This window comes from Chelmon rostratus, chromosome 5 (assembly GCF_017976325.1).
Source record: "Chelmon rostratus isolate fCheRos1 chromosome 5, fCheRos1.pri, whole genome shotgun sequence".
Lineage (NCBI taxonomy): Eukaryota > Metazoa > Chordata > Actinopteri > Chaetodontiformes > Chaetodontidae > Chelmon > Chelmon rostratus.
The window spans coordinates 23,480,596-23,624,774 of NC_055662.1; the positions used below are offsets into that span (position 1 = coordinate 23,480,596).

General features: G+C 44.4%; 1 protein-coding gene across 14 annotated transcripts; it reads right to left on the reverse strand.

Annotated features, from left to right (window-relative positions):
* Positions 1-14,712: 14,712 nt before the first annotated feature.
* Positions 14,713-82,778, reverse strand: mef2cb (myocyte enhancer factor 2cb). 14 transcript variants are annotated; one of them, XM_041938038.1, is made up of 11 exons: positions 82,701-82,778; positions 74,452-74,582; positions 50,857-51,074; positions 41,084-41,287; positions 26,432-26,575; positions 23,510-23,699; positions 22,630-22,677; positions 17,688-17,860; positions 16,137-16,266; positions 15,652-15,787; positions 14,713-15,364 (listed from the first exon to the last, which is right to left on the reverse strand). In XM_041938038.1, the coding sequence occupies exons 3-11, from the start codon at positions 50,908-50,910 to the stop codon at positions 15,016-15,018; spliced, it is 1,428 nt and encodes a 475-aa protein (XP_041793972.1). In that variant the 5' UTR covers positions 50,911-51,074; positions 74,452-74,582; positions 82,701-82,778; the 3' UTR covers positions 14,713-15,015. The 14 variants fall into 14 exon arrangements, with proteins under 14 accessions (XP_041793972.1, XP_041793985.1, XP_041793980.1 ...); XM_041938051.1 differs by lacking the exons at positions 74,452-74,582; positions 82,701-82,778 and adding exons at positions 26,110-26,247; positions 72,081-72,571 and having other exon boundaries at positions 23,510-23,696; positions 26,516-26,575; XM_041938046.1 differs by lacking the exons at positions 26,432-26,575; positions 74,452-74,582; positions 82,701-82,778 and adding exons at positions 26,110-26,247; positions 72,081-72,571 and having other exon boundaries at positions 23,519-23,696.
* Between the last annotated feature and the right edge of the window lie 61,401 nt (positions 82,779-144,179).

Below are 144,179 nucleotides of genomic sequence, written 5' to 3' on the forward strand. Positions count from 1 at the left end.
ATTCAAACGCCCCAGACTCCTTTGTGCAACGTTATCTGCGCTGTTGCTAATTCTCAGGAGAAGTAGCCTCCAACGCCCGGATCCCCCGCGCACAAGTGGGGCCATGCAGGATTACATGGCTGCAGCACATCCCTTTCAAATTCATAAACCCGCATAGTTTTAAGATAATGACCCGAAGTCCTCATTATCAGTACAATTGGCGAGACATTACGCATTCACAACCGTTACTACTCCGAGGTTAGGAGCGCCGCGTCGGCTGGGGCTGGGAAACGTCGCCTCATTCTTTGGGGATGCAGATGAGTCTGGTGCACTTGACGTCTTTTCATGACCCCTGTCGGCCCCCATCGCCCCCCCCTCCCAGCCCCTCCAGGCCCTCACGGCGCTGTCTGTCATATTGGGCCGGGGCATGGCATTGCCACTTGCCCCACCGAGCGTGGGAATGGGATCGTCCAGTCGTTCACATCTCCTGCACTGCGGTTAACGGAATCAATTAAGCAGGCCCGACCCCCCCACACACACACTCACATCTCCCCAATCCCCTCACACACTCCCTCCCTCTTCTCCTCTCCTCCCTATTCTGCCACCTCCCTCCTTCTCCTAACCCCACTCCCCCACCTCTCCCTCTCTCTCTCTCCATTTTTGTCAGTTCAGTATACGTCCTAATTATTACTGTTTGGGATGCCAGCGCCGTTTCCTGGCCGGACTCGATCATGCTGAAATAAAAAGCATGCAGGCGCACACGTGGGTTTCCACAGAAGCCGTAAATGTCATTTCTTTAATTCCCATGAAATGCTCGAGATGAGCCTACGATGAAATTCCATTCAAATTAAATAAAATGTAAAATCACACCTCATGTTAAAGGATCAAATAGGCTAGGCCTATAAATATTAACATGCAATATCTGGCCTGCAGGGAAGTTCGGTGTGTGTGTGTGTGTGTGTGTGTGTGAGAGAGAGAGAGAGAGAGAGAGGGAGAGTGTATGTGTGTGAGTGTGTACATGTTTAAATGTTGATAGGTGAGCGCGCCATGGGTGCACAACAATAATATGCTCTCTGACAGTTATTAATTAAATGAGGGCACGTGCTCAGACACAGCTGCCTCCTGCCTGCCGAACACGTCAAAGTCAAAAGAGAAAGAAAATCCAAATAATATTCAAATAGAGACAGTTATATTGACAGCAGCTACAATCAGCTCCATGGGAAAATTGAGTCATATGTCATGAGTCCTCCTCAAGTCCTCGACGAGTCTGGAAGTAGTTTTTACTTTCGGTTATCTAGCTTTATGACGAGCAGAACACTCATACAGCTAGATAACCAAAGATAACAACCCACTTCCCAAATCTTCAGCAATAATCCACATGTACATTTCCTCTTCTGGGCTCGAAGTTTCCGTCTCTCAAGAACTCAGGCACATTAAGCAAAAAGTCACCAGTATCCTTTTTCAAGTCACATTGTGCATTATATTCCTTATATTCCCTTTTTGCCATTGAGGGCAACTACTGCACAGCCCGGACTGTTTTACACCCGGCGTAAAAAGGCGCAAATTCTTCGAAAAGATATATTATCCCAGCGTTAATGTCATATTCACTTGACATTAACCAATATCACTGAGTTGAAGTAGGCCTTGAAAATCGCGGGTAAGGTGCAGTCATCCTTGCACAGGGGCCCTAATTTGCAATGCAAATGGATCCAATCCCACAAAAGGCTCTTTCGCCTCTATTAAGTCGTTGTGGCAGTGGCAATAGATATCCTGTGAGGCCGGCGGAGAAGAAACACGGCAGAGAAGGGGGGAAATCCGGTTTCCTGTGGAAAGTGCAATAACGGCACAGGGAATTACGACGCAAATGTTTCGGATTATAAAGACAGGAGCTTGCTTTTTGGCCAAAGAGAGTCAAGTTGTCCTTTCACATCCAGCATGTACTTAAGGAGAGGTGAAGCCGATGACTCTGAGCCAAAGGGTCCGTTCTGCAGGTTGCATGGTCGGTCGGTCTGAAAAGAGTGGGGGGGGGGTAAGGGCCATCCCCAAACGATAGGGGGGCTGGGGGTGGCCAAAATATGGACCAACCCCGGTGAGGTCAAAGGCCTCGGACCACGACAATGTTACTGCGATGATGTCATGAAAAAAAAATCGCAAATGCACCCTCCTATCCGTGCTCAATCTCCATCCATTACACAGAGCGCGCTGGAATAAGTCCGCCTTGCATCGAGCAGTCTGCACGCCTTCTCTCACACAGGGATGAAAATGGATGACAGGGAAACCATATGTTTTTGTTGGTTTGTTTTGTTTTTTTACACAGAATGAGAGCGATTCAACTGCTTTTAAGAGAAGATCTGATCAGATTTAGCACCAATTGAACAACAAAAACGAAAGAAGTCAGTGAAGAGAGCATCATGGAGCTGCCCGAGCGCCAGCGTCTTCTGTCTATCCAGTGCAGGCTACATTTTCTGTTCGCAATAACACGCCACTCGCTCGCGCATTGCTGCCCTTCTCATCTATAAGGAACCGCCGTAGGAGCTAAATTGCTCTCACGTACTCGATTTTGCGTCGAAATCCTTCCTGGCTTCGTGTTTCCCCCCCCCCCTCATCGTCGCATCCGAAGGGTGGACGACAGGGATATTCAGGCTGGCGAAGTCGCCTCACGCGAAATAAAGCCCAGGCGCTTCGCCGCGTCCGCGTGTTAATCCGCTCACTTTTCCACAGAAATGGAAGTAGTTAACCGATAGCTCAGCACAAATGGGTCAATATATAGGATCTTTGTGACTGAGTCAACAATAACAGGCAGTGGAACATGTGATGGATCATGCGCAGCAGCGTGCGACTGCAGGTTGCCGAGCCACTACCTCGTGAACAACTTTGATTCTGTTCGGACCGTAAAACGGCTCCAGCTCAGGGGGAGGAAAAGTTAGCCTGTGACAGTAATCCACTCAATTCATGTCTGTCTGCATGTGAGTGAGAGCGTGTGTGTGTGTGTGTGTGTGTGTGTGTGTGTGTGGACGTGTGTATGTGCGCGCGCGCGCGACTGTCAGGTGGTGACAAATTAAATCCGTCTTATTTGTCAATGGCATCATCATCATCATTTTTTTTTTCTTTCTTCAGGTCTCCATTCACTTGCTACAGTTTTAGATCCGGCTCTCGAGTTTACTCTCGTTTCGGCGGTGGGAGGGGCGAAGCAGAGGTGTTCTAATGAGCAAATGTGAGTCACAGGGCCTGTGCATTTCAATGAGGGATCACTTACTATAAACAGCACTTTGTCCCTTACACGTTCAGCTACAGCTATTGCATTCTTATTTATATGCTTCAGTCACCCCTCTCTCCATTAACACGCTCCGCCTGCAACATATGACACAAGCTAGCAGCCAGGATTTGTCCTAATGTCACTTATATACTATGGCGCACACACATGATTCACTCATTTACGCATACATTGCTCCTCTCCTCATTTCTTATCATGCATCGCCAGTTTTCACACGCGCACAGTCACCCTGTCCCCTCGGCGTGGGTCTGCCGGATGGTAAACTGCGAGGCCAACTTCACATCGTTAAGATCAACATTATAGAGCGCACCTCATTAGGGTAAAGGAGGCTTCGGAACGGGCCTCCCACACGGAGGCCAAGCTTTAATCACAGCACACCATTTTTTTTTTTTAACTTACAACCTGCTGATCCTCTTGAAATTATAATAAGCCGTGTTCCCGTGAAGGTTAACGATAGTGCTGAGAAGTCAAAAAATATCTTAAAGGGCGCAATTGCGTTCGTATTATTAGTTTTATTATTTAGAGAGAGGCTTCCGTGCGCAATAACACATGGATAAACAACACAATGAACGCTTTGTTTTCAAGACATTGCGTGACGATTTTGGTGACGTTATTCATTCAATGTAAATCGAACTTTTTTTATATATATACTTTTGATGCAGCCTAACATTTCAACTCATTTTCTAAGGGGGAAAAAGAATTCTTGTGTGATTTGCTGATGTCTTTTTGTGCGTAAATGTGTCCGTTTTTCTCATCACTCTGAAATGAGATGAAACACCTCGCTCCCGAGATCACATTTCTCACACTGAATCGACACCACACTAACTAAAGCCAGTGTCTTCACTGATGTAGAAATGTGCTTTTTTCCAGGCCTAATAATGACTATTTCAGGAAACACTGGTTTTAACAAGATACCAGATGAGTAGAGGAGCGGAAGCAGATGACCAGAGACGCATCTGCTGCTTTAGGAATACTGCCGAACACACTCTGAAGTGAACTTAATTGCAGGAGGCAGAATATATAGAGAGAGCAGCTCACATTTAAGTTCACAATGTAAAAGTAATCAGTATTATTATATATCACAGCCTTACCGGACAGTTGGATTATATACAGCGGCTTCTAAGCGGTGCCAAAAAAGTCTAATCCGTGCGCCCTAATTCCAAAGTGTGTAAGGAAACATTCACAGTCTCAAACTTCACATTTCCTTCTAAATACGTGGAATCTCACCACAAATCGCCAGTCCTCATCCACTTTTAACCAAATGACTACTAGGACTATGCATTTCTCATCTAAAGCCTCATATTTAACTTTTGCGCACATGGACAACCTTTACGCACACGATTGCCTTGTACGCAGCCTATTAAAGCGAGCACAAAAGTTGCACTTACTTCCTAAAGGTGAGTCAAATCACTGCAGTCGATAAGAAAGCGTCCCAAGCAGGTGGAGAACAGCGGCGTTCAGTTGGGTCCGTGTGCACCGTGATGTGGTATATGTTCCCCTTCAAATATCCCAGCCGTATTATTTGGTGGGGGGGCATCACTTTAAAATTGCCGCTAACACTCAGTAGCCTGCATTAGGCGTGCTTCAGCTGCTCTGTGCAAAGCATAAGCATATCCCGAGCACATGATAGACGAGGAGAGGGAGAAGGAGGGAGGGATGGGGAGAGGGAGAGAGACAACTTTCCCATAACGTCTACAAGCACCAAATAGAAAAGTGCATGCACAGTTGAGCTCTCAGAGTGTGCAAGTTTTTTTTTTTCCCTGTTGGTGGTGGGGTGGGATGAGGAGGGAGGGGGTGATGATGATGATGATGAGGAGGAGGAGGAGGAGGAGGAGGGGATGTAAAGTCCATCCTTCTGTGTGAGGGGAGGACGTGCTCTGAAATTCAAACAAGTTCCCTCGGTTCTTTTGTTGCACGCACGAACTGAGGCAGCATTGTTCGCGGTTTGGCGTGGACCTCTCCCTCCTTCTCCCCGACCAGGTTACGAAGTGAGCCTCGCAGTTGGGTGGTAATGAATTTGCTGCAGGCGCTTCGCTAACACGCTTTGACAAACGGAACGCATTTGCCGGTTTTTCAGACAGAGGGGAAATGATTTGCTGCGCGCAATTCCCAAACTAAGTCTAGAATCAGGCCTATAATAAAAAGAAAAGACAGCACGTTAAACTTCACTCTAAAGGTTTTGATTGGATCTGTGTGTACAGTAGCTAGACTATAGGCCTGTACTGGACTTATGAATGCACCTTGCTCCCAGTAGCCTAATAAAAGGTAATCTTATAAGACTCACACACAAGCGCGCGTGCCCCATGCCAAAGTGGACACGCACACACGCACACACGCACACACACACACACACACAACCCAGAGAGACGAGGGGAAAGAAAGATAAGAGAAATCTTTGACACAAAAAAGTTAGAATGAGGTGACCTACTTCGTCAGTAGCCTACCAGTAGCCCGTGTCTTCAGCTAATTCTCTTGGTGATGACATACTTTTTTTTTTTGTTTTTTTTGAATACATTACAATGCTCGACTTTTTCTGCAAAACGAGTCGGAGCGCCGCACTCAGATAGAGCACCACTCCTCCTTGCCCTCGCTGCAAAAGCGTCAGGCTGCACCCGCCGTATTATTTTCACCGGTCACAATTTTCAGATATGATTAAAATGATTATTTTTTTCCTCCCCTGGTGTTATTTTTCTGCACGTCTTATGAAAAAAATGTCAGAAAATCATCATGTGACTGAAAAGACAGCACCCTGGGAAGGCTGAGCATCCTTTTCTTATATTACTCCCCCTCCTCTTTGCCTAATTGCAGGCGTATCCATTAGATTCAACCGGATTCACGTTTTAGTTTAACAGCGAGGGCACGTTCAATGACGTAGACAAGCATATCAGCTACGTGCAGCCATATTTAAATACATCAAGGCAATTAGCGCATCAAAATATGCAAATCCCGCTTACTACATAGTCCGCCCGGCCGCAGTCGGAGTAATTCCCCCCCAGCCAGTTCTTGGGTGTTTGATTGCCGTTTTGAAAGGCAGCATAGCCTTGTTTGTTTTTTCCAAGAGGCTTCGTTTATGTGAACGGGACAGAAGGGAGACATGAAGAGAAGGGGAACCGTGGCTCCTGCGTGGAAAGCCGCCCATGCGTAATGAGACGACCCGCTCCGCCATTCTCAATTCTCCGACGCCGTTGGCTCTGGTGTGCGTATTATTTTTAATATTGATGCATATTCAGTGGATAGATTTGCATTGCATCCTTGTCGCTTAGTGTTTATTTCCCATGCTTTTTGCGCTTAGATAGACGCAAAGCCCTTGTTTAGCCTGTTATAGCGCTGACATTCATTACCTAAAACTGCAGACCTCATTCAAATTGCAGGTTAATGTGTTATTTCCTTACATCGGCTGCACTCTGATCTTAACAGCTATTTTTATTTTTGAATCTGAATGATGTAAATCGCCGAAAGCCTTTGAATACCCAAATGCAGCGTGCATGAACAAAGAGCTCTCTGGTGGGCAAACAATAGAGGAGATGCAGAGGTGAGACTGAGGAGGTGATCCTGGGAGATCGAGGCGGCTGCCTCGGAACAGGAGAATGACACGGCTGTGCGGAAACTAATAACCAAAAAGTCTCCTGCCCAGTTTGTAAGAAATCCAGTGACGCAGCGGTGACATTTAGGCTACAATTGCTCAGGCTGTCTCCTCGGTGTCCGTGCGCGCGCGCACTGTGGTGCCAGGGACGAGCCCGCGCTTGCGAGCGCAAGAGCCCAGGGAAATATCTCCGCAATTATCACGCAATATAAAACAGAAGACAGGCATTTCCGTGAAAACATCGCTGTCATTTTTTTTCCTCTCTAACAACACCAACGTCTTTGTGAGCCTCGGAGAGGATCCCGGTCCAGAATCAGACGCCTTAACTTACCTCCAATTAACGCAATCCAGCGGTGCCGCTGCGGTGGCTCGGCGCTTGGCTACGCGCGGCGTTTTCTATCGAGTTTGTGGGACGTTTTCCAGGAGGGCAAACTTTCTGGTATCAGCCAGAGCAGATCCAGTCCCCATAGGCTGCCCCCCCTCTCCTCATTGAACCTTGCTCTTAAACTGCTCGTGGCTCAACACCACTGGTCAGGCTGGCTCACGTAAAGATATTCAAAGCCACAGGAGTCCGTCACCTCACCTGCGCGGGCCTCCTCGCTCCAAACTGTAATATTTACTCACAAGGCTGCTTGTTCTGAAACATTAGAACATCATGAGAGGTTTGCTTACTTCTATGTTGCTCCTTGGGAGCTTAAATAGTCCGCGCTGTTGTATTACCCACGTCCCCATTAGCCTACCACCTCCCACCACATAAAGGATACACACACACACACACACACACACACACACACACACCTTCGTTTACCTTCAAAAACGAAAATAAGCAAGCCCGTAAATGAAAGTGTGAAGGGTGTGTAGTGTTTCACGTTTTTTTTTTTTTTTTGCTCCAGACAAAATCCAGCTGTAATTCCGCCAATAAGATGATGCTCTGCTGGTTTGTTTTTAATGATGTGAGAGGAGTTTTTCATGGGGAGGTGGAGGTTTAGAGGTGGTTTGACAAACCTCTTATTCCTTCGTTTTGTGGCTTTATTCTCACTAAAAAAAACAAACAAAAAAAGAGGTGAGGTTGAGTCATTCGTTAACATCACTTCTGTCTTGAAAAGGTTCAGTATTAGCAGGGTGAATCACACGAGGTCTGTGCTTTATCTCTTAAAGCCACTTCTGGAGCACAGGCTGGAGGACAGGTCCAGAGCGGTCCGCGGTTCTCTGATCCTCATTTGAATCCTGTGTAGGAGAGACACGGGTGTTCTCTCTGCTTCTGCTCATTAAATAACCTGTATTAGTATAAGTGCGTTTCGTGGTAATATAGAGCCACCAGGCCGCGCGCTCGAGGCAAAAAGAGGGACAAACCAAATAAAACAGATTTTTTTAATTCATGTTTTTTTATTCCTATATCAAAGTGCTCACATATGGAGATGCAATATGGGCCAATAATTCGGCTGCAAGTAGACGTCATAAAATATTTAATTTAAAACGAGGTGAGCAAAATAAGACTGGAGTGTAATTTTCTTCTCAGAAATCACCAGTGAGGCAAAAATGCCGTATTTTCCCCCTATTTTAGGCCAGACAGGCTACGGTGCAGGTTGTGATAGGAGCAGGGGGAGCCTCTTCTGGCACTGGAGCCACTATTTTGAATTTGGTGAAATGAAACACCTCCAAATTAAAGACGTGCAGCCAGGCGGTTTTTCTATAGCAAACCTGCAGCTGTAAGTGTGAGGCGTCTCCTGCACCGCTCAATACTTTGTGTCCTGAAAGAGTCATCTTAAATGTGCATGTAAAAGCTTCCACCAATTATTATTATTACTATTATTATTATTATTATTATTATTATTATTATTATTATTATTATTATTATTGTCTCACTGTTGTTTTTGCCTTCTTCTACAAAGTATCCCTCTTTTTCTAACCGGATCTTAAACAATAAAATTGAGATTTAAATGGTCAGGGAGGAATATTCCATCTCACGCTGACACTAACCATGAAAAATGTTCGTGCAGCACAGAGATGAGCACACGGTCTTATTTATGCCTGTTCGATCTACATGAACAGCTTTTGGAGACCGAGGATGAGGATGAGGAGGGTGGAGGCTGGCGAGGGTTCGACTGGACGACTAAATGGTGACATCTAGTGGTGATTGTGGAGAATGTCAGCGATGAAAACGTGGCCGTCCCTCACGGTCGCTGGAGTACATGCGCGCGTGCTGGCGCCGCCACCCCGCCCTCCTCTCATCATACAAATCAGTGCGTGTAAAATTTCACATAATTCATGTGCACGCGCAATCTTAAAAATACTGTATTTATTGAAATTATCGGCTCAGCTCAGAACGATAAGATGTTGCACCTGACCTACAAAAGATCCGCCAAATGTAGCATAGACATAATCCTGAAGGCCACTAATGTTGACAGTTTTTTTTTTTTTTTTTTTTGCACATCTGTAAAAGATTAAATATGAGAAAGCCTTTGCTGTCTTGATTTCTCTGATTTAGATTGAGCCTTTCATCTTACTGCGCTCGTTCTTTCATATCTTCACACATTTTCTGACCTTACTCTTGCTTTTTATTTCCCTCGTATCTGTAGAGTTTAACAAGCGATGGATCCGATTTAAGCAACCTGTTTGCCAGTTCACACGCGGGCGCGTCTTGCAACAGTCTGACCTTTCGAGAAACTGTGAGAACTGCTGTCGCAACAGACGATTTCTGACAGATCACAAATTATATTGTGCCTACAGTGACTTTATCAGGCTTCTTCACCGCAGGCGTCCGAAATTAACCCTTCAAATCCACTGAAACGGCTGCAGGCTGCGAGTAATGAAGCAGCAGAGGGACTTCATGCTGTGCGGCCTAATTAAAACCTGCGAAAACGCGTTACAGTGCAGCAGAATTCACATCCTGCGGGAATATTATGGCGATAAAAAAAACACCATAAACTCTAAAAATCACAAAAGTCGCTGTTCATCCTCACAGACACTCAGATCCATGTCTGAATACTGCAGTAATACAGCACATAAAATGCACCGCTACAGTAATGTCATATAAACTGCTCAGTGCTGCAAATCATACCTCATATTACAGGATTTTTAAGGGAATAAATATAAAATGCTGTAGACTGTGAAGGATTTATCATTTCGTTATGTTCGATTTTGTGCACATTCCCTAAAACAATTGTAAGTCTTCGCGAGACAGGCCTAAAATGTCCCAAAACAGTTGTTGTTTTTAGTTGTGCTTTTGCGTGTTTAATCAGAGGAAAATCGACTCCGATCTATTTAATAGAATATTAAAAAATAAATAAATATATGACAGTGAACTTTTCCGGCGGAAAATCTCCCAAATGAACGATTTAATGTGAAGAGTCGCAAAATGCAACTGGAGTTTAATCGTGACACGCTGCTGCATTGTGGTGCTTTGAAATAAAAATCTGAAATGACTCAGAGTAGGACGGTGAAACGAGTGTTTACATGCACTTTCGCAGGCGGAGCTGCATCACAACGCACCTTTTCTTAGCTGTAGGATCCTTTGATCGAACAGACGCGACCGATGAATGAAAAGGTTTCCGAGCAGGCCTGAAGTCCCAGCTGAAGCTTCGGTTTCTCAGCAGTTAGTCAGGACAAAGCTCGGGTTTGAAGCGCTGGGCCTACCTGAAGTGACGTGAGCCCGGTGTTTCAAACACGATGAGCTCCGTAAAGCAGATTCTTGACGAGAAGAGAAACAAAATGTTCCTAAAAATCGTGATGTTATTCGATAAAAATGCAGTTTGGATACTTTGGGACCGCAGGAAAGCTCGCCATCGAATTTGGAGGTTCTTATAGGAAAACATATTTTTGCTTTATTTCCTTTTTTAAAAAAATATTTATCCACTTTGAGCGATAAGACCCAAACAAACTTGATGATTTTTAGATAAAGAGGGAAAAAAACACCATCCATGCTGCGCATAGAAAAGAAATGCACATTTAGGCGAAAACTGAAGGCCTGCAGCTGGGTTCACATGTGCCTAATTATTTTTTTTAATGAGTATTTTTATGTTGAAAGTGCTGCGCAATCATATAACCAACTCTTAATAAATGTGTAACTGTTGTTTCTGATTTTCCGAAATGCGTCATCCTCCGCCATTCGTATTTAATTTAACACGCACTTCGTTACTGCGCTCTTTGCGTCAGACATTCCCACCTGATTGTTGCGGGGGAACCAGAAAAAAAAGGAAGTCATGGATTTACTTAATGAGCTCTTCCTCCCTCCTTCTTGCTGTTCTCTTCTTCCTCTTCTTCTTCTTCTTCTTTTATTCAGGAATGAATGCGATAGTCCTGCAGTAGGCCTCTCTCTCTCTCTCTCTCTCTCTCTCTCTCTCTCTCTCTCTCTCTCTGTGTGTGTGTGTTAGGGCAACGTTTTCACATCTCTCTGATTAGCAGATCACTGTTTGCGTTGCTTCTAATGTGAATATAAGGTCCTTGTGTGTTGTGTTCAGCATAATGTATCACTGTGAGACATGATGCCACTGTAATGTTAAGTGAGATAAACCTTGGCTTTAAATGTCAAATAAATGTCTTCAGTATGAATGCTTACGTTAAAAATGCCACATTTTCAAAACGTAAATGGATTGAAGCAAATGTGAAAATGATGCTATTGTCATTATTTCAATGTCATATCATTTATATTGTGTTCTAGTGAAGCCGCTGTGGCACCATGCACTGACTTCCATTCACTGTCTTTTCTTTTTTTTTCCCTTTTCTTGCACAGCATGAAAGCAACTTTCAGAGGTGCATGCAGAAACAAGTCAAACACAATGAAATCACACCAAGTCACGTCAGGATAACTAAGAAAGCCAGTAACTTTACTGAAATCTCTGCAAAATACAAATAGCCTTTCCCTCCAGCAGAGGAGACTTTCATTTCATCCCCATACGTTTTCACTACATACAGCTGAATCAAGTCCCTTGAGTTACAGAGATGTGGATTTAATTTAATACCATCTTCGTCTCAAGTGGCGACAAAGGCCAGCTTATGCCGCTGAAAGCCGCTCTTGCGTTCCAGAAAACATTAGTTCCAAACCTCCCCCATTTTCAGGTTTATACAAGCTACATTTGATACTACAGACTGACTTTTTAAGCATTGTAACATATTACTCTTTTTTAAAAATTCCTTTTCAGCTTTTGAATACAACTTAAATAAACCACAAACACGGTGGAGCAACAGAGAATCCCATGTGAATGCAGGGACCTATTACATGGTTATTACACATGGCTGTACAGTTGTATGGTCTCCCCTTTTCACTGCGAGTGACTTATCAAAACATCAGCTGAGGTACTGCTTGGGTCAATTTTGAGGTACCAACATTTGCGCTTTTATAATAATGACAAAGAACAACTGATCAACAGGTGATGAAAAAGAAATGGCTGCAAATTTAACAAACACAAAAAAGAAAAAAAGAAAAAAAAACAAAGATGTAAAGACAAGTTTTCTTCATGTCTTTGGTTAAAATGATGTCAGAACCACAGCACGCTAACGAACCATCAGGACATGTTGGCATTATTTCAATCAGTGAGCAAGTAGCGTGATGAGAAGTGTGTGACGTGCTTCCTGAATCATTCTGTTGAAACGCAAAAGAAGTTTCTGCGTACAACCTTTTCGATGCACAGGGGGACGCATGTGCAGCAGAACAGGTGACCTATGGTTGGTAGCGGCGACGCAGCTCGACACCTGAAGCCACACTTGACTGGCTGAAATTGAAATGTGAAACCAATTGTACATTTGAGCAAATTCTTTTATTGTCTTGTTTCAATGCTTGCAAAAACCATAAATGAATGTGAAAATAAAAGTTGAGTTTACAACACAGAAATGCCACTGGCTTTGGTTTCTCCACACTTATGCTGCCTGAAACATCATGTTTATTTTTTTTTCTCAACCTTTTTGTATTGAATTTAAAAAAAAAGAGAAGAACACCATTATAGAGGCTCTGCCCCTGTTTGACTACACAGACTGTATACAGTAACAACATAGTGAACCTGCATGAAATATGCACATAGAAATATCATAACACTTAAGTGACAGCAGATACGGGAGTGGGAGGCAGAGAGATATGTGGCTAGTTTCATTGTTTAAAAAAGAGAAAAAACAAAACAGCTATTTATTTGAAATAAACAATTGTGCTTCTTCCATACCAGCATGATCAATTTGTCCTCGTGTATCTGACGCTGAGCTGTCAATGACATGTGGGAAATGAGGTGGAATCCTGTTCTGGAGAGTGGAACATGAGGAGTCACAGGACGACGCAGAATCAAATTAAGCAAGCAAACGATCGGGGATAATTACTGACGATACACTCGCAAAATCATACCACATATACATGATTTGAAAGAAAACTGCATGGGTTGCGTCTGGGCTCGTGCAGCCTCTGGAGCACGAGTGGGGATTTGAGATGGAGCAGAGCATCCATAATGTCAAAACACTGGATTAAATTAGATAATTAAGCTTAAAGATGACATGTCCGATGCATTAAAATGCATCCGGACCGGACTGAGGGTCACTCGTATTTCCTCATCAGCGTGACAATCTTGCACATCATGTGTCAGCACGTATTTCTGTGACATCCCCAGTTCCAGTCTCATGACATTTTCCACTAACAGGTTGTTTTTCAGCATTCAGGCCCGTCTTTGCCTCCGTCACACAAACCCTGGCGGTGCTTTCCAGCTGGTTTTTAAGGTTAGACTAAATACACGCCTGAACAGCACAGTTCAGGGCTCAAATGAAACAAACCAGACAACATGTGCAACTGCACATAGAAACTCCACTAAGAAACCAACAAAAATCATTAGTATATATATTTATATATTAGAAAGCTATACACAAGCATGTTAATTTCACAGATTTTTTTTTAAAGATTCTTAATATTACCATTATTATATATAATTAGAAATACACGTTTAAAAACAAACCTCTACAAAGATAAAACAGTTCAGCAAAGCATTGGATCTCAGTCTGTTTTTCATGGCTTAGGGCTTCAGAGCCCTGTCATTTCCCCTCTGGGTGAACTATCCATCTCTTATTAGCAAAGCTATCAAAAAACACATTCTGGCTTATAGAAACTACAAAAAGCCACAAAAATGCTTTGCATTGTATTCCTTTCATATGAAAATATAAGCAAGTGTATCGTACAATTGTTTTTTATTTTTCCTTTTTTTTCGTTTATTAACACTGAATATTAATACTAGATCCAGAGTTTTCTTGATTACACTAACGTAGCTCTTAGATCAAAGGGTGGTCCTCGCCGCGCTCTGTTCTTTAAGGGGAGCGCTAAAATCATCGAAGGTTCCACGCGTCTCGCATCGGGTCTGCCCATTTACCTGTACAATCCTTCAAATGTTGCATAATAGCTTTTCATTTAGTGAGTAAATAAATCTTGTAATGTCTGGCAACTGTTGACCCCTGCCCTTCCCCCCTTGACCCTCTATTTACATAAATACGTTGAACCTGCAACATGACATCATCTAATGTTAACACACGTTTTTGCAAGGGAGAACTGCAGAGAAGCTATATAGCAATGAAACTGACACTGTACACATGTATTGTTTGTCCAACTCAAGTGCTAAGGTGTTTTCCACTGGACACACTCACTCTCATGTTAATGTTTTTTTTTTTCTTTTTTGTCTCTAGTCACTGATATATCGCTGAGGCAAAGTGTAAGTACGTTTTATGAAACAGAGTACCTGACTATTTTTTTTTGTTTATTTGTTGATATGCATATATGTACACATACACACACGTGTAAAGATATATGCATACGTGATTCTTTTTATCCACACACAATACAATTTATGCATAGTTCCCCAACGAAAAAGACCCCCGGATCCCTTCCCAACCAACACCCACCCTCCCAAACCCCCATTACAACACCCCGCCGGTTTATATAATGTCAATATGTATAGCACACACACACACTCAGCAAAATAAAAGAAAATTAAAAAAAAGGAAAAGAAATTACAAACATATTTTTGAAAAGGGCTGTCCCTTTTCTTTCCTTCAGCGTTAAAGAGATAAGAGGAGGGAGGCCGTGGGGTTGGGTGGTGAGTGACTCGTGATATCGAGTGAGAGGAGGAAGAGGAGGGAGTTGACTTGGGGGGCGTCGTAACGCTGCGTTGTCGGGGGCTCGGGGCAACTCGGGGCACTGCCGGGGGAGAGGACAGAGCTATCATGTGGCCCATCCTTCTGACAGACGCACCCGTTTGATGGAGGGGCTCTCGCGCTCGTCCAGGGCGGGCCGGGCCAGTCCCAGAGGTGAGTGGAACTCATTCCTGTGCTCATCGCGGTCGCTGCCCTCGTGGGAGCTGCTACAACTGCTCAGGCTATCAACAGGGGAGCGTCCCGAGTCCTGGCGGGACGAGGGGTTCTGGGGAGGCGGTACCCCGCCACCGTAGCCCCCCGGTGTGCTGCTGGTGCGATCTCTAGGAGGAGAAACAGGTTCGGACTTGATGTGCAGGCTTTGAGCAGAGGGCAGGGAGAGATTTGAACCCTGACATAAGTGAGAGCTAGAGCAATTTCTGTAGGAAGGAAAGGAAACGCAAGGGGTTACAGACTTACAGAGCAAGAATTTAAAGTGATTTTTAAGTCAGTCTGTCACACATGCATGCAAGCACGCACACACACACACACACACGCTGACTGACGCACTCATTAAAACAGGGAGGTGTCATATTTGTGCTGGACCTTGCAAACGAAGGTTGAAAACAGTGAAGGCCTCTCAGTGCCTCAAAAAATAATCCCTTGTGCTAATTTACGTTACATCATGCATCCACACAACACCTCAGATTAAGTTCAGCGCACTCACCCTAGCTGGCCGAGGGCCGAATGCTGCATATTCTGAAGGTGTTGCTGTTGCCACCCGCTCATCGAGCCGAGGTGAAGGGAGCTGCCGCTGTTGAAGCCAGACAGGGAGGACAGGTCTGCGCTATTCAGGGAATACTCTGCGTACAAACACACGGGGGGGAGGAAGAGGCAGAGGCAGATCAGAGCTCGTTCAGAGAAGTTCAAACAAAGTTGCAAGGAGAATTCAGCTCTGATAAATGCTGCTGTGTTGTGACATGAAGGTCTTCTCTGCCATTTGGTGTGGCAATAGCACCCTCTGCTGTCAGATCGTTGTATAACACTTCAAATGTGGAAGAAGATTTCAAAAGCAAGACACACTTGAAATGAGTCAAATTAGAATTTATACTGATGCACAACATCTGAACCCAAACTTTTTTTGCTGATATATTTGCACAGAGTAACTGGAATATTAAATTTCATGTATACACGTATGTATGCGGTACATACCGGTACCATAAGAAGTCGAGATGGCCGATGGGTATCCGCCCATGCCTTGTCCTGGTAGAGTTGGAGTTGCTACTGATACCACTGGGGTGGCCAATGACTGAGCAGACTGAGAGTTGTTTATTCTCTGGTTCTGTGACAGACGAAGAGAAGACAGAGAGCAAAAGAGATGGGAGAGGCTTGAGAACATGCAATCAACTCTCAGACAAAACAAACAAAAAACTGCAATAAACCAAGAAAGTTTTTTTTTTCATTTCTTTCTTTCACTCAACAGATGCTGAGAGAATGAATGTGATGCCAACTTCTGGGGAAATTAATCACTTGACATGCGGCACGGCTGAACCCTGCCAACCCTATCATTTACCACCCTTTCCGAGGGCCCACTGTCGCTATAGTAACGCCATCGGTCTCCACAGCAACGCATGGGTAGCGACGGCAAGGGAGAGGCTCTTTACTGTAGCAGAGGGGAGGGTTTGGCAGAAAAGCGTGGAGGTTTGATGCAAAATGAAATTGTTGCCCTTCATTTGTACAATCTGAGTAATAAAAGCCGTGAGTTGTGCGTGTGCAGCACAAGACTGCACGCCGGCGAAAAGATAAAAGGAAGGAAGGGAGGAGCGGGTACAGACAGGCTGAGGCAGAAAGGAGGCCAGGCTGCTTTTGCAGCGGCACACCACTGGATGGCACTATGTGCCCTCACAAAACGCCACGCGAGGTGACGCTGGAGCCCTCAGCAGAGTCAGCAACAATAAAGGTGAAAGTTTCTCCTGAGTATGGACCGCTTTTCTCCAAAACGCTGCACCTCGCCCTAATAATCTCAGCAAAAATGCAACGCAAATGAAGAGTTTAGACTCAGGTGGCTGCTACAAGGCACGCTACTGTTTCGAGAACTAACCGGTTCCTGACTGAAAACCCTTTCAAGTTTCAGACTTTTAAGGTTGCTGTTTTCTAAATTTGAGTGGCAGTCCGACTTACCAACAGCAGATCGACATCCTCAGACTGACAGCATTAAAAGGGGAGGGTAATAAATTCAAATTAGTGAGTGAGAATATAGTAGTGGTGTGGATCTGGGGATGGGGCTGTTGCAGGACTGACCCTGACGGAAACAGAGCTACTGTGAAAAGAGGATGCTGAGAACTATTTTTACTGACTGAACACACCTTGTTCGAGAGACAGGAGAAGGAACTATCAGGGCCTATAAGCACCAAACGCACACAGACACAGCAGAGGGAATATATCTGGCAGCATATCAGACGTGGGCCACAGGTACATTTTAAAGACGGGTGTTTATTTAAGAAGACACATTCGAAAACAACAGAAATGTCATGTGCCTAAAGTCAAGCTTATCACGAACATAACCTCATCAGCCCAAGTCTGATATGAAGAGATGAAAGCCGCAGCGAGGACATGAAAGGAAATAAACAATAGCAAACAAACCCTCCGCAGAAAACAAAGACGCCCCCCCCTCCCTCCACAGATTGGGAGATACACAGTAGGGAATGGGGCTGGGGAGAAGAGGAATTACGACATGAAACGAGGGATAGAAGGATTACTCACGATGGAGGGCATGTTGTTCTTGGCACCAGGAGGGATGAGCACACGTAGGTCAGGTTTGCGGTTGTTCATGCCCAAGTTCATGGGTGGGGGAGACTTAGCCTGCATGTTCTTGTTCATGCCACCTGGAGAGACCAGCAGGCCTGGCGAGTTGCGGTGGTTCCCGTATCCATTTCCTAAGAGGGCAAAGGAGAAAGAGGCAGAGAAATATTGAAGATTGTGGTATTCTTGAACGGTACTCGAGCCAAAAACACAGCTACATGCTATCAAACCCGTTTGAAAAGTTGAATGAGTCTTGGTAACCCTGTTGTCCATGATGGTGCAGCTACACACCGGTCACACACATACTGTTTTTGCCTTGGTGATCACCGCCGTTTGCTTGGCCGCCACACAGCGAGGGCATCCTTGAGAGGACCTCGCCCTCCACCTCTGTCACAGTCAGTTACGGCTACATGTGCACTGCAACAGCCAGTGAATCGTGTAAAAACATCTAATTACGGGTAGCGAGACCACAGAGGGATGGGGCCCATCATTTGGCCATCAGAGTTAAACACGTGTGGTTCTTCCAGACAAAGACCCTGCCTTGGGGTTACCACCAGATCTGCGTTCGCTTAAGTACGGAGGGCCAAGTGCAGCACCCGTTTCCTCCTCAAAAACCGGTGGGGCGAAATCCCAGCAACATCATTAAAAAAAAAAAAAAAAAACTGAGAGTGGAGCATTCTTGCAAGCAACATAGTCTTTGTTTCTAACCCAATCCCACAGGCTGTTTTTCCCCTTACTTCTCCTTCCTTCTTCCAAGGGGTAGAACACAGGGCACTGTGTGGACGTTCCCACTTGAAAGACGGGCAGGAATTATACGTTAGACATAAATGAATTTCCTAATCATATACTCCAGGGGAAAATGAGTCGCAGATGTCTTCCTGGGCAATTTCCCTCGCTGATCTTTGTTTAATTTGAGAGCGAGGTTTTTGTTGTTTGGAAATGAAAAGTCTCAAAAGCTCAATCTGAACAATCTGAAGAGTAAACGGCCGCTAGCGGTGAGAGAAAATGAGGCCGCCTGACAGAGGAGGAGGAAAACAGTGTGTGCGGCTGCTGCTACGTGCGTGCGTCCGCGCCTCTGCTAGCGTGCGTGATGTGCGAGCTCGTAGAAGTCGATGTTAGCAACACAGACTTTGTATGTTTTACAGTATGCAGTTTTGCACGAGCACGACTCCATACAAGCGCCCACTTTCCGTCACAGTGAGCGTACATAACCACAGCGTGACTTGAGACTCCGCGAAGGCGTGCCGTACGACTGCTTATGCACGAGCCGCGCGTATGGATGCACGTGTGTGTTTTGTATTGGACCCTCTTAGTTCCAGTGTCAATCTCACATTAGCAAAGAGGCAGCTGCCTCTTCAGTTTTCCCGCTCTCTCATTCTCATGGCTGGGCCTTTGTGAGGTTGAGTGGGTGCATGTGGAGACAGATGAATGAGACCTCACACACACATAAAACACACACACACACCACACAGACACACACTTTGGTAAATAACCCAGCAGGAAGTACATCAGTGTTTCTGTACAGATGAATAATAAAAAAAAAAAAAGCGAGTGAGCTATAGAGAGACATTAATACACACTTTGGTCAAGATGACATGGACTTCTTCATCTTGGTGACAGTTAATCAGACATCTGTGTATCGCCACCCCGTGGAGATGGCGGCGGTCCAGTCAATTATCTGCTAGATGACTATGATCATGAGTGGCATAGGCCAGTCCTTAAGCACTTCAAAAGTAAAATCATTAGCTAATTAAGCTAATGAAGGAAGAACTGCGACTCAAACCTTTCAGCTCTGGAGCTAGATCAACCTGATTTTGGGACAGTTGCGTTCAATGGCGAGATCGTTCTTTCTCCTTAACGCGACTATGAGCCGCGGCGCAGGCTGCCGTCAGGCGTTTAGAGGAAGTACCAAAAGAGATGCAGGCCAGCCAGGGGTCTGTTTCGCTGCTGTGTAAAAGTCACACATAGAGACTGACGTCTGATCTGATCTTCAGATAAACAACTTTTTGCTATTTCTGAGTTGCAGACAACTGAGGTCATAGCTGAAAGCCTGCAATCAGTCTCTATAGGTGCCATGGTTGCAAGTACACATCCATGTGTTTGACAAAGCCCCCCCCAGAGTGTTCGGTTTCTCTCTCTCTCTCTCTCTCTCTCTATCTCTCTCTCTCTCACACACACACACACACACACACACACACACACAAAGGAGCGGTGTGGTTAAACTCATACATTTTACTGTTACTGAACAAAATTCTGATGTCCTGTTGTGGTCTAACAGGCGCTCTATTCCCCATACACACACACACTCTTCCGTTGCGGTTTGGCCAAATGTGCATTCAACCCCGAATTCTCCAACTGAACTAAGGTGTCACACTCGCGCTTACAACTTGTACAGTTGGTGTGAGGTGCTGCTGAGACTGAAACACACATTGTTTGATCCCTGACTTGTCGTCACTTCTTGCACGCATCCTTTTTAGCTTGCGTTTCTGTGCGATTTTGACCGGTGATGTCTCAAAGACGTACCCTGTATGTAGCTCATTTGAGGGGGTAACTGGTGTGCGATCAAGGTGAGACGTGCCACTAGTTTCTCGTTAATTCCTCACAGCGCTTTGGCGAGCCTAGTGCTGATCGGAGCATAGATGACAGCTACATAATTGCAGAAATGGAGGTGAGAGGTTTCTGAAGGTGGGGCCTCGGTCCGGAGCCCCCTTCATCAGCTCTTTCTCCCTTTTCACTCACATTCTGTCTCTTTCCTCACCTCGTGCTCTCTCCCAGCCAGCAACAGAGTTGACAGATTGAACACATACTGGATATAAATGAGCAAACGTACACATGCACGCACACACTTCGCACAATATTTCCACAGAGCGAGACGTGATGACTCAGCTTTTCAGTAACGTGCCCTATTTACACTGGACTGGAATTACCTGGGGACCTCGTGTGATTTAGACTTTACCCCCACGTCTGAGTTTCATGCATTTCAGGCCAAATCTCAAGAATTATCTCCAGATTTGACTGAATGGTGCATCTTCATGCTAGTGCTGCAATGAACCTCCCAAGTTTGCATTTTCTGCACGAGAAGCCGAGCGCATGTTACGTTTGGAGTTTGAGGTGATGAAAACACTGTTGCTAAGCAACTAACAACAAAAATGACTTGTTCCCTTTTAAAAATTGTGTGTGATTTTGTTGTCGCAACTTCATTAACTATTAATAGCACGCAGCAGAGTAACTCTCACAGGTTGTGAGACTGACATGGCAGTTCACATTAACTTAAAATCTTCCGAAGACGTGCGTTCGGAGGTAATCTGAGGTGAAGTCTAACTTTACAAACTGACGACATGGCAGACTTTCACAGAGTTAAGACATAAACGACTTCTGCAATCCGTCCAAACTACGGGAGCATCCCGGATAATGTTAATTCCATGTGAACTGGGCTTTAAAAGCTCTCATTTTCTCTCTTTACAGACAGTGGAAACATCTGAGGCACAAAGGAGGTGTTGTGTTTATGTGCATGTCTGAGCCACACACACACACACACACACACACACATGCACGAGGCCCCTCCTCTGTCACTTAGGCCACGCCACTTTAGACACTCACCCACGGGCCAGACAGCTACTTGTACAATCAGCTTATCAAAACTCACGGTGAGGAGAGGAGGAACATTAAAACAGGCTTTGTGGTGCCACAGAGGCTGGGCCACCTCACACTGAGTCACTTAGAGGAACATCATTAAAATGGCTGACCAAGTTCACAGAACACTTCCATCTGTGTTCCCCCACTATTTCTACTTTGCACGCATGCTTCCACCATCAGTGGATATTCATCACTGGGGTTTCCCCCCCACACGCTCTTTCTCTCTCCTCCTAGACGAGATTTAAGAGAGCTTTGAATGGAATCTTTTAGCTCCCACATGACTCTCGCTCCACGTCGTGTTTTTCGCCGCTGCTGAGCGACACACAGCTCTCACAGAGCGCCTCTGTTCCTCCGGCGCGGTGACACAAAGGCTACATTTGAAGCATGTTCTGCAGCACGCCGTCGACGGAACGCACGCCACAACAAACGACCCTGTTGTGTGTGTGATGAGTGACCAGACAGAGGAACCAGGCGTTGACCCCTTGTGATGGAGCCCCAGGGGCCAGACAAGGCTGGCCAGCTGTGCCCCACCGACCCCCACCCCCCATTTTTACACTCTGCACTGTACGTCGAGGCTGTAAAATTTAACCCCTTAAAAAGGGGTCTCTTTGCCATAAACTTGGGCCTGATATGCCCTCAGGGACAAACCCATTGACACACAGAAGCTAACACATACGATTCCTCACACATGTTCCTCAAACACGGGTTGCTCCGCTCTCCGCGGGGTCATTACGCCGCGGTGAGCCACTCCAAACGCTGAATTAATTTAGTCGCAGACATATGATAGCAGTTACTCTGAAGCGAGTCTGTGTGGCGCAACAAGTTGATCCAAATGGGAGCTATGGGTGTTGTCATTTTGAATTTACATCCTGGAGGCGGCAGGAAGAAAGACGGAGATACAGAGAGAATTCAGCTGTACATTCACAAGCCCAGCGTCTCTCCTGACTGCCTGTCAGTCAATCAGCCGCCTCAGTATATAGTGCAATTTATTTCTGTTTCCCCCCCACTTGTTCTACCGTTTTATAGCTGAATGCAGGCAGGATGTGTCACAGCCCCAGCACCGGGCAAACATTCCCAGATGAACTCCATGACCACTAACATCAACACATCATGGACAAAATCTCCGCTTGGGTTTGGGTTACTATTAGTCATGCATTTTATGGCCCAGAGTGGGTGAGTGGGTGCCATGGATGTGTGTGTGTGTGTGTGTGGGTGTATGTGTGTGTGTTTGCAGTGTTAGTGTGTGAGACGAGGAGACCGTTCTTACCAGCACTGGTGCCTGCGCCAGTGGTGAGGTCAGCACCCATGAGGCCACCTGAAAGATGAAAGAGAGAGGAGAGCAAAAGAGAGAAAACCATTAGAGGATAGACACCCACGTAACATCCACCCTGCCTGCTGTCTCTTACCTCGCTGGCCTTTCAGAAGCTAACTCAATTTAATCACAATCCACCGTGTGTGTGTGTGTGTGTCAGCGCATCAAACGTGTACTGATACCAGAAGTAATACTACTTCCCACTCAAACCCTAACGCTCTGAGCAACTGGACGCCGCGAGTGGATACATTAAGCGGCCGTCCAAGAAAAATGACACATTATTATTTTTAAGCCATATGAGGTGGAAGAGTGGGAGGGTCCAGAACGTGTGTGGTTTGGTGTGGATGCTGCAAGCGCCAAAACTCATATTTAGTTTGTGCTGGCGCTTCTAGCATCCAGTTGTAATGACAGGGTGAGGGTGTGGGCAGCAGCCTTCAGACCAGAGGGACAGAAAAAGGACTTTGGACAACAATAACAAACCAACAGGCCTGATTTGCTTATGTCACCAGCAGCTCAATGCCTATACATAGGGCCAGACATCCCATGTGTAGAACCTCACACTAAATCAAGGCGACTGCGGGCTGGGCTTTAATATGATATTAAATCATCAACTTGCTTTGAACAAAATCCTGAGCAGGCAATATGTGAATATTTACCAGCAGGGGATGACTTTAGAGTCATTCACTGCCTTTAGGTGGAATATTGCGGGTAGCTGCCATTAAAAAAATGCATTTGATGTGTGTGAGCCTGGCAGACTGCTACACACACAGTTGAGAAGACAGACAGATGGGATAACAGCATGCACATGGGCGCATGAGTGCACGTAAGGCCCTACCTGTATTACCTGCACTGGGGGGTCTGTGAGTAACTCCGGGAGACATGCTGTTTCTCTGTAGACCATGGTGCGCCAGTGGCAACAGGTTGTGGTTGCCTAGGGAACCGCCGGGATGGCTGTAAATGAGATTGTTCTGGTTGCTAACGGGAATGGACACGGGCATGTCATAGTTCGATGGGGGCACGGCCTGCTGAGAAAGAGAGGGAAAAAGAGGGGCAAAGTACGGTTAGATACCAACGAGTGCAGCGAGAGAACGAGCTAAAGCTACGTGATTTAGAGGAAAGGAATGGACTCAGAGAGAGGGAGAAACAGTCAACTGTGTTACTCCAGGAAGCAGCAAACAAAAAGGAAAAAAGACAACTAACAAGAGACAGCCATGCATAGATGAATGGTACAACTGCTTAGAACAAAGACAAAACATACAGGACAGTATGGATGGTGAAAGGGAACACTGCACAGGTATTTTAGGCGCCTAGAAAACTCCTGTCCGAGTTACTCAAATAGCCCTCGAGATGATCTGTGGTCTATCAAGCACAGGTAAGTTATAGGTAAGTTACTAGTATCTTCCTGTCACTGGCATTTGCCATTGGGAAGGCAAAAGTTTGACCCGAGGAAATATTGTGGTGTGGTTCTTGCATTTATATACCCTGAGATGCATTCCCTCTTTATTACATTTAAAGAAATAAGAAGGCTATGGTTTACTGGGAATAAAGCCAATGGCATCCCACTGTTCTAAAAGAGCTAAAGATAATTCAGTCTGTCTTCACCTCACAAAAAAAAAAAAGCCGGCAGTATTTCTTGCAAAAGTAGCTTCAAGACCAGAGAACTAAATGCAATTAGGGGTAATTTATTTTACTGTCACACGGAGCTAATGCAAAGTGTTTTTAAGTGGTAGACTCAGATCAGTCAGCAGTCTCATCAGGAGCACGAGCAGAGGTAGCCTGGCCCCAGGCGTCTAGTTTGTCATGTTTATTGTGTCACTTGGCAGAAGGGCTTAACCTTGGGAGTGCCCTGGAAGTGGTTGATCCTGCATGTTAGCTTTAGGAAGGAGAAAATAGGGCCCTAAATTACTGCCATGTGTCTCCGAGCCAGGGAGGGAGCGCATCAGGGGGATCATCGGCCCGGTTTGCGTGGAAGTGGAATATGTGCCTTAGCACTGCTTCATCTTCTTCAGTTTTCTCCCTTTTGCTGATTGTCTTTTCGCAGGCCAAATATTATTTCAAAGTACAAAGACGATTGCTTAAACCATATTTCATTGCGGGCCTTTGCACGTTTTCGCTTTTACTGCAACTTTACACAGGAGTGGGCTAGCCAAAAGCTACGGATGCTTTCTTTTATAACCAGTGAGGGGCTCTCTCTGGTTTTATTTTTGAAGGCTTTCAGTAATTTCTTCCATCTCGGATTCCTTGTCAGAGTTTGTAAACCTCATGACTTCTCTGGGGAGCTGTGTCTGTGCGCGCATTTTACGCGCACCCCATCCCTGGGTGTCAGGGCCCCGCCTGCGAGCTGTCCTTTAACCGGTGCCATCCTTCCTGTTTTCACTCATCTTCCTCTTCCGCCTCTCCCCGCAGTCCCCTCAACAGTCCCCTGCAATCCAGAGGCCCAGTGCTTGGCAGCCACCCTGACCACACGCTGAACTGCCACTTGTTGTGTGCAGAGTCCCCCCCTAACACCACCGCTGCTGATCCACCCCCATCCCCACCCAGCGCCGAACCCAAACCCACTCCACCCCGCCACGCCACCCCAGCTCACCAACCCCTGCGCTGCTTCTAACCACATCTCCCCCTGCTCCACGCGGCTCAGACACTACTGTTCTTCTCTGAATGATCTACCATGGAATTATCTCTTTCTCTGTCAGGCTACAGCACTAACCGTTCCAACATGGTGCTTTCTGAATGAAGGGCAGGCTCAGTTTACATAGAAAGCAGCCTTTATTTTGAGGTTTCTAGCGGCTGGTTGTACATTAGATTCTCCTGCAAAATTAACACTATTTAATATAAATCCTGCAACTTTGCGTCCATTAACAAAGACGCTTTATTAAAGCTGCACAAGATTTTGCCTTCAACTATTTCAGCAAGGACGAGAGATAATTAAGTTTTCGGAGGTATTACGAGATTTGCTCAAGAGTGTTTGAATGTCTGCTGCTGTTTCATTGCCACAGCGTCTGTCCTTGTTGTTGCGGGTGACTGAGCGCTGTGTTTCGGTGCAGGAAAAGGAAAAGCACATGCAGACCGCACCTCCCCTGAGAGCCAGGCGAGGCATTATGGGTAACGGGTTCATGGAGGGAACCCAGTGAGGTTAAAATTTGTCATGAGAGAAAGTCTGCAATTACTACAGCAAAGATGCCTGCTAGTTATGGTTACAGTTATGTCAAATTAGAGGACCGCTCCTCAACTGTAATCAAGCAGAATCAAAGAACTGCCATTTATTTCACTGTAAGTATACAATCTAATCTCACTGTAGTCGGGCTTTCACTCTCACTTTGAGTGTTTAGTCTGGTGGCAAACAATGGTGGTTAGCTAGGTTAGCTCAACAGTTACCGGCCAGGCAGCGTTTGTTAGCCTGCTGAGGGTGCAACGTAGCATCAACCCAGTACTTACAGGTATCTTATGAGTTTTAATCATGTGATCAAACTCCTCGTTAATCTGTTTGTATTTCTCCTCAGTGCGTGGGGTGAGGATGAGAGCAGACTCGAGCTCCGGGCTCTCGCCGCCTTTGTTCTCCTTCTTGCTCAACGCCTGCCAGGTCCCACGACCAGAGGGATGGACGGAGGGAGACACGGACGAAGGGACGGAGGGATGGGTGGTAGGGACAGATGACGAAAACGAGGACGAGGTGACAGAAAGCAGAGGGGAGGGGGAAAGGGGAAAGAAAAGAAAGAGAGGTGAGAGGAAGGTTCGGGGTTCAACGGGAGGTACTTACACACAGTCTCTGTCTGCTGATCATCAGATCAATGTCCTCGTTTATTTTCCTGTACTTGTCCTCGGACTCGGGGCTGTGGCCGACCGAGTCGTCTGCGTCGGGGTCTGGGCTGTCACAGCCGTTTAGGCCCTTCTTTCTCAATGTCTGCAAACAGAGCAGTTGCACAATATAGTTGAAGGGCTTTTGGGGTTAGGGAACAGCAACCCAGGTGAACAGCTTGAGGGGGACAAATGGTGATGAACTGTGAGGAGGCAACTTTTAGAATCGATCCTGACAAAAGTCCAATCAGAGAGGATTTCTTTAACAGAAGCATATCTGGATATATTTTAAATGAATGCATTTCCAAAGCAAACATGAGTCTGTTTCTGAGACCTTTAACCTTTTGCATGAATCGTTTTGGCAGGCTCCATTCTAACCTCCGCGAACGTGAGGTGACACGAGGATACGCTGGCCGCCTTGTGAACAAATAAACATGCAGCTAAACACTCGAGATGGCACAAAGGATTTAATCGCATCCAATAACAAGACACAACAAATGATCAAACTCTTGACCAAAACGACAAATCACGGGACCCTGAAACCTCATAATTACAGAGGAAAAGGAAAAGTCATAAAAGTAAAACACAATTTTATAACCATAATCATCAGTGGGTCATGAAATAGAATTAAAACAGCAGTGGTGCTCGAGTTCATGACTGCGGTGTGTGTGTGCTATTGAGTGCGGCAGTTTCTGTTTTGGCCACCTGATGGCCACCTGCCCCCATCAGAGTGGCCGGAGAACAGCGGCCGGGCAGGAAAGTGCACTCCCCACCCGCTCACCACTCCCTCCGAGTGGAGGGGAGGCACAAAGGGAGCGCAAGAGGGAGAGAGAGCTGCCTCCGTCCTTTTTTTTAGATATTGTTGACAGCCACAACAACGGGGGCACGTTTCAGAGCGCGTTACCGCGTGCGATAGCACCGGGGTGCGCTTGCTCGAGCGAGCAGGCGTGCACCGTCAGGCGCTGTGTTCATTTGCCTCGCAAAGTGAGAGACAAAGACAGAGCAGAAGAGAAGAAAAGTACAGTAGCTGACAGTTAGAGATCTCATCAAAGGCCTCCCCCCTCCTCCTCTCCTCTCCACCCCCCCCCCCCCCCCCCCCCCTCAGTCTCTCTCTCACCACCCAACTCCCCTTTCCCTCACTCCTCCTGGCTTTAATAAAGGGAGATTAGTCTACAGGAGGAATATCACGGGCCTGCTCCTGCCTGTGCAGTCGTCGCTTCACACTGCGCTCTCCTACTTTCATCTGAAGCTCCATATCAGACAGACGTAATTAAATTTACTTTAGCACACCCTGTATTTGATGCTGATCAAGTGTGTGTGCCTCTCTCTGTACATGTGGTGTGTGTGTGTGTGTGTGTGTGTGTGTGTGTGTGTGTGTGGGAGGGGGAAGAGGGGAATGAGTCTGTGTTTGTGTGTGCATGTGTGGGTGTGTGAGAGTGGGTGTTAGCGTCGAGAGAAGAAAAAAAAGAGAGAGGGAGGGAGGCTGAGCAGGAGAAGGGAGGGAGATAGATGCTGAGATAAGTTAATCTCGGTGAACTTCTTCCTCTCATTTGTTTGTCTCCGTCAGCGCTCGCTCACGGAAGAGATACGGGCGCGAGCTGCTCCATCACAACCGGCAGCAGAAGTGACAGGGAGCGATCTGCCTGTTTAGAAAACAAATAACAATCCAGTCATCTCTCATGTCAGCACAACAAAGGCCTGTTTTGAGTGTGGTTTTAGTGAACTTAGAGGGCCTCTTTTGTGCGCGCGATAACTGTTTGATTCCTGAGGCGTCTCGTGGCGAGGCAGCTACTGTAAGCGTGTCAACATTTGCTGGCTCTCCTCGTCTCTCTCTGAATCCTCACTTGGCCCCCAGAGTGGAAATCTGGAATTCTGAATTTGAAAGCGTCTCTCACATCTTTGACAGTCTTCAGGAAATCGCACCAAGCAAATCAAGCAAGGCGATGCAGGAGATCTGACTTCCAACAGACCTACAGTGAATCAGGCACTCTTGCTCTATCTGAGGTGGATGAGTCAAAAGAACAAAGGGGTTGCAGAGGTTTAGCATGCTGTCTTTCTTGGCAAAGGCACGAGATGTAAAAACTTCTCGCTGCCTCTTTTGTGCAGTTTCGTTCTGGCCTTGGCGATGCATCATATCGAGCTGACAGGAGCTGAACCGCTGGCCTTTTCCGTTCACATGAGAATGCGCGCAAGAAAAAGAACAACTTTTCTTCCTACTTGCACAGCTTTCCACCACCTACCGCCGCAGAGTGCGCGAGAGATTCACTTCCATTCTGGGAAGAGCAGCGGCGGGGCGTCGCTGGGAGAGGAGAGCGAGGGCTGGGGTAAAGGTGACACCCATATGGGGCAACTGAGCTGGTGGTCTGGCAGGGGGTTGGGCAATGGGTGCGTTGGGTGTTGATGGGGTGCAGGCAGCCAGGGCGGGAGTGTTATATGACTATGAAGCATGTGGCCCAGGCTTAGCTTTCCAGCAGGGCTCAGCACATTGAGGGTGTGGTACAAGGGCAGTATGCTACTCATCCCAGCTATGCCCACCTGTTTAAAGACATCGCACCTGTTGCCAAAGGCTGACACACAGCCCAGCAGCCAATCGGACGGCTGAAAGTGCTCATATAGCCATAGAAGGGCCTCTCACTCCTGCACCCTCGACACCCTGCTGCCTTACTCTCGTCATCCTATATTTCTTCCTCCTCTAATAGCTCATTGCTTTATCTGTGCCCTGAATTTGTTTTGTATTTCATGGCTGTGCTCCACAGAGTCCTCCACTGCTGCTCCAAACGAGACGAGTTATTCAGTGACATCATCACCATATGAGACACATCAAACCATGTATTTCAAAATGACCGAGAGAATAATGATCACTGGAAAAAGAGCCGCTACCCTTCTATTGAAAGAAAGGGGATGAAGAGCCGCTGTGTCTTTGGGGAATATGCTAATAGGACGAGGTTTAAACAAAAACACTTTGGCGCAGTTCACTTGTGCCGAGAATTTTATGCACAAAATTATCATTCCTATATTAAAATGATTCAATGCATCACGTAGCCAGGATTTCCAGAGATACTCATTATTTTACTCTTACAAAATGGCTGCTGGCATAAAAGGAAAACTTTTTGTACAGCATTATTTAAGCCATTTTAATTTTATTGCCTCTATTTACAAAAACGCCATTTTTTGCTATTAATTAATTAATGATTTTTTATTCAGAAAGTTAAACAGTTATTGAAAAAGACTGAAGTTTCCCGCGTTCCTGCTGCAGTTTAACACAACAGAGAAAAACATGTGGAAAAATGGGGGGACGTGAGACACCAGCTCATAAGACTGATGGACAAAGAGGGGAAGACAGAGAACACAAGCTCCGACAATGTGAACAGTCACCAGGTAGGCTGCAGAGAGTGAGTACAGCAAATGCGAGGGAAGGAGGAGAAAAAGTATGACAGAGAGGAAAGACTGCAAAAAAAAAAAAGCTGTGTATGCTTGCTCGGCTCTGTGTCTTTCTCCGTGGCCCCTTTGGAGGCTTGCTCCTAATTAAACTCCTTCTTCATGATGCTCCCTCATGACTCGACTTGTCACAGGGCCTGTGTGAAGCAGGCGCAGCATAGACACGGCGTCCTACATATTTAGACACCCGTCTCATCGGTACCCTTCAGCGCCGTACCCTCGGCTAGGCTGGCCTCGACTGGGCTGGAGCGAGCGAGGCTAAGGGAGGCAACCTCGACCGGACTGAGATAATCAGAGGTTAAGTGAAGCAGGCGTGAGCTACGAGAGATTCACGCCGTTTACTGCTTGCTGTCAATTTTATTTGACTCATCTGGTGTTTCAGCTACAGGAAAAAATGCAGCCCGACTCGTTTCATAGTTTTGGGTGTGGGTGATAACTTCATGTAGCTGTTGAGAAAAACTGTGGAGGGTATTTGGGTGTGAATTCTGGGTGGCCCCAGGGGGTCTGCTAGGGACAGCTGACGCCTGCCCAGAGCTCCTGCCATACCAGGATCCGTCTGCTCGGCATTCTGCCACCCTGCTCACCCTCTCTATCCCTCTATCCGTCTTTCTGCCCCCATCTTTCTGTCTCAGTCTGCTGCTCAGTCTGTCTCTGTCTCCCTACTTCTGTCCTCCTCCCTGAATTTTCTGCAGAACTGCCACATCTCAACAGAAGCTGAGTCAAAACAGTGTTGGCTCGATGGCCGCATCTTTCTGATAGACGAGCTGATGGGTTGTGTTTGGAAGAAGTTTCACTGCTGACCATTCCCCTCTGCAGTTATCTTGGCAGTGGCTGGAGGGTACGACACATTCAATATTGTGTTTATGGCTATTGGCGACAGCCGGGCCGATGAATGTTTCTCAATGTCTTCAACCCGACGTCTGACAGCATCAGTGAAAAAACCGTCGACAAAAACAGCCAGTTTATAATAGGCCTTTTATATCTTTGCCAACACTGTATGGTCTTCAGAATACACATACTATTGTAAGCAAAACCAAGACTTATGAAAGAAGACAGTATAGTGCAAGGGAACAAAGACTTTTCCCCAATAAATGCAGCAGTTTATGGTTTTGCAGTACATTTCAGCAGTCGGTGGAAAACAAGTCGCTGACAGACGAGCACAATATAAAAGCATTAATAACTGTGCCACTTATGGTTAATCATGTTTGCTGTGCTGTTAAAATATAATAAAATGGTACTGGAATAAACAGCTTTGCCTGGCAGGGTCTCAGCCTCTGTTTGTCACAATGTTAAAAATGGTAGAGAACAGATTGATTCACTCTGACTATCAGAGATATTCCTTGAAGACATGACAGTATGCAAATTGTACAGACCTTCCCTCAGAATGTGTGAGAATTCGTGTAGGCTGAGTGTGACCACAGGGCGCACCTACAGTATGCACCGCAGTCTTTTCAGTAACTGGTTTCGGACCCAAAAATGAACCGCAATTTAATTTAAAAGGGCTTCCAAATAATCTTCAAGAAAATGTCAGCTGAAGCTAGAGGCTACGATAATTAAAGAGGCTTTTTTTAAATTCGCACAATGTGCAAAAGTCTGAACGGAATATGGCAGGTTTAACCTAAAAAATATCCACTACCCTAACTTACAGAGCTGAGATTTAGATGGGGATTGTTTTGGGGGGGGGGGGGGGGGGGGAGGCAAAAAGAAGAACAGTTTGAAAAGCCACAGGACAACAGGGAGCTGCCTCGCTTTTACCAATTGACAAACTCAATTTTGTCAGCGCAGATTGGTAAGGAGCAGTGCGGCTCAGTGTCAGTAGGGGTGAGGCAGCGGGGAGGAACGTTGTCCCTTCCCATCACAAGTAACAAGATGGAGGTGGTCATGAAGTGGACCCGCTGTGGATTAAGACCCCCCAGCACCGCTGCACAATAAGCACACTCAGGGTGGCCTTGCTCGCGGCAGGGATGGGCTAATAGTATGTTTGAAATGTGCTCTCATTCCCCTTATTTCTATTTCTTTTTCTGTCTGCCTGGCTCATTCTTACTTGCTCTCGTTCTTGCCCCCCCCTCACTCTCTCTGTCTCTCTCGCTCACTCTTTCTTTCTCTCTGCTTTTCAGAGTGGAGGGAACATCAGAGGGATCAGGCTGGCTTAGCTTATTGGAAGCAGATGGCAGACCAAAGGCAAGAAGGCCACAGTTTCATGAAGCGTGGTTTGAACATGCCAGGACCATGTCGAGGGGCATGCCCATGGATGATGGCTACATGGTGTGTGTGCGTGCGTGTATGCGTGTGAGTTAGCATTTGGGGGGGAGACGGTTAATTTTGTAGGTTACCAATCTGAGGAATGGGACCCCAAGTCACAGTCTGTCCCTGCCTGTTTTTTTTTTCAGTCATCATCTGTGCATCCCTATGCGCTGGTTGAGACGACGCATCAATGACTTTTCAGTGATTTGGTGGCTTTGAAGCCCCTTACTCCTGGTGCCCTGCTGCACTATAATCAGGAATCAAAGGCTGGCGCCTGGGATCCATCATCCCTGGGCAAAGTGGTCGTGTGTTCAGTAATAACGATGGCTAACGGTGTAATTACTAGCTGTCAGGGGATTACTAGATTGACTAAACATTTTAAAAAAGGGAGTGAGAAGAAGAGCAAAAAAATAGAGAAAAGCGTTGAGAGGAAGTGAGACGGGCAGAGAGCAAGACAGAAAGCGCGACGAGGTGCCTCCACATTTGTCCAAACCGCGGCATTTTGAGGGTGCATGTGCTAAAATCACCATTAAGAAGGGCCCACTGCAGACGAGAGCCCACTCACACACAGACAGTCTTAGCCAGCCAGGGCACAGCACAATACCAGATGGTGCAGTGTTTCCCATATGGAATAGACAAACACTAAGCACATGTCAGAATCCAACACTGTTTGCTACAGCAGCATCCCAGCCCTGGGAACAAAGTGGTCATTCAAACTAGTCACTACACTGTATAATTACCCAGATAGACATTATGAGACACAATGCCAGCTCAGTGAAACTGAATAAAGAGGCCACTTATGTCTGCGCCCTCAACCTACCCATCTTTCATCCCGTCTACACTCCGGTTGCATAATACGTCTCTATTCAAATGAGAGGGATGAGAATATGGCTATACATGTTTCTGATTCAACATAAAAATCAATTTGTCAAGGCTACATTTTGTGTGGAAAACACTCGCATGCTTGCTGTACACACTGCCATGCCACATGAGCAGTTTTTGCAATGCACGGCGACATTATCGAAAAAGCCGTCAATTAAACAAGTTTGTCGGATAGCAACAGCCTGAGCAAAGCCGCTCCAGCTCTCTTGGGGTGGCACTGGGTAAAACTTTGAGTCCCCCCCCCCTCCAGCCATCCTCTGCTCCTTCTTTGTCCCCCCCACCAATCGTCACTTATCGTCTTTTGTCTCTCCGTCTCTTATCGCGTGGTGCCACAGCAGGAAAAGGGAGCCTGAGGGAGGCCTTGAGCAACAATGACCAGCCGGTTGACCTCTATACTGTGACCTTGAGTTTCCACACCCTGTCCGAAGCAGCGATCGCGGTAGAGGGAGGGGCTGAGGCCGGGGGGGAAGCTCCAGGCAGGGCAGGGAATGCCATCTATAAAAATAGATCTTCATTATTCTGAATTTTCCACAAATAGTTTCAAAGAACAAGGCATCATTTCATCTTAATGGCTGGCGTGAATTGTTTTGGGCTGCGTAGTGGAAAAGCCTTGCCTTTTGGCAGCGTGTCCTCAGAAGTGGCCTGCCTTTTTCACCGCTCCACACCACAGGGACCACATATTGGCACATTTCAAACAGTCTATTTTTAAAGCCTCTTTTTGTTGTTGTGTGAGTACCTCAGACTTCCGCTTCAGTATATTGACCTTAAAAAACACCTCTGACAGAGATCCAAGTGCTACTTAGTTTCTTGTCTGAGGTTCTGCTTTTCTGGGCAGCGGACGTCTGATGTGGAATAAAATGCTCAGCCTTTAGATCGCATACATTATCTGTCGTCTTGCTTTTAGCCTCCCTTAAAAAAGTGGAAGCATATAGTCTATAAAATAGGAACTCAGTAAACTTGCTCTCTTTATGTCTGAGGCTGGCGCCGCAGACAGATGTGTTCTCGTGCGCCAGCCTAAAAGTTGGATCAGACAATGCTGAGCTGTGTGAGGAAGCAAAGTTGCGAGGGTGATGCCTCTCAGGGTTTGTCACTTTTTTTGGGTTTCATGAGCCAATCTGCTGATTAAAATGCACTTAATTCCATTGACACAGATAACATCGCTTTCCAGTATTTTCTCTAATAAGACGTTTCTGAAAACAACCAGACAGGAAGCCACTGTTTGGTGAAGTGTGGCCGGAGATAAACAAGTGAATTAAATAACAGACTTCTTTATACGAGGCATCAAATGTTTATGGGCACCGCGGGGTCTCGGACCGATGGTCTTGTGCATGTGGTCGCCGAGGGCGGCTCTTCATGGTCAATCCTCAGAACGAGAGAGAGAGAGAGAGGCTGAATGAATAGCCTGACACTTCGCTTACTCACTCCTCTGTTTCAAAAACAACCCCCACCCACCCGGTTTCAAACACAAGGAGGGGGGAGTGAAAAGAGAGAGAGAGAGAGAGAGATTCCATGTCTATTCTTCTACCCTCTCCCAGCAAGGACCGCCAGCCAGGCAACTATTTTTAGCTTCACCACACACTATATTTAGACCGCTACCACTTTTTGAGGCATTTATTAGGAAAAGAGTACATCAAATAAAAGAGAGTGATGGTGGTGGTTGTTTTTTTTTTTTTTTTGGAGGGGTGGGGGGCGGGTGGTGCTTTATTCTGACCTTCTAACAAACTGGTTTTCATGTGGTGAGTTCAGTACATGTTGCCAATCACACTGACGTGGACGCACTTAGAGGAAAACACGGACTATTTCTCATTCTTCTGTCTCAACACCCTTTCCCCACGCGACAGAGTGAACAATTTTCAATGCCAAGCTTCAAGCCCGAGCAGGAGGGGACGGAGAAGGGTGTAGACAGGAAAAGGAGGAGGACAAAGGCACAGCTCTGTTGGTGGACTCCATGACACTTTGAGCACCAGACAGATGTTTCACATATAATGTATATAGCATGCGGTAGCTTGTTTATTTTTTCCACCAACCTTTGAGCTTGTTTATAACTCTGTGAACGACTACCAGAGCCAACTTTACCATTGTTAGCACTGTAGCTATAAAGTATGAACTGAAAGTGGGGGACGTGTGAAGAGTTATTGACAGCGGTTTCTCTCGCCCACTCTTCAACACGTGGCCCTAACTCTCTGCCTCATATACTAACTAGCATTTTTTTTTTTCTGAAGATGCGTTCAAGCGTGCACACGGGCTGTGATCAGGATCTTTGTTTTAACAAACTGCTACACTGTTAGCTCGCCAGTGTCGCAAGGTTAATTTACTTAGTCAGTCAAAGCGGCTTCAGACCTTAATCCTCAGCTCCCCAGGAAAAACAAGCCGGGTTGCCGATCGCTTCGTCACTAGTAAACACTGAGGCCCTGTGATCGCTGTGACGGCCCCGCCCCCCACCTCCACCTCATGTTGCACCACATGAGCCCCATCCCAAAACCTCAAAATGACAAAATGACTGTGGACAACTGTAAGACAGGAGATATGATATGACTCCCTTATTTCTCTTGGATGCTGACACATGTCAAAGTCGTAGAGGATAAATTAGTGAAGGCATTCAAGCCGGAGTAATTATACAGTATTTGAGAGCCATGAGAAGAAGTCATTCAGCGAGCTGATCAACACAGAAAACTCCTTAAGGCTAATGTTCTCCATGCTGTTTAGAAACCAAATAAGCACATAAAATAGCACACATGCTGGAAAATATTTTCACAAGAGCGAGGCGGAACATGAGCACACTGGCACTTCAGAGAGGGAGATCACATGTCCTGTTGACTTGCAAGAATATTATGAGAAAGCGGAGAAAAAGGTGCTTAAATGAATAAAGAAGGAGATTTCTGAGGTAAATTAATGTCTGCTAGAGTGTGTGGAAACTGCCAGTTGAAACATTGCGCAAGACGTGCATTAAACTATGTGGATACGCTACATTACTCGTTTTCTGTTTGCCATCTCCCAGACATACTTGCTTGATTTATTTTCTCTTTATGTTTCTTCATTGACACCCCCCACCCCCTCCCCCTTACTTTCCCTCCCTCGCTCTAGTGGACTGTCACTGGGCTGAAATCACACCTGTGCTTCTCACACGTCTCGGCACACGGGTGAAACATACGCAGGGTGAAACATGGTGAGGGAGCTTTGCTGAATCTCATTAGCCAAGCGGGTAGTCATTAACAGAATGACCTTTGGAAATAATTACCAGCCTTCCTCTCCCTCCATCCCTCTTTCCCTCCCTCCTTCCCTTCTCGCACTCATCCATCCCTCAGCCGCCCCCCTTCCCCCTCTCATTCAATAGTTCTTCTTCTAGGTGCGGGTGGAGGGAGAGGAAGGAGAAAAGAAGGGAGAGAAATGAGTTGAGGGTGGGTGCAGAGCCAGATCCCCGCTGCTGCTGTTTAAGATTACAGGGTGAGCTGAACTTTCAGATTAGGTTAATCTGCTGGAAATGGGATTGGCCAGCGGCCGCTCTTCTGGCAGGTAGGCAGGTCAGCTCAGCACCGCGAGCCATGTGCCATTCCATGTGATTCTTGAGCCAACGGCATCAGAGTGTGCTGTGCTGGCTGAGGTCATCGCAATGCCGTCACCTCGGCAGGGTTCGAGCCAAGTGTCACCATGTATGTACACACGCATACACTCGTGCGAGTGCATTTAGAAAGGCCAAACTCACTTTTGTGCGCGTGCATAATGTATAACACAAACACCGCAGCGCGCCCGCCTCCTTCCTCTCATGTATGTCCAGGCAATGGGAGGATACAGCATTCGCAGTTCACTCGCTAACCCTTTAGTTGTTTCACAAACCTGTGCTCTTTGTTTCAACAGAGGGGAAAACAAACATATTGTGGAACGGGGATTTGGCACAGCCCAAGTGTGTTGTTGGATTTGGGGCCATTCAATCACAGCAAGAACCAGCCAGCGCTGCTTAGGTTTAGGCTCCAATCGTCGGGAGGGGAAAGAAAGGACTCTTTCATGTGCTATTGCAATTAACAACCCCCATGCTGGCATAATACATCACCAATAGGAGCTCAAAGTGATTGTTCTTAAGGAGGAATGAAACGAGAGGAAAAAGGAGAGATGGATCTATTCTCTTGTCACTTCCCAACACGGCTTCCCGTTTCCCCTCTAATGCCGTTCACATGTCCAGGAAAGCGGCCTGGCAGACAGCAAGTATAGGAAATCTATCTGCATGTTTGACTGTTTTATCTGGAGCCAGACTCAGAGTGTACTGTCGACCTGCCAGGACAACACACTTGGACAGCCGGCGATGGAGGTTCTGCCTTTGTGTCTGCTCTCATCAAGCTACGGGAGCTTAGATGTCTCTTTGAACAATTAGCATTAATTAAGTGGACCTCCTCGCTTGTTTGTGTAGCGGCTGATAACACGGTGTAGTACATGTTTTATTACAGTCCCTGGGGGAGGGGCGTCTCTGTGAGTTTGGATACCGCTGTATCCTACGTAGCAAACAGCATGAAACCATTCACAACATAAAAAAAAGAAGAAGCATGTGCTCGGTTTGTTTGGGATTGCTACTGTAGTCATGTGATTACTGCTGGTTTCTGGGCGTCATGCATTGCGAATGTGACAATAATACCTTGTAGCCATTTTGATTAGCAAAGCTTCTTTTGTTTTACAACTTGTGCTCCGAGGAGGGTTAGCTTTGGTTTCTTGGTCTTTTGCTTTCACAGATATTTGTGGAAGTGTCATTCCCAGCTGAGACTGTTTTCAAGTGAGTCATCAAGACCTCCTTTACCACTCCTCTCCCTCTCTCTCTCTCCCTATTTCTGCCTCTCACATACATACACCCATTGACCCGTACATAGATTCAACATAACGGGGAAAAAAAATATTTCTTTATGCATGTATGTTCAATGAAAAACTGCATAAAAAAAGGGAAAAACAGAAAAAGAGTGAGGGAGAGAGAAAAAAAGCCCTGCAGCCTCTTGTAAACATGCTGTAGCTAGAGAGGCTGTGCAACACTCTCTGTGCCACTCTCTCAACAACACTAATTATCAACCAAAGACATGCTAATTACATAGAGCTTTATTGCTAATGTAGCAGGCCTCTATGCCAGCCGCCCACACTCTGAGCTCCGCTCCCCTACCTCTGTCTCTCCTCCCACTACACCTTCAGGCAAAGCAGCAACAGAGGGAGAGAGATGCACGCATTTTGTGTACTTCTAAAGACGAGAGCTTTCTCCAAATCTGAAATTAAACATGTCACACATCAGATGTCACATCTAAGGTCTTATCGTTCCTCTGTGGGGGGATTTTGCCCTTCAATCTAGCCCTTCATCTCGTTCTTGACCTCCTCCTCATCATCCTGCCAATCTCAACGGGAAGTCCGCTTCTCTCCTGCCCCCCCCCCCCCAAACTCAACAACCCACCCACGTTCCTGCACCTGTGACGTAGCCTAGCAGCGGCACACAAGGCTCGGCGGGAGAGAGCCAACCCCCAGTTCCCCTCGCTCCCCCTGCCCCTCCCGCCCTTGCTTAAACGTGCTGGTGTCAGCCCTGTGGCCAATCCCGTTAGCACGCCGCGGCTAAGGCTGAAGGCCTCTTCAGATCGATTTCTCCCGCTGCGAGTCGCTCAGAGTCCTCCAGGGATCACGGTGTAGGTAGTGCTCCGCAGCACTCTCCCCCACCAGGCTGTTTAGCGTCTTCCCCTGACACGGCTGTTTACGCGTTAGCCATCCTCTGCTCTCTAATGGAGACACAGTTAAAGAGAGAGCCTCAAAGCGGGGAGCGCTCGTCACAGGCACTTGCTGAAACATGTGACAGCCCTCTTCATTGGTTGAGCAGGGGCAGGCTAATACACTGGCTGTGCAGTGGCTGAAGGGTTTGGTGCATAAAGGATGTCAGTGCTGCTAGGCACACTCGTGATATGAGTGGATGCTAAATGGGTTAATGTAAATGATATAATGCACAGAGGATTATTTTTTATCCCTTCTGATAGACTTGGATATGGTTAAATTTGCACAAACTGTGGGAATTCATATGGATTTCTAATAAGACTTAAACTAAGCTGATATGTAAACAGCTTTGCTGATTATTTAATGTGAGTTGCACAACATATTAAAACTACGATAAAACTGATTTCATGTTTTAAAAAAGAGTCTTTGATTACAAAGAAACAGCCTGAGCCACAGCAATAATTCAAAAAAGGCTCAATAATGTGAATTATAGGAAGGGAATAAGAGCACATGCATCTCATTGAAAAGAATAAGCTGTTATTCTGTGTCTACTGGATTTATTTGTGCTTCTAAATACTGTCCATGGTAATGTACCGTCCATTCTCTTTGTTTTCATCACTGAGGTTAGCCATATGTTAAGTGCTGTATCCCTTGATGTATGAGCTACATTAACACACTACATATTTGACTGCGCCAAATGGAAACGGTGATGGAACAAAAGCAATGCTGACAACAGCAAACCACTGTTAAGTTTACAATATGTTGCTGTACAATATTCATGCAGTTTTTTTCAACCCGCAAACAAGATATGTAGGAAGAGGTAATTATATAAAGGAAAGGAATAATGTGAGGCGAAATCGCTTCCTAAGCAGAACACAATTAATATCAATGTGTAAATTCAAAAGGTTTGTAGTCAGGTGCATAGTGCCATCTGGAATAGCAGGAGTGTTCCCGGTGGGCCTGACCATCCACGGTTGGGCACCAAGCCCAGCAACACCCATATGAAAAGATAAAAACATGCTGTTTGATTCGGTGTTAAACTGGCCAGCCAGTGCCATAGGTATGTGCGTGCTGAGGGTAAATCTTTTTTTTAAATACTGAGCTGACAATGGCAGACTTATAGTGCTGTGCATACATTGTGGCCACGTTTATTTAACAAATTAGCATGATGCTACCATCAGGTGTCTGTTGAATTACAAACTGAGCATGCATAAACAAGAAAAACAAGGGAGAACATATGGACACAGTTGACCTCTGTGCTGCAAAAAACTACATACTGTAAAACAATCCAAGCTTCATTTTAAATATTTCAAAAATTAGTCTATATGGATAGATGAGCGGAGTCTGTGCATTCTGACTCATGAAACACAAACAATATTTTAATGCTGAATTACAGGCAAACATGCATGAAATGTATAAAACATGTAGAATTTTCTATTAAATGTAATGTTGCAGGATTGAAAAATAGATTTGCATATTTTACACAATATAAGCATCATATTGCTTTAAAGAATTCTTGTAACAAGCAGACAAAGGATATTGAATATACTGTATGTGACATTTTCATACAGTTAAAAAAATCCGATTTACTCAGCGGTTTTTGTGGGACAGGTGCAGTTTAATCAGCAAGCGTGGCGTGAGTGTAAATGTGTGAGCGCAAGAGAAAAGGATCAAGTCTGCATGAATGCATGCATGAATGTCTGTGCGTTTGGCGCAGCAGGTTTGTCAGAGCTACAGTGTGGATGTTGCATAACAGGTTCACGTTGAGAGCTTAAGGATCCTTGAGGGTGCCAGCGTCATTTCCTGCTTTATCTGCCTGCCCACCGGCTGGCCTGACAGCACTGTTTAACGCAGCCTCGAGCCACACCAGTGACATGTGTCCAGAGCAAATCAGAACAACATCCTCGTCTAAGAGGCACATCGATGGGGCTGGTGACTGCACGCCGCGGGGGACAATCTGAAAGGTCCAGATCAATGATGGGCTACCACTTTTATGTCACAAAGTACACACGACACAGGGAAGCAATTTAAATAAACAGATTTTCTTGAATCGAACGATCCACTGTGAATCTTGAAATAGCTGTTTTGAAAGTGACTGATGCTGGGACTGAACCCTTGGGGAAGACCGACAAACTATGGGAGCAAGTATTTCTTACACTGTTGTTCAGTGCGAAGAGCAAAAGAGAGAAGTAAGGGTTGCTGAATGAGTCACAAATGCTGTCACCATCTGTCTGCTTGTGCGTTTCTGTGTGTTTGCATGAGCGTGCCCGTGTCCGTGCGCATCTGTGCGCGCGTGCACGCGTGCCGTCTGTGTTCCCTTGTAACTTACCTCCACGATATCGGAGTTGGTCCTGCTCTCATGGGGCTCGTTGTACTCGGTGTATTTAAGCAGGACCTTGTCCATGTCTGTGCTGGCATACTGGAACAGCTTGTTGGTGCTGTTGAAGATGATGAGGGCGATCTCACAGTCACACAGCACACTCAGCTCATACGCCTTCTTCATCAGGCCAAACTTTCGCTTTGTAAATGTCACCTAGGTAGAAGAAGGAGATAAAGAAATTAGCGGATAATGACTAGCTGAGGTGAGAAAAATGTATAAATAAATCCTATTCACAGTGTGGGACGGAAGATTTATATGCACACATACAGTGTCACTTAACCAAATATGGCACTTCTACAAAATCAACCTTTTCTTTTGACCTGTAGTAATCATTTCATTATAGCAGAAAAGTCCCAGAGGCTTGACATATTCACTCTGCAATGAGTGAATAAAGAGGAATCTGGAGTAATAACTTTTCCTTGTTAAAAGGAGTGGTTCAGTGTTAAAACACAGTGAAGTCTGCTGATGGTTCAACACCACCTGACTGTAACAGTCCATCCACTATACCAGGAAAAAAAGAAAAAAAAAAAGAAGCTGGGCTTTCATTTAAGGAACTGAAAACACTCTGTCTCAGACAGATAACGGTAAAGAAGACCAGTTATTGCTTGTACATCAAAGCGCAGAACGGCTCATCATGGAACACATGTCACCTTAAATGGTCCCTTTCATATGGCCTGAATGTGTTCAACGTCTCGCTAAATGAAAAATAATACACGTTCCTATAAGTATTTTACACTGGAAAATAGCTGAGGCATACTATTTCCTCACAGTGGCATTAATGCACATTGTTCAGTTGTTGTGTTACCCAATTAACTGCCTCTCGTAGTGAATAACAAGCCATTGATATAAATAACGGATGGGTTCCCTGCCTGTGCTTGAAGCTGTTTGTGTGTGCTCAAATAGTGACAATGCACTCAACTTAAACCACAAAAATTGCCTTCTCTAATGGGCCCTTTTTTCTCTCTCTCTCTGTTTGTGGGTATGTGTGTGCATGTGTGTGTGTGTGTGTGTGTGTGTGTGAAGCCCGAGACTGGTACCTTTAATAACACACGCATACAAGTGCCCACATTGTCAAAATAGAACAGCCTCTATTCCTCTATTGTTTGGATCAAAACTAGAGCAGTGAAAGTGAGTTAATTCCAGTGAGCTGCACCTGGTTTCTTTTCCAAGCCATGTGTGTAAGCTCTTCGGCTGTATGGGAAAAAGAGAAAATGTGCCACTGCCAGCTTCCTTCTCTGCTTTTTTTTTTTTGTATTGAACTTTCTTTTATTTTCTTCTGCGACTGTGTGTATTATTTACATTGGAGATCTGTATCGACAAAGCTTTTTGCAGAGAGGAAATACTGCCAGGACTGTGCCCAGCTGGTAGCTAATGATCTCAGTTTGTTGATTAACTGCATGTTTGTCTATTCTCTTCTGACACTTAAGTGGGCCAAAAAATACAGAATGAAAACCTCCCAACACTCATTTAAACACGCTCTGAATACACTAATAAAGACTATAAGTGCAGACTACAAAAACCTTTACAAAGAAAGCCTTTAAAGCAGAGATCTCTGTGTGTGTGGTACAGCTGGGTAATGCATGAATAGATTTGTGGCATAAATCTATCATGCATTGCCCTTCACATTTTCTCTTTACAACTCCGAGGTCTGAAAGAGGAGATAGGGTTCAATGGATATTGATAGATAGTTTTGGATTTCCTGAAATTATATCTCCCAGGATGCACCAGGGAAACTGAATATCAAACTATCCCTCACCTCTACCCTGTCTTTCCCTCTGCCTCCCTCTCCAGTGAGGGCGGCCAAAACCTCACATGAACTGCTGCATCCTGGACCACCTAAAAGTTTTCCAGTGATGTCATCGCGTCACGCCGAGCTATGTGTCAGACAACAGAGGCTGAAACCAGAGACGCGGCATCCTAGCTCTGTACAAACTAATGTGTGCAATGTCAGGTTCTGTACCTCGGGCACAAACACTCATCTGATTCGCCGACGCCGTGAGGCGAAAAAGCTCCCTTGGGCTCTAAATACCATGCTGACATTTACACAGTCACACTGAAATGTAAAAAAAAAAACAAGCCTCATTCTTAACGCCGTGAGATCAAAAGGTATCTTGTGACAATAAGATTAATTGTCATATCCAACCCACTCTGAGCTCTACCGTCCAAAACTGAAAGGAAGGCACCCTGAAGGGGTCTCAGCCTCACAACAGCAAAGCTACAGTGCAAGTCGCACATGAGCGAGTCAATAAGAAGACAGGGCTGCAGGACACAAGGTCAAAGCAGACTATTCAGGAACAGGACATGTGGAGTGTTGTCTTCCCTTGGTGTTTTGATGCAAGGGGCACCAGGGGCAAACGTGGGACACAGCTAGCTGCCGGCCCAGCTCCGTTATCACCCACCCACTCAGTCACACACTCTGCCGGGGCCATTAATGTTTCAAAAGGTGGCACGTGGCACGCACAGAGGGCCGGGTGTGAGTCCCAGAGGTCCAGAGCTGCCAGTCTCAAAGGAGAGGTTCACATGCAGGCTCGGATGGCTCACATATCAGAGCGCCACCCCGCACACACGCACACGAACGCGGCGAGGGGGAGGTAAGAGGCAACTCGGAAGCCGCTCATTTGCTGCTTGTCATTTCGGCATGTAAAAAACAGAAAAGCAGAATCCAATCAAAGTTGTCTTGAGCCTCACACTTTAAATGAGGAACTGCGCGTGCATTTCCCACATATTAAAATTCACACATCGACTGACTTCACCAACACCACAGGAAGAGAATGAGTGCGATTATGAAAAGCCTTAACTGACCAAACAATAACACCTACATAAATATCACACCACACCCCCACATCTCAATCTGACACGTACAACCTGCTACCTCCAAATCATTACCAACGCTGTGCATATACACCCATTAATACACGGGCACATACACAGAGCATGCCCGCTTGAACAAGAACACACACACACATACATTTTAAAAGACAGTTGGCTTGCACATAAATGCTGTCTAGATGGTAAATACTGGTGCAAACATCATGTGGGATGTGCTAATTTGTACTGTATCTCAGCTATGCAATTTTTATGCTCGGTATTCTGTTTCACCGCTTGAGGTAACTCTGTCGTGACTTCATGGCCTCACATGATGCTGTCATGTGACACTTTTAGCCCATCGACGATCACGCTGGTGATGTCACCTCTTGCCTTTCCTGTGCAAGCACAAATAGGCTCTCTCAGTCCGCACAGCAGCTGGAAACTGGTGAGCTGGACCCGCACTCGAGGAGCGACTGCTCTGCAATCGAAAGCAGGTGCTTTGAAAGGTGCACCTGATCTGCAAGCATTTACAGAGAGCTGTCCAATAGTGAAAAGGTTGTAGTGTATGTGCATAAAAAAAAATATACATAATGATTATCAACATAGATTTACCATGTGCCATTATTTCTAAAAAAAATTATAAGTAAAGGAACTAATTATTGCTGTGCAGAAATCAGATATTTATACTTTACTTTTAATTCATACTACCCATACTTCTGATGCTGGTGCACAGCCTTTGTATTAAGTAACAACATCTATTTATTTCACTGAATGAGGCCTCTATCTTTGTTGTCAAACCAAAAGACTCATTGTAAACCACCCGTATGTCAGTGTGGGTGTAATTTTCGTTTCCTTGGTCAGTGGGTGCTGTTAGACACACCACTACGTTAATAACAGAGAGCGTGACGTTACAGCACATTTGCAACTGTGTGTACTGGTAAAAGGGACCAGTGTAAGTGCGTGAGTGTGAACTCAAGTGTGTCTTTTCACAGTAAATTGGTAACCATGGTGCGAAGCCTATCTTCACACACACACACACACACACACACAGAGAGGAAAATTCTGTGGGCCATCATGGCATAATGAGATAACTTTGGAACTGTCATTGTATGCTTCTAGGACAGTCTGTGCATTCTTGTGAAGCGGTTAGAGGCTAAAACCAAACACACATTCTTCTGGTAAAAAGATGCAAGACGTGTTTATGATTTGTTTTATGATCATTGACCAAATTCCACAACAGCAGCTTAACCTTCTCAGAGATGTCTCAATTATGGAAGAGCTCATGACAACAGTAGGATAGAGCACACTTTCTTTAACTTACTCTCTGTTACATCGGCACATAACGAGCACTCGCTCATAGGCACAAGCATTGTGAAAGTACACTGTGGGCTCACAGTGACACATGAGCCTTATTCGTTCACCCCTATCCTCCTCCACAGCCCCATCCCAAGAGAGATTCAGACAGATGCACGCCCAAATGCATGCAGCCCCTGTAAACCTGTGACCATGCATACCCTCTTACATAAATTTTTATTCAACCCATTTTAATTTGTTTTTGCTTGTCTTTCTTTTTTCTCTTTCTTATTAATTCTACATATGTTTATATGTAGTTATATATACTGCTATCACTGGAAAATGACCAATAAAAAAGAATTTAAATAATCGGTTGCATTTCCTCCAGTCAAAAAGTTGAAAAAAGCCCAGGATCAACAGAGGAACAAAAAGAAAGGAGGGATAGTGGCTGATTCTCTGCCACATGGGTGAGAGAGGAGGGAGGAGGAGGAGGGAGAAGAGAGGGGGCGGACGCACAGGAAGCACATTTGTATGCATTTCCTCTCATAACAGGAAGAGGCCAGTGGCTTCCCCTTCACAATGGCTTCGCTTCTGCTTCCCACCTCCTGCCTGCTTCCCTGGGGGAGGAGGAGGTGGAGGAAGAGGAGGAGTGGAGAGACAGGCACCAAAAACTGCTGGTTAGCAAACCAAACATGGCCATGCGGGGACGCACACACACACAAGCACGCACACACATAAATGTCAGTCAGCGATGGAGCAGCGCGATTGGTCTTGAGACAAACACTTATCCCATTGTCAGGGGCCAAGCAGGAAGACACGGGCTTACGCAAAAGGAATAAGAGGAGCCCAAGACCTGGTCCTGAACTCTGCCTCACAGCCAAAGAAGCTGTTAAGAGGGGCATTACAACAAAAGAGGCTTTGTCCCACCTCTAATATATGCTACGCTCTTCTCTGTCCTCAAAACCCCACTTATCATCCTTCTTCAGTGCGCCTTCATTATACAGTAAGACCAGGAGGCAGCAAACACGTCTTCATTCGGCGCGGTGAATCCAAAGTGTCCACTCTGAGTGGTTAAAAGCTAACCTGCAGAACTGATTGAGTGGTGTCTTAATTATGCCAATTTTAGTTAAAGATGTCTCAAAATACACGCCAGTTTAGATTGTTCTTCTTACCAGAGCTTGTAATTACATTTCGGGACAGCGCTGTAATGGCTGGCTGGGCTCCTTCTCTGTATGCTCCTGTTTACGCTGAAAAACCGCAACTGGAAAAGGATATACCCTCTGACTAAAAAAAAGTGGATGTTACATTACAAGGCCCAAGTTAGTGGCCGGAATGACAAAAATAACTTATTTGAGGTGGATAAGCTTTTGCTTTTGCAGTGCCACTAAGGCAGTTATGGTCTATTTAAGGCGCACTGTTTTCACTTTCACCAGTTTTCCCCCAAAAAACAGGAGCTGACTGGTTAAAACTGATTTTCACATGGATTACATGTCCCTACACATCTAATTGTTTTAGTGATTTCTGCTGCGAGGAAGACCCTATTAACCCCGCTTTTCACAAAATGAAGACTTCTTATTACAAGCACAGCTCAGAATTTGCTTCTAGTACTAAAAAGGGGAGAGAAATGTCAAGAGAAGATGTAAATGAGCTGCAGATGATGATCCATTCCCCCAAAGTAATAAAGCTTTTTTTTAAAAAAAGCTAAAAATTGCTTTTGCTGGGCCACAGACTGCACATGCAACATATTTCAATAACCTTTTTTTTTTTTTTACACATAATTTTGTTTTAATGTTCAAAACGCCGCCTGATAAATCAACAAACTTTCACTTTGAAAATTAAAAGCCCAACATAATGATCACCAGAGCGGGCAAAAGGAAAGAGAAGAGAGGAAGCTTGACAAACCATTAAGACTTTCTAGCGAGTGAAAATTGGAGAGGGAGGTGAGAGAGCAGAATGAGCCATGTGAAGAACATGTGAATGAGAAACGAAACAAGAAATAAGTTGAGGAGGCAAAAGAGAATAAAAATACAGCGGAGAGGAGGTGAGAGCTTAGTGAGCCCTTTTCAGGTGAGGTCTTGCAGCGCTGAGCATGCGACAGAGAGGAGTGCCACTCGCTGTGGTAAAAGAAGGAGATGGTAGAAGGTGGGAAACAGGGAATTAGAGGAGGGGTGCAGGGGTGAGTAGCTACCCTGTGGGCCTCATTATTTTCCTGCTGTTAATTTCACTTGCACATTTTCTCACCCCAGTGCTGTTGATTGGAGAGAGGAATGGTTTGTCGTAGAAACAAAAAGACCCTTTATTTCAGCTGCAGCGCTGCAGTTAACAGGGTGAGGGAAGAGAAGCGGCATATGCAGGAAGACATAAAAACATGTCGCTTTTTTTTTTTATCTTCTCCCAGCCAAGTATGTGTTAGTGTGACTGTTGTTTGTGGGAGTTGGGAGATCCTGTTGTTTAACTTCCTGTCGCTGATGACCTGATCCACGTTTAACCTTTGGCCCTGGGTCCCTTCCCCCCTTGGAAACCACATGTCCCGCACAAACGCACACACATACACACAGATTTGCACAAACAAGTCATCCTAAATTAAGCCCACTGAGTGTACTGGCTGGAGAGGTAACACTAATTAGAGCCAATTGCAGCAAATTAGTCGATCCCAGAGACTTACTCCGGAGAGATATGTGTTTTAGATGTGTACACGTGTTTATAAGCATGTATTGGTCCACGCAGCATAAACAAAATACTAAATACACCATCTAAACATGTGTATGGGTGTATAATCTGCTATGTCTCAAATATATGCCAGCGCACGTATGGACACACACACCTGTGCAGGTTGTACTGTAGGTGTGAGCACCTATCTGTGTGTGTGCGAGCACGGGCGAGAGAGTCTGCTCTCTGTGTGCAGCCCATGAGTTTATGGCACAGGGGGCTCTTTCATGTGCCCGAGGCTGGGAGAGGGTCTGAGTGGTCAGGGGGCTTGGAGCCAGGGCCCACACACTGCTGCCCACTGTCCAGAGCTCCGGGCAGCCAGTCAACGCCAGGGAGGCCTGGCCCTTCTACCTCTGCTCTGGGGAAGTGTTTCAGGGCCTGGGGGTGGCAGCCCAAAGTGGCCGCCCAGAGAGAGCCAGGCCCTGTGCCCACTATGATACCGCTGCTGCAGGGAGGGCAGAGGTGGGGAGGCTGTGCAGCCCTGTAGGTGGCAAGGTAGCGTTGACAGCCATACAGAGTGGTGCCACTCCAAAGAGGACTGCAGTATGGAGTGTGTATGCAGACCTGTACGAATCAGGGAAAATTTTATAATAGCTTTAAAACGCTATTTTTGACTTTAGCTGTACCATGTTCTGTTTAACACAACTTTATGAGCTACTGGATATCATGGATTCATATTAGGTCAAACAGGTGTCGCTACATACTTTATATTTTGCACTTTTCATAAGAACAATATCAATCTGTTCAACACAGAAGAGCTTAAAGAAGATGAAAAAACATTTTAGACATAAAACAGTAAAAGTATGTAAAGAATGTGAGGTTGAAAGCAACACTATACAAATTCCTCTGGTGTTTATTTGGCTTGGGCCCTGGGACATTTCCTCAGAAAGGAAGTGAAAATATGCAAATGCAAAGCTTCCGTTTTTTTTGCTTTTAAGAAGAAAATTTAAGTCTCTGTGTCTGTCTCTCTCCCTGTCTTGTGATGCCGCCTCTACAAAATGCGGTGATGTCACTGATCTGGGCCGTAGGTTGAATGACACTGAATGCCGTGCATGCTTTCCACATGACTCGGTGACATCACATCAGCAGGAACTGTGATTGGACTTAAACAAACAACAAACCAAGTAATCTATCATTTTAGAGATCAAAACAACAAAATCCAGCGATATATTGATTTTCCTTTCCCTGAACCCTCTCTCCCTCACTCTCATCTTCTCCCTCCTCCTCCTCTCTCTGTAAGTAAAGCCCGGATATCTCAGGCATCGATTCCCCTCAGGTGTCCTTCCTGTCTCCCTCTTTCCCTCCTTATCCGCAGGAGCCGGAGTGCCTGGTGCGACTGGCGGACCAAGTCTAAGGTGGGATGAGAGAGGAGGGCTGAGATAACAGCAAGGAGGAAGTGAGGGTGCTGCTGCAACACGATAGCTGTAGTCCTCATCTAAAACTCTGTGACCTCCCTCTTGCTCTTCCTCTGTCTCTCTATCTGCCTGTCTCTCCTTCGCCAACAAATACATAAATCAGAATACAGAGCACATAGATGTTGCATACCTTCCCCCCTGCCTGTTTCTTTTAATCTTTCTTCCTATGTGTCTTCCCTTGTTGTGCTGCGGGTGTGGTGCTAAAGGCGGCCTGCTTTCGAGATGAGCATCACAAACAGTAGTATAATGATTACTAGAAGTTTCTTCTTTATCTCAGCCCCCCTCACATTCTCACTCTCCTCTTGTTACTTGCCATTACACTCATTGAGATGAGTCATGACAGGGGTCACAATCTTCTTCAATTACTCCTCCAGTACTGACGAATCGATTCCTTAAGCCTCTGCGCGTCACTTTATTCTGGCCGCAAATGCCTGTGTTTGTTAAGCGCGCATGCGAGAAATGGCTGCGGACTCTTATTGTGGATGTCGGACGACAAAGACGTGGCGAAAGCAATGAAGCGGGCCTGTGTTCGGACAAGGTGTGTGTGTGTGTGTGTCTTTGCGCGTGTTTGACCTGTGATCCAGGGGCCACGCCGGCAGCGTATGGATCCAATTGGGCTGCCAGGAAGCTGACAAAGTGTCAGTGGTCAGTCGTGCCACAGGAAGTGATCAATTGTGGGCCTCGGGGGCAGTGAGGGAGCTCTGTCTCTATCTATTTCCTGCCACAGACGGCAGCATCTGCTTGAATCACGCCGTCCACAATTTATTATGTCTCACTCAAGCACTGCCAGGCCAGCTGTTGTTGAACAGTTTCTTGCATGGATTCCATTGTTAGGTTTGTTCTTGGACCACTGCTATGTACAGTATCTCTGATTTTAAAAATGCTACGCAGAGGAAAGCTACAGCAGACCTTCTGTTACTGATTTAGCTCAAGAAAAACACTGATTCAGTGTTTGTCTCCCAGGCAGCCCCTAATCTCCACCCTGTTGGCCCGGTCCGGTGTGTCACTTCAGACCATCCCATCCCTGTTTGTTTGTTTGTTTTTGTTTTCTCCCACCGCCTTCTGCCCTGTAATATTCCACTGCCAGTGAGCTAAACTGGGTGGCATGGTGTGAGAGGTTGGGCGTGTGAAGGGCGCTGCAGTTGTGTGCAGGCCGCAGCGCTCAGAGCGTGCAGCGATATGCTGGATGGTTTTCTGAGAATTACACATGTTCTCATGCAAATCCCTTTTTGGAAAAATCCTCCTGGTGCCCTCACACTGGTTTGTCAGCTTGAGGGGAAACAAACCTGCCATTATAAGCCAATGGAACTCTTCCACCCAAAGCAATATCACAGCATACGCTTCTCTGTCGCCCAGTTCACATATTGCCCAGACTCCCAGAAGACCTTCATTGTTGAGGGCTATGTGGGGTGTAGGGTGTTTCTCCTTACTCCCCCCTCCACCCCTCCTCTTCCCCACCCTCATACTCATCCATCCTCCCATCCCCCAGGGACTTACCTGTCTGTTGCGTTCATCCATAATCCGCGTGATCTGAATCTTTTTCCTCCCCATCGTCCCCGTCTCTTTCTTTCTCTCCTCTTTCTAAAGAACTTTATGCCTTCTTCACTCTCCTCTTTCTTCTTCTTTCTCTTCACTCTTCTGCTCTTTCTTTATCTGTCTTTTCTTTTTCTGGTTTCTATTTGTTCCAATCAACTCAAAGATTCCAGCATCCGTACCTGCGAGAAAGAAACGGGGAGGGGGGAGGAGAGGATGAGCATTAAATGAAATGAAATATGGCAAAATACTGAGAGAAAAAATAATAAAAGTGGCATCATGGCAGCCACAAGGGAGGGTGAAGAAAGACAAAGAATCTGTCAACAATGTTGTGAGAACTGCTGTGTTTTTCACTGTCGATATCATGCAAATCAGTTTTTGCATTTTTTTCCCAGGCACCGACTATGAGAGGAGACAGCGCTGTCAGGATCTCGCCTCGTTCACAGAGAGTTTGACAGTGTTTTGGAAGTGCCGCTAACTTAAACGCTCTAATCACCAACACTGTAACATTACCTCCAGACTGAGAAATACATTTTGTTTCTTCCCACGAACTGCACTGTATTGACAGTGGAGCTGCCAGACACAGCTTTTTCTACCCTATCTGCAGCTCATCTCCAAAATGGCAGGCGTGAGTCGCGGGATAGAATACAGATGTAAAACCGAGCACAGTCTTGCCATGTTCTGGTAAAACAAAGCCGAAAAAACAAAGGAAGAAAAGAAAGAAAAAAAAAAGGTGCCAAGAGTTTGAAACGTGGTAGAAAAAAGGACGCTTCCTAGAGACAAAATCAAGTCAAACAAAATTCCAACATCAACTTAATCCAGCTGGACACATCGCATGTCAATGAGTGCATCTGAGGAGCATCTGAGTAAATGCACTTGTGCGCCTGCTTGTGTGTGCACAGCTGAGTGTGTGTGTTCCCGTGTTTGAAGAGCGAAGGCCAGCAGCTGATGAGCTGGACTGCATGTGCGAAGAAGAAAGCTGCGCTCCAAAAAGTTTGCGTGAGTGAGCGACTGTGTGTCCATGTGTGCGTGCATGCGTGCATGTGTGTGTGTGTGTGTGTGCTCTTGTGTGAGTTTGGCTAAGCCAGAGCTCCAGTGCATCTCTCCAGAGTGCTAAAGTAGGCCAACCCAATCTATCTCAGGGAGGAGCAGAAGAACTGTTGTTGTGTTTTCTTTTGACAGTAGAGGTGATAACGTCCCTCGTTATGCAAATGAGCATCCCATTATTTAAGCTCAGTGCAATGCAGGGGAGCTGTCAGCGCCGTCACATAAAAAAAAAATCCTCCATCTACCCTGCCTTTTTTTCTCTACTTTCCCCTTCTTCTCTCTTCTCTCCTTTCTGAACCAGATTTCCGGCACCTGGCAGCACAAGCATCAGACATTGATGTGGAAGACGACACCGCTTCACCAAAAGACATGTCAGTCTCAGTCTCTCTCTCTATCACTCTCTCTCTCTCTCTCTCATACACCCTTGCTCTCTACCTCACTCTCATATTCTCTCCGTTGCACACTCCCGCACACATACATGCGCATTGTAATGCACTTCCTTTCCCCTTCTTACCTTTTTTCTATCTTCTCCTAACCTGAATCCATGTATTTATTGAGTAACATGCATGAGAAAGCACAAGAAAGCTCTAAACCCCTGAGGTGAGCGCAGCACATTGCTATGCACTTGACCTCTTTGTGCAAGAGTAGGACATTGATAATGAAAACGCGTAATAGGGACATCCAGGGATACTGTAGCTCAAGGCCTGCAGCAGTCGTACATAACTGTAGATCTTTTCATGTGCAGAAGACACAGGCTTTGCACTACCTGTTTAATTATTTTAAAATCTATAGCAAAGTAATGTTTAGCTTAGTTAGGGCCACGATGGTGATGTGGGCCTTTAGGGTGCATATGCACAACACAGACTTACAAGATTCTTAGTTTTCAAGGAATAACATCATTGATTATTATGTATACTTCTGCCAAAAACTTCCATCACACAAAGATGGAAAACAAAGTCAGACAATACAATACGAACAATGATGAAATGCATGACAAAAAACTTCCTGAGTTGATGGTTTGGAATACGCCCACTTATGGAAGAAATGAGATACGAACATAAATGCATCATTTGGCAGTTAGGACAACAGCCGGACTGTACCATCATAATAATAACAAGATCTAAAATAACTCTGTGGCAGCTCTGAAGAGGCTATCCAAAACATTTTAGCATTGCTCTGCGCAAACACACCCATCCATAGACAGAAAAACAAAGAGCTGCCCTCTGGAAGAAAACAAAGAAGGATGTTGTCAGACAAACTAGGATTACAAGCCAACACCAAGGCGCTTGGCACAAGACAGCCAGACAAGGATATCAATCAAGCCGGCGTACCTCAATCACAGGCTGACAGCATCATCCCCTCCCAGTCTTTGTACTCAACACTACCCAGCCCGGGCACTGCTCCAAACAAGGAGGCGTTACCTCTGCGATCCCTGCCTCCTGGCCTCCACCTCCTCCTCGTTCCTCCCACAGCCCACTGAGCAGAGCTGAACCTCTCAATGTCAACAACCGCTGGGGCAACACCTTAGGCCTTACGTAACATTAACGCTAAGACTAAGCCCGTGTCCTGAACATTTAATCCCTGCTTCTGGCTCCCAGCACCAGCCAACGCTCCCTGAGGTGAGGCTCTGCAGCCGCTTAGCCCCGTGTCGATGCCTCCCCGCCTCAGCCAACCCCCCCGTTCTCTTCCCCTTCTCACTATTACCTCCTCTACCTCCTCCTACACAGCGACGCAAGTTCCCTTCCCTCCGTCCCCCACTTCTCGGCCCCCTCTCTCGCCACCCCCCCCCCACTTTTCCTCACACCCGCCCCCGTCCCATATGAGTGCCAGGCAGCTTCTGGATAAGAACTGAGCGCCCACCTCCTCATCGGGCTCCCTTCCCTCTCCTTCCGTCTCCTTCCCTCATGGCGGATAGAGCATCACTTAACTTAACAGATTACCACTGAATCACTCAATCCAATTTAGCCTCGTGACGCCAAGACAGTGAAACGGAGCGAAAGGCAGGAAACAAAAAGCGCTTCGTGAACATGGTCGAGCGGCACAGGGCGGTAATCCTCGGCAGGAATCTTTCGCAGGGGACCGACACTGACACCTGACCTTGAGAGGGCAAGTGAGGTGAGAAAGGAACAAGGGGGAACGACGAAGGCACACACAGAGAGAGCTAACAAGCTTGTACACATTAAGCCAATTTACTAATCCCAAAGTAAGGCGTAGGGAAAGAGGGAATGAGCTGTGGAAAATGAAGAATACACAAAAGAGCGTCTTTATCTTCTCTGTGGAGTCTGACTAATGGTATGCCTGCATTCACACGCGCCTGGTAACTGGAAGGAGGCCGGAGCGAGAGGCTGCTAAGGTCAGAGAGCAAGCTGGCACCAAGCAGACAGAAGGACGACGGCTGCCCCTCTGCTTGTTTTATATCCTGGGTCCCAACTCTCTGCGCTTTGAGTTGGAGAGGTGACAATGAAAGAGAAGGAGAGCGGAGGGAGGAGAGCAGAGAAACGGAGAGAAGAGAGGGAAATGGAGTGAAGCATAAAGAGGGATCTTTTGAACAGGCACCAGGCCTCTCCAGGGGGAGGGGAAGAGCCGTATCCACGACCCTCCCATCTGTTAAGCAGACGGACGGAGAGAGAGAGAGAGAGAGAGAGGGATGAAAGTTGGGGGAGGATGGGAGAGATGGAGAGGGAGCAGCGATTCAGCACATAGATCTAATGAGCATTCTCTCTCTCTGTGTGTCTCAGAAGTGGAGCTGAGAGGACGATGAGAACATATACACTCAGTGCACCACAAGGCTTGATTCTAGGTCGCCTCTCTCCCAAGTGTTTAGTCACTAAAAACTAATATACAGCACATGGCGCTTTTTCACATTCTAATAGACGGTCTGCAGGGTGCTTGTTAATGTGGCTTTGTTATTGAGGACAGACACTGAAGACGACTCCTCTGATTCAAGAGGAGGAGGGGGGGTGGCAAAAAGAGGAACTTTACCTTGACTCATGCTCGGGACTAATTCGTCACTTTGAAAGACAGCTGCGGAGTTTTGTTTGTGAACGAGGAGAAGGAACGCTCGAGAGTGCCAGTTCCAAGAACAAAAGTTGCGCACAAGCACGCATCCGATTCTGCATTCAGAGAATTGTGACGAAACCAGCGCACCCGTGAAGGCGACGCGTGCGGAATTCTGCTGATGCTCTCGAATCCTAATTCTAGGAGTTCTAGCAAATTGGGGAAGGTGATTTATCATGACAGGATTGGCGATGTTTTTCCAAGAAACCCCACCTCGGCAGCGCAGCCTCGGCTCATGGTACATCTGCAACACATTTGGTAATAGCATGTGTCCTGAAAAAAAAATATATGTATATATAACGCCGGTATCCCCTATCCTCCTAGGAAATGTGGTTGTGAGGATTTGAAATAACATATTACACTGCAGTAAGTAAACCTTTTAGGAGGTGTATGGTACATTAAATAAACGCTCTCTCTTTTTAAATAAACTCCCATTTCCTTGAAGAGGAGGACGAAAAAAAGCGCTTTAATATGGTTTTCCAAATACAATCTGAATGTCAGTACACACTCACACTGCTCCATTTTTACTTGAGCATTTCTGTCATGTGGAAGACTTTTTTTTCCTCGAGTACATTAAAGTTTTTTTTTTTCTTTTTTTTTTCAGATGTGTAGATTTTTGGAGGCTTCTTCTTTGTGCCTTTTGATGCAGCTATGTTCGCGTGTTCGCCGGGATAAACGCGGATGTGTTTGCGGCTGCGTTTATGTGTGTTTGTGCTTTATTTGGAAATAGTGGTACACAGCACTTTATCTCCTGTCAGGATGGATGGAGATACACCAGCAGAAATGAGAGGAGGGGAAGGATCAAGCGAAGGAGCGAGTCGATGGCCAGGCAGGATGGGAACAGAAAAAATGTGTATCAGGTCTCATTGTGCCTCTAATGTCATTACAGGCAGTGACTCCTCTATATGGCACGCCGCACTACCCATCTGTCAGAGCGAGATAGGCAGGGTGACGAATGGCTATCACTGCTACTTCCCTCAACCCCCACCACCCCCACCCCCCCTGCTCTAATGTCTGTATCTTTTTCAAGTGCTGGGGGAGAAGAGTGACCTAAACCTGGGCGGTAGCCCACGCGTAGGTGGGCCTCTATGGCTCTGAATCTCAGCAGATATTAGGGCTAATTTAACATGTTAGCAGCTAAAGAGATTAGCAACATGTACATCTGGGGATTAGAGTGATAGCGGTGGATCATCTTATAATGTGTTCATTCCTTTTTTCTTTTTTTTTTTTTTCCCAGTGAGCGTTCAAGCTAAACTTGAATTTGAGAGGCTGTAGCGTGTGTGTGTGTGTGTGTGTGTGTGTGTGTGTGTGTTCTTAAACGTGTGTTGGAGGATATGTCTTCACCTGTCTCTCTCTATTAGCTCATGATTTAGCTGGATCATTAGTGAGACAGAGACAGTTTCACATGTATTCTATTTTCAATCTCTGTGTGCCTTTGAACTGAGACACCTGTCTATTGATGAGGAGGAGAGTGAGCCAATAGCCTGTGGTTGGCACAAGTTTTACACACTCTGTCAAGCACTCATAAGTCAGATTGACATTATGGAACAAAGTATATTGTTATAAGCAGCAGCTCAAGTGCTACAAGATGAGCTCTCAATTTCTCGCCAACTACAGTTCAACCAATTTCTCAACTTAAAACTTCATACCTCAACTTTAAACTTAATTGATTTTCATACTAATGAGACTCTGCCAGCGCTGTTTCCCCTCTTATCCTTCAATCCAGCAGCTCTGCCCCAGGGTCTTGGAGGACAGAGAGACAGGAAGCGCACACACACACACAGACAGACAGCTCAGCGGAAGGACGTGACATCAGCAGCCCCAGACAATCAAAGGTGCTAAAGGTGCTTCCTTCCCGAAATCACTCTGTTAAAGGAGCACGAGCTCAAGATCTAATTGGCAACAGTCGACGATGAACGCAAATAAACAGAAGCCATACGCTCCCTGGTAATGAAATGCCTGCTTTGAGTTCCCTATACTTAGATTTCTAAGGCAACTCTTAACTTTTTCAATTAGGCAACAGACATATTTGAAAAAACAATGACTCAAAAAATAAGTTGAAAAATTAAATGTACAAAACAACTTCTCACCGTGCAAAGCATTTGTTAATTCTGCCTAAATATAAATTGCATTTCTGTTTGAATACATTTAAGATACTTGCAAAAAGCATATTTTTAAATCCCTGTCATTCGAGTGGCACCGTGTGAGATCATGATATCAGCATTAAGAGAAGCTAATCTTTTTTTTATATTTTTGACTGCCAGTTCCTCCAGCACCTTAGCTGCACTGGCTTTGCATCGCAGCAGCCATAAACTGAAACAGGCTGGACATTTCTAAACTGAACAGCGTCACTTCCACTGAAAGAGCAATTACAGAAAATTCACTTTAAAATGCATCAGACATAAAAGTAAAACAGAAAATTATATCACACTTTCAGATACTGAAGTATATGAAGTATTTCATAGCAGCTTACAATATTAAATTTTGACTTTTGGAGTCTGAATGCAGCTACATTTAAAAAAAATGTGTAATTTGCTTTCATTTCTAAAAAACATTTAGATTATGAGGTCAGATTTAATGATTCATTCAGGTTGTATTTTTCACTTGAGATATTTTTTTATTTATGAGGAGTTTTGCCAACTGCAGTGTGGTAGAATAGGTAATAATGTGTGGGTAGAGATGGAGGTAGACGAGTACGGAGTCCTGCCCTTCGTTTGGGCAGCTGCACGTCTCACTCAGCACCAGCAAACAGGGGCCTTGGGCCATCAGAGCTGCAAAGGAGACAGGTAGCCATCCGTCAGAGCCAGTATGGAGACAGGTGAGAGCCATCTTTCCATTGCCCATTGCTGACTTCCCCAAGGACAAAATGACTTGACACAATGCGTCAACCCCCCTCTTTGAATGGAGGCCAAGGGCTGTAAAGCCACAGCTGCTGGGCCAACGGCAGACGAGCAAGAGGGCACACATGAAAGCGAGGCGAAGCCAGACAGACGGGGACGGGGAGGAAGAGTAGCTGTCGCGGTTAAAAAGGCATTCCCTGTCGATTGTCGGCAGCGTCGTGGTGTGACGGTGGCTTATAGCCATGAGTGGCAAACAAATAAACTCAGAGGACCGCAATGACAAACTTGCCACACACATACCCTTGTGCCAAGCTGGAAAAAATGGTATCAGAAAAAAAAAGGAGAAGAGAAGAAAAAGCAGAAGCACAGGCGAGCCACAATTTGGAGAGGCCCCGGAAAGGCTGGAATGAATCACCGTTTAGTACATTCAGTCTTTCCATGGCACGAGCACAAGGAAGGGGGCAATGGACGCATTCAAGTATAGAGATAGAAAAATGATACCAAACAAAAAAAAAACAAAAAAAAAAAACGAATCAATGTAATAGAGGTGACACAGTCCGGGCTGGAGACGGAGCAAAGTCAGACAGAAGGGAGAAAAAAAATAGAGGTGTTGAAATGATCTTGAATATGGAAGTGGTGCAGAGTGTGGGGATACACACATCTGATATTTAAACACAAATAACTTCTCTTGAGTTTCACTTTATCGACGCAGCAACACAGTTTCTTTCACTTCTTCCTCTCTCTCTCTCTTTCCAGTCATTGTAAAGTCATTTACGAAGCCCTGCCGCAGGTCATGTTTTCCAGTGAGTGTAAACCACTGTCTCAATTCACATGTTGCCCCGTGCACCGCAGGCCCCAGGTGCAGCTAACTGCGGCCGCTGAAGGGACGGGAACAGAAAATGAACACACACGCACGCACGCACCCACCCACATGAATGATAACACACTCCAGTGTGCATGTAGGTGCGCAGATAACACACTCCCTGCTTATGTATTATGCTCATAAAAGAAGCAAAACTGTAATGAACAATGAACCAATGCAGTGGAATTGCAGTATAAACCCTTCAATGAGTGTACCCAGCCCCCACAGGAACAGCCGGGAGTCATGTCACTAAGAACACAAAGCGCTGACATATTCACCCAATTATGTTCCCTGCCGAGTATGACAATGTCTCAGGATGTTAGCAATGTTCTCCAGTTGGGGAGGGGGGCAGAGAGTGTGTGTGCATGCGTGTGTGTTTGTGTCAGAGGTTTGAATCTGAGGCCACAGGCTCGTTACCGCATGGGCCGCGCTTACTTATGTTCACAGCAAACTTCCCAGTAGTCGTGCGCCCCGACTCGCGTGCTCCCGCTCCCCCCCACCACCACCGGGTGCTGCATCAACACCAAAAATCATGGCTAAGACGATCCGCTGATGATTTCATCACACCCCCACCCGCCACCCTTTACTCCTTCTCTTTGCCACAGCATTCTAATCACCCTAATTAAAAGCTTTGTTCATTTAGAAATCTCTGATGACAATTTGTTTCACTCTACCCTACAGCAGTGGTGGCTGTGAAGAGAGGAGAATTAAATTTGATCTTCTGACAGCAATTATTAAATGCTCCCTCCTGGCCTCAATTAAGGCCCGCAGGCTAATGCTAACATGGCGAACCCTCGTGCAACCACCCCGCGCCGGCGCACTTCCTGCTTCTTCGCCAGCCTCTTTTTGTCGCCCTCGTCGGCGCGTATGTGTGCATGTGCATCTGTGCGTGTCTGGCAAACTTGGTGGGCATGGAGCTGCGTGCTTGCTTATGGGTCATTATCTGTTTTGCATACTTGCTGATGGGAAGCTGCTAATAAAATGATTTCCTTTTTGGGCTCCGTGCTGAAACTAACTCAGCATGCGGGGACGGGCAGACCTGTGGGGAAGTTGTGGAATTTTACTATTTTCCCCTATCTCTGCTTTATCAGCAAATTTGGACGCCACAGTGGCACTATTGCGTGAAGTGATTACATTTGAAGTTGTGGCTGTTGATCTCCTCCACTTCCTTGTTGTCCGTGTGCTGAACTTATATCCATAAAAATCAATAAAACAGACACTTGTCATGATTAGCATCACTCTGTAATGCACTGGGCACACGCTCAGGCCTTTAAGGGGACAACACTTACGCAAAAACATTAAAAAACACTGTAAATTGTTAACACTCTGCAGAACACTGCCTCTCCCTGTCGTTGTGACACTCCAACAGTATTATGTGTCATGGTCGCAGCCTTGCTGAGCTGAAATGAGAGCCACAGCACTGCTTTGAGTCTATGCACAGCGTGTGGGTAATTTGCAGAGAAGTAGAAGGTTGCACACTTCAACAAGGATGTCCTTCATAGATTCGACCTTCTGTTTTTTTTTTTTCTTCCTCCGGTCCCTGTGCTCTGCTAGGAAACCGAGTAACCTAGATCGTAGAGTAGAGAGAGAGAGAGAGAGGGGCGGGGGGGACTGTGACAGAGAAGGAGAGAGAGAGAGACTGAGCAAAAAGAAGCAGGAGGATAGATTGAAGGGAGACAGAGTCAGAATTTGACACCCCACCACCCCACCCAACGTTTTGAAAAAAAAAAGATTTGAAAAAAAAAAAGTGAGGATGATGTCAGGTTTGCTCCTCTTTTTTTCTGGTTACCGCAAGCTGATTGTGCTGATTATTGGTGAGCATTGTTTCACTGTTGACGCTGCGCATCATTAAACAGAGATTGTTCCACTGTTAGTGTTTGTTTAAGCGAGGCTGGTATAATGTTTCCAGGCACTTTCTCTCCACCGCAGACGCACACGCACCCACGCGCACAATGTAAACTTGAGACCCAAGTTGTATCTATACTTCACATCCCGCGCTTTGTTTCAAACGACGCGTGCAAATGAAATCAGAAAGCAAAAATCTGTTTCGAAAATTCTGTCCAGTCGCTATGAAGAGAAAATATACATACACAGCCTGAACCACTCTCACAGTGCTTTACAGTTCCCAGAGGAGAGCTGGTGGTGGGGTGCATGAGACGAAAGGTTTGCACGGATCGTGCGGGGCGTGTTGCGGCATACGGTACCTACAGATCAGCCTCTGTTTAGGGGAGTGGCCCCACCAAGGCCAGAGCCGGGCCAGACCCAGTCCAAGCCTCTCATTAGTCGCCGGCTGGGTGCCGCGCTCCTTTTTGGAGTGGTTAAGGGGGAACCGGCGAGGGTCTGGCAGTTCCACTGTACTCCACTCCCAGCACCATCACAACCCGACCTCATCAAAGCGAGCGCTCGTAATTTGTCACAGAAAGCAGCCAATTAACATATGTTAAGGGAGGAGGGACGACGAGAAGAAGGGTGGAGAGGAGGGGAGGGCGAGTGAAAAAAGATAGCGTATGATTAAAGAGTCTGCACAGCTGCACAAAATCAAGATGGCAAAGAGAGGTTTGAAAGAGACCTCAGACCCAGTAATCTGATAAAGCTTACTGTTGCTTAACCCCCAGAAGCAAGTGAGAGAGGGAGAAGGAGAGAGGGGGAGAATGAAATAATAGAGACAAACAAATATTAAATTACTGCTGTGAAGCTACAAGCTTTGGCAGAGTGCCTCTGCTCTCAATATGTGGCTACAGTGACGGCCACTGTATCACATGGAGATGACCCCTCTTGCCAAAGCACTGCTGCTGTTTGACCACGCTCTATTTTTAGCTCAGCGCTCACCATTGTGTTTAGCATAGTTCACAGCTAAGCTAAAAACTGCCAGGAACTTGCTTTTTTTTGTTTTGTTTTTGTTTTTTTCTTTTCAAGTGGAAAAAAAAAACGTGAACGCCTGGTGCACCACAGCAATTTAGCTCCCTTTCTCATAAAACAAAAGGTGTTTTTTTCATTTTTCATTTATTTTTCTGTCACAAAGTCTCAGACAAGTTGCTTACATTCTGAGTTGTTTGTTTGCTTTCAAATTCTTGTTCCTCATGGTTGGTTTTTAACACGCTGCGTGTGGTTATTTATGCATGTGTGCGCGCCCGTGTGCGACTGTGTGTGTGTGCGTGTGTGTGTGTGCATTTATGTGTCTGTTGCTGTTGATGTTGTTGTTGTAGGAACATCTTGTGAAGTGAGTTGTGTGATATTTTGCCTTGTTGTTGGATACGGTGGCAGGCTGAATGCATTAGCAGTGCACGCCGGTGCCGTTCTGTGTTCTGTCGTCTCTCAGCCACCTCTGCCTTGTCTCTCCACGGCGACTGATCACACGGGCTGACAAGCAAAGTTCGGGTCCTCGTCTGCCGCGCCATCCTTTTCGCTACGTGGGCTCTGACTCTTTCAGCGAGCAAAGTAAGAGAGGCGGGGAGGAAGCTTTAAACAAATTTGAGTGATTTTGGAATTGTACGTCAAGTCGTGGGGAAATCCCCCCGAACAAAAAGGCAGCAAGCTTGAACAATTCTAAACTCCTAATACAGTTACATGAAAATCTAAATTATTATTAAGGATTTCTTGATAACATTTGATAGAAAAGAATATTTTCTAAAAAATCAACAGAGCTTTTCGAAAGAAATATCGCCTATTCCTAAAAAAAAATATCATGATTGAGACGAAAATGGACAGTAAAATCACAAATGGCCGTCCAAAAAGCATACCCTACACTATATATAAATCATGACTGTTTCTTTTTTCCTCCTCTTCCTCTCTCTTGCGCTCTTATCCTTGCCATCAAGCATCAATCGTTATTTATTTATTTTTCCTATTTGGGAAGTAAAGGGCTAGAGTGGAGGAGCGGAGGAGTGAAGGAGTGGGGGATGGCGGGATGGCGGACAGAGGGGGCGGCGGCGAGTTGTGTTTGGTTCACAAGGCTCGCTGCTCGGTTGAATTTTTCTCTCTTCTCTTCTCCTCTGTGTTGCGAGCTGGTGGTTCAGTGAAGGACCTGGCTGCCTGGAGTTCCCCCCCCCCCTCCACCCCTCCACTCAAATCCCTCTGCTGCGCACACAGCTGCACCGTTCACATAACCTCGCCTGCCCCCTCCTACTACACCCCCCCCCCAAGCTAATGATAGCAGAGCACGTCCCCTCCACAAGGCAACAGCTTTTTCCACTTCATGTACATACACACAAAGCTGGCGCGCACGGCAGCGTCGGACACACGCGCAGACCAGTGGGCACGCCGTTGTGCCTTTCCCTTCTCTCGGTTCCTTCCCTTCATTTTTTCTCATATCATTCAATTTCTTCCCCTTCTCTTCACCCTGAGAAAAATCCCCTAGCCTTATGACCCATGGAAGGCCTGAGAACATTACCCCCCCACCCACACCCACACACACACACACACAAACACACTATAAACCCACCCCTCTGACTCCAAACTCCCCCTTTTTCTCCCTCTGTACGACGCTGCACAGCGAGTGACCTGCATCACAGCTGTGTGTGGGAATTTGTCCGGGTGGGTGTGTTTGTGGGAGTGTGTGAATGTATGTATTTGCACATACCTGCACACGCCAGTGTTCACACTCGGTACGCTGCCGCATAACTGCATGTGTTATACATTTACTTAACGTACATATTTCTGTGTGTGTGTCTGTGTGTGTGTCTATGTAAGCAGAGGAGGAGGGAGGTGAGGGCGGCTCTGGGCTTCTGCTGCGCCTACTGTGCATTATCCCAAATAAACAACTCATTACACGTGTACTTAACCAAGGGGAGCTGGCGAGCAGTGGAAGCTAATCCCCGTTATCGTTCCCAGCGTTTCTCTTCCGATTAGGCTGCAGGGAAGAGGAGCCCGAGAAGGTGGGCTGCTCAGTGCAGGAGGAGGAAGAGCGAGGAGGAGGCGAGAGGCAGAGAGAAGAAAGCGAAGCATTTGAGTTAACTTCCCACAAGTGCCTTTCTTACTTAGAGTATCCCCTCTCGCTCTATCTCTCCCGCTACCCTCTCGCCTTCTCTCCTTCCTTTTCCCTGTGGATTTTGCACTGCTCTTCCTTGTTTTCGACCATCTCTCAGAACTGGGTCATCGACAGACTGTGCGGCAGCATTTTGAAGAACATGGGAGGGAGAGGAGGGAAAGAAAAAAAAAGCGTGTTCTTTCTATGAGAACAATCCAAGGCTTCTTTAACAAGTAGCCCGCTTATCAAATTAAGCTGTCAAACGCACATTAATAACAGGCAGCACAATTCCCTTCACAGAGAGAGGGAGAAAAAAAAGCACGGCCAGAAAAAAAAGGGAATGATTTCTTTTTCGCCGTGTGAAGACAGTCCACCAAGGGCGGAAAAGGTTTCTCACTCTCTTTCTCTCTGTCTCTCTCTTCCTGTCCCACTAACCCTAACCTAATATTATTATGGGGGCCTGATTATGAGAGGCCAAAATATGGAATGCCACTCATTAAGAGGGTGAACAATATGCAGCAGGGATGATGCTCGTGTTTGATATAATTACAGGCTTAACATGTACTGTTTTTCAACTTCCTGCTAGACAGACTCAACCACTTGTGTTGGATGACAGTTAAACAGATAAAAGAGCATCTCTTGGTGACAATGTGGATTCAAGACCGAATAATTACACGGTTTGATAGAGGAATATGGTGCCCAGTAAAGGATAACAGGGATAACATAATTGAGACACTACACATTAGCTTGACCCTGGTTAATCTGAACCTTTTCAGAAATAAATAACTGTTATATGTGTATGCAGAAGTACAAACAGGCTATAATGAGTAATTTCTACTCTCAAACCTAACATCATTATCAGTAAAGCTGGTTCACACGTTCTTTTTTAACTGAGGGCTCCATCATTCCGAAACTCTCATTACCCTAAAAAAAAAACGTGGAGCCATATCATCCCGTAAGAAAGTGAGAGCAGAACGTGAGGGAAACAGTGTACGGCAGTGAGGCAAAGAGAGAAAGTTAACACTCTCGGTGCTGTTCACATGGCATATGCCTGACAGTCAGAGATGAAATTAACGAGACACCTCGGCATACAGATGGCAGAGAGGAGAGAAAACCACCCTATGACCTTATGCTCGCAGACTCAGTGTCTAAAAAAGCGCAGCTCTCATTCTGAAGACTTTCTATTGTGTTGCCATCTTGACGCTCCTCTTAAAGCCTTCCTGCTCCGTGTTTGTAAGAAGAAATTAACTAATCCGCACTTTACAAAATCTGACAGCGTCGGCTGGGCCGCTCGTGCCGGGCCGCAAGTCCCTTTGTGTTTCGCTCCAGAGACTGATTTTCTCACACCCTCAATTTGAGTCCCATCCTGTTTGCTCGGGGGGGCCGCTCCGCCGTGGCCCGGGGTGGGCCGGCGGCGGATGGATGTGACGTGGAAGGCGCTGGGACTCTGCTGGAGGGAGGCTGCAGCCACGACAGGTATCCCCCGCACTTCCTCGGCTATTTATAAAACCACGAGTCCAGCGCAGGGCCAAAAATAAGACGGAGGCCATTTTTATCCCAAATAAAAAAAAAGGGCGACTCACTCCCTCACCCACGTGCTTTAATGCTCACACCAGGAGCAGAAAAAATATCCATCCAAAGCACACAAACATTAATAACATATACTAACAAAGTGCAAAACTCCTCGCTAGACAATGAAAGCGTGCTCAAACGTGCACATCCACACACACACACACACATGCACAGCAGACAAAAGTCAATATCAAGGCTGAGCTATTTCTGTAGAGAGCACTATTTAGGAAGTGTGGGCTGGGTGCCAGTATTCTCCTCAGTATCGTCTGGGCGTCATTGCACTGCTGCTGTTATACAAACTCACCTCTTTCCTCTCTCACCCGCTCCTCACCCTTTCCAACCAACCCCTTGTTCCATTGTCAGTGCTCCCTCCCTCTCTCTCTCTCTCTCTCTCTCTCTGTGTTTCTCTTATACACACACAAGGTTATTTGTTTTTCCACTGGCTCGAACCACAGTGCCAGGTGAAAGCATCTATTGGCAGGATAAAGAGAGTGGCTGGTGTGAGATCACAAGGCCCCACTCTGCCCAGCAAACCTTGAAGTGAAGCGCCGGGCTGGAGTTTCAAACAAAGTGCCCCCTCATTCATTATACATGCAACTGCACTGAAAATCTCCTTCCGCAACACCATCTCTTCTCCTCTCTCTCTCTCTCTCCGGGCCGCTCTCTTTCTCTTCCTCTCTCTCCCTCTCCCTTTTCTCTCGTTTTTTTTCCAGACAGAGCATCCATAAAGTATGAATAAAATTAATGACATCACGAGCTGCACTTTGGAAGAGCCACTGTAGGAAAAAAGCCATACATCACGGGGAAGAAGGAGCCGGGACGAAAGAAATGTGCAAAAAAAAAAAATGACAGAGTGAGAGAAAAGGGGTGTGTGTGGGGGGCGTTGCTTCACCCTTCTCCACCCTCAGGGCACTTCATATTGCTGTATGTTATTGTGTCTTATTAAGTTTCATTTCAGATGCACTTCAGCTGAAAAGTTTCTTTTTTTTTTCTTTCTTTTTCAAATATCTGCAGAAAAAGCCACCTTCTCCTTTTCTGCTTTTCTTTGTCCTCGACTCTTCCTGGTCAGCTAGCTGAAGCGAGCGCTCACAGCGGTCCTGTGCTGCGCATTCTTTTACAGGCTGGCCTTTGGTGTGGGAATGGCACAGATGACAGTGGAAAGGAACACTGGTGTGGACTTTGGCAGGGGCGCCGCCTGGTTAAGCTGTGCGCTCCGCGGAAGAGGGAGAGCACTGAGATTCTTATATAGCTGTTTCTCGACTTAGATGGTGTTAACAGCACTTTCAACAGCCCCGTCCCCTCGGAGTCGAACAGCGAACCTCCTGATGCTGCAGACTTTGCTCAGATATCTGAAACTCCACGGTGAAAAACAAGCACCGTCTTTAAGTCTGTAATATTCTTCCTCAGAAGAGGGGGGAAAAAAAAGTGATGGAGTCGTCACTCGCACTGCCTATTATTGGCAATTTAGCGTGACACTGTTTCATTACAAGAGCAACGTCACACAAAAGCCTGACTGGGTAAAATGCGAGACCTTATCCTTCTGAATCCAGTGTGATCTGCTAAAAATACGTAATAGCAATGTGAAGCTCAGCAGCAGCAGCAGCAGCAGCGTGGATGGGGAGCAGCGGTGGCAGCGGCGCAGACTGTGGCAGCCGAGTGAGCGGGGGTTTCAGATGGATGCAAGCTTGTGTGAGGCCAAGGCACAGAGCTACCTCTGTGCGTCTCGCCGGACTGTGTTGCAGAATGACTCGGCTATGTTGCAGTCGCGACAAAGATAAATTACAGCAACTGGAAAACATTTCTACTTTTTTTTCCCCCCTCCCCTTCTCCACACCTCTTCTTTTTATTTTTTGGAGCTGGGGCATTGGGTGTTGTCCAAAAAAGGGAGAAGATGATGGGGGGTCTTTCTCTCTCTCTCTCTCTCTCTGAAAATATATTAATGGGGTAAAAAGTTTCCCCCTCATTGTTCACAGGTCAGGCAGTGGGTTGCTACATTAATGCACATGGACAGCAAACACCTCAAACTAACCCCAAAAACTCAGTAATAAAGGATCCCCAGTTAATCCTGGATTTGTTTAGTGCAGCTTTTACAGAGTCTACACACTAGGCTGTCTGGATCCTGAATAGAAATTTAAAATCTCACAGGAAGTAAAGCTAAAGAAGGCGCCGGGTGAGGAAGTTAATGAAATCCTCGTTTTAACCTTTAGGTTTCGATGCTGAGGCAGTCAGCCCGATCTGAGCCGTCCAATGTTTGGACAAAGAAATCCAACCTAAACTCTACTCTAAATGTTTCTCTTTGTCTTATCATTCAAAGTCCTCTGCTCCCTGCACTCCTCCAGCCTCCTCGCCTCCCAGGACTCGCTCCCTGTCCAAATATTTCAGGGAGCAGGCCTCAAGTATGGTGAGGTGTTTTGGGTGTCTCTTTAGGTGGGCTGCAGCTGACGATATGATTGTGTGGTCAGCACTGCTGAGCGCAGACCACCCAGCAGGCAGCTGCTGCCATAATGACCCGCAGGCTGGGCAGGAAACAGGAAACAGGAAGAAGAAGGCAGGACATCCTGTTCATCTAGATCAGTGTGTTAAGCGTGACATCACGAAGGCATCACTCTTCAATGAAGAATACCTGATCAGACGCCAAACACTCATTCGCTCTGCTCTTGAGTCGCCTCGGCTCAAATAAAATTCGATCTACGTCTTCTCTGTGTGTGTGTGTGTGTGTCTGTCTGTGCATCTGTCTTCTCAGTTTGCCTTTTCAGCACTCACACTGACACTGTTTTCCAGACTGCTCCATCATCCAAGACATCAAATCCTACCCTCTTCAGCGTGAGAATAAAGGCGAAAAAGAAATACACGCATTTTCATTTGAATATACACCAGCAACAACCTCACAAAACTCAGACAAAAAAAAAAAAACACAAAAGCACAAACATTCTGACGCGCAAAAAAAAAAAAAGACGGAGACGAGGCACAAACTTGAACGCGCACGCACACACACACACACATCCCAGACACACAGCACATACTGACAGACAAACACACAAAGAAACAGCAAACACAAAGCACAGCACAGCCAGAAGTCTACTTTATGCAGAAATATTCTAAAGTGTGTTTTACAATACAATTAAACATCAAAGGCTGATATATTCCTCTGTGATCTTTAACACCCCAGTGAACAAACCCCATACACCCCCATCCACTTACAGCATACAGAGAAAGTTGCTGAACGTCACCGCTAATTACTAGATAGAGACAGAAGAAGACTTTGCATCATTATGCAAAAACCAGGACATATTCAAATATATGCATTCAATCCACTATAAACCATTCAAGGACTGTGTTATTTACTTTAGATTATTATTTTTTAAGTTTCACGAGTAATTGCAGCTCTTATGAAGACACACAGACAGAGCTCCTAAGGCAAAGGAACATTTGGGTGAACATTTCTGACATGCACAACAGTTAAGACAATGAAAGGGAGATCTGTTCAAAATGAGTATATAAACACATGGCGAGGTTGAGCCCTGCGCTTTTCATTAGTTCTATAAAAATGCATGAAAACAAAAAAAAAAAGAGAGAGACTTTTCCTCCCATGTAGCAAAAGAGGGAACACCTGCCTGGTGCAATAAACAAGAATACAACAAGCCCTTGAGTTATTATAAAAGTTAAGCGTTCTCATCTGCTTATAAGAAGGCACGAAAAAGTTATTCTAAGCAATTTTCCACATTGTTTGTGTCGGATAAATTTACTAAAGAGATCTTTATTCTCTGACGTTTGGATTCAAGGTGTTCACTGTGGCATTTATTTGAGAGTACGTAAACCAAAATATACTGCGTTATTTAGAGGATGCACTGGGATGTCTCTTGACGGTTTACGATATTATATGCTCCTTAAATGTGAGGTAAATATGATCCTCTACAATTGACTCTTATATTACCTTCTCGTCTGAGCCAAAGGGCATGAAGTCCAATTACAGTGCTTCAATATCTACCTGCAGATCTTGCCAGCCTGCAATCTGCAAATGAGTGTTTTACTGATGTTTCACTGAGCAAACTCTGCAAACCCCTTCCAAAATATTTGAAACCATTAGAGAAAAAAAAAAAAAACTTTGAAGCATAGCAAAAGGGGCTATTAAATTATTTGCTTTAACATACATGCTTCTGATGTTTCCATTAAGAATAATGTTTTCACAGATCTGGTTTTCCATAAGGAGGAATCTTGAAACGTGCCCTCTGTGCAGTATTAAATGTCTCTGCTCTGAGGCAGCACAGTCCAATACTTTACTGCTTTTTAAAAAAGATGCTTGATAGCATATATTTCACAGCACTCAGATAAGTATTCACACATTAATGGGATTTATATTAAAGATTTATGATTAAAGATATAAGCAATAGTCCATCCTATGCCGATTTTGTCTGAGCACTTTAAAAGCACATGGCAAAACCCTGACCATGGCACTCAATGTGTCCCTTCCCTTCACTTAACTAAAGCTCCACTGAGCCCCTGGTGTACAGCAAAGTGCCCTGACAATCGGCTCAATGCCCTGGCCAATCACAGGGACACGTGACCTTCTAATCCCTCTCTGTGAGAAGGGTAAGAGTGTGTTGTCACTGTTGGTTTTGTGAATCAGCGCCCAAAATCCCGAATGATTTGTCAAGAGGGAGAGGTCTTAAGAGAATAGCAGAAACAAAAGCAGCGCAGGCCAGATAGCGTGGGTGTCAGTGTGTGCGTGTGTGTGAGAGAGTGTGTGTGCAACAGAAAGACAGCGAGAGAGGGAGAGAGAGAGAGGAGGCAGACCATGAGCTTTTGTCTATGCATTTGTGTGTGTTTGAGTGCGCCTGCATACGTGCGTGCATGTGTGTGTGTGTGTGTGTGTGTGTTTGCACAGGGTCTCTGAGATTACAGAGCTTGGCTGACAGAGTCCTCTGTGTGTAATCGTGGGTCCACATGCGAGCGCTCACCTTCCTCTGAGCGGATTAACCTAACGCTAAATCCCAAGAGAGCAACAGGCCAGACAGGCCACACAGAACAACTTCATTGACGATGGGAAGGAGAGGGAAGGCCATGTGTAAAATCTTTTTAGAGATTAATACACTTTTATATATTTTTTATCATGACTAAACAACTAGTAGAAAACAGCATAAAGGACTATAAAAAGTAATGTGACAGTGCACTAAAGCCTCTTAAAATTCAATAATGTAGCTGAAATGTTGCGTATACTTCATACTGTATAGGCTGTAATTTTTTAAAAAATTGAAATAACTGTGAAAAGCAATCATGCAGTAAATGGCTGAGTGTGTGCAGAACGCTTTTCACAGAGTCACAAATTAGGTTGATATGCTGTAGTAGTCAGCGACACTTTATCACTTAAAATATTTTACTTTTCCAGAGTCCTCACTAATAAGCTGCATTTCAAATTTAATAGTTCTTACGAATCTGAAAATGTGCTGTGAGTATCACATCAGCTTTATTCATTTTGAGAAACTGCAGCTATCTCGACATGCATGGCATTTTTAAAAACTTTTAAAATGGACAGTACTTGTATCTGTGATTAAAATAGCTGTTTAGCTTGAGAGCAAATTCACAAGACTACGGGCGCACAGATGCACTTTCATGCTTGTGTGACCGAGCACGAGTCAAACGCACACAGCTCAGTCAGTTCCACAATGGGTCTGAATTAAGACAAAGTGTGCTGGAGTCGTTTTAAATTTTGCAGCCGTCCTCAGCTCATCATTTTCTCTGTGGGCCTCGTATCCACACGTCCAGTCCAGAACAAATACGTGCAATTTTATTTAGAAAGCTGCAACCTGTGAAAGTTGCCACAGGTTAATTGTGGTGTCATTATTAATCCTCTCACTGCAACAGGTTCAGCAGAGCCACATGAGAGTGAACTAAACCCACCGTGTTAATATATCATTCTTCCTGCAGTGAGGTAAATCTGAACAGTCTCAATCACAAAGTGACAGAGGACAAATTATAATTCAGCCTGCACACGCCAAGCCTCCTCTAAAACAGATTTACAGTACTGTTATCTCTGGTCTGCACGAATTAATTTGAACAAACTGTGCTCTGTTGTTTTGTAGTGTGGAAAATATTCATGTTTACATCATTCTGTCTTTGTTAATGCACTTATGCAAGTTGCCTCTGGACAGTTTATCCTGATTTAATGTATAACTGGCTAATTGTGATCATTAGCACACTTCAGTTTAGTTTGTTTAAACAACTGGTGAAGAATTATATTTCCACACAGTAAGGATGTGGGCTGAATTTGCCCACATTCTGAAGCAAATTATCTAAAACTGAAGAACTCCTCAACTGCATGTATTTCTCCCCAGTGAATGAGTTCTTTTTTTTAAAGTTTCTTCTCATGTTATTCTGCCAAATCGTACACATCAGGTCGATTTTAAACTAGGAGTGTAACTTTTCCTGTGCCATCCCATAGCGCAGAGGAGCACAACATGTATTATGCTGTATTCAGGGAGGGCAGCCTGTTCAGTAGCTGTGGCTTTGGGGCTTTGCGCCTGCATGTGGACATGAGAAAAGCTCCACAAGGTCGACAACGTCTGTAACACTGAGTAACCCACGACAGACCTCGACTCTCGTAATAGACCATAAACAGCTATTTGATGCCAGCCTGTAATTATATGACACGGGCTGGCTGTCACTGGCAAGAGTCGATCAGGGTCACAACAAATCAATAGACGCAGTTACTGTACTTTGTCGGGGAGGCAGCGCGCGTCGGAACAGACCCCCTAAGTTTCCCTCCGGAAGATTAAAAATAAAGATGAAATGGTGCGACGCGCCTTGTGGATGTTCGAGGAGCGAGTGGCGTGAGCGCCGTACTTACTTTATTCCGCGTGAAATCTTGTCCGGCTGAAGTGAAAGACAGAACAAGCGGTCCGCCGGTGGTTGGGTCCGGCCGGGTGACAGGGAGCTTGAAGCCGCTGCTGGATGGTGACGGACTTCGCCAAGACGCACTTAAAATCCAGGAGCGCAACTTAGCAGAGGACGCCGCCGGGAGGAAAAAAGTAAGCTACAGTACGTGGTATGAGTCTCTATAATGTCAGAGAAAACTACTCTCTCTCTCTCCCTCCCTCTCTCTCTCTCTCTCCTCTCTCTCTCTCTCTCTTTCTCTCTCTCTCTGATCGGACAGTGTCTGCTCAGGAGGCGGCGAGGACGCTTCGCCTGGTCTCTCTGCGCGCTGCCGGTGAACGGACCCGGTGGAGCGCCGATGGTTTGGTTGGAGGTGGTGCTGGTGTGCTGCTGGACGTCTGGAGCTTGACGGTGATGTTGAGAGGCTGTTTCTGTTCCTTCCCACAATCCTGACCGAGTCTTTCCCCAAACCCTCTCCTCTCCCAGTGCGAGGAGAAATAATCGATTTTTTTCTCTCTCTCTCTTTTTTTTTAACTCCTGAAAGGGGGCGGGCTCACATTTCCCAACTCTACTTTAATGAAAGAGGCACGGCTCTTAATGCTTTATTATCGCGCCAGCCCCGATAGAGTGGACGCGCAATTAACTGCTCAGAGAGGACCGCTAGAGGAGCATGATGGGGAATGTGTGCTTTAACTAATGAACCAACGGAGAGCGCGTTACGCATCTGCAGCCGACTTCAGGCAGCCGAATCCGAGCCGCTAAAGTTGATGCCTTTGTTGGGGGCAGACTCAGTTTCATGCATGTCACATCAAATGGGAAGTGTGCTCCAGCTCAAAGTCAGACTTACCCAAATAAAACATCAACGGGATGAACCGCAAATCTCCTGAAACACTTGTTTTTAGAAACAGTTTGGAAAAAGCCAGAAAAGGCAAATCTCTCCTCGCAAAAAACAAAAAACAAAAAAACGCAGTGGTTGTAAATACATGAGTCACTCTGCTGTGAGGACAAAACGAATCACTTTATGGAAAAAGGAGATTTTAACACTCATGAATAACATTACATTGAATAATATATGCTTTTTGCAGCATGATGACAATAAAAAGTAAGATAAACTATTTTTTTAAAGTCTTGTTCAGTCAGCCCCAAACAACTCATTCATTCACTCTTCAGCACATTTCTCCCAAGTCTGTGCAGCATGAACGCTGCTTCCTTTCTGAATCAACTTTCCACCTCCATGCACGCCGCCAATCATTCTCCAGGACCCAGCTATCTCCCATAGATAAGCCCTGACACAGACAGTAAGCATGGGGGAATTACCAAGCCTTTATCCATCCAACCAAATGATTTCAAAACATCCACTCTATTAGCGTGAAGATAACAATTAGAACAGCAAGTTTGCCACTTCAGATAAGACGCAGACAGGCAGCGCAATGGCTTTCTGCACAGAGATGCATCCCAGATAGGCCTTGTAATACCGCGCCTCTATTATGCTCACATTATATGGCTGCTGTATCAGTTTAAAGACTTTTAATGGCTGTCTTAAATGAAGCCTGTTAGAGTCTAGCAGGTCTCACTCTTGAGTTTTCATGAATCCATCCTCAGAAAAAGAAGACATGTGATCCTGCAGGTTTTGACTAACATGGGTGCTTGAAGTCTGTTGTTTATCTCAACCATTTCCATGCTAAAAAAAAATAAAGGCCCTTAAAATTTCTTTGTCAGGAAATCCACCTTTTTGTTTTTACAGAAAATGTTAGTTTAACCTCATTTAATAAACTTTTTGATCTAAATGCATACAAACAGCGAGCTTGCGAGCTTAGCTTTGCAGCACAAGCCCGTCACTATCGATTGCGTGAAGTGTAAGTGGACACCGAGCAGCGCCCTAATCTTCCCCTTCCTTTGAAGTTCACCTGTGAAGCATAAGCCATGTATGCAGCTAGCCGGCCACCCAGTCAGTCTGTCAGGGTAGGAAACGGCGGGACATGAAATCAGTTAATAAATAAATCAAGCTGGCTAATCTGCCTGACGGGCGGACATTGCAGCCTGTAACTGAAGCCGCTGGTGTCTGATGACTCGGGATACCACCTTCACATCACCTGACCCTTTAATCTTTAATAGCATTTCCTCCGGCCCCCAGACCTCCACGATAATCAATAAGGTGTAGTCTGTTAGACACCGTGGGTTCATAAATGCAACATGGCAGATATCAATGGCATCACACATGCTCGTGCACGAAAGATTTGACGCCCTCAACAGACACAGCCTCCTCCTTTCAGACCTCTAAGTGTGTGCTGCTGTAACTGCATTAAATATGAACTCCTATAGGTTGCCTGCATGTTCGTACACACCACGTTCAGTGTTCCTTCGCTTGCCGTCTTGCGTGCCCCTCAGTCTTGGTGCTTTCTGTGCTGCCTGTCAGCGATTCATCAGAGAGGTCCTTTCAGTGTTCACAATGCTTGAGGTTGTCTTTGGTTGGCACCTGGGAGGAGAGGAAACATAGGAAAGCATGAGGGGGGGAAGAGAGAGCAAACCTGCCAGTGAAATGGTAATTGTTTGCGTGCACCTTGCACCTAGTGAACAGGATCCATGTTAACATCTGTGTGCGTGTGCATGCGTGTTTGTGCGTTCAATGGCTATGTGAAATGGAGAGAAATAAATCGGGGGGGTGGATTGAATACATTTGAATGGTGAAAAATCATTAAACGAGGCAAACACCGACTCATGCATATTCATAAATGACTGTCTGACTTGTCTACAGGGATAAACTTATACTGAAGGCATACTAACAGCCTCATTCTATGCTCACACGTTTTAATGCAAAGTAGGGAAGACCCACTGTATATTTTGCTCTAGAGATTACCAAGTGGGAGTCTACAGCTAAATCTGAATGTGGTTGAAACGGCTCAAAGCATTATAGCCAGATTATTGTTACATTGTATTATGTCGTTCAGAGTTTGTCACATTAAGCCTTTTAAAGCTGCTACATTCAGTCAGGTAGACAATAAGCGTGCAAGCATGTTAAATGTTGTAGGTTGTGGCATTTGTGTTATCTTGAGTATTTCCCCCCCTAACTAAAACAAACTAGCTTATTAGTTCCTTCCTATCTGAAACTTTCTAACTCATTAGCCATCGTCGCTCCCTCCTACTCTCCAGCCCTGAACTTGTGTTTTGACGTGAGCGTGTGTGTCAAGTGTGGGTTGACAGTCTCGTCAAAGTCTGGTGGAGAAACATCAACAGTTTGCCAAAACAATTATGCAATTTCAAATATGTCACAGTGTGCATATACACACTTTAGGCTTTCGGGTAAATTCAATTTCGTGAGGTTTGGCATCAGCCGTGCATAAAAAAGCGAGGAGAGGGAAACTGCGACTGCATGTAAAGTCAAACACATAAGTGCGGTTCGCTGATATTGATCTTGCTTGGATTGTTTCTTAAGCCTCTCCTGGCAGTCACTTCACAGCATGTGTCACACACACACATACACACACACACATGCAGAACAGCTCGCTTGAAAATGTGTGTTTTTTTTGTAACGGAGGGAGAAAGAAAGGAATGCCTCTCTCAAGCAAAAGATAAACACAAACACATTTCCAGGGCAAACAGGAACAGCCCGGGCTCAGTGCAATCTGTTGTCGATCATGCTCACGTGAAAACACAATCTGCCTGTCACAGTAGATGATGTTGTCAAGCACTCTGCCTCGCTGCTCCCGAGAATTAGCCAGCTATTGCGGAAGCACTACGAGACACATTTGTTGTGTGTCAGATATGTCTGAGGATGCTTCCAGCTTTATTTGGTATTTACTGCTTTCAAACGTTCCTCCTGCGTTCGTTCCCTAATGAATTTGAGAGACATTTGCTGTTTTGACACTGGATTGATGCTACACGATGTGACGACCAAACTCTTCGCGGGGGGTACAGAAAGACCTGCAGGCCAATTTAAATCATAGGCTCAGCCGGGGATCCATCTCCTGCACGTGGGTGTGTAGGTGTTTGTGTATGTGTGTGCATCTCAAGGGTAGACCAATATGGTTGTTTGAGGAGTAGTCCCAATACTAATATTTTTAGATTGTAGTATCAATACATCATTTAGATATTCGATTGGAATATTTTGGATAAATATTGCTATTTGTCCTCTGAAATGTTCTTATTGACAGGATGGAAAACGCCCCCAAAAAAGCACCTACACCATCAGGTATGATTAAATTCTGCTCCACATATTTAGCTGTAGGAGAAACTGGGAAATATTACGCAAGCCTGAAGAAAGAAGCTAAGAAATAAGATTAATAAATTCTTTACAAAACGCAACAAATATAAGAATTAGCGCATTTACAAAATGTCATATATGACACCAGCTGCTCCATATCCAGATCTGTAAAGGCCAACAGCCTGATAAATCGCGCTCGTGTATAAGCTGCAAGTGTAAGTGCCTCGTGTGTTTGAGTGCATAATGATTGCGATGCTCTCCGTGCATGTTTGAGCATTTATGCAACATATGATTTACACATTAAAAAAAAAATACAACACATTTAAAGTGCACTATCTTACACTCAGTCGTCGTTCACGTTAGCAGATGACATCCGTATTATGCAGGACGTGATCAGCCTGAACATCTGGGTTCTGTTCTCAGGGAAAACATACTTGCTTTAGAAGTCATCTCGCACTTTGTAGGAGAGATGAGAGACATTTCCCTGCCGATCTGCACTTGGTCTTTGTGTAAGTCATCCAAAGCGCTATATTACACATGATTTGGAGCTCCTTATTAATAAGGTTTATAATGAAACTCAGAGGGCAATATCATCAGTAATTACAGTCACTGGAATTGTAGCACTGTACAATATAATTAGGAGTGCAAAGGTGGGAAAATCACGTTTAATTAACTGAAATCATATGTCCTCATATTACAAAATATATAAAACAAAGAAATTCATGATTCTGGGTAAATTTTATTTGTACACTCAAATGAGCTATTGTAATTTAAAGGTGACGTTCCCCTTCCTAAATTTAGATTAGGCAATATTAGCTTCATGACTGAAAGAAAGCAGTAAAGCAGTTTGTTGTAAATGAAAATATAACATATTTTGATGTACAGTACATTCAAATGTGCAAATACATTACGATGGAAATTGCTGTCTTGTACGTGAACAACAGCTTATTAAATAATGCATTCATTTCATTTATTTCCATCTGTGTCACTTTAAAACACTGAAGATTTGTGACTTGGACATTAAATGGTCCCACATATCTCATCAACCTCTGCCACCTCACTAACTTACAGCTTTGGTCAGCTGTAATTCCTGTAGTTTTTAAAAATAAGAAAAAATAAAAAAGCCAAGCAAAAATAAAATGAAATAAAAAGTTCTGTCCATTTATCATTAGCTGCTGTGTTCCATAATGGTATGACTCATTTTTCAGTGAAACCATACTGAGCTTTATTTTCAATAACAACAGTTTTTATGTGTGGTTTGGCCAATAACAGTGTCTGGCCGGCATGAAATTTACAGTAATTTCATATATTTCCTTGTCCTTATACTTCAGTTTCAGAACAGCACCCTGTTGGACCAAACTATACGAAACAGACTCCAATGCAATAATAACAAAATCAGAAGGCCTCTGCAACCGTAATGGACACATAACGACCCCTCACTGCGCAGTGTCAAATAAGAGAGAGCGCTGGTGATTTGCATGTGTCGTGTTTAACCAACAGTTTTCTGTCTGTACACCTTTTATGCATTATGGATGAGGCACAAGCTGAACAACAAGCTCTCCCTTTGTTCTGCCTGATGCTCCAGTTACATCATAGGAAAAGCCCCATGGTCCTGTGACTGCGCTGACTGGCTGAGACACAGAGCCGCTGGGGAGCTGCTCATCAGACCTGTTGCTTCCTCACTTTGCTATACGAGCATGCATATGTGCGCGTGTAGTACGGATGCATGCACAGACACACTTACTAGCCTAAATGAAATTTTATCTGCTATATGGATCACATTTAATTCATGCATGCATCTTGAATTGAATAATAATAGGTAAATAAACATCTACATCCACGGGATATTTAGAATCCAAATAGCAGCTGTTGTCTTCATATATTAATTGATTATTCAGGCTTGAGATCTGCACATTAATTAACTGCCACTGCTTACTGTCTTTACGATCAAAATCCTTTGATGTCATGTATGTCGTAAAGATATATATGAGAGGCCCCATCAGTGCGCCACCTGCTACATGTGAAAAGCACATTGTGCCTATATGTGCATTCAGACACTGCTGTGTAATTAAACGTGCAGCCTGCAGGGGAGCTCTGCACCCTTGGCAGTCCATAAACCGCATGGGTTAACTGGAGGTCCCCCAAGCAAAGTGTTTTTTAACCCAACATTATTTGAATTTGGTCGGTAGCTGGCTGTAATGACATTTTCATTCAGAGGAATCATCTTAACATTAAAACAAGTCATTTTGTTTGAACAGAAATAAAGAATAAATATCAGTAAGCATTATCCCACATATAAACATTTCAATTATTTTATTTTAATTTCCTTCCCTCCTTATTCTAATCCGTGACACGGGCACATCTCTCTCCCCTCTTCCCGTGTCTTCTGCTGTGGCGTAAGTGTAATTGCCAGACTTTCTGTCTGTATATCAGGGGTTCAAAGTTCTCTTTGTCTCCACCAGATTGCTTCATGTGAGGGGGGGGGGGGGGGGGGGGGGGGGGGGGGGGGGGGGGAGAAACTCACTTTCTGCTAATGATTTTTTCCTCCTTTTGAATGGTTGGAAAGTAATTCCCTATGAACTGCTCCAACACAGGCACAGTTATTTCATTGTTCTCTCTGCCCTTTCTCTAATTGTGCCCATAAAGGGGAGATGCCAATGTTACATTTTTTTCTTGTTTTTTTTTTTTTTTTTTGGTCTCTGTTGAAGGGGTACCAACCGGCGTTTCCTGAACTGTTAGTGTTAAATGTGCATAAATGGAATAGATCCCAAGTCTGAGAATAGTTCCACGATCAACACGTGAAAGTTTAAATGATGTGAAACAAGAACTTTTACAGTGCATATTTATACAGTATTTGATCCTCACCAGGATCGGTTGTTTGTTTAAATGCCTAAAATGACCCCATGTCTCTGTTTACCTGACGAGGACCTCTTGTGGCTGTGCAAATCAAGGCTCTTATTGGAATTAGCGTGACGTCGCGTAGCATGTGACTCTGACATGGGAGACCGCTGTTTGTTTCCCATATTCTATAACTGTCAACATTGGTTTCTTTCAACCATGACCACGATAGTTCCCTAAACCTAAGCGACGGTTCTTTTTAAATTCAAACCACCATCTTTCCTCAACCTTAACCGAGTAGGTTTTGTGACTAAACCTAAACAAATCTCACCCATAGCGGTGGCGGTTCAGAAAACGTTCATATTGTGTCATCTTCAATTATATATATTCAATTATATGTACTCAGTTATATGAATCTATAAGGCAATGACAAGCAGCGGTGTCCTGCTGTGGAACCAGATCAGAAAATGCTAATTTTGGAAGGCAATGGCGATGTATGTGGTAGTTTAGCTTATGATTTATGGTGCATCCTCCCTTCACTTAGAAGTAATTTTCTATAGTTGAAGGAAGCAGAGCTTTTTCAAAAAAAATGATGTCATCCTGCAGCTGTTGAAAAGCATTATAAGCCAAATTAATCATATCATAAATATCATAAGTGCCACTTCAGGAGGCTCCTTTTTGTGAAGGTATGGGGAAAAAGGGATTTCAGACTAACAGACGGAAGCTTTTGTCTGTGTGAAATATTCTTTAAGTCCAGGTCAGTAGTGTGATCTCAGTGGTTTCAGGTCAGGGTTTAGATAACAGAAGGATCTGTTTAGAAGATCAAGATCATTTTACAATTTACCATTTTATTCTTTCACTCTTTTGGTCACTATTTCACTGATAACGTGGTTGTCCGACAGGGCCTTACCCGTATGTTGTAATGCATCCAGCTACAGCACAAAAGCCTACAGTCATAACTGTTTCCTATTCCCCTAGCAACCATTACACAGCAGAAGTCCCTCCTGCAGCTGCTGGCCTCAGCCAACTCCCTTGACAATTAAAGATCACTCAGCATGGCTATGCAACTTCTCCCACACTCTCAACAAGCAGCTGATAGCATCTCACTGTGAAGAAAAGCAAGTGGAGCGGAATATAATGTGTGTCTAAACAAGGGATCCCCAGCTCTGATGTGCGATAGCGAGGCCCAGCGACCATCAGCGCAGGCCCGCATTGCACGGCGGAGCTCGGCAGATGAGCGGCAGCGTCTAAAGCTCTTTGTGCCTCCAGGATCACCCCGACTCATTCTTATTCAGACATGATCAGAGGGGAGGCAGGCAACTGAGATTAGCTGCAGATCAAAGGAGCTGCCTCGCGCCAGCACTCGTGTTTTGTAGATTTAGGCGGCCCCGGCGCACAAGCGTTGTGTAGTGACGGCAGAGCATCATACTGTTTTCTGGCCTCGACGGTGCTCAGGGGGGTAGATGGAAAGAGAGTTTTCATGCGGGAGGCCGGACCGCTGCTGGAAATCTTCCAGAATTAAATAATAACGACAATGGAAGAGAATGAGGAAAAATAAGAGCAAAATTACCATGTCGTTACAGTAAGCCATTACAGTGGAACAAAGATACTTGTGCTTTCCAAGCCATTGCAATTGAAACTGCTTCCATATGCGTAGTAGGTCTTGGTTCAGTGATAATTTGTTTTTAAAATGAAATGCACTTTCTACAGTAACTCAGGTAACTCAAGAGCATCTGGATCAGTGGTGCCCACCAAATAACCATGGAAACTAACTACAGCGCTGGCAAATTATTTCTGTGCTTTATGTTAACCTTTCTCTTAACTTACAGTGAAAACCTCAAACAGCATGTCTCCATTGAATAACATTCCACTAAAAACCAAACAAGCTCAGACCACAAATCTCTTTGTCTTTGATGCATTGTACGATGAACGACATTAAATGTGCCACCATCCTAACTTTGAATAAAATTTCGTCCATATTCGCGTTTCAGACATCACCAGGGAGGCTGCACTAGAACAGCAACAATGAGGCTAATAGCAGAGTGTGAAGGTGAAATGACAGGATGGGGAGAGTTTCAAAGGCACAGAGGCGAATGCGTAAGCGCTCCGGCCACCCTGCAGAGAAAGAAAACAACGCGCTTCCTCGACTCCACTGACCATCAAAGCCGTGGAATTCAGGGGCAGAAAAGCTAATAAGTGAGGGCCGAGCGGTTCCTGTAAACTGGGTCAAAGTTTCTCAGGTCCTGCCTCTTAATATCATAATATCATGAGGACAGTAGCCCTCCCCAGGTATGAAATAAGGGACATGAGTGCATGTTTATTTCCTCTCATTTACTTCGACACAGTTTAGTTTGAACGTTGCTCAGAAAGGGAGAATTAAAGTTCTGTGTGTCATTATTATTGCTGCCTGTATTTGTGGTAGCAGATAGCGAAATAAAGATACGGGATGCAAAATTCAAATCACAAATGAAACTTACTCGATAGACGAGGATATCAAACTCAGGAGGAATACTTAAGGAATAATAATTACTTCTCTTTTTTTGTCCGAGATCGGTTAAATCAGATGTGGAAGGAAAATGTCCAACAATTGTTCACCACTCATTACAATCAAACAAAGCCTTTGCTTTAGTACCAAATTCCATTTGGTTGTTTCGGGACAAACGCCCTGTTGTCGAGACCCATTCTCATGTCTCCTGCGAAGCAGTTTAGTTCGGAAGAAACCCCTCTCTGTTCCTTTAACATGACAAAGTTTCTCCTTCGTTTCAAAAGTTTGCCCAATATGTCTTACTTAAACACCAAACTGTGTGACACATATTGCTACTGAAGTGTGTGTTTGCCACTTAGGTAGCTACCTCGAGGGAATGAGTCATTTCTAAAGCAAACAGCATGTTAAGGCCATGCTCTTTTCTCTCACTGATAATTCCAGATTGTGCAATGAGATGTTCTGAGCAATTACCCTTAAAAGTACCAGTAACCTAAACTGACTGTGAAGAATTAGAAACAGAGAAACTACACAATATAAAGTTCCACTTTAGTGACTTAAACCATTTGTCTTGCCTTAGAGAAATAAAAATGCAGACTTTTAAAACTTAAACACGCACAGTTCCAGGAGCCTCAATCAGCTATTCCGCAAGTGCTCCACAGAGGTTATTGGCAACAGCTGGGACCTGAAACCTCCTTCAGCAATGTTAGAGCTTCTCTGGTGTCTTTCTTCTTTGTCAAGCGCAGGAAAAACTCAAAGTAAACACCAATTAAGTGTATCTTTTGGCCTTGTTCGTACCGGTGCAGTTGTTTCTGCGTTGGGCCACACGACAAAGACATCATTCATAAATCCAGGAAGGCTATAATGAAACAATTAGGCGAGAGCCCTTAAAAATACATTTCAGAGCAGTTCAAATTGAGCAGCTCAAATATCAGAATTATGGCTTAATCTGTTAAACATGTCATGACCCACTGCGCAGGGTATAGTTTGAAATCCTGATAGAGACGGGTTTTCCACTGGCAGAATGAGATCCAGAGGAGAGGGGAAAGGGAAGGTGTACTGTGAAAACTCACCCGTGCCGTTTCTTTGCTTCCCCAGGAAGTCACACCCTGCAGCACCGGCTAAGGCCCAGCTCAATCAAACAGTTCAGAAAAAAAATTAATTTAAAAACGAAAGGAAAACAAAGGAGATAGCTGACAAAAAGAAAACAAAAAAAATACCAACAAACTGTCTAAAAGAAATGTCCTGCATGTGATAAAGCCAGACCAGCTGGCTTTGGATAGAAAACCCTGATTTGGGTTGTGTGTTTGCCCCCGATCTCTCTCTGAACTGAAACCAGGTCTGGTTCTTTCCAGCCACCGCCCCCCCCCTCCGCCACCGCTACCCCTACCCCTCTGTCCCAGCTGAACCCACCTGTTCCCATCACTCCTGAGTAAATTTAGCCTTTGAGAGATCACTGAGCCCCCCCTTCGTCAAGCACACACCCACCAGACCTTTGTCAGCATTGGCATATATGCCCTGGATTATTGCCCCCCACCCCCCAAGAATGCTGCCATCTTCACAGTGGCAAAAAAAGACTCCCCCCCCCCCTCCTCTTTCCCCTTCACACGTCTACAACTCAAAACCGTATCGACGGAGTTGTTGCAGGTGGAGATAAACATCCACACTCTATGCAGACTTTCAGTGCCTTTCCTTTAACCTTCCTGTAAACATCTGACAGAAAAGATACCGTATTAAAGGAGCCAGATCGTGAAGACTTGCATCATGGATGATCCCAGATTAAGAGCTCAAACGTTATTCTTTCTTTGATTTGATGACTTAGGCTATCGCAGCTGTAAAACATTTTAAATAAACTTTCCTCCAACAAATACTGCTACCTCTTTCATAAGCAGCGTCAGCGCAATCGATGTGAATCATAAATAAACTGTGCAATGGAAGAGATTAGCCGCCATTGATAGCATCTCGTCAAAATGTCAAAATACCAGGTGCAATGGTATACACCTATAATTTGGTAATTATAAACTCATTTAACTGAGTATATCTATGACTAAAATCCGCCTACAGTCTAAGAGCCACAGTGTTCAGGAAATGTAATTTTTTTCATTAATACCTGATAAAAATCATACATCTCCATCCAAGGGAAAAGTTTTGAGTTTCCCTAAGCTGCTGGCATCCTGACTGTGAGCCATTTCTCCTTCTAAATGATACATTCAGGAGAATGTAAGTATCAACAAGCTTAAATCGCAATATCCTCTGTGACTGTTTTCATATTAGCACAGTTTTGTGGGGGCGGCGCAGGGGTAATTGTATTTTTATCAAGTGTTTTCCAGTCAGGGGCTTATACCTGATGCCAAAATCTAATGACACTGAATGATACACCCAAATTAGTGTTTTATATATCCCTCTTAAATCATCCCAGCTAATGCAGAGATTGATGATATAAAGGAAAGATGAGTAGAATATAGATTGGCATTTTCCCAGAATACATCCAAAAGAGGAGATCCACGGCGAGGAGATAAAACAGTGGTGTTCCCCTGATGATTCATTCACACTCCTCTGACAGTGAAATATACTTTGTATTGATCCAGTTGTATTGTTTACATGTTTCTGGGCATAGATAATCAACTAATCTGTTTATTTTTGAAATTTTCTGTCACCGGGACTACATGTACCCCCGTACCGTCAGCGTCTGCGCGCTGTTTGTGATGACCTCATGGACAGGAATCCGGTGATCTTTTGGGTGGGGGGGTGGTGAGCGGTTGATGGATGTTAGTGGGAGTTAATTTAATTATGACATCCCTGCATGAGGGAGGGATCTGGTGTCTTGATCAAAGTAGCTTTATCACGGTGAGCTGTGCTGCACCCACAAAGCCAACTTCCCCTGAACAATGCAATACACACACTGTGTGTTTTGGCTACAGACGCCCTCTGAATACGCTGCTCTGCCAGCGAGGGGGCATTTTAGCTTTTAATAATGGAGGGACTACGTCGAAGGACAGAGGACGAAAGCCTGGTTGTCTCTTAATGAGTGTGTCGGGGTCGAGACGGGGGGAAAAACAGAGAGCCGCATGGCAGCATGTGACACACTGTCGACCACAAAAACCAGCAAGGCTGCAGCCGAGTCAGTAAACTTCAAGAGAACATCCTGTCCTAGTCAAACAAGGACTCGCCGGTCCACACACACTCTGCCTGGTCCAGCGTCAGGATTTTGTGCAGCCTATGTTTTCAGGCGTGCGTTCATACATGTGCATTGTAAGCGCACGTGTGTGCTTGTGCGTGTCGCCCAGGGTGAGGCCGAGCCCTCGCTGTGGCTCACACCACTGCGGGCTACGCCGTCGGCCAAACACAAAGTGTTCTGTCGGCCGAGAGGTGACAGGCGCTCAACAGGAAACGTGGCACGGCGTCTCCGCTGAAAACTCCCTTCACTCTGTTTTATTTTCTCTCTGCTTTTCTGTTGCTTTATCATTAAATCATCAACAGAAAATTAAAGTAATTATTGTAATGAACCCACTGACAGGTTTATGTAACTCTGGGTGGATTTACGAGCGCCTTTAAAACAACTCTACGGTCGTCTGGGGCAACCCCACAGTCTGCCTCCGAGCTGATGGTGATGACAATCACGCGTAAGAATGCAGGTGTATGTTTTCTAAACTTCCTTTTGAAAAATAATGCAGTATTGTATGCAATATTGTGATTTTGGTGAATATTATCTGTGTTTGCGTGTGTGTGTGAACAAGTATTACATAAGTTATACATTACGGGGACTCGCTTCCTTATGGGGACAAAACACAAGTCCCCATAAGCATCATCAAAATGATCATTCAATTTAAAGGTAAAGATTTGGGTTAAAGTTATGGTTATGGTCTCCAGGAAATGAATGCCATTTTATGTAATGTCCCCAAAAGTGATGGAAACACGGATGTCTGTGTAATCCAGAAGGATTTTTTTTTTTTTTTTTTTTTTGCCAGCAGCGCAGTGCATGGCGTGAGCTGACTTCAGCGTGTCTGCCCAGCCCTCCTCTCCACACAAGGTCGCTCTGTGTGTGTTCGGCCTCGGAGAATGAGGGGAGGCCGCGGCGCACAATCACCACTAAGCACATACCTTTCTGCCCCACAGCCCCACCAGCCCAGACACAAACCCAGGGGCTGTATGTTTATCAAGCGTCTCAGGGTAAAGACTGCTGATTTAGGACCGCTGCTCAGGTCCCCTTAACCACCGTTTTCATCACAAATCACTCTCAATGAAAAGGATTTGAAGCGCTGACTTTAAAATCAGCACTCAAAATCTGATACGCTCGATAAATACCAGGCGAGGCCTTAACCCGACCCGGATCGCGGCAGATTAACGAGGGTCGGCCGAACCGGGCCTCTGGAGCTCGATCCTGATGAGCTCTGTTGGTTTTATAAGAGGCCCCCTGTGACAGGATCTGATAAAACACAGCAGGAGGAGGGTTTGAAAGAGAGCTGGAGAGCACACGAGAGAAAGATTGAGAGAGACAAGGACATAGAGAGATTGAGAGAGCCCGAGAGTGAGAGCGCGAGTACACACCTCAATCCAAAAACAATATTTTGACTGAAACCTTACCCTCCCCATCTGGCTCTTTTGAAGGGTGGATTATGACTGGTGCCATGGCTAACTCTTTATCCCACACTGTTCCTTCTGTAAGTCTGCTCTGACATTTTTCCTAAAGGACAGTTGTACAGGAAATACATGCGAGTCCTGCGACTACTATCAGGCATTCAGAATATAAATCGCACACATAGCACAGAATTTGTTGAGTTAAATAAATACAGGTAGCGTAAAGACAATATGCTGCATATTTGTTGTATGGAAATAAAATTAAATTGTACAAGATATATAAAATTATGCTTTCTGAACTCGTAAGAGGACTGAGTGGCAGCAAAAGCTCTCCTCCTTTCTTACCATAGTGTGATTCAATCCTATGTCCTAAGGCGCCGTCTTTAAAGTGACGGGCGGCCCAATTGAAACGTCAGCTTCATATCTGCAATTTAGGGGAAACGTCAAAGATATTGGCAAAAGAGTACGAAAGGGCAAAAAATAGGATGACTCCTCGTTTAGCCGCATTTCATAAGCTTTCATACGGAGATCAGACCAAACCCACAATAGCAAAAACGAGCGCTTGATTAATATTCACGCTTTAAGTTTTAATCATTGATGTTGGATACAGTGCAACCACATCATTCATTTAAATCTCAGCGCTTTAACTCTCATTTTCTCCTCATATTGCTCTTTGAGCGCTTTCACCCCTGTGTAAACCGCCATGGCAGATGTTTTGACTTGAAAGCCAATAGGAAGTGAGACGGCGATGAACTTGCGATGCCATTTGAACCAGACTTAGCTACACGCTGTACCGTATTCAATAACGCCATATTAACTCAGTATATGATCCCGACGTCCTCTGAAAGCACGCCAAGTAATTGCCTATTAGTGCATTTTTCAAAGTAAGGCTATATTTAGCATCAGCACATAAGGAGCGGATCCTTAGCTTGTTGAATCAGAGCATTACATACTCCACCATAACCAGATATGTTTGTCCCGTCAGTGCGTTCAACTACGCAGAGCATCCTCGTGCAACAAATCAATTAGCTCCCGAACACCCGCTGAAGGTTATTGAAATGTAAGTAAGATAACGCAGCACTGCTGGAGAAGCCATTAGCAGTCTATTTTCTCACCGGACTGTGCATTAGTGCATATGTGTACCATTAACATTATATCGCTCTAAATGCACGTCTGCCCAGTACGTTCGTGTCTCATGATTACCGTTGGTCCATATGCTGAAGCTCTGCGCCGACCACATGAAGAAGCCGTAAATATATGGAGAATCTCATTCTCTTGAACCGATCTTCTTTTTGCATGTTAAGTTGGATGGGCAGTCACATGTAATGAGAGATTACAGTTCTTTCGACAATTACTGACAGACATTGCTTCAGAAGGCACAACATCGTATGTCTGAGAAAAAATACGCGCTTAGGTCTTTTTAGTCCTAAAGTTTGTGGGGGGGGGGGGGGGGGGGTTTCAAATTTTGAGGAAAATTGAGTTTTGGAAAATGTGTTAAAGTAGTTGTGAAAAGAAAAAGCAAATAACGTACTGAGTCAATATTTGTGTGTGCTCATAGCGAGGAGAAACGAAAGCGTCGGTGATGTCTTGGTGTGTATCACGTCATCCCGCTTCACGGGTTATTGGCGTACTCTAAGGGGAAATCATTCTGCATCACTCCTCATTTCTCCTTAATACACACCTACAAGAAAATTCAGTCTTCCAGCTTTTACGACTCTTTTTCCTGTGTTGTGATATATTACTCTGACAACTCATTTTCAGTGTCTCTCAGGCTCAGCCAGTGAACCACCAGCATCAGATTCATTAATCACCATCAACAGCTAAGGCCTGTTTATTTGGATATATTGATGGTTTCAGAGGTTTTTGCGGTTTTGCTTCAGCTTAAGTTTTATGTAGTCTGGTGTGGATGAGAGAAAGTTTCAGTTGACTGTAGGTCCCTTGATCTGAACCTCATTCTCAAAAGAATTTCTCAGATTTGGGCTGTGTAAATGTATCTGTTGATGTGAGTAGACATATAAAAACGTATGACTTTTGTCTCCTGTGTTGCTTTAGGGTCCAGAGTTTTTTGTCTATAAATAACTGGAGTGATGAAATCTAGATTTTGCTGGTCAATTCCAGATCTAATTTCTTAATGTTCTTGTAGGTCTTTGTCAAACAGTCAGACTGAGATGTAATAAAATATCTATTCTTGCACCTTTTAGTTTTCCCAGCAAAGTTTGGGAAGCTATTGTAAGTAGGCTATTTGTAGCGAGTGCAGTGATATATGGGTAAAATTATACGACGGCTGAGGGATATCCATAGTTTGCTACACCCTTTGAGAGTCTGATGACAAACGAGTGCAACGCTCGCCTATGTCAAATGTATGACATGAGAGACTATAGGGAAAGAGCCACAGGCTGCAGCTCACAGCCGACCAAAGCCTGGGGGAGTACAGTGCCTCGGTGCCCAGGGAAAACAAAGTCTCAGGCCAGAGGTTTAGGGTGTTGCCTGGCTCTTCTGTCAACTGCATTTAACATGACAAAACACAACTCTGACTCAGACCACATAGATAGAAAACTTCTGACTATGTCAGGGGAAAAAGTGATATGTCAGTTGTTTCATTGTGGCGCATTCTGTACGACTGCCACGCACGCAATGGAGTGTTTAAAAAATACAGAAACAATTTTAAGAAGGCAATTGTTGAGATGTTCTGTACAAAAGAACCAAAGCTGTACAAATGACAACAACAACGACAAAAAGTGGGATAAGAATAGTAAGAAAAAAGAAGGGAAAAGTGTGTTGTGAAGAGCTGTTGGAAAATGGAAAATGCAATTTTCTGTATTTCTCTTAAAGACCTGAATTTTCACACATACTTACAGACAGTTTAATTAATTTATTTGTTGTTCAAGATTCCCAAATTACTTCTATTGCCTATATGCTGCTGGAAAAGGAAAACACTTCATTTGAAGAGCGTCATTAGATGCAATCTTGTATTGAATCCATCTAAATATGGAGGGACATCCCTGTGTCAGGCCATGTCTTCCCTCTACTGTTGCATCTTCGTCTGATTTATATTTACATTTCTGATTTATATTTCAGAGCACAGTGCGGTATTTCTTAAATTAGCGCCTTCATTAAAAGGTGTCTCGTTTCTTCCATTAGATGCTGTCATGGTGGCAGTGCTGTAATCTGTCTGATGTAAATCCTCTCTGCTTTGCGGTGGCTCTGAGTAAGGAACTCCGCGGGGCTTATACGCATGCCTGCCAGCCATAACGCGCGCACATTCACACGACGCACGCAGGCAAAGACGCGCGCAGGCATTTGCACAGAGCACGCAAACCCACTCACGGCGGGCATACATACGCTGACAGGGTACGCATAGGTTCACGGAGAGAAAGAGCGAGCCAGGCTTGTCATCCACCTGTCAGGAGCAGTAATCATTTCAAAGTGTTTCTCTCAAAGTGTGTGCCACACGCCCTCCATGTTGAACACTGGAGAATAATCATTTAAATGTCTCCCAATCAGCCCTTTTGCCATCTTCAATTACACCTTTCCGCCCTTACATTTGTATAATTTTCTAATCTAGCCGAGGCGTGGGGCTGTCAAATGTGCCAGAGAAAGCAGCAAAGCACCGCCAAAGACTGACAGATGGATCCACCAAGATGGAGAGGCATGTCTCTGGATCTTCCATATGCCCTGGCACTGCTGGTGGATTATGGTCACATCCGGCTGGATTTTCGCCGTCGCTGTTGGAAGTACTAATGGTTGTTCCCTGTCTGTTGAAGACCGTGTATTTCTTTATACAATAAAAGCAAAGCCGAAATACGAGCTTTCCGGAAGAGCAAGGCTCACGATGAAAAAAAAAAAAATAGCATGATCTCAATTTGCGGGGAAAAGTGACAGAATAGAAAATTCAGATTACCTTAATTTAGCGAGGTTTAACGGTGGTTAAGCAGCACACGGGTTGACTAGTTGTTCCAAACAAAGTGCTACAGAGTGATTACTTGTTCTTGCAGTGCCTTAGTATTGATTTTCTGTCATTTCACAAGAACTCACTACCTTTGTGTGGAGCCACTAAGAGGTAAAAGCATTTTGAAAGGGCAGCTCTTGGTTTAGTTTAGTTTCGGGTAGTGCTGTTCTGAGCAGATGGATGTGGAGTGCCAGTATAACCCTGCGTTGTCACTATTACAGTGTTTTAGGTTAAAGTGCCCAACTGCCCACCACTCTCCTAACGGGGAAAAAACACTGAAAATGACAGAATGGTGGAGGGCCCTTCTGCTTCCTTTCGTTTTCTTCTTTTTATTTCTGGAACTGAATTTAATTTGAAAATGTACCGCATGACCAGATACTCCCATTTAATGCTATCTAATATTATACAGTATTCTGTACATGTAACTATTATGTATTCATAGGTACAACACACAAGTCTCCTATGTTTGTGTTTTTAGCAGTCACCTGCAGAAAGTTAAACTTTCAGGAGCATTGTTAGGAGGAATGAAAATGGAATCAGTGTGATTACCTGGCAATGACAATGTAAATAACATTTCAAATATTTCTTCAAGGACAAAAATAAGATTAGTAGCAATCACTGCCACAGTAATTTCCAAACACATACACACGCAAACACACACGGAGTAATTAGTTAATGCAGCTTTGTTATGAACAAATGTGATGCTTCAATTCTGCTGGCAAATCAAACGGCTTTGGCTCGTGCTTTCAGACTCATTAGAATAGATCTAAGGGATCTTTTAAAATGGAACATGTGTCCTTGGTCTTGACTCAAATACCTGATCCAATCCATCGGCTCTCAGAGTGCGCCGGAGCCAAGGCCGGCACATCAAGACGCATTCATCTGCTCTAGTTGCGCGGATGGAGAGATGTAAAACGGTTTCATTCCAGCAACACTTTCTATGGAACACATATCTGTACTATTTTTTCATATCGCTATATTGCATTATAATGTATGTGTGATGCATGATAAGACATGAAGCGTCTTTGAAAGACATGAGGCCTTATGAGCGTGATCATAATTCTTCTTTACAGATGTCGCCAAACAAATGGAAAAAAAATAATTGCGTGCAATTACATTTTTGTAAATTTATGTGGTGCAATTCATCAGGGTGTCGTTTTCCAGCAATCCCACCATTTGGCAGACGTGCCCTCAATAGTAAACATCAGAGAGCCACTGCCGCTGCAGCAATTTATGACTTACATAAACTTAATATCTGCTTCTTGTAAACATGTTTTCTTTTTTTTTTTTCTTTTATTCGGCGTAGCCTTCTGAAAGTGGACGACATCCACTGATGTTCACATGTCTTTCATTTTCTTCCTCTGGAGCCGGTTCGGCTGCAGCTTTGCAACACCAATTTAAAAAAGGTACACAACGCGCGGTCTCCCGATCAGAAAACAGCCCTTCTTTTGTAGCCTTTGGAGGAGTTTAAACCAATACTCCATGTTATATTTAGTGTCGCTCCTCATTTCTCACAGGCAGTTTGATATCGCTGAATGACAAGTATAATTTCGCCAAGGTCTGTGTTTTGGTTGAAAAGTAAACAAAAAAAAAAAAAAGAGGATATCTTTACCTTTGGCTCAAAATAAAAGGTAGAACAGGAATAAATAAATGCAAATAGCAATTTGTTCACGATACACATTTTCAACAGCTACCTAAAACGCAGCTACAGCCTACAAAAGGGAGACAGAGCAAGGCAAACACTGCCTGCAGTGCAGACAGTCTATCACGTCATTGATCTCGGCCTCATCAAAACTCTAATTCTTTCTCACAGCACTCTTGTCCTCAGATCCTGTGCACGTGCTGGCTTTGGTTGTCTGATAAATAACGCTTCCTGTCATGAGCCTTCCGTGTGGAACAGCTTTCAGTTTGAGGACAAGCGTAGCTGTTCAGATTTTCCCAACTGGACTTCTGACACAGCAGACACTCACACAAACAGAAATGCAACACCTCTGCATCAGATTCCTCACCACAGCTGAAGGAAGGAGCGAGGGAGAGCGGGAGGGGAAAACAGACAGAGCGTAGGTATTAATACTGCGTACGTACAGTATGTATAAACTAATATAAGATAATGTTGTTACCGGTCTATTCAGAAAATATACAGAATCAGTGCACTGATGAACATTTTGTTCCCACACTGTTCGAAACATCCTCTGACTGGCTATGAACGAGAGTCATCTGTCAACACTATTTTCAGACTCGCTCTCCTGTGGCTGCAAGTATCAAACTAAACTGGGCTTTCCTCTGAGAAACCAGCAGAGAAAGTCGACACAAATCACACAATATAATCTTTATGTTTAAAGACAGCTGTTCTAAATCCTTAATTGAAAGTAGGTTTCAAATGTACCATGAACACGAGCGCACAGAAATGCAAAAGTAATCCAATGGAGCTGTTTTATGTGTTAAGGCGTAGCGAGGCACTTTTATGCTTTTCCAATAATGTAAAATGACACTAAAACAGCAAAACCAATGTTTAATACTGACATGTGGAGGCTGAATATTGTTCTTTACATGAATTTTACATTGCAGGGTAGTCATAGTGACTCACCGAGCAACTCGGTCTCCTGCTGTTTAGCACAAAGCCTGTCAAATGGTGAGTGTCTTTTATCCGTATATTCTTAAGCTTAACTCGGTAGCAAAATAATGTTCTATTTCCCATCCAGCCAGAAAGTTCACGTTTCAGTAATGTGTCCAGACCTTTTAAACATAGAATTTGGCTTGCAGCAGGCAGTTGCTCTGCCTACTTCCCATCCTTCCTTCAGATTTTAAGAAGAGAAGTTGAGAACTGTCCAATTTCTTAAAAAGCACATTCGAGCAGTTTGATCATTGAGGCTGTCCATAGTGGCTGCACCAGAAAGGAAAATATTAATCAGGTGAAATTTAGTCTGCAAAGAGGGAAAAAGAAGGGTGGCATTTGGCTGGATAACAGAATCTTCGAAACATGGGTCACCACCCCTAAACGCGCTGCTGTCTTACATTCGCCATGTATCTCTATTGGAGTAAGTTTCACTTTGCCTTTATAGAGTTTCAGGATGAGTAGGTGTTTTCTGCTGAAAAGCACTTGAGACAGTTGTCCCCACATGCCTCCATGCGGGCCTCCTTCTATCTTAACCCTCTGTTCCACTCGCTTTCTCTTCTCAGTGGAACTGAAAGTGTTACATACGTGACATTAAATACATTACTGTCCATTCTAAGATCAGTTTGCATGTACAATTCTGCTGTACTGAGTAGTAAATATAGCAATCACCAACAACAAATGCTGTGCAGCTTTGACAGTGCATCTAATGGGATATGCTGCTGTTAAATCCTAACAAAATAAACACTCTTTAATCACTGTTAAAATGCATTGAATCTGCTAAAGCTTGAATTCTATCATATAATTGAACACCACCTTAACAATTAATAGCAACTTTTGTGTGCTACTGTGTGCACAATTTCTCTACATGATGGCTGATGGAGCACAGATGCACAACAGTGACTTTTGAGCGGACTGACTGGAAGCTAAGTGGTTAATCAGAAATGTCTGTGCATGCCCTGCGCAGAACACCATGCAAGAAACTGGAAGTATGAATAAAGTATGCTGTCGAACATGGCGGCATGATTATTTTAATGTGATGCATTCTGTGTAATTAAAATGCACCATCATCTCCATCTTCTCCCAGTGACACCAACATTTCATGTATTCAAATGGAACCACAAACCACCGAACATTGGCTGACCTTACAACATTTTATGTTTGTGTGTTTTGGCCCCCTTAGAGGTATTTTTCCTTTTTTAAAATTATATGGGATATTTTGATCATGTTTTCACAATGATTTACATTTCAAATAATGTGTGGGGATTCATTTCTTTGGGCAATTATGAGTAAGAACTTTAAAACCTTCGTGCTGTTTTAAAGTATCTTGATTCTAAATACGCACATCATGTTTACCATAGAGTAAATACAAAGAGCTCTGCATGTACAGACTTTATATTGACTGTACAAAAGCAACATTACAAAACAAAACATGCTGCAAAAACAAGCACACAAACAAATGAACATTCTGCACAATTTTAAAAAGCTGTAAGAGCAAAAGACAGGACGGAAATCATCTGCCAGCAATTGTCTCAGCAAAACTTCCTTCTTGAGCTGAAAAGCAAGGGCTTGGACCTCCGCTGCAGCTGATAAGGCTTTGTGTGGAGTTAGTTATTTTTTGAGGGAGTGGTGCAACCCGACTAAGAGACTTTATTGATTCAAATTAATTAATCCACTTACAGAGGAAGGGGATTCTGTAGCTCTGGAGCGACTTAAATAGTCCACACAAATTAAACTGTAAATTTGTTGCCTTTAATGATATTCCGAAGTAATTGAATTGCAGGAATGCTTCAAAATATGTGGCATTAGCATGCAAAAACCATGTGTTTTAGCAATGGATAACCCAAATAAATTTGATATTAATTAATTTTTGATACGGTTCAAGCCTGTTTAGTGTGATTGTAATTACCATCTCTGCGGTGAAGTAAAAGCATGTGGGTTTAGTGAGGAGGGGCACATAAAGCTAATACAAATTCATATTTCAGATGTTAGGAAATAATATACAGAAAAATGTATGTGAAAAGAGGGTAGCTTGTGCATTTATCACTGAACTACATCATTTCAATTTGTACAATATGGTTTATTAATGCAACATTGCAAGATGTATTATGCTTAATAATTCCACTGCTGTGCATTGAAACTGCAAAGCAGTGTCTGAGGTGGGGAGGTGGGGTTACATATATATATATATATATATATATATATATATATGTGTGTGTGTGTGTGTGTGTGTGTGTGTGTGTACTGAATATGCTGAATTTGGTCTGGCAGTAAAGTTGTAGGTGTCCCATATCGCTACTGTTCCTCTTTTTGCCTTCCTAATACTTTGTGACAGCCATACCACAGCATCCTTAGCTAATCCCAACAGGAAAAGCATAGATTAAACATTTTGTACCTGCACAGATGATTTTACATGCACTCCATGACAACTGCCACTACCCATGCCAAAAATGAAAAAGTGAAAAAGATAGACACGGTAGAAAAATAAGCACGACATATTTATCCCTTTCTAATTTGCAGAGTGAAGTTGGTAGGATAATTGATGCAGCGTTGTTTCCTTGCACATCTGTTTTCTGTGATGCATGGCACATGCGTGTATATACATCTGTGCGCGCGTGTGTGTGTGTGTGTGTGTGTGTGGACGTGTAGTACCCATGTTGTGGCAGCTTAAATCTGTTCACACAGTCCCATTGTGGGGACTGTTCGTTCTGGGGACAAGTCCCCTTAATGTAAATCATTTAATTTTAGGGTGAAGACTTGGGGTTAGGTTAAGGTTAAGGTTAGGCACGGGTTAGGGCTAGACAAGTAGTGTTTATGGTTTATGGGTAGGGTAGGTCTCCAGGAAATGAAGGCGAGTCTACATAATTTCCCCAAAAGTGATGGAAATGTGTATGTGTGTGTGTGTGTGTGTCTGTGTGTGTCTGTGTGAGAGAGGGTATTTGGCATGCTTCTGGCTTGAGACACGTGAGTGAGTCTGCTTTTATACCTTTGTTGACACACAACATACACAGACACACACACACACATTTTAGTTAAAAAAGCATCATCCCACCTCCACTGTGTTTGTGAATACAATGTGCACTGCACGTATTGTCAAACTTACATGACACACAGTGACTTAAATAAACGCTTCAACTCTGCATCAGAATCCATATTTGTAATCTCATTTAACCCTTAACTTCAGGGTGTTTTTCAAAACATTCCTACATACCTCAGGTCTTAGGCAAGCTGGCATTAATATAACGAGGATTCAGCCATACAATAAAATCATATTGCTTTTCACAATGTCTTATTCACAACAGCAAACACACAATATATTTTTGTCATTAATGATATTGTTAATGTATTGTTTTTCTAAATGAATTCATATTTCCCAGCGTAGCCTGTTCTATTCCATATTTGCACTGTACTGTCTTATACATGGCTTACTGTAACTTCTCATAAACACCTACCAAAGCACAGGAATCACAGATCTCACTCACATGCTTCAACATGGTTGCGCGGCGCACTGCTCCGCTGTTTTGCGGTCGAGCGTGGATGGACTCGTGTGGCATCTCCAGCATCTCTGTGGGAGTTCCTCAGCTGAAGCGTTTTTTTTGGACAAACCAGAGACCTTTCAGATCATCCATCAGCGTTTGGAAGTCGTGGCACCTCATTCCTTTTCTGCAGCCGAGGTTTTCCTGGAAAGTGCCTCGCTTGTGAGATCTGGCTTCCCAAGTTGGAGTTCCGGCCTGGAAAATCGATTGTGTGTTCATAGCAGCCTGGTTGAGAGATGTTGACTTAACCACAAATAAGTGATTTTGCGTGTTATCGCAATGCATTTTGTGCTTGTCGCGTGTCATGTGGTCCCATTTAGTCTCTACTGAATTCTGCTGTGTTAGATGCCGTGTCATTTTCTGTGGCAATGTCATAGAAAGGAGAATGTCAGGCGTACTATAAAGAGTGAGGCAGTGGTGGCTGGATGGATCACCCAGGAGACAACAGGTTGTGTCCTGTGTGAAACCAAAAGTCAGCTCATTTTAACTTACATTACGTTCATAAGATAACTGAACTCTTGCAACTAACATGCTTGTTTTAAACCAAACCACGATCTCTTCCTAAACCTAAGCAATCTGTGGCAATTTCGATTAAGGCCACATAACCATGAGGATTAGGGTCACCTGACTTTGACCTTTCCTGCACATCCAAAAATTTTGGACACTCTTCACAACAGAAGTGTTAAATGGCACACAAAATGTCCTTAAAAGTGGTGCTATTTCTACACAATCCCATGATATCACATTGCTGGAGTCCACTACCCGGTCTGCTGTTCTGAGCTGCTGAGCTTCGTCATTCTCATGTTCCAGCTCTGCTTTTAAATTATTTGATTCATAAATCAGTGGCTCACTGCCACAGCTCTGCACTAAACCTGACACCCAGATGCTGCACCATCATGCTACTGTGACTGCAAGCTAATATTAACAAACTTTTTATTTGTTTATTCTATTCACTCACAGTAATGGTGACTCGGAAGCGCCTTTATGAGGCCAAACAGGAAAACACAACATTACCCGCTATCTCTTGTGCCCAGCATACCGCAAATAAAAAAATAGCACTCTTATAGCACTCAGGTCTAGTGACCCGACAGACTTTATAGGGAAAAACATTAGAAAAGCAGCATTTTGCCTCATGTCTGGCATTTTGACAACAGAACGTTGTTGTGATCACGAAATACCTGAAAAATGCACCCTGGTTAATCCACGACTGAAATCTTCAATCAATTCCTGCACAAGTCCAAAGTCCAGTTGCTGACAACCGAATGTATACTCAGTGTATAAATTGTGTGCAAAAGATCTGAAGAGATCTGCAAGAGATGTGACGAAGTGTAGAATGTCGCATCATCTCGTCAACAAAGCAGCAGTCCTATAAAAGATAGAACCTCTCCAGATCAACATTTTGACACTGCATCTCAAACCACACGCTGCGCTGAACATTCACTCAAAAGAGCATTATTAGCATGCCATAACATTTTTAATATCCTCATTCAAAGAACTTTTTTTTTTTTTTTTACAAGTTCATCATACGTCATACAAAACACTCGTTAAGCTTCAATTTGCTAACTGGGAGTTCATTAATTTCTGGGCAAGCTGGCACTTAAATGCAGCAGCTAAACCTTTTTAAACAGCTCCTGAACGTTTTTGAGCGTATATTTGTGAAGTAAAGAGTGTGTTTCACGTCTATCTGCATTGTGAGTACTGGAATGATTTCATATAATCCTTGCTAAGATGGTGCAGTTTTCCCTGGAGATGCTGCGTTCGAATGCATTTTTGCCAACAATGCTGAATCACAGTTGACGGCGTGCCATTACAGCAGACACAACAAGATGACCTCCCCCAGTCAAAGCTTAATCCCTCCTTTTTTAAAAGGACCCTATGGTGAAGGCTAATGAAATGCAACTCCTCTCCAGCTCCCCAGTGAGCGGAAGAGGATTTTTCTGATTGAAAACTTCCTGGAGGTGTCTTGCTTGGTTTGTGAAACGTTGTAATTACTGCTGGGGGTCTCCTCCCGCTCTGTTTGTAGGGGGGCTGAGCAGCGTTTGCTCGCGCTCCAGGGTTCTCCCTCAGTTCAGCACACTTAGGCCCGTCTAATTAGAGTCTCTGCCACGTCTCCGCGCTGCTGTCTCCATGCGCAGCTGGGGACAACCTCCAAATCAAGCTGTGGCACGCAGACGCTCACAGAACATCGGTCGGTGAGCAACAACAGGCGACACTCTCAGTGCGATGTGAACATTAGCTCCTTCCCTCTCTCTCTCATTCATCCCCTCCCTTCTCCACTTCCTCCTCCACCACCTAAGTCCTCTTTTCTCCATCCTTCTTTTTTTTTTTTTTTTTTCCCTGGCTTTGTTCTCCCTGTTCTCCTCACCAAGCTCAGGCACAGCGGCTACAAAGAGCCCCACATAGGAAGATGAGAGGGAGCAGAGAGTGAAGAGGGTTCAGATGCTGCACAGCGCTTGTGTGTTTGTGTTTCCGTGTGTGTGTGGAAGTCTGAGAGTGTGAGGCGGCAGGAGATCGCCAGGGTAGTGAGAGTCGGTAGTACACCCAGAGGCACTGAGAAAGAACAGAGAGAACACTTGCCCCCCCATCAAGAGCAGTTGTTCAACCCCCCGAGGCGAGGTGATGCAGGGATGGGGGGAGCAATGAAGGGCAGAGAGGTGGCAGGCAAAGCTACACTCGTCTGCTTTTCTCTTTCACCTGTTCACCTTTACAGTCTCTTCAAACTCTCCCCCACCCGTTCCTTATACCCAGTGGGTTCATGGAGACTGCTGGTGTAGGTTTTTTTTTTCACATCTCCTTGTCTCAGATAAAGTTTAGAAAGCACCAGCTGCCTGTATAGTTGCAAATCTATAAGATACAAGCAGACGCGTTAATCTCCTGCACAGGCGAAATTCCTGTGGATGTGCGTGAGCGTCACCGTGCACGTTTGTGGACTGAATTAACATCCAGGATGAACAAATGCAAATGCACTCTCAGATTTTCCATTTGCTTTATTATGCTTTGAGTTTGAAATGACACACTGCAGCCTTTGATTCGAGCTGGGAAACAGGTTTGTAACTCAGATTTCTTTTGTTTTGCACTTCAATTAATCAGTTATTTAGTTACATTTTCAAATAAGAAACCTGCTACAGTAACATTTTTAGTTTCTCCTTTTGAAAAAACTCCCTGATGCATTTGCACTGTTCCTGTTTCATTCCTACTTCTTGAGCGTAGCTGCATACTAGTGGCAGCCCAATCCTAAAGTTCTATCACAGCTAGTGAGATGGCGAAGAGGGCAGCCATTACAAATATTCACATTATTTTGAATTAGTGGGTAAAAGGGACAAAAACATCACGGTGAAACAAAATGCAAATCGTGCCTTGGTGGCGAGTGTCTGTCAGCTGCTCTACTCCAGATTTGAAGAAGCACCTGCAAGCCAAGCGCAGCCCCACGACATTCAGGCACCCCTCGGCTTCTGTTTACTTTCATGTGCTTCAAATAATTCTGCTTTTTTCATCGCAGAAAGTTACATGTTGTACGACTTGTTAGGGTACGTGCATTGAGCCCTGTTTCGCTCTTTATTTTATGTTTATTTGTAACTGTTGTAAAAAGCTGTAGCGGGGATATTGCGTCTGTTACTCCTGTTATTACCCTGCAGAGTTACAGATTACGGGCTGTAGGCTGCGCTATGCAATGACGGCAGCCAAAATTCATTTAAAGGTGAATGTTTAGCAGGCTATGAGCCCTCTGCTGTAACAAAGTACCTTTCTCCACAGGTAACGCTGTAATGTAACAAGTCACTTTTAAAAGTAGCGTCACCCAGCAAGGTTTGTAACCGCTGCTGCTCTAAACCCAGAGGAGGATGTTGTCCTACTCTCTGGCTCTGTGTTCATTATGTATACTGCTTGTATGCGTCTATGTATGTATGCATGTGTTCGCGTGCGAGTGTGCTCGCGTCTAATGAGGCTGTGTTTGTTTCGATCAAGAGGGAGGGGTGCATAAACATGGACGGGAACAGCGGTGTTTGAGTCATATACAATGAGGGATGAAACAGTGTGCAACATAGAGCATGATGTACCCTCTGGGACTCATTCACACACACATACTGCACAAAGAAAAACGCACATATAGGCTGTGCGTCCTAGCATCTTAATCAATGGGGAAAAACAACACAGAAAAGAGCGGCCATGGCAAACCCGCATTCTGATCATTCAAAGCAATGCGTATATGTTTGCATATACAGTATATGCATTTTCTTCTCTCTTTTGTATACACTTGTGTAGTTATATAGGAAGAATTGAGAACATGAGAGGCTGGGGGACCTTGTTTTCTTTCCAACAATGCGATGCTGCACCTGGAGAGCGGAGGGAAGTGACCATATCTACCAAGTGCACTCTCAGTTCTGCTGTGGCTTCTTCCATTTCTCTCTCCCCCCGTCTATCGTGTCTGAGGACGCACACCTGCAGCAAGCCTCTAACCACGCGCCGTGCTTCAGTAATCTGCTGACTCCCCCCTGATTTACAGCTCCATGTCTGGTGAGTAGCCTAGGAACTCTGGCTGCTTGCTAACTGGACACTGTACACCATTTATTAGACCCACTCGCCTAAATCCATACCATACCAAAAGGAAAGCGACAAACAGCTTGTGTGTACGGCTGGGTCTATACATAGGCGAGCTCTGGAGTGTCCGTGCTTCCGGTTGTTGGAAATAAAAAGCCATCTGGGGTGGTGATGTATCCAGTATTTTTCTGAAGCATTTTTGCCTATAATTTGATCGGGACCTCTTAGTGTGGGGAACAGTGGAACAAAATACACGAAAGGGCCCGAAAGAAACTTGAAATTATGTTTGATTTTATGTTTCTTTTTTCTTATTGGCATTATTAGTGTCTAGATTAATCCTTACTTTTGCTGAATAAATGGCGTTCTTTGTGTGTGAACCAATATTGGAACCTACCCCCTTTCTAAAAGCTGCACTTGGTTGAGTCCATTCCCACAGTAAAGCTGGACACAAATAATCTGTGTCCAAACACGATTTTTGCACAGACGCTGATGCAGACATTTAGCGACACCTTTCAGGCAACCGTGTCTCTCTGAATACATTCTCAATGAGACAGTCAAGAGAAATTAATTATTTGAGGAGTTACTCGTTTACTCATGTTACTGGATGAGAGACAAGGTTGGCAAAAGAAAAAAAGTCTTATTAAAGGATAACTTTTGTTTTTTACAACCTGGACTTTATTTGTAGCATTAAATACGACCATTTAGACACCCAGACAACTTTGGTGGCATGGTGGTATATCCGTATAACGCGAGTAATCGGGGCACCCGTGCGTAGCCCGTCCACCGCCTCAGAGTCGGAAAAATATTCATCCATTTAGTGAAAAATAACAGTCGCAAACTACAGCTAAACTAGCCGACCGCCGCAGAGTTAGCCGTGCTCGCAGCGTGCGGTGCTCGAAAATGACATCATCCACGTCAGAAGTAGTTGTCTAGAGACACTGGATGTTGATAACACGCCACCACGGGCTCAGAGGGGAATAGCACCAGCATATCATAACAAAATATTGGAATATGAACGAGTTTCGCCGCAGATTATGCGTTTATAGAGGCTACGCACGGGTGCCCTGATTACTCGCATTATACGGATATACGCGCCGCTCCTCTGGGGCTAATTTCTTCAAAACGACTCCAAATGCCACCAAAGTTGTCTGGGTGTCTAAATGGTCATATTTAATGCTACAAATAAAGTCCAGGTTGTAAAAAACGCAAGTTATCCTTTAAGTTATTCTGAAATACAGCAATCCTTCCTCAATATGAAGGGCAGAAAATATGGATTTTTTTCAAGTTTTTTATTTTAACTAAGAACAGTTTTCATACAGTTTTGTAACAATCTCTCCAAGCAAATTTCATAGTGAAAATGGAGTAGCAGAAAGGGGCTATTTGTCTAACATGTTGTGGTGTTATGAAAACGTAAATTACTAACTACCTTAATATCCAATAAAGGTGCATGTGTTTTGTTGTAATTCAGTTATTTGTACATGATGGACTTATTAAAAGGGAGAGCCACTGGCATTGCATATGCACAGGCCCCAATTTTTGCACAGTGCACCTGATTTGAGGAGACAGAGGAGAGGAGACGATTCGAAAATATAAAGAGCTAAGCTACAGTTGCTTGGAAAATGCCAATATGGGCAGGGCAGGAATTTCACAGGCGCCACGAGGGCCATGGCTGCCGTGCCCCTTCGGTTTAGCCTTATGACCCTCAAAAAATGATATACCCTGCGGCCACAGTGGCCTTGATGCCCTGCCTGCACTGCCCATTTTCTCCTTTGCCTCCTGTCAATATGGTTTTTAAACACCAGTGACTTTTCTTATTAGACAATATCGAGTGAAATGCTGCAGTGATGGATTCGATTTCAAGCCTGATATAAACTGATGGCAAACTATTTATCACAATGGTTTAACGCATCTTACCGACTTAATCAAACTCATCCAGATGTGCCGATGCTGCAAAGCTGTGAGTGAGTGAACTCTTGAGAAGAGAAGAAGAAGAAAGTCAACTTTGATAAACAAGCAAACGAATAAGACATAAGAAAAAACTCAGCATATAATGTCGACTTGGCCAAAGAAGTGTTAACGTGCCTATCGGGTATTATAGCCCATTGATTGTAACACTAATGTTACCAATAAATTATTTTGTGAAATATTTTTTAGTTATTTATTTCACTGATTTGTATTACAAATAAAAATCATCCTTAACCCTTCAGTTGAATTCATTATTTCTGTGGACTTCAAATATTATTTCTATTTGATGACCTTTACTGGTTTATCAGACCAGAAATCAGACAATTAGCTGCTAGCGTGCTAACTGCATGGTCAGTGGATGTCTGTTGCTGAGTCATGGGATACATATGAAGATAAGCATAGACGCTTTGATATGAGTATGGAAAATAGCAATATGGGGCACTGAATTTGATGAAATTACTGTTTAACAGACCACAAATGAAACAACAATTAGCTAGCTAGTGTTGGCGTGACATTAACTGTAGGGACGTGATGGGAATGCAGTTGTAGATGATTTTGTCATATGGAAGAGGGTGCAGTTTCATCTATAGATGGACGCGTCCCTAACGGACTGATGGCCAATATAGCTCTTGTTCGCCATCACCAAAGGTGTGCAAAGCGAAGCAAAATTTTTGTGCAGCACGATTACGTACAAAGCCAGCGCAACGATGCAAATCATTCATCCACGCGTTATTCACGCAAATAAAAAAATATTCAACTTTGAGCAAAATGTTTGCTCACATCACGGGGCTTTGCAGAGTGTTGTGTGTGATGGACTGGGCGTAGCAGAGGGACAGAGCTCCTACTCAGCCGCTGAGCGTCAAGGAGCTCTGGAGGAGAGAGCCGGGGCGGATCCAGAGCCTCTGGATGATAAACACCTGGAGTCACGCCAGATACAGGTCTGATACGAAGCCGTTTACCGGCACGAGGAGGGCCCGGAGTTCATTTTTGAACTTTCGGGATTAAAAAGTAGCTTTATCTTTACTCTCATGTCTCAACCTGTCTGCAGCAGTGAGCCACCGAGGTGCCGACCACCACTTTCAGGTGTTATAATGTACTGTAATTAGTCTCTTCGTCCATGTTGGCTGCTGACTGAAGGGGAAATGTACTTTACTTCATGAACATACAGAGAGAAGAGGGGAACAGAAGAGAGACTGGAGGGAAATAACATAAATAACCAGAGTCTCTGGTGGGTGCTGAGTTCAGTCAGAGGCCGAACTGAACACAAACAACAAGGCACGCTGTCGTTGCATGCTAGCTAACGGCTAATGTACAATAACGTATTCTGGGTGTTTGGGGCGAATGAACACGTACAGTCAGACTCGTGCCAGTAATGTGAGTAAACACAAATGATCACGCGGTCAAACTGTCACAAGTAACACAAGACAAAATTTTTTTTTTTGTTTGAGCACAAAATAAGACACAAGGTTACCCCTCAAAACCACTTCCAAGATTATATCAAAATCACGTGTTGAATTTTAGCATCATCGGCAATGAAAATTGACTTTAAAAGAAAAATACAGATTTCAGTTTAACCTTTTCTAACACCGACAATTTTTTTTACATTGATGAATTTTAAGTTGATCATTCCTGACGAAAGGTCACTTTTTACTATAACTTTGACTGTGATGCAAAAAAAATCAAAAACAACAAGAATAAATGAAAGAAAATGATGCTGGAAATCATCTTTTTAGAGCCCAAACACAACCCGCGCTCCGAGACGACAGCATGCTGCTTGGACTGTTCTCCCTCATGATTTCACCAGTAGCCTAACACTGTCATTAACACTGTCAAGAGAGCAGCTCTTAAAGCTAAGCGTGTCTTGCTTTTTCCCTCCACGGTGGAGGCCGTGCGGATGGAGTTGTCATCAGTTTAGTCCTCGCCCTTGTTTTAACACATCTCCAGGGATCACTGCTTCTTGAGCAGGCATTTACATTTACTCTTTTTACACTGATTTTTTTTCTCCCCCCTCTTTAAACTTGTTTCTTGGCAGGTTGACCTGTCGAGAGGAAGCCCACGGTGCCTCACAGCCAGTTGAGCTGTGTTCAAAAGCTGTTAGAAATGTGTTAAAAAATGCCTCCTCTGGTTTTAGCCTCTGGGGAGCTCAGAATACTCTGGAGAGCAGCTTTTTTATCTATGACAAACTTGAGAATATAAAATATAAAAATAAATATGGTTCAAAAAGCAAATATATGTCAATAAAATCATGTCTTTAACAGTAAAAAGTGGCCACAGAAGTAATTATTACTTTACAAATTAGCTAATTTGTTGATCATATCACCATCTTTTCCATCTTTCTTTTAATAGATTGTGTGTTTTGGCTACATAGAAGAGAGCTTCACGCTTTCTATGAACAATAAATGAGAGAGGTCTAACGTAAAGCACATCTGAGGAAGTCCTTGATGAACAATATGAGGCAAAGACAGACTGAAAAGTCTGTTACAACAAGTCTGATATGTTAAACTGGCCTTAAGCAGATACAAGTGCAGAGATTCTCAAGGCTAGAGAAATGAAAATCAGTCATGGCTTGTGAAAGAGGGAGCATCTCTATCGCCTTGTCCTCAAAAGCAAAGATAATTACATGGAGGCGATCATGTGACTGTAATCTTAAAAAAGATGGAAACGTATGTACAGTGCTGCATATCATGCAAGCATAAGCATGAATGTGCATGTAGCCCCAAAAGCACAGATGCAAAATGCATACATGTAATAACACATGCTAAGTGCACAGCTTAACTAAGCAATAAAATGAGAGAGAGAGAGCGAAAGAGAGAAGCAGACAAAGAGAGAGCCGCATGGCCTCCCATCTCAAGGAGGGAGAGTGATACAACTGAGAAAGCAAGAGGACGTGGGAGGCGAGCGGGTGGGTGAGGGGTGAAGGGGAGCCCATCTAAACTCATTTTGAAAATCAGAACTTCTTTTCTAAAGTCAGCATTTCAAATCAGAGCGTGTCCCCTCTCATTTAATGCATCATTTTGCGAAGTGATAAATTTGTGAATTAGACATACATCCTTTTTGCTTTTAAGATACTGGGCCTCATAAGGGAGGGAGCAGTGTGGAGGATTTAAGAGCGTTTCGCCGTGTCAAACATTAAAACCCACAGGGAGAGCATCAGCGCAATTAGACTGGGGTGAAGGGAAGAGAGAGAGAAAAAAAATCCACAGACAAAATCGGGATCTTAAGAGCAGCGGCGTTATTCGTCTGTACAGTAACGTGGTTATCTGTCGCGGGTGATCCTTTTTAACGCTTCGTTTGCAGGGATAAAAGCAGAGCGGAGGAAATAAACTTAGTTCTGCCTCCAATCTGCAAATCCTTGGTGGTCATGGAAGATGATCCCAATTTGCTTCTGAGCAGCACTGTCAGATCTCACAATAATAAATAATTTAAGACTTTAAGCGGCAATTATGCTCGATAAATGTGGAAAGCCTGTAGACCACTGCTTGCCGTAGCCAGACGATGCCGAGGTTCCTGCAAAAATACACCAGTCGCTACTTATGTCATAGCCGATAAATCATGCAGAAAGGTTAATGAGAAATGTTCGATTTAATATCAGGTATGTTCCCAGAACCCTCTGCGGGTCTTTAAGTTCAGATGAGGACTAGAAATGTATTTAGTCATCACTGATTGAGGATTTGTTTGGGACACAAACACCTGTTCTGCTTGACAGTCCAAAAGATGTTTCATCAGCATTGTACTTTGTTGCTCTCTTTATTCTTTTTGAGTTGCTTAAACATGATTTTGAAATGACGACATATTTCAGAAGTGTGCTCCAGAAAATTATGCATTGCTTCTGTAAAACACGGTAAATTATGGTGGATTTGCTCTATATCTGTGAACGGGGTTGGCGGTACTTTGTGCACTCTTCCAGGTTCCCACATAAGTCTATTTGGGTTGATGTTAGTGGAGTTTAGACCTTTACGAATACTTTTTCGTAAAGGTCTAACAGGAAGTTAGACTCTGGGGTCTAGCTGATCCTAAACATGAGTAATATCAGTATGTGAGACAACATACTGAACTTTGCTTTGTACGTGAATCACTTTCAGGCAAAACAAAAGGCATTTCTGTGTATTTTTGTTTAATAAAGCATGTCCCTGTTCGTTGGTTTGTGCCAAAACAAGCAAACGCTTCTATACTTTTCTACGTATGGATGTTTGAGAAGGTCAGAAGAAAAGATGTCACGCACCTCACAGCTGATGAACGAAGCTATACTGTAAATAAAGGTGTTTGCGAGCTGGAGGATTCGCAGGCCTACCTACTGTGTATGAATTCACTGTGCCACTGTGAATAATAAAGACATGGCGGGGCAGCAGTAAAACAAACTTTTGAGTACGAACAACGGCTCCTTGAAACCGTGAAACATGGAACTTCAGATCATTACACTCCCAGTCTGGATTGTAACCAATGAACCAATCAGTCAACCAGCCAAGTAAACAATAAGCAGAAACAATCTGAGCCGAGGCGTGCAGGGAGATGGGGCTGTCTGGTTTCACAAGGATGTGCTTGGGTTTGATTTCTCTCTCTGTGGTGTGGTTTGTTCTCTCATGAGCTGTCTGCCTCATCCGTAGCCCCATATTTGCCTTTTGTTTCTGCCAAAAATATGCCAAATCATCAACTCTCCTCCAGCTTCCACGGCTGCTTAGGTGAGACGCTAAATGTAGCGCAATAATTACACGATTTAACAATAACGGATGGGAAATTGCTCTCCATTGCTTAACATGTTTGTTTTTTAATGTCATTCGATTAATCGTTTTATAAATGTAGACCTGACGTAAACCTCCCCCCAAATCATCATTAGTTCCCTTTCTAGGAGGAAAATAGTGCCAACACAGCATTTACATTTATTACTGACTGGGAGCGTTTAATTCCAGGATGTGAGTTTTGAGGTCTGTTAAACAGCACGATCGTTTTCATTTTTAGGCCTGCGAAGGCTGCAGAGTGAAACAAAGCCAGAGGGCAGCAGAAAATGAGACTTTGGCACCGGCCGCTGTTTACCTAGAAGAGTCACTGTGTCCGTTTGGGCTAGATATTTTGGTGGCCACTGGAATCCAGTTTGTGAATACCTGCATTGAGCCACCGGGGCAGAGGCAAAGCTGTGAGGCCACGGACAGGCAGGAGCCACTGGTCACCACAGTTTGAACATGGTGCCCTCATGCTGTTTGCTCCTCTGCCGCCTCCTCTCCTGTATGGCCACCACTGTGTTTGCTCATGCGTGGATATGAAATAGCAGCAAATATGATGTGATGTGTGGAGCTGAGTGCCACCTTGCAGGAACCGAGATGTTTATTTTATCTTATGAAGCTTTTCTTATGTGTGCGTGTGCTTGTCTAACCCCTGACAACCCTGGTATGAGTAAAGACGCGTGTCCATGAATGATTAATCATAGAGGGTTGAGTGGTAATATGTAGTTTAATTTGATTTTGATGAATTTTCAAATCATGTCCTGTGAAGTAGCGTATAAACATTCTATTGTGTGCATTGAGCCAAGTGGTGTCACATGCAGGTTGTTTAACTTATATTTTAGATCAAATTAAACAAACTGGCCAGAAAAATCTACCAAAAAATCTAACTAATATAAATAAATAACATCTATATGTCGTGCAGTTTCCCCAGCTGGCATATTTTCCTCAGATATAAAGATTTCTTTTAATTCCATCATTTTAACAAATACTGCAGTAGTTTAATTCAAAACAACTCCATTATTTCAGTGAAAAAAAAGCACCAAATGCACAAACGGTTGCCAGATTACAGCGACTGCATCAGCTGCAGATGTTGCACCAGTATCTCGCACTAAAGGCCGACACAAACGAGCATCGAGCCTGAGTATTCCTGGAATACCGTGGATGTGGCCACAGGGGAACGAAGAGAGCGGAGACAAGAGGAGAGGACTATAGAGGAGTGCAGGGGTTTGAAAGAGAGACGGGGGGAAAAGAGAGAATTCCCAAAGACTTAATTCTCCTCCGTTCTCTGTTTAAGGCCAACAAGGTTTCTGCTCTCCCCGATCGTTAGTAAAGCTGGAATCCTACAGTGAAAAGTAGAGAAAAGAAGCGGCATTATACGAAATGGCATTCTGACACCACGCACTGTCGACAGAATCTTTTAAAGTTAACAGGCCATATAATTCATCCACTAAAATATTAGTCCCTTTCCCACAGGCTGGGGTTAGTCATGGAGAGCTGGAAGGGCTGTTTGCTGTGGTTTGTTGTGGTGGGGGCTGAAATAAGCTTATTATCAAATTTGACTCTGAAACTGCCTCATTTCTTGGATGCATGAAATGCCCTGTCTCTTCTGTGAGGGCGGCTGGTAATGCTGAGTGGCAGGTACTCCAGAACAGCGCCAGAGTCCAGTCTGTCGCCAAGGTGATGACGTTATGGCAACCAGCTGTCAAGCGGCTGGATAACCGCCGTCGTTGACAAAGACGCTCAACAGAACCAGATGCTGCGAGCGTTTCCACCAATTAGGAGTCAGGAGCTGGGTGCCTGTCGGAGGAGAAGGAGGCCAACAGAGAGCGGAGGAACAACGCCATCACTGTCAGACACAGGGCTACGGCCACTGAGGAACAACAGAGGAAGGAAAGAGGAAAAACACTGAATGCAAAAGTGAAAATGAATTCCAGAGACGGTTGCCCGTGGTTACTAATTAATCAGGGAAGTTCATTAACTTGTTCCATGAATGAAAGTGAGAAACTGGAGTAAATTAGATAGAAAAAGAAGAATCTTGCAATTTATTATTATTATTACAACAATCTAATATAACCGGGTAAGTCTTCTTGAGATCACAAAATCTCCTTTTCATGGGAGCCCTGGCCAAGATGGCAGCAGCACAGTGTTCAAGCAGCACATATGCAGATATCAAAAACACACAAAAACAACAACAGCCATTACAGTGTTTCAAACAGCGTACTTGCAAGTATTGAAAGCATAAAAACAAACATGAACTATAGACTCACAGAATTACATGCCTAAAAAGACAGACAGGAGGAGGCTCGAGTGAAGGAACCAATTACAGTTTCCAGGAAGACACGTTCGGATTTGTTTTCCTGAAACACACCAAACTCTGTGCGACAGGCAGACAATCTCCCTTCATTTTCACAGACAGACAGATAGACAGACAGATAGACAGATAGACAGATAGATGATCAAACTACCTGAGTCATCATTGCCATCAGCAGTGTGGTGTTGGGGGAACATTGAAGTAATGACAGGGAACAACAGGAAGAGACTTGCAGTCTGGCTTTCGCACAGCATCGTTACAGCAGCATAAATGTCCTCTGAACATGAGCTCTGTTGTCTAGTCAAGCTTGTTCTGAATGGAGAGTAATTTCATGTCCTTGTATAAAAGTATACCCTATTGTTTGAGAATTAAGCACAGCGTATAGGCCTGTAATTATACCTCCACAATAGCGGGTTTTCAGAAAAGGGCTGGAAATAGCATTGGAGGGTTCCGGTCTGAGCTTCGAACTACAGAGCTACTAACAGGCTGACAGACTGTAAAATGGCAGAGAGCAGAGAATAGAATCAGAGACTGCTATCGTTTTACTGCCTGTGGATTGGAGGGGGCTGCTGCCATTGTCCAGTGACTTCCTGATTTGCACTGTGGTGCATGGTTTATAAATGTGGGTACAGTGCTATGAAAGCTATTGTTAAAGGCGAGACTATTGTAAAGAACGCTTAGAGGCGAGGACACCAGGAAGAGTGCGAGAGAAAAGTAAATAAGATAAAAGAGGACTGAAAAGGAGACAATTAAACAGGGAACAGAAACAAAATCCAGCCCAAATAAGATTTTTTTTTTTTTTATCAGGCTCACTGCATAGCCGTTTCGTATCCTGAAATAACATCATGCTTTTACCCCAATTTCATATGTGAGCTGCCTGGCATGCTGCCTAACTACCCAGCAAATAGAGGGAATAATATCATTATATCATATACAATACAGGGAAATCCCAGCGGTGAGCAGACTGCATGAGCAGCTGTCTGATAGAGACAGTAGGCGTGCGCACGTCTGTGCAACTGTATGTGTGTGTGCATGTGTTGTAAAAAAGTGTGCGGAGAGACGTACAGTAGTTGTGCAGGCACCTGCTCGTGTGTGTGTGTGTGTGTGTGAGTGTCGTCATTGACTTTGGCTTTATAGCAGGCTCCCGGGCAGTGCTTTACCTGGGACCTAATCAGTCAGTGAGCCTCACTACCTCCCGGGACCTCCCAGCTGGAGGGGGGGGTGTGTGTGCATATGTGTGTGTGTGTAAAATAGAGAGAGCGAAGGAGAGAGGAAGTCTAAAGGGGGGCTGCAGACGGCTGTGCTGAACAGAACGGCCTTCTGGGAGCCAGTTCGACCCCGCCTTCTCAGTTTCAGTGCCCACGGCTCTCTCTGACTGGTCACAGTCAAGGTGATCTTCTGTTCTACAATACACACCTCCGCAGGTACACACACACACACACATACAGACAACGCAACTGTGCAGAAATGTTACAGCATAATACAGACAGATTGAAATGTCACTTTTGTATTGATGTATAGGAGGGAAATCAAACTGTCATGTCCTGCTCATTCGCACCCACACACACCGCACACATCCAAATACAGACGGCACCAATTTGCTGAATGGTGGCAAATAAGGTCATATAATTTCTTTCCATAGGCGAATCTGGTCTGCGCCCAAATTTTGAGGGAAATGACCTGCACAAATAAATCAGCCATCAGTGTAACTCCTAACTGCTTCTGACAGTATTTACAGGACATGGCAGCCTTTGTCTGGAGCTGGGAGCGCTAAGCGTGGTCAGGCCGTCTCACTCAACGAGGAGATGCTGGACGTCGGCCACGCTGAGCGTCGAGAGCCCCCTGGGCCTCAGTCCCCGGGGTGAGCACGGGTTCGGGGAGAAACCGCGCACCAGTCCACTGCCAGTCCACAAGCCTCCAAATGACCAACCTCCACCTGGAGAATCACTTTACATGGAGAAAAAAGAGGCGACGAGGTGGAGAGAGGAAGACCAAGGAGAATAAGGATGGTGAGGAGGAGAGGAAACATAGCAGGTTGCCATGACGAGGAGGCAGGGGAATGAAAAACAAACAGAGGCGGGTGGCACCGGGGTTGTCAGCAGTGAGAGCAGTGACAGCTTCCATGGCATGCCTGGCACCCACTGTTGCAGAAGTCTGGTGGACAGAGAAACTCAGACTCCACTCCTCTCCTCGGTTTGCAATATATAATACAGTCCCACATCATACCACCTCTCTCTCCTGTTTTCATTGAAACTTGAGCCTCTCAGTCTCCTGTCTAATATAAACTGTGTTTTGTGGTACTGTACCTTTCCTAACTAATCCTTCATAGTCATGGTCCACTGGTTGTGACAGGAAGACCACCTGTGGCCAGGCAGACTGTGACCTAAATGGAGCTTATGGCAGGTCAGCTATACAGTGTGTGTGTGTGTGTGTCTGTGTGTGTGTGTGCATGTTTCGGGGGGAGGGGTGTGATGTGTGCATCTGTGCATTTGTGCGCAGTCTTGTATTGTTTCAAAGCGCGCCGCATGTGTAATGCGTGTATGTAAATTTGATTTTCTTTGTAGATCACATGCCTCCATCAAATCTGTTCTCCCAGCTCACAGATGGGCCTGCCGGATAATGTTGGAAAGACAATAACTGCTGAGGACGAGCCGACATACTGTGGAGGACCTGGCAAAGGAGAGCCGGCTATTTGTAATGGGGGGAAAACAAAGATGATATAAGATTTATTGAACCAACACAGCAGAGCAAATGAACAACAAATGAACAGAGCTCAGTGAAGGATAAAATAACACAGTGGAGAGGAGGCGTCCACAAACAGCAGTAAAAGCAGACCTGTATCGATCCGGAGCAGTGAGCCTGCCAGCTACTGCTACCTTCCTCTTTCCAGGAAGACTCTGCACATACAGGATAGACCTTAAGGCATCTCATTGTACCCTGTTTGTGTGTGTGTGTGTGTGTGTGTGTGTGTGTGTGTGTGTGTGTGTGTGTGTGTGCATATATTGCCCTCAGTCTGTGATCTCAGAGTCAGTCTTTTTTGTTTATGTACTGTTCATAACTCAAAGGATGGCGTAGTATATGAATGCAATAGAAGTCACTCGCAAGCATTTTGCCCATAATGAATATCCGTCGCTGGACAGGCCTGCACAGTATTAGTTGACACACGGTATAATCCTGATTGCATATGGATTAAGTGGAAGTGGGTTGAAATGTCACAGTGCACACAGTGACTCAGTTAACCACCTGGAATATATGACACCACGTCTCCGCTGGTGAAGACAGGACATCCCTAGCACGAGGAACTGGGTCAAGGCTGAAATATTCATGGTGTACACTCACACAATCACACGCATGCACACTGGGACAGACCTCAGACCTGGGAGCTGCCTGCCTGTTGCTGGGGTGCAGAGCTGAGCTGGGGCAGCTAAACTTCGTGGTTGTGTGTGTGTGTGTGTGTGATGTGATCTGTTGTCAGGGGATAAAGTGACAGCAACCGGGTACACAGACGTATCATTTCGAGTCTGCTCGCTAATGTATGGTCGCCAACTCCGCCCAAACCCGACAGAGCCCGAGGTTATTTACATGTCCGTGCCAGTTCAGGCCCATCTCCGCATGCGCAGTGAGGGTTTGGGTCAGGTTATAAATATTATTATTAAACGTTGATGCTATTAAACGCTTCTGTGGTTTTACTGTTTTGAAATATTAGAAGGGAGGGTAACACATGTCAACATATTAATAACGTGGAGCTTTTTTTGTTTTTTAAAGTGAAACATGACCTCACTCCTGACATCCACCAGTAATAAGTCCAACATTATCGATTCCCTTCCTTTCTGGAACTACATTTTTTTTTCTTATCTTGCAACTGCACTTCCTTGGACAGTCACTATCTCCACCAAGCAAACATGGCTCTTTAAAAGGCAAACTCTTTATAGCATGCACGTAGGCTGCTGCTGCTGCTCCAGCGTTCCCGCCTGGGTGGATGACGCCATGTCACAGAAATACTTCCCATCGTCATTGTGTGGTATTTTGTCAAAGACAGACAGTATACCGTGCAATTTAAAAGCAATTCCCAGGATGGAGTGAAACGGACAAATAGTTAAGCATGACAAGGTTTAAAACGACAAAGGAGAAAATATAATAATAGTAATAAAGAAATTTTTAAAAAAGACAGAAAAACTTTTAGCGAGTACTTCATCTGGTATCTTAAGGTGAGTGGTAACTTTTATAAGAAATACTCATACACAACATTACATATGCACTGTAACTGTAGGCTAACACATTTTAATGAGACTACAGTTGTTTCTCCCACGCATTTTATAGCATCTCTATGAATCCCTGACAATATGTCAGTCAGTAGCAATTAAAACACACTTATGTGGAAGATACCTATACTGTGTCAACTCTTTCAATTACAACATACAGAAAATGTACGCGATTTTCTCTCAATTTGATTTCATGGACTAACAAAGATAAGTGGCAGGGGTCAGTTTAAGGTGATAATTTAAGGCATTTTTTGCAGACGTGGTTTTATTTGCAGTTTATTTTCTTATTTCTTGATAAAACAGTGGATTACACATTTGAATATTGTCAGGTTTTTGTTTTTTATTCTAATTAGGTTACTCGTGCAATCTTAAAAACATGTTGAGCACATGTTTGTCTATACTATCACCATCACCTACAAGTACAACAAGAAAGTGGGTTTGCAACAAAGTTTGAATCAACACCATCTACTGTACCGCCACATCCTTACATTATGCAGTAAGATTTTTAAACACCTTGTTGTTTCACCTCGCCTGGTGTTCAGTATGTTCAACACTGTAAACAGATGTTATTGCTATACAGGAATAAAGTTTCTGCTTCCCAAATGCCACAGTGGAACAGAAAGAATCAGACTCAGCACTGTTCCTACCTCTGCTTTACACCCGACATGCATACATGCCACACACACACACACACACACGCGGTGAACCGAGAACACAGCCCCGGCACAGCGGCACAAACAAACACACTAAAAATACAAACTACGCATATCCAAACACTCTCACTCCTTAATGAGCTAGCACTTTTAAGAAAAGACTCCGCCACAACTCTGTACCACACACTGATACCTTGAGGAGAACTCGCGATCGGAAGAGACGAACAGAAGAAAAGAAGCACTCTGGGATATGAAAGAGGAAGAGAAAAAGAGGAGGTGAGAGGAGAAATCAAAAAGCGCCTGGAGAGAGGGAGGAGAGCAGGAAGAGGAAAGTGTTGCACCTCGCTCCTCATATCTCTAAGGAAGATGATAGAGGGGATAGGATGAGGGGGGAGAGGAGCTGGAGTGGAGGGGGTGTCTGGGTGGAGGAGGGGGGTGCGGCGGTGTTGGTGGAGGAGGGGTGGTGCGCTGTCGCTCTTGGCAAACAAGCGGGTGAGTAAATAGACTCATGGGCGTAAAGGGTGGTGAAGGTAGGTGAGGCGAGGGGGGGGAGTGAGATGCACAGATGCTGTTGTGCTGGGGGAAACTCAGCTGTTAGGGCTCCGTCTAGAGACCCAGGCCCTATATGTTGATGAGACTGGCGTATCCGTCTTGTATACACACATACTGCCCGGCCCTCGTATCCCTCCGCCCCCCTCTTGCATCGCTCTCCCATCAGCACTTCCCCCCGCTGTCTTCAAACATCCCTAACAACCCTCTTCTCCATCCTCCTACCCTCTCTCACCCACTCCCGTCCTCCCCAGCCCTGCAGGCCCTTAACCTAGCTCTCATCTCCCTATCCCTTAAACCCTCCCCCTCTTCACCAGCCTCCTTCACCCCCTCCCCTCTCTCTCTCTCTCTCTGTCTCTTCTCTGTCTGTCTCTCTCCCTCACTCCCTCTTCTCACTCCCCTCCTCCCCTCCGCCGATCATATCCCTTGGGTCTGTGCACTGCTGCTCGGCTGATGAGGGGGAGGATATCGCTGCCAGTGCTTTGATCCTATGAAAGCTGATATCCAGAACAGAGCTGCAGATCCCGCCACTGGGCACCCTGGCATTTGAACGACATGGCTCTGTGCAAAGCCTCAGTGAGAGGGCCATTCCCCTATATTCTGCCAGCTGGGAACGTTAAGTCTAGACAGGTGGAGCTGGCTGGTATAGAGCCGATCATACCTGAGAGGTTGCATTGAGAACATAGCACAGTAACCTGGGCTACATGCAATTAGCTGGTATGAGCTAATTTGCTTCTACAGAACTTTGTCGCTATCAGTGAAAGCATGAAGCCATGCAGTTAATATAATGCGTGTAACATTATGAAAACTACCAAAAAATGTAGATACAATTATATTTGTGCAGATGCAAATGTTGCAAAAAGTCTAAACAGAAAGTTCCTAATCTTCAGTGGCTATTTAGTAAAAAATTAGCACGGGAGACTATTTAACAGACAACTGGGTGGTATATACCCTCTTTGCAAGTAATCCAGGAGCTGTTTAGACTGATTCAAAATAACATCAAACTATAGAAAAACCACACTGGGATCACCACTACTGTTCCCCTAACTATCCAACAGCCCAACTCCAGGGCATTGTATAGCCGTTTAAGATAGCCAGGGTGTGTATGCACACACAACCCTGCTTTCTTTTTATGTTTTATGTTTCCCTAATCTAATTATAGGAGGCCATTTTCTTTGTTGTACTTTAAACTGATTTTATGAGCGTCTGATTTCTTCCGCGGCTTGGCCGTCCGCTCCCACCCTAAACTTCTCTAAATACTGCAGAGTGCTGATCAGGCAGCTTGAGACGTAATGTTAACTGAGGAATGTGCAGCCTGCTTAATTACAGAAATCCCCGTGAAGAGCACAGCGCCTTCCGCCCAGCTCACTCAAAAAGCAGTTTCTGCTATTTCGCTCAGTGCCAGACGGCTGGTTTCTCTGTTTTGTTTTACAAGCTGAAGGAAGTAAAGGCATGCTTGCTGCAGTATGGATGAAAGGTACCACTGCCCAACAGTGTCAGGGAGAGAAAACTAGAAATATTTGTCAAGGGGAATAAAATTCGGGATATACTTCAGAGGAAATGGTGGCACGTTTTAGAGAAGGACATAGACAATATCTATTGAATTCACCCAATTCCACATGTGGGGAACACTGAACTAAAATAAACTTTAGTGGAATGACACACAATAATTATATATTAAAAGAGTGTAATGGAAAATATTCAGCTTTCGACAGACTTCTATAAGTGTCTTGCTGGTTACATCAAAGCAATTGTGAAGAAAATAAACAATTAGCCATGGACTGGGAATATGTTCATAAATAATGGATTTCTTTTCTCTCTTAGAAAATAAGTTCTGCAATGAGTAACCTTATATAGATCTAAAAGTTTCATGCTGTGAATTGACACACAAGATATTAGCCTTTCCCCCACAGGCCACCACAAGGGGAGAATAAAAGAATGCCAATGACATTTGTGAATAACCAAACAGCCACAGAAAACTTAGGAACAAGTTATGTAGCAGCTTTAGAAATTGTGATATAATTGAGAAAGGAAGCAAATTGCTAATACAAAGGCAAAAGAAGAATAGAAAGGAAAAATCATTTGCATTTCTTGTTAAAAGTTCTTTGTTTTATGTATGGCCATTTTTTTTCTTTTTCCTGTTGCTTTGTGTCAGCGAGATGGTTTTCTTCATTTCCAGGATTCATCAAGTCAAGATTTCATTTCATAATGCACTTTCAAATAAAGACCAACCCCTGAGCTACACTTACAGCAGGTTGTCATAGTGTTCGGTGGGGGATGGGGAAAAGAGAGCAAAAGAAAAAAAAGTTTCCCGGCTGTCCATCACTGAGCTATCAGAGTGTTATCTGTGCCAGACGCCCACCATCCTCAGCAGCGATACTGAGACAGCATCCAGGACCTCAGGACGCCGCGGGAAACACAGCAGGACACCGAGAGAGGTGTGACAACGTCACTGGATGCAGCAGGCGCAGAACACTGAACACACATGTGTGCACTCTCACACACACACACATGGCCACACAATGGATACACATTTTCATGCACACATACAGACACATTCTGAAGGGAGACACAAAGACAAGCACTTACACCATCTGATATTGCAAAACTGTCACGCCTACGCAAAACAGACGCTAGGAATACGGTAGGGCAGATATCTGTGCTGTTAGATCATATGGGCATTAATTAAAGTTACTTGTAAAAACAATACTTCCAAACTACAGTACATCAAAGCTGAAATGTATATATTACACAAAAAACTGTTTTTCTCTGTGTTTTTGCAGCAAGCAAACCCTTATTGGCATTGCGCCTGTCAGCATGGTACATTTTAAAAAGGAAAGAGGTAAATAACTTAAAGTACATACCATGAGATTATATTGACAAGAGATGAAAATTACTGCTTTGGAGATCAGTCTACAGTTTGTTAAAAAAGCGGGAAAGAGGGGAGGACAGAAAGATTGAAGTGGAAGGGAGAGACTCATTCAAGTCACCCATGTCCTGCCAGTATTGCACCACAAGAAGAAGAAGAAAACAGAGACAGCGAGTCCAAAAATCACTTGGAAAAAAAACAGCTACTGCATGTTGTTCAATATTTGGAAGACTTGGTGACTGTCTGCTCAAATATTGCCCCATGGCTGTTGGGCTTGAGAGAGGAACAGAGTGGCAGTGAGACTGACAGTGAGATCTCTGTCAGTAGCCAACACTCTGTTTATCCGTCTGTCTGTCTGTCTGTTTATCTGACTGTCAAATTATCCCTCTCAGCAAACAGCTCACCATGAGCTGAATGTAAATAACACGGTCGACGAAGGTCACGTGAGCCAGCTGGTCGGGCTCCTCTTTGGTCAGCTGAGCTGTCACACTGGCCTCGCTCAAAGGAAACACGCTCGGTTGTAGTTGAAGTGGTGAGCTGATTTTGTGAGCAAATTTTTTGGGCTATTTTTGTGATGCGGTTGGTGACATGTTATTTGAATTGCATATTAGTGGGTGAATTCGCATTACAGGTACATTGCTTGTATTATACTGTATGAAAGTGAGGTGTCTATGCATTGTGAATAACCTAACAAGCATATCATGTACGCAATGATTAAGAATGACTAACTACAAATTCATTCATTCGAGTGTGTGTCTGTGTGTGTCCGTGTGTGTGTGTTTTCCATCTTCTCAATGCTTGGTCTCACCTGAACATTATAGGCCTGTTCGCCTGCCATTTTCCCTCAAGCCACAGTATATACAACAAATTACACAGGTTAGCCTTGTGAGTGACAGAAGCTTTCATTAAAATCAGATCATCCCGGATGAAAATATCCTCTGTTGAAAATCTCGATTCCATGCGGATTATACAGCAAATATACAGCACGCAGACATAAACAGACACGTATCAGTGCATTGATTCATGAATACCCTCATCGTTGTCAAAATGATCTCTCTTTACATCAGAAAACCTACACTGACGTCTTTTGAGGCAAATGGTTTCAATACACAGCATTGCAGAATCCATTATGAATGCCTTTACGAGTGATTGACGTGCATTTAAAGCACAGGTCATATTAAAAGAACTTAACATCAGTTAAAAGGCTTGGAAAAATGTGCAAACCAGAACTAAATTATTTTTATACCTAGAATAAAAAATAAAATAAAACAGTCACCAGCTATATGTGCATTGAGCACTCGCTCGAGTATGAAATTCACTTTGATTCCGCTTCAGGAATAGCCGCTATGGACCAAATGTGTAACAGGTGTGTTTAGGACCCAAATGCAGCACCACCAGTACACGGAGACAGCTCTACTGACTTTCTCAGACTTGGCAGAGACGGACAAGCCACAACACAGACCACAGTCTAGTTTGAATGTAAAGTCTCAGTGTATTAGATTCTGCAAAGCAGCCAATGAGCAGACAAATGTCACTCAGTTCAGTTCAGTTCAGTCCTTTCAGGTGGATTCAGGTGGTCTCTTGAAATGTTTGGTGACACATACAATCACAGGCACACAAGGAACCAGAAAGTGCAGGGCAAAGTGAAGACTGAAGTGTTTACCGGGGAACAGAAAAGGCAGGTTGGCTAACAAGAGCTCAGTTAAAAGCTGGAGAGTCTTGCATGGATGCAAAGAACAGTCTGGCTGTGAGTGACGGAGGGAGAGCAGCTTAAATACTGGGCTGATTGGGAATGAGGATCAGGTGAGTGGGGCAGGTGGGTGTGGCTAGCCAGGAGAGTGTGGGTGGAAAAGTACTGGCAGAGCAGGTGAACAGATCAGCCGTTTGGTCTTTTGAATTGTCACTGTTTACCCGCTGCCTCCAAAGTGCTCCGTAAGGAGTGCACAAGCACCGGTTTTGGCATGTGCAAACAGACACCATATGTACTTCGCTACCAAAACTTGTCCGAGTCACTTTAAAACCAAGAGGAGTTTCCACCCACGGTGGCAGTTGTCCTCTTGGTTTAATTAGGTGTTCCAGCCAAACCTCTCGAGCTCCAGACTACACACAAGAAAGCAAATACTGTGCAACTGTCATGCAGGGTGCCACTGCTTTCATTAATAGAGTTGTGAAGTCTTTCAAAAATGGGATGCATGGAAAACCGTTCCACAAATTCAGACTGAGAACGACTTGAATGATTCACAATACAGTTATATCCAGCCGAGATGATAACTGAGACATCACAAGAGGAAATCTCTTACATATCACTAAGCAATATCATGGAACAATAACTTTAGGAACTGTGATTTGAAGAGTACAAAGAATGCCTTTGTGTAATTAAAATATGGTGCTGTAATACGCTTGTCACAGTGACAAAAGACAAAAAGCCTTCACACACTGAAAGCACTCTAACAGAAGGGAAAACTCAATTTCGCATTTCTCAGCAGATCCCCATGCAAAACCGCAGAAGATGACACATTTGCTTCGTTTTAGCATTATCGACTCTCACAGGATCCTCTGAAGTGGAGAACTAAATTATACAGGCTGCACGACTCCGCCGAGAGGCAGAGGTGGCCAGAGGAGGTGAAAGGAGAGAATGAGGCGTAGCAGGAGTCAAGGAGACAGCCCTTTGACTGAAGCCTGAGACCTGATGCCACCCAGAAACACATGCCAGTGTGCTGAAAAAGGGCAGGGAGAGAGGGACCAGCATCCGACCACTTCACAGGAATGAGCAGGATGTTTGGACACAGCTCTGCACTTCACAAACACCACTGGAGTCTAAATCCTCCGCTGCCTCCATGTCAAGGTCAACCTACAGTATTGGCCCAGACAAAATATATGGATGTCTGTGTGCTGGACTCCCTACACATCTATGTACATCAACAGACCTCTATTTACCAGTGAGACTAACGGCGGGGCTTGTCTGTCAGTGTCAGCGCATGATTATGTTTGATTATGTGTCTCGGTGTGTATATATTAATGAAATAGAGATTTTGCTCTGTATGTGTTGGTATGCCCACGCATGTATGTGGGTATGTGTCTGCATACGTTTATTTGTGTGTGTGTGCGTGTATGTGTGTATATGATGGAGGAGGAGAAAGGTGGCGTGTGGAAAACTAGTCCTGCTCAGAGCTGCTGCAGTCTGAACCTGTGTGGCTGCCAAAGAAAACTGTGGTCGGAAGAGTCTGCTAATAGAGCATGAGGCATGTCACCTGAAACTAGAATCATCTGAAACCCAGAAACCACAGCAAGCAGGCATCTCCGTGGTCCTCTATTAAAGGGCCGCCAGAGGCCCTGGGTGCGTGCCACCCTCCCACCGGGGTCCTCCCATTAGCTAGGCCTCTTCCGTTCGCGTGCCGAGCTGCACCATGGGACATCTAGTCGTGTTAGATGCGCTATTAACGCCTGTTCCAACTTCTGAGCTCACCTTACCGCAGCTTCCCCAGGAAGAGCCATCATGCAGAGTCGGAGACCTGTTGAGGTCCTGGTGAGTCACTTATCCTCACATTCGCGCTACAGATTTACAGTAATACGCGTGCAAGAGCACAGGAGCGCGAGGGAAGCGACACTTTCACTTCGCACCGAGACGACCGTGCTTCCACATGTCTCATGATATACATGTCTGTTGTGGCGTGTAGGCAGACCTGCGTTCAGTCAGATGTGGTCTGTAGGAAACAGCAGCGTCTTTGTGTGAAGGCCGTCTGTAGCGGGCGAAGGACATTGTGCCCATTCATTCGCTTGGTCTCACGGCTTTCCCACCTCTCTGCCCGGCTTCTCTCGCTCATCACAGTCAGATCTATTCCAGCAATCACTTTAGCTTTTAGCTCGAGGGCTGTTTTTGGCTGGGATGTAATAATTCAGCTTCAAAAAGCGTTTGCGCCATTTAACCAGCGTCTGTTTATCGAAATCAAGTGTTGCTACCAGGCTTTATCTCGCACAGTCAATACTAGAACTTCAAAGACTGTTTTATTTTTTTTGTGTGTGTGTGTCACGTATGTTAGTTGATCAGTTGCCGTCGTTTTGACAATTTACCTTCTATCGACACATAGGAGTCACACCTTTCTCGGCAAAACTTCTTTGAGGCAAGAATGCACACATCTCGTCTTAGCACAGGTGCAATAAAATGTATTCCCGCTGCAAGAGTAGCAATTTGGTGACAGGCTGTGGGTGGCGGGGAAGACGAATCGTGTCAATGGCAGCCATTAAAAAGGACCACACACTCTCCAGTCACTGGCGAGGCATGATGGATGATTATCTCAAGGTGTGACAGGTGCTGCAATGGTGGGGGAGCTCTCGCTATCCTTCCCTTTCTGCCCCCCTCTCTCTGTCTTTCTCTGCCTCGCTCAGCGTATCTTGGTCAATGCTTTAACACCCCACTAACATGACTCTATTGACACACTCCAGATAGCGTCTGGTGGCTAATGAGTATCTGAGTGCCTCTCTCTCTCTTTCTCTCTCCCTCCCTCTCTCTTCCTTTCTTTCTCTGCTCCTCATCTCCCTGTTATCCCCTTTTCACTGTCAGAGCAGTACAGTCTGGCCTATCTCACACACAAAGCCATTAGAGCTTGGCTGGGCACACACATACACACACGAGTTTACACACACACACACGCTTCACACCACAATACACACACATACCCAAAGGTTCACATATACAAAAATCTGTTTGTATTGGAAAAAAATATATATATACATATATGCACCTTATATACTGTAATAGTATACTTTTGTATTTTATTTTTTCACACTAAAGGTTGTTAAGTTTGTGAGAGCTGCTTTTCTGGTTCACTCACAAACCAGGAAGTTTGTGCAGTCTTTAACATCTGACCTCAGATGAGAATAAATCACTGTGCTCTATATCTTCCCCAGTGACAGCGAGTCAGGGGAGTTTCCCAAATGGAAAATTAAAATATTTAGGAAGCACAATGAAAACAACTCCTAGTTTCCAGCAGATATGACTGGGTCATTATTTCCTTTCAGATTGCACAGTAATATCTGAGCACTGATAACTCTGTTGAGAACCAGGCTTTTTTACAATAGGCAGCTGTGGTTTGTGAAATGGTGGTGGTCTGGCGTTGTCACAGGGCGTAAAAACAACATTTCTGTGCATCCAACTGTGTCAGGCTCTAACTGTTCAGAGGCAAACTCTCAACACAACTTTAAATTATGGTGCTGCTCATTAACGCCTTTGAATCTGCTCCATGTGGTTTGGCGATTGTTTCAGCCTCCACTTTCAGAAAAGGTTAATTTCATGACTAATACCGAATAACAAAAGACGGGCTTGTGATGCATCAGTTTGCTTCTATGAGGCTGAAACAGACTAGTGGCAGCAGAAACTGCATTTGAATTGTGTAAATTGAAATTTGCAGTGCGCCGCTGAACCATTGAACACAGGACTATTAAACACCTGATCTGTTGATTGTTTCAGACACTGAATTTTTATGGCGCCACATAAAATTAAAGGCTGTGCCTTGAAATGTGGATGTCGTTATCATTAATTTTAGCTTTGAAGTGCAATTTCAAGATCAGATTTCCGAATTCAAATTCACATTTCTAAATTCATATTGCAGTAGGCTTTCTGAGCCGCTCAGCCCCAAGTGTCGACTGGAAGGTAGCCATCTCCTCCGAGGCTGCCAACAGTGGGCTCACAGTCTTTGGCCATGTGGCACAGAGCCTTGCTCATTTTCTCTGCCAATGATCAAGACACATTCTCCTCGCTTGGTGAAATCTTGTCATTCGTGTTACACTCCCAAACATCTAATCTCACACCTTCAGCTCGAACAGCAGAGGTCTGGAGAAATTTAAACCGGTCAAATATTGCCAGGGCAGTGTTAGCATCTTGCTGAACTTCCTGTTTCTGCAGTTAGAGGCAAACACGACAAAATAACTTTGAGCTATTTTAGCTTCGAAGTTAAAACTTTTGTGTTGATTAATCCCCAGTGTGGACAGTCACAGTAGATTTCCTCTGCCAAGATCTTTTTCTATATCAAGACACCTTGATGTGCATTGTCGTGCTTATATCTTTGCCACACACACAGAACGGGTGCAGGCAGGACGCGTTAAAATTATCATCCTCGTTATTTTTTTGTTTTCATCCATTTTAATGGAAGAAAACAAAATGGATAGAATATATATATATATATATATATATATATATATATATATATATATACATACCCTAAACCTATACCTATGTGTACCATAGGTGTACCATATGTAAAGGTTTAAAACTTTGGTTAACCTGGTTGAGTTGTCCTGATTTTGAAAGGATTAATGGCAACCAATAAGAGGAAAGTACTGTTATTAATGACCAGGTGAAAAAAAGAGTGACTCACATTCTCTGCATGTGCACCGTATGCTCCTCACCTTTTGTCCGTGAAGTTGCAGTATTTACAGTATATTTATGGTTCAAGTGTAACAGTAATCTGTTTTCAGTCTTTTTTCATCTGTTTTGTATTTCTACTGTTTGTTTGCTGCATTTATCTGATGCACAACCTGGTACGTTTACTGTGAATACAGTGTTTTTCATTGTTCTTTTTACAATGGTATATGAAATGTCATATCACCACTGATACTCCACTATTCCAATATACATTTTTCAGTTGTTGTCAATCTCAAGTTTAAAGTTGCACTGAAATAAACAAATAAATCAAACCTCTAATTATACAGCAAAAAACTGAAGTAATTGCAATGCCCTATTTTGAAAAAAAAAAACAAAACGCAGAAATATGAAAACAGCCAATTAACATGAAGAAAAGACCAAAAATAACACAAATAAATACAATACGTTCATTAGTCAATGTTGAATAATGGCTTTTAAGAAAAAGAAAGTGTTAATCCCCAGACAATAAGATCCTTCTGATACCTTCATTAAAGACTTCTTCCCTGCACTGTATGCTAATGAGATGTCTTAGTCATATTATTATTTGGAAGGAATATATTTTAATTTCCATCTCCTGAATCTTATGAAGAAGAACAGGAGGCGCTTTAGATTAAGATCTGTAGACCCCAAACCGGTCTTCACGGTCAGAAATGGACTGATATCTTATACTTAGATGACTCCAGTTTATAGACATGTCCTCAATGACCATGTATATCTGTAGATTTTTTGTATATGTCACATAGATAGATAGATAGATAGATAGATAGATAGATAGATAGAGCATTGTACTTTGATTTACAAGTGAAAATGATGTGGTATAATAGCGACTCCTCCGTGGCTACTAGTTAGCTGGATTTAAGCCATCAGGACAGACTGTGAAATAAGCAGCCCCCCCCCATCCCACTCCCCATCCGACCCTTCCCTCTGGGCTGATGGTATCTCCCTCACTATATCAATTTCACTGTTACTGCCCAAATTTCCAGGCTCTGTGAAATGGTCCAAATAGCGTTACAAATGGTGAGAGATAAAAGGGTTAAACTAATTGCAGTTAGATAGTAATAAAAGCGATTCTTTTTATTCTATGTCTACTATGCAAGACCGTCTGCATTATATCCTCAATAATACCCGGGCTGATTAAACTTTTTCCCTGGTACATTTCATTATTAAATGAAACATAGGCCTATAAGACACACTGCTATTGCCTATCTCAGAAGACAGAGAATTCGACATGCTAATTTTGAATTATCACACTTACAGTAGCGCCATATACTCAAAAGATACAAGTCTGCAACTATCTCCCTTATTCTCTGGTTAACAAATCCTATTGTGTTCTTGGGTTTTTAAATCAATTCCACTGACAAGACGTGACCAATCTAGAATCACATACATATATATTTCCTTTCAAACTGCACAATATGCTGACATGGCTTTGATTTTCGTGGATTCAGACGTTTTTACCGCGTTTTATCCCAGGTCTTTGTTTAAAGTAGTCAGTCAAATGTCACCGCCAATATTGGAAATGATAGCTGTCATCAAACCCTGCTCATCAATGGTTCAGACTCAGACTACAAAGAAAAAGAAACAGAACAACAAGCTGTGTGGCTTGCAGCTCATAATTTACTTCGTGACAACTCGTTTTTAATACACATTGCAGAAATAAATGGCGGTGAAAGGATTTACAGAGAATTTACAGCGCTGCTCGTTTAAATCATTGCGCCCAAGATCTGAAACTGCCAAAAAGCAGCGCAGCTCCCTGACAAGCAAATATTTTGTTTGTAACAAATGCATTAAAAATCATGTAGTGTATCTAGATTATTTGCACCCAGATGTGAGTGACGGGGCCGGTAGGTCTTTGGGCAAACAAAGCCTTAGCACCCTGCGCCACACACTGTGCCGGTGCTGTCAGTGTTTATGTAATGCTGGGCAAAAATCCATTATGTCAAAACTCATTTCCTGCACAAGAAAACTAAACAGGACCTGTCTAAAGAGGGAAGAGAAAATGGTGAATATTGCACTTTGAAAATTGATTCAGCTTCCCAGACCTCCACTGAGTAATGAGCTCGAGAGAGACGCGGCTTAGATAACATACAGGTGGTACACTATGTCTGTACAGTACTCATTAGTGTTGGTGAGAACAAAATGTGGAGAAAACAAAATATTACATATGACCACTGAGTTAGCCAGGGATAGTATTGCAAAAACAACTTTTTTTCCTTTTATTGAGCTTAGTGCGTCTGTATGCATCTCTTGACGTATTAATATTAGTCTAAATATTGATTTTCATTTTTAATTTCGTAACATTTCCACCTTTAATTGCAGGATTTAAGCTGAGCCCTGCATTGTTCAGACACTTGATGACGCCGAAGCTTCCTCCCTCTTCCTAATCTCCAGTCCCACAACAAAGGAGCTGTCACATCGTGAACGTTTCAGGAACTTACCCACCTCAAATAAACTTTTCGATAGTTCCCCAAACAGAACTAATGACCTTGAAAGGAGAGCAAATTAGCAAACATACAGAGCCATCTGTGTGCCCCGCAGGCAGGCGAATTATTCCGTCTTTGCCAAGGTAGTGTAATGAAGCTCGTACATTTTACATGCAAATCTCTGCCTAATCTTACTCCTCTCCCTGCCAATGTCTCCACCAAATAAATATATAAAACCCAATTATGATTTAATTAATAGAAATCTACCGTTCCGTGGAATTGCTACTTTGGCTGGGCCGACTCAGGGACTTGGGCATATTAGTTGCACCGTTAAACCACTATGTGGCTTCGTAGTGAAGCCTCATCAGCTCCTGCTCTTCATACAGACCCCCCGGGCAGTATAGGAGGCATCCTGAGGTCTAAGCACCACAAACCCACCGACCCTTACAGTGAAAGCAAGACAAACTGCTGGGATACTGCTGTCATTCTCGCTTGATTCCCCTCTTGTTCTTCCTTTCTATTGCAGATGTACGAAAGATATTTGAAGTCACACTCGCTATAGTGACCTCCAGAGAGCTCTTGTTCTGCACCGCTGTGTGTGTGTGTGTGTGTGTGTGTGTGTGTGTGTGTGTGTGTGTGTGAGTGTGTGTGTGTGTGCCCACCCTCTCATTCTCTGTCAGGATGAAGAAAGCAGACATGCTTCATTAGCCTCTCAATGGCAAGGTGTTATTAGAGCAGCCAAAATCCCAGAGACGCCGTGTTTTGTCTCTTACCCTGCCACACTGAGGACAGCAGATTCACACACACACACAAGCGCACACGCGCAGACACACACACGTGGGCAAAGCAATTTAAAACTTTTACATCCAGAGTCACTCAGCTCAAGTGAAGCAAGCTCCGGCTCAGACTGCCTATTTCAATCTGCATGACTCATTCACTCAATCAGAAGCCAGATAGGCAGCTCCTCCAGACCTCTGGTTTCCACCTTATATGAGTCAATCAGTCATTTGTTTCCTGCGGTCCAATTTCTTTACGACACAAGTGTGACTCAGATGAGCCCCGGTCCCCGCTCTTACTACTTATGCGCACACACACAGGTGCTGTTTACATGCAGGGGAGACACAAAAACACGCCTTAACGTATGCATGCGCGGTTTCAACACTCCACCACACCATCACACACACAAAGTTTATCCTGGTCTGTTCTCTGGAAGTCATCCACTAAGTGCCCTGGATCTGGCTGCTCCTGTGTCCCCACTGATAGGAGGCCATACACAAGCTTAGCACCACTGAGCTGGCCTCTGCCATGCCAGTCAAGTGTCTGCCCATACAAGGACATGCCTTTGTACCCTATTCCCCTATCCTGCCCTGTCCTACACCCTGCTCTGGCCTGACCTGCAGACCCTCTGCCCCGCAGCCTAAATGACTGGGTTTCCCTGTAGGCAGTGAGCAGGGGCTGATGGCCAGCGAACAAAGTGGAGGGATAACTGCACTACGGGAAAGCACACACTTGTCTGAATCTGAAATCTTTTGCGAGAGTCCTGACACTTTGTGTCGGAGGACGGGATTCTTTTCTTTCAGACGCCACAAGCTTTGACTTTAGAAAGGCTCATGCGCCGTTCCTGATATCTGCTACTGTCTCCTCTGGTAAACAGCATGTAGACAATAAGACAAAGCCTCACACACTTCTTCCTTTTGTCTCTCTGAAATTTTCTCCCTCTTTGACAGTCTCTGTCACCCCCTCTGAGCTTTCTCTTCTTCGTGTTTCCCCTCTTTAACTCTCACTAGGTGTCTAACCTGCCTTTCATTTTCCCTCTCTGTCTGCTCCCTCCTTCCCTCTCTTCCCTCTGTCTCAAGTAAGGGATCCAATGACTGATACGGAGTGATTTTCCCGGGACTGTGGGGATCTCAGAGCAGCTATCAGGGCCTTTCAATCTCTCCGCTGTGGAGGGCGATAGCAGGATCCTAATGGGCCTGTTCTATCAGCGAGCGGCTGGTCCCTGCTCTGGAAGGAGACAAGGGGAAAGAGAGGCAGACAGAGAAAGAGGGAGTGTGTGTGTGAGAGACTGATCATTCTGACGCCTCCATCTGATAGCACTGGAGAGGTCCCCTGTCAAATGATACAGCACAGGCTCCCGTCTTTCTCTCTCGTCCTGGGTTTCTCCCACTACCCCGTTCCTCTCTTCTTTTCTCTTTCTTTCTGACCACATATTTGCCATCCTCATACGTGCATATTCATTCTCCTGCGCTCACCGATGTCCTCTCTCCTCCATTCTTCACTCAAGCTTACGTTCAGGAATATTTCACTGAACACACATCATGTTCACAGCAGGGCATTTTAATTAGCTGTAATTCAACATTTCTGGAGAGTACAAACACTGAATAATGACAATAAAAAAATGAAGTGGAACCCGTCTTACTTTGTATTTCACTATTACACTTTTCCCATTTTTAAGTGCAATGCTGTGAATCTAAAATTTGACAAATATGCTATCTGTATCCCCTCTACAGCACAGAGACAGCTACTTATCCCCCATAAACACCTTCCACCCACTCTTTCTGTTCTCACTTTGCAGCAATTATTAGGAGCTAATAGATTTGCAGTGTTGCCATTCGGTGATCCAATTACTAGGATCTCCATTAGCAATTAACTTCTAGCTAAAAATAACAATAATGCCAATTACATGCACACTTAATCACATAATCAGCATATTCTGTCACTACACAGTTATTGTGATTACCTCTATGTTTCATGAATTGCCTTGCCAGAGGGACGAGAGCACACATCAATGGCAATTTTGATTACATGAGAATTACAAATGCAACATCGTATGCTAGGATAATGAGTGGGCCAGAGAGGCCATTCTCTGGTTCCTAAATTGATTTCTGTGGATGACAAAAGAGGATGGGGTTTGGGTTTTGTAAGTGGATGGACTGTAAATTAATTGTGAGCACTAAGCTGACAAATGTTCATAGACAATCAAGCAATATTTTCATATTTCTCTGATTTGGGTTAGCTACTCACATTCCCAGTCTGTTCATAAAATGTGCCTTTATTCTTGCCAGAATTTGGGATACAAGATGGTTGGAAGAATAGCATCCAAAATATACAAGGAAAGTTGAAAGCTCTAGTTGTTATAGAGGCAGGCAGCCATTATCTTACTGTTTATAACATAAAAAGATGGCGTCCAAGCTTTTATTTACTTCAAAGTGCACAGTAGCCAACATGCAGCAGCTAACAAATACTTTAGCCAAAAATGAAACATCGAGTCTAAACACTGATAAAGTTAATGTCCACATAACATACAGGTCTAGCACACTGCAACATTTTCACTGTAAACAGCTGAAGTGGATGTGATTTATTTCTTGTGAGTTCCAAAAATAGCAAAAATACACTTTTTAGGCTTTGTGGCGAAAGGTGTTTTATACACAACCTTTGCACTCTACAGCAGATCCACACACAAATCCACTATGTAGTAGCTTCTATAGATTTCACCCACACACAGAGCTCTGGTTACTCATGAAAATGATCTTATTAAAATATCCTTCTGCATATGCGTGATGTTTGCAAACTCCGACTGCTGAGGTTAATACATGTAATTAAGCCTTAATATTATTACAAATGACTTACATGGATGATGCCAAATCTTTCAGATTTTTAGGTGAACGGCTCCTTTTACAATTCTGATACTGTTGACTTTCTGGTAGAGCTTTGAGATATTTTTTATGTTTCTTGTCTGCTTGTTTTAAGTGGATAAAGCCCAGAGATTGGTATGAGATGGCCCAACACGGGACTTTTCCTTGCCCATTTCTCAACAGTTTGACCATGGGTGGCGCTAGCATGGGGGCCTGGTATTCGATCAGGAATGTTGGTGGTCTGCCCAAGAGGACTGTGGAAAGGTCCAAGTATGAAGGTCTGAATTACCCGTCCTGGTGGAGGTCTCATACAGGAGAGCTTCTCTTATTTGCCCTAAACCGTGCTTGTGACCTTCTGCCTTTTGTTTGTGTCATTTACATGAAATAATTAACAGCATGCATCGTGAATGTTCTACTCTTCACCCTCAGCCTTGGATCCGTCTCTAGCACCGCCTGTGTGGGCCTACCCACCCCCACCCACAATCACACACATACACAGGGGACATGGAGTTATGATGCCTTTTATGGGATTGGAGGGATGTGTGGATGGACGGACAGACTAGAGACTAAATGCTTTAGTGAATCTCAAGTACAGAGAAGCCAACTGGTCATCTGTGCTTCTGTTGTGCTATGGTGTGAAGCTGAGTGTATGTATGTGTTTCTAGATGCGTGTACATCTGCCCTGAAAGCGTCTCTCTCCACAAGCTACTATGTGTCAGCAGCAGCCATGCAGACCCCCCTGTGGGGATTCTGGGAGCGAGCCTGGTGTGTCTACATGGTGTCTGGTGTCTCTGCAGTAATGACCAACAGGTGTGTGCTATTGTTAGTGCCTGCTATGCACTGTATTGATGGGAGAGGAGTGCACAACCATACACGGCCACAAGCATTTGTGCAAATTAGTGTGCGAGCGCCTGTAAGCCAAAATCACATCCTCCACCACTTCTCTGCCCTTCTTCCTCTCATCAAAGGCGTGTGATCACCGCACGCAAAGCAGACGCCATGTCTGTCGCTGTTTTGGCCTCTTACTCATCCCTGCCCTGAGATCAAAAGATGCTTAACCAGGACCAAATACTTTTCCCTGCCAAAGTGCGGCCTTTGATTAAGGTTTAGCTTTTGGACACCATGTGAGGGGTGGTTATGACAGATACAAGCCTTTGAGAAGCCACTGGGGTAAAACTTTTGGGAATGCGTATCATCGGCTTTTGAAATGCGGAGGTATGGGGAAAAGCATTCCTGGTGGCAGGGTTTGAATTCCTCCGCCCAGACTTGCGTACAACCAGACCAGTCTGATGGTTGCATCTGTCCTAGAGGTCAAACTGTTTGTAGGGCATGCTGGAATGCAAGCCTGTGCACATATCTACGCATGCACTGCAGTCACTCAGTGATTTAATGTAAAATAATTTACCCTTTTTCTTGTTTGTTTAAAGAATATGTCCACAAATGGACATATCCCTCAAACGTTACTAGTCTGAGTGTGTGATTCATGTCACTGCATAAACCTTCCACATTCAAATTTTGGCCTTTTTCTGTGTAATTACCCTGTGATATGCTGTTACGCAAAAAGGAAAAAAAAAAACTGGTTTGTATTTGAACGAGCACTTCCTTCTCTTCTTTAATGTGAAAAATATGCTTTGTTCACAAGCCATTAGAGCTGCTGGGTGTACTGTGGTAAGGGCCAGTGAACCAGGTCAGGAAAGTGGGTTGTAGAACGAGGAAGCCGTCACTGCCGGAGCAGACGAGGTGGCAGTGGGCTGGAAGCTGGTGTGAGAGGAAAAGAACAGAGGTGGAGGCGGCAGCAGGGCGCTGTATTGGGGGCAGTAAGATGGTGTGGTGTGGTGGCACCACCAGGCAGAGAGGAGGGGAGTCTGTCTCTGTCCAAGCAGACTGGGTATACTTCCTCTGTAAATAGTAAAAGAGCTGTGGTAGCCTGTCTCTCTCTGGTCCAGTCATCTTTCCTCTCTCTCTGTGTCTGTCTCTCTCTGTCTCTCTCTCATCAGTGACATGTGCTGTCTGCTCGGGACACACTCCATCATTCAAAGGGGAGTTTATTAATAGGCCCTGAGCAAACACAGTCAAGTCTAAAAGTTTCCAAAGGGCTGTGCCACAGGCTAGAATTTCATAATGGGATAATAACATGTATGGATTATTACACATCCTCTTTATTTATCCGTAATAATATTAGCCTCAGCGAGGAGATGTCACTCATTATGAGTGGCAGCTTGCAACACTTTATGGTTTGTCAGTGGGGAAATGTTTGGTTTGTTTCAATATGAGAAGCAGACGACGGAACACGGAGATTGTGGTGATTCAGGTTTTGATGCCCTGCCAAACTGAGAAGAATGGGAGTATTTAGTAATGACTCCAGTGAGGTAGGGGCATTTGTTGTGGTTGTTTGATCTCAATCGCCTTATGCATCCACTCTGATATCACCGCTTGCATTAAGCTGATACAGTCTAAATGTGCAGGGAGAAACCCTCTAAAGCATCCACAAGAATCAAAAGAATTTCCCCTTTGCAAGAAAGCAGTAGGTTTGCTTCACCTCATATAAGTTTGGCCTGTAAATAATTTGAGAGCTCCTACTTTAAATGAAAAGCCTTTTCGTGCACACATGCCATTCCGAGTGCATGGTTGTATGAAGTAATGGCAGCTATTTGGTCTGCACCATTTGAAGGCCCAGCTTTTTAACGGCATGCATTATTATAAGATATGAACAAAAAAACAACTTAATCAAATGTCAGCTACTAAAATGTCTGCAGCACCTGTGGCAGACTCAAAGGAATTTTCCACAGGACAGCTGATTTTCATTGAATGATAACTTCAGTCACGGAGTGTGATGTCTGAGAATAAGTGGGCATGGAAAAGGAAAGACAAAGGAAGGTAAGACACAGTAATTTCCACATGTCCCAGACAAGAAGGCGTTCCTCCATCATGTCAAACCCACATTCGAAAACACACCAAAACTTCAAAGGCTCTGTGTTTACATCCGAAGAAAGGCAACCATATTGTTACATCTCTTCCTTTGACCCTGATCACGATCTCTGCCACAGAATGAAGGCGGCAGACCACTGTGTCCCCAGCCACCACAGGACTGGCCGCTGCCCCCACCCAGACAAACTAGACAATCCCATGAGAGCTGGCTGGATGCCTGAGCCAAAGACCGAAGCACGCGAGTCCCTGAGGATGCCAGCCGTCCCCGGGTGAGAATTGTGAAGTGACCCCCTGGGGCTGAGGTGATCGTGGATCCGGTTTGGACTGGAAGCGCTCTCTGTGATCAACAACGTTCCCTTTGTGACCGCTATGATAACACTGACCACTATGACTGGTGACTCCAAGCTGGATTACATTTCAGCACAGCTGGGGAGTGATTCTGCAATATTCCTGAAATCTTTACAGACAATCCAACTTCATCGCAGAAGTCATGAACACAGAAACACAGGCCACATTGTCCACTTGGCTTTAGGTTTCCTGCAGACATACACATGATAACCTGCAATTAGTCCTGTCACATGATCTTGAAAGCGACCGGGACAATGATACAATCCCAACAACCTTAAAGGTTAGTTTTGGCATGGTTGTGTTGTAGTTTGTGGTTCATAGTCAGGTTGCAGACATGTGGGTTATTAATCTAAATATACGCTTGATCCAAACCATACTGATGTTCATTCAGAGAGAAGAAAATGTCCTTATTCTTTCTTATTAATATGTGTCATTTCAAAATCCTGTCTTTTATGGAAGACTTTCCATTTGAGAGACATAATGAGACCCCAGCTTGCTGTACTGGAACATATATACCTCTATGTTAAAATAGTCAGGAAATTTGAAGGCTAGCTAAATGTGCTTTGAGTTGAGAGTTTATTGTCGACAGCAGGCCAGCAAACACGAGTGAGGTTTTGCTCTTTTTTTTCAGAAACGGGGGCAAGAAGCTCTGTCGTTGTTTGACCACAGGAATTTGGCCATCCAGGCCGGCCTCTCTAATGTGGCCCGCCACCACAACCTCATGCATTCCAGAGCGCACAAACATGTTGACCAAACGGGACTCATCAATCCAGATTATTCCAGCACTCGGCTCTTAAACATCCACGCTGTTTTTCACTTGTTCCCTTTCACCAAACCACCTGCCCGTCAGGCCAATATGGTTCTCATTAAGCTGACATCATTCTCAGCACCGCATTTCCTTAAGCCATGCTTCATTATTTCCCGGTAAACGCTCAGAGTGATAGGCCTATAATTTGGGGTCTAAACAAAAATACAAAACAAACTCCACATCTAAAAAACACGAATGATTTGTTTTTCACTTAATTATGTCAAATTTGATCAATAACGCCACGTGAAGTAACTTGAAGTTGTCTTTTCTTGACTGTGCACTGATTTAGCTTTTGTCTCCAAACAATGCCGTGAAATGCTCTGCACAGAAACACCAGCCATCTCAGGCATTGTCAGAACAATTATATTCGGAGTGCAGACGGTAGTTTGCACTACAACTGATAGAAATATGTCAGCAATGATGCTGATTAAGGTTGCTGGATAGGGTCAGCCTTCTTCTATCAGCGAGCGTCAGGATCCTGTGATGACTCTCACATCAGGGTGTCTGAGTTGCAGCATTCCCATTCTTCTTTCAATTTGATAGCTAATCAATGAGGGGCCTGGAGGAGGACCAGCTGAGTTCAGATGAAAGGATCCTAATTGAATCTGACAATAATTTTCACATATTTCTCTTGCTCTGTCTCAGATGCCATTAGCGACATCACTGTGATAATAGTTGCCATGACAGCATGAGCAATGCTCATTAATGACCTGGCTGGTGGTAATGTTCTGGGCCATATTTCCCTTGCTTCCTTCTCTTTTCTCTTCTCCTCTTTTAAAACCTTCCCTCCCTTTAAGATTACGCAAATACTTTTCATCGCACGAACACTTCAATCGAGAAAGCATATGGGCGTAGTTGTTTGTCGAATCTCATATTATTTTTCAAGAAATAATGCAGATTTTTTCATTATACATGCCAATGTTTGGCTATTTTCTGGAGTGAACACAAGATTATCTTAAGTGTAAAATCTTTATGTACAATAAAAGGACTTTAAGGAAGGGGTCTGGGGATAATTTTTGCTGTTGATATAATCCACCAACCACAGTCTCCACAGCAAAGTGGCTCATGTGGACAACAGCCTCCATAAGGATTCTATTCTTATGCTCCAAGTGCAACAGAGCAAAGTCGACGCAAAACAAACATCTGTTGTGGACAAGGCTGTGTTTTCAGTGTGGTCTGGAGCCGCTTAACGAGAGCCGTGGACAATTTCCCAAGAGGCTTGGAAGGACAAACACCTCCTCTTTTACTAAGGACAAACGTTTCTGGAGGGGACCGCGTCCGTCTGCGCTCACTGTAAACACGAGGGTGTCAGGAACCAATGTCACATGCGACTGGTGGGGGACTTCCGGCATTGAGGGCCAAGAAGGCAACCACAGAGGCACTCTGTGGAAAGAAGCAAACAGCTGTACTCAGGCACACAAACATGCACGCTTGCATGTACTGTACATGCGTGCACACTCATGCACGCACACACACAGGCACACACGCAAACTGTCCGGGTGCAAGTCAAATAGCAAACTGAACTGAACAAGAGAACAATAAGGAATTAAACTTCATCTTTTATATGGTTTTCAAGTAATCTCTCAGTGAGCAGTTACATTATCGGTGTGAGTAACAGTGTGCTGCCAGTAAAAAGCTATTACAATGTGCTGAATTAGGGAACTGAGAATGTCTGTGTCTGTACTTCATGACAACCCAGCATTAGAGACCAAAACTTTTAAACCAAGATCAGCTCCCTGGAAACAGCGTATACAGAGAATCTCAGAGGAAAAGTAGTGTAGTGCTTCACCAGAGCGAATTATACAGAGAGATGGTGAGCGGACAGATTAGATTAATGTAATAAGCAGTAAATGAAGTTTAGATCTTTATATTTTTTGTAAACACAGACGTCACACTCCCCACTGAAAGATATGCATAAAATTTGTGATGACCAACAGGTTGGTAGTTAAAAAAAAAACTCAAAAAGAAAAGACTGTGAACCACTTTTCCAAATCAAGCCTGGAGACTGCCGTGGAGCGAAATGCTTGAGCACTCCTAACAGAAAGCCTCGTAAAGGAGCCATGCAAACGAGAGAGGATGGGAGATCTCTTGCTGCTTGAGTGGATGCACGTTTGAACCCCTTTATTACGGCGGAGCAAGAACTGAAAAACATTTTGAAGTTGGCTGACAGATTCCATTGGTCCTGGGGCTGTTTGACGTGCCGCATCCTGGCAAATTAAGGTTAAGGCAAGGTAGATGGAATCTATCAGAGCTTGACTCTGCCTCATCAGATGGAACAAGCAGCTGCAGGGCATCCCTTGTCTCGGTCTTGTCATTGCACACGTGCGTTCATGTATGTGTGCAGCCGCGCAGTCACCCCCACACACACACACACATATCAGCCTGCACTGTGTGGTCAGATTCTGTATGCATCTGCTTTTACTCTGCACACATATACACAATGCAATGCACATTACTCATACTATTTTCCATATGCAGGACTTACAGCAAGAGCATTATCAAAAACAAAGGAAATTCTGTGTGTCAAATATGCTAAAGATACAACACCAATTAATCAACACCTCACCCGACAGCACAAAATGACTAAAAATATAGCAAACCACAAACTAAATACATTTTAAAATGCCCTTTCAGATCCCTATTCCAGTGCAAGTTAATGTTTACGGAAGTGCTTCGTCACGGGGGCTTTATATTCTCATTTGTCACCAACACATACATTGTAGCAGAACAGATAATGATAAAAACCCAAAGGCCCTCTCTGTTTACATGACCATGCTTCCTGTGTAGTAAGTGTGCATTACAAAATACTGACCGTCATATCCCCCTCCCCCAATGCAAAACCCACAAATGCACAGTGTAAGCACATCGAAACACGCAGAAGGACCGTGCTGGCCGACCCTGACGTCTGCTGCGTCTCAGGAAGTGTTTCAACACTTCTGTCTCGCAGAGCAGCTGGACAGACAGTCAGAGCTGAGAGGGGGTTTCCAACACACTCAGCCCCTCCGAACGCTGAACACAGGTTCAGATTGAAAACCAGACGCACACAGACGTTCACACACTCTCCACCACAATCTCCAGCATTACGAACAACACGCTTCCGCTTTCTGTGCAGGCTTTGGTACCACTAACGCCCCATGCACCACCGCCAACCCTCACAGATAAGCCACCAATACCACCCACTGAATGAAGAGATTCTTTGCTTTTACTTAGAGATTACGATGATCGAATTGAACAAAAACTAACCAGCTCTCTACTATTTGTTTTCTTTTGCAGTGAACTGCCTGCTAGTTTGAAGCAGACTAATGTTTAAGTTTAGCTGAAGGGCCTTTTGTCTTGATTGGTTACAGTGCACAGACACTCCACTGCTCTGTGCATGATGACAGAATGACGACTGCAATTACATAAGCTAGCACATTGTGAGTGCAGCTTGGTCGAAGCTGAAATATGTTGGTGTTAAGTGTAAACAGGCATTTTTAGGCTTCACTGTGCAGAAGTGTTGCAGAAGAGATTGCATTGCTTGCACTGACTGTAGTCAAAAGAGAATTTGCAGAGGATTCGGTTAACACATAGTAATATTACAGACCATCTGAAGACTATTCACTCCGGTTATCTTTTTTATCCCAATAAATGTTGGTCTTGCACTGTCAAACTGTACCACAAAAAGAAAAATAATGCTCAAATGAATATTTTTCAGTATTTTAAGCCAGTTTTGAGGACAAGGATTAAACACACTCTACAGACATTTTTTTTATAGACCTATAATACTTCGCCTAATCATAAAAACTGACCTGGTATAACCAAGTTATACAGTATGTTAGAAGTAAAGTATTTATCATTGGGGCATTTGTTTTGTTTATATTGCATCAAATGTGTTATAGGCTTGTTCTCACTGTGTAAAAACAATGAACTTATGTAAAGTGGTGTCATTATTATCATTATGTGGTATCATTATCATTATTATCAAACCAACTTCATCTAAATTTTTTGTTGAAATTTCCTGTTCATAATGTGGCAAAAGCTATTATGCTATTGTGCTGACAACGTAATCAGTGTCTGGTAGCTTAGTGTCTCATCAGTAGCATGTGCACATTTGTGTGCGTTCATATCACATTCGCACGTTCATTAACTCTTACATAGTCAGAAAAGCAGAGCAGTAAGTCTAACAAAAGGCATTCACAGAGAATATACACATCCCATTTGACTGTCTTTTGTTTAAGTGAGTAAATTAAATATCAGGGCTAAGACAGGAGCAGCACAGTCAGTTAATTATGTCTAATAAATCTTGGTCCAAATTGCCCTCCAGGGGTGGAAACGGCTGCCGGGGGATGGAGGAACCGAAGTGGCACTTTGGTATTTGTTATTCTACCTTTAACAGATTACGCACGCTGACTTGTCATCCCTCATCCGGTTGGGCAAGTGAAGTGAAGGGAGAACGTCAACACGCCGTCGGTCACTGCCTCTGTTTACCTCGCTGTAGCCTGGGGGTAACACGCACTAATCAGCATCCAGCAAAATGCTCTGTAATTGGCTGTGTTTACTCTGTTTTAGCATGATTGCATGCCTGATTGGATTGTCGTATCCCGTTTGAGGAAGAAAGGGTCTCCCTCTTATTGTGTATGAGTTTGTGTGTACATGGCTCTGTGCATGTGTGTGTGTTCGTGCGTGAGGGGCAGGGGTGAGGTGCCATACAGGGTTTCTAGTGAAGGTGGTGAAAAGGTTTTTTTTTTTTTTTTAATCAGGGTTTTTTTTTTTTTAACTATCAACTCTCTGGAGTAGGCCATGCCTGAATATACCAGATTTTGGAATTGGAAGCATTTCATTTCCTTTAGCTAAGCTTTGCAACATTTTTATACTGATGGTGAAAAAAAAAGAAAATCTTTAACAGGTTCCTCTTTTCTCCTTTTTATAACCACCACCGCAGTTCAGCTCTATGCAAAATATGTCAAGCTGACCACAGAAATGTATCTGAAATATAAAGGAGAAGAAGAAACATCCCCTCATAAGTACAGTGAGGTTTAAGGCACACATATGCAGATCATGTGGGCTCTGAGGTCTGTCCCCTACAGTAGGTTCCCAGAACACTCAGCTCTTTGTGCAACAGTATGTAAAACGAAACTTGATAAATGTTCACCACATACAGTGGATCATTGGTGTCAAGGTTTGGGGTTAAAATTCTGTTGAGAGATAGGTATGTGCCGTATCCAACCATGTTTTTGTTGAAGTAAAAAACCAAAACTGTGGATTATGTTCAACAGAATTCAGGAGTTCAGTGGAATAGCAGTAAGTTGTCATCCTGACAGACGCCCCACAGTGCTTCAATGAGAAATGGTGATTTTTGTTAAGCTTACACACAACCACTGAAGGGGAATGGAAAATGACCTGCAAGTGAATTTAAAGCAGGAGTCAAACTTTCTGTTAGACGAACACAGCCCTTGTGCATGAGTAAAATCTGACCTTCGCGGACTGAAGTGTGTTGACGTTAAACTTTACTCTGGGATAAAATTCAGGATAAGCTAATTGCTGGTCTCAAAAAACCGATACAAAGCAGTAGCACCACATCCCCGGAGAGTCTCAAACATATTGGTTCACAAAGGGGTTCTGAATGTTTTCCTCGTAACACCCTGTTTTTAGCCAAACTGATATGTGTCTTCGGGGTATTTTTCATACTGTCTGTTAACGCTGCATTTGAGAGACGTCTGAGGGAAAACAACTTGAACTGCACCTTTCCAGAGGCTGTCAAATGTTTGAATTGGGAGCTATGAAGGGGGATAGGTGGGGTATAACTCAGATGGGATTTTGCCATGAGGTAAATTGGCAACAAACCAATGATGGAGAGATGTCATAGATATGATTTAGAGGTTGGTTTTAGGGGTGCAGTGAGTAACCTAGACAGATTCTTACAGATCTTGAGAGGGACATAACTGCAGCAGTTCTGAACCAAGACAACTCAAAATCGGATCAATGGGTAACTTGAGGCCTACAATATAGACAAAAATAGACCGTTGGTATCATCTGTATTGTTAAAATTGTTACTAGTTTCAGTGGTGGTTGCATCGTATTGTTTGTATTTATTGTAAAACATATGTAGTTATCCCATCTGTTGTTACCTCAGTGAAATACAATCGAGCCAGAAAATGTAGCACTAAATGTAGAACTAATTAAGCATAAGCGCCTTAATTCAGAAACAATGAGGGCAATGAAAATTATTTGACAATAAAACCATAAACGTACACTCATGCAGCTGAGAAACTTATGTAATTACTTAAATAAAAACCTATGAAGTGGGCAATGAAGAGGGTTGTAGCTGAGCGGTCCATGGAGAGTATTTACACTCATTATTCAAATTAACCCCATCCAAGTGTCTCTCTGGGTCTGTTGTATGGCAGTGGTGTAATTGGGTTGTTACTTAAAACAGGAATTATTTCTACTCTGCTTTTCCCTCTGTTGTTTTTATTGTCCCCCACACTGATGAAATTGGCAAAGGTACCTGCAGGGGTGATTTGCAAAATTACCCAATTTCCCCCAACAGCCACCAACTCAGGTAGAGTAACTCTGCTTTTATTTCTCATAATTTTAGAGGCTTCAATCAGAGAGCAATAGCTGATTACAAAGGCAAACTTTTGTATCCTATTTAGTAATTTCGAGGGTCTGGTACTGACCCCAGGCCTGTCCAAGTTGTGTTGGCATGGGGTGGGGCTGCTGGGGAAAACCAGTAAGCCACAATGACCAGACTTCTCCAAACATGTCATTCTGAATCCCCCTCGTGAGCTCGGCCGAGCCGTACCCGGGGCCCTGTTAACACTCCAAACATTCAGAGTCACAGACCCGTGTCCCCAGCCATGCTCTTTAAACACTTGTTAAAACTTACACTTTTTTGCAATGTCAACAGCCCGAGAACGACCCTTCTGGGAATGCTACTGCACTATATGCACTGTGGAACTGCGACGCCGAAAAGAAAAGGGGAGAAACGGAGGGGGAGAGAGAGAGGGGAAAGCAATGGAAGGAGGAATAACAGTGGAAGTAGCGCCCCTGCTCTCCTCCCCCTAACTGCCTCATGAAGGGTCTGATTGAGAGACAGACCAACCCAACTCAGAGCCATTCAACCGAACTGCTCCTACGCCCCTGAGCTGCTGTCTAAACCCCCTAAATTAGACTACTGAGACCCCAGGAGCAAGGTTTACATTACCAGTACCTGTGAAACCTTGGCAGGCCTCATCACCCTGAATGGAAATGCTGGGCAAATAAAAGCAGGCTGGCCTGTCTGCACTCTCTCTATGCCCACAGATGGATGGTGAAAGGCAACATGAGCCTCCAGGATTTGGGGGAATAGTTGGCAGGTTTCCCTTCTGGGCCCCTGTACTGTAGGTCCCAGGGTCTAGCTTAGTATACCCCATGGAAACTCTATCCTGTCTGAGGAGTTTCCATTGTCCGAGGGAGCTGACAGAAGAAGAAGGCGCAAAAACAGTGAGAAAGAAGGGGGAAAAAAGCCCATCTACTTAGACTACTTTTTGACTAGAAAATAATGGATGAGGTGAGTCTCAAGCTGCTTTGTAATGTCTGGGTGAGGTCCTGGTCAGATTCAGTGCAGATCTCATGTAGAGGAGCAGAATAGCGTGGATAATTCCCTCTTTTTGTGGCAATTTTGGTGGCAGTGGTGAGACCATAGAAAGAACTGGACAAGTGCTTATGGCCACCTAGCCAGTTCCTTTTTCAAGCCCCGTGATGCTGTTCCATCGCATCATAGCAACTAGAGCACAATACTAAACACAGACACATACATTTCTGCACATGCTCAGATGGCTATTGTCCTTCAAACATAACAAGGTTGAAGGGGCTTGCAGACAGCCAGATACAGAGCAGGTGAGCTCATTGGACAGCAGGGGCAGATCTAGGAGTTTATTAAATCAAGGGCCCTAAAAGGGCCACATTTTACAAAAGGGGCAAAGTACATGTCCAACATCCATGCAGATTTCAGTCAGGAGTACATTTCGCCAGTCATTCCTTCTTTGCCAATGGCTCTAAGCAAATTGCAAAGACACACACCATTGAACATATTTTGCAAATTGAGCCTTGTTCAAGCACACTGTGTACTTCAAAAAAGCAGAGAAAATAAAAAGCCTTAACAATTTTCATATTTGTTGCATTCCCCTTACCAGTCCAGTGAAAATGGGCCTAAAAGCCTATCCAAGGCATACCCGAAGAAAATTGATAGCTGTTCTAGAACCATTTGGAGTGCATGCATGGTTTTCGTCTCTTTTGAATGGCAAAACTCTGACCTTTTACCCCCTGCTGTCAGAATCACTGTAAGTGCTACTGGCATTGAGTAATAGAAGTTTGACCACAATGAAGTAGAAGGTTTTTTTCCACCTGAATATTTTTTTTGCAAACAGCTGGAAAACACAATGAGACCACAGCATAAAGATTTACCATAGTCCAAGTTCAATAAAAACTGATTACAATACCACAGACACCAAATATTTTCATATTTTCTCTAATGCTTTAGCTAGGCATCCTCCAAAAAAAGGCAATTTACTCTATATTTATTGACATAAATAGATATAGAATTATATTTCTATTCATTAAATCTGAATGAAATGGTCATTTCTATTCATATTTAAGGTATCTGTACCTATGTTTTGGCTATATATCTTTACATTGAGGCCATTAACTATATGTATCACTTCAATTGTATGTAATAGCCCCATTTGTTTCTGGACTGAAGTGACATATCGCCCAGTTTAGAATTTCATCTGCTATTCGAAGCGTCTGTCGTCTGAAAAATCGGCTGCGATTGGCTCAATCTTCACACGGAAGAAGAGAACGAGGCGCTTCTGTTCAACTTAGTTTGTTATTGGCTTCTCTATTTGCTAGGCTTCATACGGCAGATTGTGATTGGTTAAGTGAGGTGTCATTTTAAATCTGAGACTCCACAGAGTTAATTGGAGACTTGTAAAGGGGAAACACAGAAGACAAGCGGAAGAAAAACACATCACCTGCTAGTTTGAAAGAATTATTGTCATGTTTTGGACTAAATATTTTGCTGTGGTGAATCATGTGGATCTTTGCCGATGTTACCGGATCGCTTTTATGAGAGTGTTATCGATCTGTGGATCACTGAGAGACGTAATCTGTGAGTTGCCTTAATGTTGCGTCAATTTTAAAAATGGTTGCTTGTCTTCTGTTGGTGTTTATTGTGCCTCCTGTTGTGATTGTAGCTTGAAATGGTTTGCATCAATCGGTTCACAAGAATCTTAGCTTTCTAACGCTGTGTAATGTATGTATAAACGTAAATGCGCATTTGTGTCAATGGAGAGGAAGAAAAATAAACAACAGCAAATGCCCGCGGGCTACTGATGGAGTGGCTTGCTGTGACCTAAAGTTCCACAAATCTAAATTCTGCGGCAGCAGCAGCAAGAAAACTCTGTTTTAACTTGAACTGGTGTGGGGAA

What these genes read in the sequence shown, in the direction of transcription:
- mef2cb (XM_041938051.1), bottom strand. Translation starts at nt 50,910, where the DNA reads ATGGGGAGGAAAAAGATTCAGATCACGCGGATTATGGATGAACGCAAC. An exon ending in AGAACAACATGCCCTCCATC is followed by an intron (nt 16,267 to 17,687) that starts GTGAGTAATCCT and finishes CGTCTGTCACAG; the next exon opens with AACCAGAGAATAAACAACTC. An exon ending in TCGGCCCTCGGCCAGCTAGG is followed by an intron (nt 15,365 to 15,651) that starts GTGAGTGCGCTG and finishes TCCTTCCTACAG; the next exon opens with AAATTGCTCTAGCTCTCACT.